This window comes from Aphis gossypii, chromosome 3 (assembly GCF_020184175.1).
Source record: "Aphis gossypii isolate Hap1 chromosome 3, ASM2018417v2, whole genome shotgun sequence".
Classification (NCBI taxonomy): domain Eukaryota; kingdom Metazoa; phylum Arthropoda; class Insecta; order Hemiptera; family Aphididae; genus Aphis; species Aphis gossypii.
The window spans coordinates 40,493,458-40,637,636 of NC_065532.1; the positions used below are offsets into that span (position 1 = coordinate 40,493,458).

Sequence of the window (144,179 nt, forward strand, 5' to 3'; positions counted from 1 at the left end):
AGAAGCGATAATTTTAATCACCCCTATTATTCTGTCCTGCTTGCAATATTACAAACTTTAACATAGATGCACATTGTATAAAACTCTTGGCTTCACAATGTGATGATGAGGCCACAGAAATTAACTTTTATAAGCGTTTGATGTTTCTCTCGGACCCCAGTATCAGAGGCAATAAATTTATCCCACCAAACTCAACCTAAAATTAGTATCTGCGAAGAAAAAAATCAAGGATGAATCCCAGTTATCATCCCAATTTTTAAATGCTGATTCATCCATATCGCTTGTCCCGAGACTCAGAGATAAAACTACAGTATCGTTATCCTTTTCAAAATCTTCTTTTAAAAAACATGGTTACTGATTAAGAGAAGGTTAAACCCTAATCGTTTGTACCAAAACTTGGAGTCTTGCAAACTATTTTCGCAACTTCTAAGTCAAGCCAGTCAACTCCAAAAGATAATTCTTCTATATTTCAATTTAATTTACATTGTAAAATAACATTTGTTTTCGTATTATATAGTGTATATACAGTAATGCAAAGTGTAGTATTAAGTATTAGATTTCAGATATATAAAAATATAACTAAGTTAAGAAAACAATTATTTATTACAGGGGCGGATCCAAAGAGGGCAAAGATGCCTTCCAATGAAATAAAAAAATAAGATATTATAACATAAATACAAATTATCTGTATAAATATATATATACTTAGGTATATTAAAAATAAATTTAGCAATCGATGGCTTTAGGTTTATCGAAATGGATTAACTCCAAAACGGCCACTCTAAAATATCTTAGGCCCGGGGTGGCCAATAAGTCGATCGCGACATGAGTTTGAGTCGATCACGACACCCTTATGATATTCTAATCAAAAGAAATGTATATAAATATTTTTGATTATTAACGCCCTTATTTTATTCTTGGTCGATCGTAACAACTTAAAAAAACTAAGAGATTAATCTAAAGCCCATAAAATTTGGCCACCCCTTTCCTAGACCATGTAATATAACAACGGGTCTCAAACCATTTTTTTCGCAGAGCCCTTGGGATGTTAAAAAAAAATCCACGTAGCCCCAAAAACTTGAAATATCAATTTTACAACTCAAATATTATGGATCAATAAATTGCTATTATACAACCCTTATACAATATAAAATATGCAACTTGTAACAATTTAATGAATAATAATATTTGTATTTAATTCGGATGTGCCCGCGGAGTCTCTAAATTAGTCTTGCGGAGCACAGTTAGAGTACTGCTGTAATATAATATGATTTTCTAATCATTATTACTACCTAATATGTAAGCCATATAAATTTATAATTTATAGTCCTTTATTATTAAAGTATTAGTTAAACTATACTCAATTCAATGTAAGACTGAACCTTAGGTCGACCGAAACTTGTCAAGTTGACGCATCTCTACCACTTAAAGACCCCCACTGCAATTTATGATTACACGGCGACAGCACTGATGTCTGATTATGCTAGTGTCACAGAATGACAGAAAAGATTAAATGTTAAATGATGGCAACTGCCACCGATAATTGTCAATCAATAATAAAACGCATATTATCGTAAGCTTGTTTGTGGCCGGAGGGGGGGGGGGGGTCAGACGTGCAATTTGCACGAAAGCAATTCAACTAAAAATAGAGTTCCTATAGCAGGTTAAATCATTGTTCTTCAATTTCTGTATTATACCAATATGGTGATACACAATTAAAATATTTCATACTTACCAACACAGTAACGAAATAAAATAAGTGATTATTATTTAATAACTAATTTTATTTAGAAATTTAGAAATGTAATATTAAAAATAACAATAAATGTCAATAACAGATTATTTTTAATTATCATAGACATTTTATCAAACACCTATTAATTATTACAAATTGTGTCAAAAATATTACCTAGTATAGTTGGTGTCATTTTATACTTCGTGACTCATTTGGACATTGGACTTATCTGATGACTCACGACTGGCTAATAGTGGCTATGATATAAAAGGAAATATGGAGTTAAATAATATTTAGTGTTTCTTTAAGCGTTCGATTCGCTCGATACAATAAATGTTAAGAACATAACGGTGTCAATAATAAAGTGTATAATGCCTTATATTTTATATCGTTATTGTTTTATTCTAATCCGTTAAAGTAATTATAGGCGTATACAACTTCGATATAATTAATATTAGTCATAACACATAAGCTTTTGCCTTTTGGTGGTAGCAAATTTAGTCAAGTATTCGTGTGAAATGTCAATAAAATAAAAAAAAAACAATAAATTATATAAAACTTATATTTAAATTAATAACCTAAGTGGTTGATGCTGTACTAAGAAAGAAAAAGAATTTAATACATATAACTTATTTTACAACCAATGTGTATATTATGTAGTTAAATTTATTCGATTAATTTCGTACATTTAAACATTTATTATTTAGTACCTGGATATTTTATTATTAAGGAACAGCCAAAATTTTTTTTCCTGGCATACATTATTTAGGTACATTTGATATAATTTTCGCAAACTTGCATATTTTTTCATAACATCAATTTAACAAGAAGGCTAGTTTCAGTAGTTTGTATTATTTAATACAACTCTGTTGGATCACCTGTTTTACACGAAAATATAATCAATCTTAAAAAAATAAAAACGTTTAAATAATCATATATATAATAATACTATTTGTATTATTCTTGTTACCAAATTACTTGTATAATGTATGATTATTATGATGAGTAAAGTGAATATGCATACTTCTTACAATGTAAAATATGAAATTTAAATTATTTTTTCTTAGTTAATGACTTTCTTTAGGGATTGCTGAAGCCGTGATAAAATTTTAAAAAAAAATCAATCATTAAATAGGTATTTGATAAAATAAAAACATATTAGATGTAATTTTTTTAACTACTTACATTTTGGTTATAATGTCTAAAATTTTAAACTTAAACTGATCGAATAAGAATAAATAATAGTACTTATTCGATACGAAATAAATCGCAAGATAAGTATACTATACCTATTCTTTACACTGCAAACTTGAATAACATGCAAAAATAGTAAGTATTATTGAAAATATTATATATTAATTGTTGTAACAATAAGACATCACTTTTGTTGTCAGATGGACACGTATTAAGATTTTTGCTAATCAATTATCAGTTTTTTCTATTGACTTGTCGATTTTTTTTCTGGTTAAGAGATGAACTTTTGAGACCAAATGTTTACGAGTCGCCTTACGAACTTTGCAGCATATAATAAACGTCAGCTTTCACACTCCACAAAGTTAACATTGCAAACGTCGACAGTTTATTAGTTTATGTAATTAATTACACAACTAGTGACTTTGTTTTTGAAATATTACTCATGTAAACATGTAATCATGGAAGTACAGTAATAAACATTGTAATTTTAAAATTACTTCTTAACTCGACGATATGACCAAAGGTTCGACCGTTTAGATATATAGTATTTTCTCGGTACTATATACAACATCGTAGCATATACAGTTCAATGGTATAGTTATAGTGACATATAGTGTCAAATGCATAATTTTTTGTAATGAAATTAATTACATGTTTACGAGATATCAGAATTCAGAAGAACGAATAACCACAACCGTGGTGTACTTCAATTGCCTATCCGATACGCCTGTTGACCATACATTTATATATTATTTTAGTAGGTAATTGAATCGCGCGTACAAATAAAAAATAAAATTGTCACTTCGTCTTCTAAGTTCTAGATAAATCTTGTCAAAAGGATCCTATCAGTGGATAGCTTACTTACTCACTATTTCCAAATCAATACACTGTTGAATTAAAAAAAATATATGTAATAATAAGGACGTGTTTATAAAATATATATATCATACCGACTACGATGTTAATATAGTATTTTCATCTTATGTACGAATTAAAGTTAAGCATCATCTAATATCGCTATTTATACACAAAAAATTATTTTAACTACAACTATATTAATAAATAAATAAAAGAAATAGTCAATTTTGTCGAAGTGCTTACAACTTCGAGATTATTGACCCTCCGAACAACTTTGTTTTCAAATAACTCCAATGCCTTTAAAACAATAAAATTCTAAATAATACCTTTGATAATTATAAAGCATTAATACACTATCTAAAAAACATCAATGCCCAATAGTCAATACCGTACATATTATATTATATATGGTTCACTTATTTAATCTGATTAATCTTAAAGAATAGTAATAAAAAATATTCATCCAACACTACTCTAGTGGAAGATGTTGCTTCGGCAATAGACGTTATAAGACATCATCAAAAAATTACTTGGTAACATAGAACATTATATAATAATAATAACGGCTTTGTCTTTGATCTTTATTCTTAATTAAACTCGAATACGATGGAAACATCAACAATAGCTGATATTTTATAATGTATAAAACTAAAAATTATAAACATATTTGTAAGGTTAGTTAGATATAGGTATAAAATATTAATGCATTACACTGATGAGATTATGTTAAAAATATTTGAAGTGGTTTAGTCCCACTTCCAAGTGTATATCTTATTTACTCGTTTTAGATAGCGTTTCTGACCAAATTGAAAAAAATATCCTTTACATTACCTATATCCAGTCGACCAAAGTCTATAGACAATATACCTAGTCATTACTCGCACCTCACAGTCGCGGAAAACTTGATTTAATGACTCTTACGTTACAAACTTTTCAGGTGTAATCTACAATACAACCTATCATAGGGTATTCGAGTTCACAAATCGATGACTCATTGCAGTATAAGACCGCAAAACCACTTACGTAGGTACCAGGGGAATATTATGCGAATAACTGGCGAATAGTAACTGACGTCTTGTCATTTGTCAGACAATTACAACATAGATCAGATTATAAGTAAGAAGGTGGTATCTACCTACTCATTGTACACAGTGTCACGAACTTTTGTTACCTACTTTTTGTTTTTTTACAGTAAGTTCATCTTTCAGTCATTATTATTAATCATTATCATCAATATTATCGTTATCATTGCACAGTAATCAGCAAATGCGTATGTGACGTCATCGCGATTAGACAATAATAGACGGTTACAAGTTCGGAGCTATAATAACAACGTTCACGCGCAGTCACAACGTTATCAAAAGCAACTGTGCATTGCCTGCACTTTATACTTTCGGCTTTGACTTACCACCCGGCGTCGAACTTTGTCTGTCTAGCATGTGCTGTTATTACCGTCGTGAGTATAAGAAATCTATTCGCATAGTATACGATATAGCATGTTTTTGCCCGTCACTGTGGCAAAACTAGTGCGTGGTGTGTTCTGCAATCGACACAGTCACCTGACTCTTACGCTGAGTCGCGTCTATTTGACAAGGTGCGTGGTCCCGTCCGTCCGGAAGAGATTTGTGTCCACCACCCTGAGTTTATGGCACGGCGATTACGAATGGCAGGAACCGAAAAGCGAAGCTGACGTTGTCCGAGTGGTGTATGTGGATAGAGACGGCAAACGCACAGAAGTCAGGGGAAAAGTCGGTGACAACGTCCTGTATCTGGCTCACAGGTAAGGGACATTAAATCAAAAAATGCGCGTTGGCGTCGACAATCACGGCTGTGAAAATAATTTAGATAACTTTTGAATTTCACCAGGCATGGAGTCGAAATGGAGGGTGCTTGTGAAGCGTCATTAGCATGCACCACCTGTCATTGTTATGTCGCTGATGATTATTTATCTAAGCTTCCTGAATCGGAAGAGAAAGAGGACGATTTACTAGATTTAGCGCCATTTCTCAAGGAAAACTCACGACTGGGTTGTCAGATTATTCTGACCAAGTGTTTGGACGGCATCGAACTTGTGTTGCCTGCAGCCACTAGAAACTTTTATGTTGACGGCCACAAACCTAAACCTCATTAGTATAGTTTAAATTAGTACGACTGTTAGACGTATTATTTTATAGTAGTTCAAATAAAATGGAGTACGCTGAAGAAGCCATTGTAGTATCCAATAAAGCTGTAGACTGTGACTGCAAAGGTCAAATGCAAGCTGCCGTCTATTATTATAAAGAGGCTGCAACTCTTTTAGAACTTGCGTGGAAGATTCGAAAAGATGATCCTTTGGCCAATGAATGGTGTCAAAAATCACATGATTATATTAATAGAGCTGAAGCCTTGGAATATCAAAGTAATTTTTTTTTAATAATCAAAGTTAGTTATTTATCAAGAACAGAATCAAGTATTCACACACAGTGGAACCTCGATAACTCGCATTAGTTGAAAGTGAAAAAAATTCGACTTACAGATAATATATAAAATGTAAATTGTAAGGTAAGGGTCAAGGCATTCCTTCGAGTTATAGATAATTCGACTTATCGAGGTTCCACTATTTATGGTTCTGAAATCTCAATTATTTTATAAATTTATTTTTATGATATTTTATATTAAAGTGTATTCCATAAAAAAATATAAAAGAAATATATTTTGCTATTTTTTCTTGTATAGCCTATATTTGAACAATAATAATATCATAAAATTAGTTCAATTTCAGGAGTGCTAATTAATTACTTTGGAAAACTTACTATTAATTTCTATTTATGCTAATAACCCACCATACATTTTTCTCAAGATTGACATTCACATAATTATAAGTAAATTTAGGGATATAAAATTGTACACACTAGATAATATTGCATCTTATAAAATAATGTAAAAATCGTAAAAAAGTAGTCCACATGATATTCAATCAATTAGTTGATAAACTATTTTATTTTTGAAATATTTCAAGTTTAATCTAATTATTTTTATTTATTAAATTTCAGTACTTTTGGTTTGAAATGAAATATATCCAGTGATCATACTACATGAAGTCTTTAGGACATGGCTCTTCTTGATAAAATAAATAATTGTTTTAATTTAAATTGTGATTAAATATTAGTAATATAGTAATTTAAAGGAAAATAGAAAATTGTTCACTTGTTTTGTTTTTTTTCCTGTATATATATCTAATTTTTCCTTTTTTTTTTTTTTTTGTGGAATTTGGGGGACAGGCAAATTCTTTGTCCTCTTAAATTTAAACAATTAGCAAATCTTAGTTTAAAATTTGATAATTAAAAGATTAAAATATGGTTTTATTCAAAAATACTGTTAATATGCACTGTGAATATTTTAAATGAGTACCCAATCAAGATTTTTCATGTTATCATAATATTAATTTCTTTTGCCTTAAATTATAATTTAATAAATTAGGTAAGAAATCGTCCTGTAGATAATTGGAAATAGTTTATTACTTTATTTTGTATCAACTAATTGATTTATTGGAAAAAATCAAAACTAAACAAATAATTGGCACTTGAATTTATGTTTATTTTCTTCTGTGACAATCAATTTAATTTTCATATTACACCATTCGTCTTAATATTATTTAATATTTATAGCTTATGATATTTATTTTGAATTTTATAGTTCAAAATGAAGCTGCCAATAATATGGAAAGTATTAACCAAGATAAAGTGAGGTTAAAACAGTGCAAATATTTACTCAAGCAAGCTTTGGATATTGATGAGTCAGGAAAAGAGGATTTGGCTATTGATACGTATACGCAAGCAATTGAGTTATCATTAAAAGTGGTAAATAAAAATTATTTCTAATTAATAAAGTGTTCACACATTTTTATTACCTATGATATTTAATATTTGTATAAAACTAAGCATCTAATATGAAAAAATGCTTACGTCTATTTTAGAAAAAAGAAATATCGGATGATGAGATGATAAGAAATTTAACTACTTTAATTGAAAGAGCTCTAGATCGAGCAGAAAAACTAAAACAATCAAAGGAGTCAAATTCATGTAATAGCTCTAATAATACAGGTATCTTATGAGAGTGAAATAATTCTATTAGTTTCTTTTCCATAAATTGCATGTAATTTATTCCAACAAGATATTTATTTCTATTTGGAAAATATGTTTGAATGCAGTGGACGTCGTTTATTTGACTCATGGTTAATTGATTCATTCGACTATTAGACTCAAAATGGCTAGTCTCGATTTGCACATATACTAACATGTAGCAAAAATTTTGTATATTATTTAAACTCCCACACTAGTTAATAGGGTCATTTAAAAATTATATAAACAAAAAGACATATTATATAAATATAAATAAACACACTATAAATGCGATATAAGTCGGTACCATTATGGTTACTTTATGTTTGCAATTTTGACGCATTTGAGCAACATGAATTCTACGAAAATATGATAATGAAGTTAGCCGAAAAAGGGAAAATCCTATCAACCCTAGATGAATTTTTATCAAAAAATTTAGTTAAATATACCTATATATTATTTTATTTTATTTTTAATTGTATTTATACATATCAATAAATATTTTTAAGTAAATAAGTTTTAATTTAAAAAAAAAATTTTGGTCATTCGCCTTATAGATTTATTTGGTTAATGGACTCAAATAGTCATGTCCCAAAGTGAGTCCAATAACCGGCGTCAACTGTAATTATAATTTAAACAATATGGATAACCTATATATTTTATATCCAAATTGTAGTAACTAATAAGTACAATTTTAAATGGTTATTAATAGTTATATTTTTTTGACTGTCATTGTGATAAAAATCCATTTTTATAAATGTTCAAAATGTAAGCTTTATTTGAGCCAACTTTTTTAGTTACCAGTATTAATATGAGGAAATGTGTTACAAAATAACTTATTTATTTAATGCTCAATGATTTGATGTTATACTATGAGTTTTTATTTATTTTGAATATATTTTTGTTTTTATAAATACAAAAAATGAGGAATTATGATATATTGATATGTATAAAAACCTTAAATTAACATGTGGTTTCCTATTGTATATTTACATGTTAATGAATATTTTAAATATGATACTCGTGTTCTTGAGTTTATTTTAAACAATTATAATTTTTTATAGTTATTTAAATCATACTGTCATCAAATTTTTGTTTGAATATAATAATACAAAATATGTAAAGACTGTAAATGTTTAGTATTCAAACTAAATAGTAAATACTGTACTTATTAGATCTCATTTATTTTAAACTTACCTCATAGTTTTAAAACTTAAAATTAATGTTAAACCTAACCATACAATTTTTATCTTTATTTGTTGGTACATAATAATTTAATTGATATACATGGTTTCAAAGCATTAATTTAAAAATAAAATAATACTCAGGTATAGTATTTTCCATCCATTATATTTTAAGTTTTAAAACGTTAAATTTTCAATGTACTATAAAAATAACACTAAAAATTAAAACTATTAAATTTTGTTATTTTTATATTTAATATTTGTATAATTGAAATACATTACCTATTTAAGTTAAAGCTATTTTATATTAATGTATTAATTAAGGTGCTAATTTTAATTTAATGTTTAAATTTTTAAATTTAAGACTGCCGAGCTACTTGCTGTGTTCCGATTAAAAATATTGAGAAATTGCATTTTATTGCAAAAACATGTTCATAATTATAATTTATAACTATGCTGCTTTCAATAAAATACTGAAAGTTGTCATAAAGTTATAAAAAATAACATTTTTTGTGATATTAAATTAATAGCAAAAACTCATGTAATAATTAGTATAAGTTCTTATAGCTGTTAGATTGGTTTTTGTAAATTTATTTTATTTCTGTATAGTTTAAAAGTGTATTTTTTGATTATATAATTATGGAATCACTGAAACATTTCTTATAAAGTGTGTTGAAACATTTAAAAATTTCCAATTTATTTTCTTTAAACTGGATTATTGTCTTATGCTCTTCAAGAACATTTACTTCTATGCTGTCTTTAATAAAGTTTGATATTTTCTCAAATGTATTGTTTTAGCTTATAATTTATAATTGTTTAAAGTTTATCAATAATTTATTGAGTATAATTTTAAATACACATTGTATTTTGAAAATAAAATTAACTTATAAATATTTTGTTATTTTGCAATGATATAAATATAGTTTTAGTATTGTTAAATACGAAATATATTTTAAATGTTTTATAGCTTAAATATAAATTTATGTAAGAAGTATAAATAATTTTCAGAAATTAATTGTTAAAACTTTTGGGTTTATTTAAATAATCATACAACTAAATTGAGAATAAGAACAACTATTAGTATAAAATATAATTATATAAGTTGTCTTTAATTAACTAAAAATGCATTGTCTCTGAAAAAAAAGTTATAAGCCATTTAAGTACATTAACATTTATATGATGTATATATTGTCTTTGTTCATATAAAACATTCAATCCAAAAACCAGTATTTGAAAACATACTTGTAATGTTAAATATTCAATGTAAGCCAAACGTGCAAATAATAAAAAAGTTAAATTTTAAAGTTTATGTTTTTAGATAGTGTAATATTAAAAATACTTTTTTCAAACTTATAATTGTACATGAATAAAAGTGGTGTTTTCAGTGAGAAAATATTATGAGATTTCAGAATCCTAAACTAACCAGTAATAACAGTATTATCAATTTTGAGATTAATTTCTCTTTTATAATGGCAAACTGTTTTATTAGTACATGTGCTCTTTTACTGAATGTAGTACTATAAAAGTTAATAATTTAATAATGGTCATCATTTTGTGACTTGTATTCATTTTTAACCAACTCATAGTAGTAATATTCTTAGAGCAGACACAATTTATTATTTTTATTTAAATTATTATATTTATAATATATATTTTGTATTATTTGGTTAATGTTTAAATAAAAATTTTTTATTTAATATCTTGCATTCATGGAAATGAGATAATTAATGATTATCATATACATTGTGTACAAATTTAATGTATCTTATTTCAAAGATAAAGAATTATTGTGTTGTATAAAATCAATTGTTTGTCAATCTTTATAAATATAAGACATTTTTATTTTATTTTGCATATCATAATGTTAAATCTCTGCCACATTGTCATTTATACTGCTTAAAATTTTCTCTGTTCGTTTTATAACATTTTATCTTTAAATTATCTGTATATATTTTATTTGGTTGAATTGGTTATGTAATAATAAAATGGACTTTAAATTTGATCTCGGGATAGCAAATTTTTACTTGTAGTATCTAATTTTATGGTATTTTCGTTATTTCAAATAATAAGATTTTGGAAATAATTTGAACTTTTTTTTTACATAACTTATTATACTATACATTATAAAATTAAAATAGTTAAACATTATTTAAGGTACTTACTTAAACAGAATAATTCAACAATCATATAATTTTTAAATTTTAAGCATGTGCTTATGTATGTTATTATAATATGAATGAATTTAAAATATATATATATATTTAGAAATTTATTTTTCAATTTTTATAGTTAAATTATTTATACAATGTTTAAATCTATTATTAATACGTTATTTAAAACAATTTTAAATTGTAAAGCAATTTTTTTTTTTATTGGTTTATATTAAATACATAATTTTGTATAATAATTTTCAGCAATATTTCATAAGAAAATCATTCAAAATCGAACTTCTAAAGTACTAGAAAAATCTAAAAGTGATCTTTATACAGAAGCAGAAAAACAAGTATTATTATTCACATCAAAAATTAACAATAAAGAGTATGTTCCATTTATGGATGTTGATCTTTTAGAGAGGTAAATTTAAAAAATGTATAATACATATTACGTTATTAATAGTATTCATATGCAAGCACTTAAAAACTTATTTTAAATATGTTGTATTTGTAATTAGATGTCTTTGTCTGAAATTTAAAATTTTATTTTATTTAAATTAAATAATAACTGTTACCTATTACATCACTAAAATTATCACAACTTCAAGTTAAGTTGGCTAAAAGTAATTTATTTTACATTCAAATAAAAAATTCTAAGGACCAATATTTTTGTTTTAAAAGGTTTCAGTTATCAATTCCATTCACAGACAGTGATGGTTTGCTTACATTATCAATGGATCAAAAAAAAAAATTTGTTCAATGGATAAGACCTGATCAATTATGTTCTGATCCTAAAATGGTGGTTGGCGACTCCATAGACTTTTACAGCATTAAGCAAACGGTAATAACAAAAAAAACTTATTATGTGATGTTTAAAAAAAAGCAGCAATAAATAAATAATTCAAGAATAAATTACTATTTTCATTTTATTATATTTATCTAGTTTAGGTATTTTACATATAATATTTTATGTTTTTTATTCAATATCTATTATATAATGATATATATTACATTGTTATTTTATTTAGTTCAATAATTGTTGTTGTAGATTGTGACTGACTGTTCATTTGTAGCATCATTAGCTGTATGTGCTGTGTTTGAGAAAACATTCAAACAGAGATTGATCACGTCGATTATCTATCCTCAAAAACACAATGGACAACCCGTATACAATCCATTCGGTAATGCAATAGAATTATTTTTTTTTACAAAAATTAACTACATGATATTAATGTATTGTTTATTTTAATAGGAAAATATATGATCAAATTTCACCTGAATGGTATACAGCGTAAGGTAATAATAGATGATTTATTGCCAGTTGGCCAGTATAACTCATTATTGTGCTCACATTCATCAAATAAAAATGAATTTTGGGTTTCCCTTATAGAAAAAGCATACCTCAAAGTAATGGGAGGTTATGATTTTCCAGGATCAAGTAGTGTAAGTTAATTGAACTCCAAAATCATTGCTGAAAAATTTTTAATTGACTGAAAAATGAAAACCAATGGTTATTTATTTTTGTTGATTTTAGAATATAGATCTCCATGCTTTAACTGGCTGGATACCAGAACGTTGTGCTATTCGTTTAGATGATAAAACATTTAATGCTGATGTTCTGTTTGAAACTCTTTATACAAGATTGTGTAAAGGCGATGTATTAATAACTGTCGCTACACCACCAATGTCAGCAGAAGAAGAGAGAAGAACTGGTCTTGTTTCTTCACATGCATATGCAGTATTAGCAGTGCAAAAAGTTAATGTAAGCCATTTAAATGCAAATTAATTAGTTTAATATTGAAAGAATATAACAAACATTGTTTAAAATTATTTCAGGAATTAAAACTGTTGAAATTGAAAAATCCATGGGCTCATGTACGGTGGAAAGGACGTTACTCTGAGTTGGATGAAAAGAGTTGGACACCTCAATTAAAAAAAACGCTCGACTATGATCCGACTAGTGCGGCTTCATTCGATAACGGAATCTTTTGGATAGATTACAAATCGGTAATTCATCATTTTGATGTATTCTGTATGAATTGGAATCCAGCAATATTTCCATACACTTCGTGCATACATAAGTAAATCACAATTTTGGAATTAAAAATATATTAGAATTATATTGAATCTAAACCTAATTTTTTATTCATTACTTATATTTTTAGGACTTGGAATACTGGAACAGGTCCTATTAGTGATCTATATAATATAAGTGAAAATCCACAATTTTATCTAGATATTGGTAATATTAACAGTGGTGCTGTTTGGATACTGTTAACCAGACACATAACTGAGCTACAAGACTTCAAAGAAAACCGTGAATATATAACTGTTATAGTATATAAAAATAATGGAAAACGTGTTCATTACCCAAGTACATAATTTATCAAATATATACAATGAAATAGGAACGTTTTAGTAAGATTTTAATTTTACTTCTTTTAGATGATCCTGAACCGTATATATCTGGAACACGTATCAACAGTCCTCATTACCTTAGCAAGATTGTTATTAATGATAAAACACCATCAAAGTATACATTAGTTATATCTCAATATGAAAAAATGAATACAATTAATTATACACTGCGAGCATATGCTACATGTCCTTTTACAATGAAAGAGCTGAGTAACTCCTATAATCCCAAATTTAAAACAGTTAGTTTTTCTTTTTAACTGCTATTGGACAAAACTGAAAACACCAATTGGATATTAATATATTATTATTCATTACAATTTGTACAGACTGTCAATGGTGAATGGAAAGGAATAAGAGCTGGTGGATGTCAAAACCATAGTACTTATAATGATAATCCCAAATTCAAATTAACAGTAGATGGACTATCGGACACTGAAGCGTTACAAATAGAATTAAAAGCACCAAAACAGTATCAGATTGGAATTGAAATATCATGCGTTGGGTTAAATAATGTAAATGCTACAGCCAAGTTTAAAAGTAAATCTTCCGGAAGCTATAGGTTAGTATGTGTTAGCATAGATTAATTATATTATAGTATATGAATTAATCTATGGTTTTAGGTATATTATGTTAAAAATTAGTATTGATACACAGACATAAAAAATGAGTTTGAAATTATTTTTTAAATTATTTAAAATTTGCCGGGAGGAAGTAATGCGAAAGCGATTCCCTCCCGGTCGTCGGTTCAAACAGGAAAAAAGAAAAAAAAAATTATTTAAAATTTAATTATATCAAATATTATTTATTGAGTTAAATCACATTGCTTTAATAAAAAAAAATTTTGAGATGATTACATAAATTAAAAATATACTTTATTTTAGTTTATACAAATTATTACAATATCATTCACTGGCTTTATTAGTGTTACGTGTGAATATGTTTAAATATTTGCCACGTGTCATTTCTTTAGATTCCTCTAAGCCCAAGTTATAGGCAAAGTCATATAAAGACTTAAGTTCATCTAAAAGTGGAGGCAATGGCATTTGACTATAACGTTGTACAAGTAACATATCATGGGCATCTGGTGGTTGCTTCCATGATGGTTGTTTATCAGTTGCACTAGATGCGCGTATATGTTGTGCAAACCCGGACATACCAGGCATTGGTTCAGGCCAAAGTTCTGGCGACGACCGATCAAGGGTTTCCATCGCCACTAAACACTGTTGTTTTTGTTGATCAAGTTCTGGCATAGTCTTCTCAGCTGGGCAGATGATGTAATACATACATCGATCTGGACATTCGGCTTCATTTGACATATAATGAAACAAATAAATATAAGCAATTTATATAGTTTAAATTTTTGTTATTTCTAAACACAAAATAATAAATAACCAATATATTAAAAAAAAATTGAAAAACAAAATACTAATAACTAATTTCAATAAATTTAAATTATAAAATGTTAATTAGTATAGTAATTAATAATCATTAATCAATATGTAGATATAACTAATGTTGTAGTGTAAAGAACTCACTTTTAAAAGTAAAAAAAAAGAAATTGGGAATTATAATATCGAGATTTTAAAATTTTAATTATATATTCGTATATATATAATATAATTAATTAAATATATATTATATGTATGAATGAAAGCAATTTATAAAAATTATAATTAAGATAGCATTAAATTCCCGTATGTTTTTTTTTTTTTTATATCAACTAAACAACATTACTATTTAGAATAATCCTTAATTTTTAATATTTTTTCAATTTTTAGGTCTGGATATGTGATTTTAGAATTAGCTGATATTCAGCCAGGAACATACGAAATAATTCCTTCTACATACTTGCCTGCAAAAGAAGGACCATTTATATTAACTGTAAATGCATCTTGCTCAGTTAGTATTAATCAAATTCGATAGATTAATTTTTAACACTCATCAATTAGTTATTTATACATCTAAAAATGTGTTGTTAACTAAAATTTATATTTATTACTGATTTATTTAGTTCTCTTTGAGTACTAATACATCAAAAAAACATTTTGTGTATATTTCTAACATAATATGTAAATTGCATAATGTGATACATATCGCTCATGTATAAAAGAAAAAATGTTGTTTTTGTTAATTAACCATAATTTATTTAACCTAATACCTAATTTACTTTAAATTGTTATTTTTTAAATCAAAACATTTACTACATTTTATACCTTAAGAATATCAGTAAAATAATTTGTAATATAAATATATTTTTTTTACAAATAACTTTTAATTAATCCTTTACTAAACCTAAGAATCTATATAAATTGGACAGGGTAAATGTGTATAAAAAACAAACAAGATTAGTTTTGTTATAAATAAAATGATTAATAGTTTATTAATTAAAAATTAAATTAACATTTAAAAAACTTAATTTTCTTGATATATAATCAAAATAATTCAATATAAATGATAAACATGTATAATATAGAAATAGAAAAAAAAATTTTAAAAAAATACATGATTATAAAAAAGAAATACATTTAACTTTCAGCTTCTGTTGTATTTTGATTTTTAAGTTTGTCAATAAGAGGTATTTGTCCACCTGCAGTCTTGAAAGCATAACATCCTGAACCCACTGTTATTATAAAAACTATAGATAGTGCGAGTGTATTATAATAATATTGATTGAGCAGGGTTACTTCTGATACAACTAAGTGTGAAATAACGACATATAAAATTAAGTTTTTATTGTCTGTGTTCAATCCATGGAAAAATATTATTCCCCAAAATATATGTAGGAGTATGGTGAATGCAGTAAAAATTGAAGATACAATACAAAATGCACTGTATCCACCACGGAGTCCCATTGTTCCTGGTCCTCCAACTTCAGCAAGTATGTTGATCAAAGAGAATAGGCCACTCATGACACCAAATCCCAAACCGGAAACATATGACAACATGTGTTTGTTGTTAGACACCAATGAGTGTACCACAAACCGTTTGAGTCCGCGTTCTGCTTTGCGCAACAGCAGATATAAAAAATAACGGAAAAGTTCTTGTACCAATACAGATACGAGCACTCCAAACCAAACCTGCTGCTTGCTGGGGAAGACGAACCATACTATTGACGAAAGTAGTAGACTGAGCAGCCAGAAAAACGAGCTGGCTATTAATATGATGACACGTACAGGATCATTCATGATGGTCACAATGAACATTGACAATGCCGGACCAAATGCTGTCAGCGCACAACCAGTAAACTCCATTAGTGTCATTGTGGATTGGTGTCACAGCTTAAGGTACCGCAACAAATAAATTAATAGAAAAACGTTAACACTGAACAGCACGAACACACATTTGTTTTATAAAGCAATCAATGACTAGTATCTTTAATTGTAAGTGTTTTTGTTAATAGTAAATTTATCGTTAGTAGAAAATTATCGTATCGCACCAGAGTATAACAAATAGGAAGTATCATAAACTGAGCGTTTTAGATTATTATTTATTATACATAAAATAAACGAGTTGAACAAAGTCTGGCTTACCGGTTTAATTTTGATCGTGCGGCTTACATCAAATTTCACTGTTTCAACCAGCAGAAAAAAAAAACAATAATCTATGACGGAAAGTGAATCCCGGTTGCAATGATATCGTTTTGTTATGAGTGGGTGAAAAATTATAATATGTTATTGCAACTTGCAATCCGATAATCGACGTTCGACTATTTAATTTACGCTTGGCAACAGCCAAAAGCCTAACCGGAGCACCACGTAAGTATAATAAGAGAAGACATTAATTACTGTTTAGCTCATGTTTAAATGTTTTAATGTTTTTAATAAATAATAAATACCATACAATATGTATTATTTAAATTAAACATCTTTTATCATGAACCATAAGATCCGAAACGAAATCCCAACAAATTTAATAATTATTGTACACTATAATAATTGTCAACCGGCTTCTTGGTAACTGGTAAGTGATTTGTTTACTAAATGACCATGGTAGTGGTATTTTTCAACGGTACAACAACTACTATTACAATTACTACCGATGTTACCAACAAAAATACCTTTTAGGTTTTAAATATTTTTCGCGCGTGATTTGCCGAACGCCCGAACGCCGATGACAGCAATTATTAATTAAATTATTTTATTATGTTTAATTAAAAGTATGATGTTGAGTCGGTTACTGGTAAGTGACAATTGCACACATCACGTCCGTGCACATTATAACTAATAATATTATATGTACCTATAAAATTGTTATAACGTGACTAATAATTGTTTATATTTCTATTAAAACTGCAGAGCACTTAAGACTTTTAACGTTTAATATTACATTTTATGTGTACAAATACACAATAAAATTGTCAAATACAATGTTTTCGGTAAAAATTAATTCTAAATACCGTATTAGGTACTTAAAGTAAAACAATACTTTAGATTTTGTATTTATAAAATAATTAATATATATATTATGATAAAAATATATAATATACTTGGTAATGTAGGCTCAGAATCGTTTTTTTTGTGTACAATACTTTATCATCGAATTCAAATTTAACACATACATTGACACATCGCAGTAAATTACCCAATGACGATGTACATTTGACGCTTATACAACCGAACGGCTATCCACTTACTCATTTTTTTCCGCTGACCCTTTCAGCATTAAAGTTATTTATAATATCTTCTGGGTCATACTAGGTACATATTATGTGACCAATATCAAACACCTAATTTTAATATTAATATTCAACTATTTTTTGGCTGTCGATAGGCGCATTTGAAAATACAAGAGACAACACAATATCAGTTGACATTTTGACAATGACATTGGTGATGTTACCACATAACACAAATTGTTAATACGCCTATTTTAGATAGTTAGGTAAGCTTTATATTTTTGTATTATTATTTAATACTTATTATAAGTTATAATGTAGTACCATTTGAACATTTGATTATTTCTTTCAGTCTTTGTTTTCTTATAATACATTACATTTTTTTTGTGTCTAAACAATTAAAAGTGTTCCTTATTGCTCACTCTTGAATACCAAATAAAATATTTAATCAGGACAAATTGACTGTGTACTATGGTATATATATATTGCATAATACATTATTTATAATTAACCATTTCAAAAATGTAATGCAGGGTTAGCTTCATGGTTTAACTTTAAAATTAAAAAAAGTTCACAAATGGAATGAATTAAAATTAATAACAAATAAAAACAAATAATTTTATTCTTATATTATGATATAATGACATATAATTATTATATGGAAATGAAAATAATTAAAATTATAAGTTAATGTACAATTCAGTCAATTCAGTGTTTTAAGAATACTTCAGATTCAGTTTAAAATTTAAAAAATTTAAATGTTTTAAAAAAAAAAACTTTTTAATTTAATTCATCTTATAGTTAATTATATACCTATGAATAGTTTTTAATATTATTTAATACAACAACTAAATATATGATATAACGATAAGAAAGAATATCAGTACTACTACTACAGGAGCTATCATACTCACAGCCTTCATATTCAGAAGTAGGCTGTCTGTAATGTAGTACCTTTATATTTCAAATGATCCACAAACAAATCAACATAGAAAAACATGACTTAATTACAAAAATTACTACATTGAAAATAAGTTAAATAAGGCATTTAATAATTATTATATATATTATTAAGAATATTAATTATTTACAATTTTGGTTTCATTAAGATATAAAACAATATTTACCAGTTATACTATATCTTTTTGAAAACAAGTTATTCGAAAAAGCAAATAATTTACAATTTTAGATAAGAACTGAAATACATCAGTTCAATCTAATGTTATAACACATAAAACTGATCTTGATTTATCTTTTTCTTGATGTCTATTGCTTCTACTACTTCCAGAGCTACTTGCTACACAGTTATTGGACCTTGTAATACTTGGTAGGTAAAAATTATTTAACATAGAGGGTGATTCACTTAATGAATCATGTTCATCACATATAATAACTGGTTCATACTTTAAATTGGCTGAAGTTGATGGATCAGGATCGTCATTTAATGTAATAATTGGTTCATACATTGAACTTCTTGAAGCTGATGGCATTGAATTATTTTTAAGACTCAAGTCTAATACAAGATCACTTTCAGAAGAATTTTCAGTTACTGTAATATGCTCAGATTTTATTACAGATTCTACAATTTTTGGTGGATTATATTTTAAACGTTTTGATTTTGGTAAATCTTCATCATCAATATCATTAATACTACTATCATCATCATCATCATCATCAGAATCTGACAATGTAAACACTTCTATATTATTTGAAGATCGACAGTCATTTGTTCTAGAATTGTTTGAAAATTCTTTATTTTTTCTCTCAGTCCATGTACCATCTTTTAATAAAATTACATTTTCACATTCTTCACTTAAATTTGGACTTTCAAGCATATTTAAAAAAAATTCATCAACTTCAATATTTTCAAATTTAAGTTTTTTCTTACATAACGGGCATGTCCATGTTTGCTTTTGTTCATTCATCTGTAAGAATTGTATAGCGTCAAAACACTGCATGTGTATACAGTCTTTACCTCGAGCAGGAAGTTTCATTCTTAATTTAGTTAATGGATCCTTAACAGTAGCAAACATAGAATCTACACCCATATCAGCGTCATTCTCCATAGATTTTTTAATGAGTTCTTTAGTTTTATCAGAAGCACGCACTGGTCTTTTTTTAAGTTCTACAAGAAGATCATTCCAAGTTAATTTTTGGGCTACATAAACACCAGCTAAATATTCGTGTGGTTCTTCTGACCATGTAATTTTCAATGTGTTCTGTAAACAATTTCTTAAATCAGTTTGCTGAGTAATATCTATAGGAACATTGCATCGCCACGGTGTGATGCCAGCTTTTGTTGGGATGTTTAAAGTAGGTAACTTACATTGACGATCATTCACAGAAACTGTAATATTGTAAGGTAAGCGTTCAGTAACATTTTCATCAAGTCCAACTTGTACTAATCTTAGAATTATTTGAATTTTGTATTCTTGTCTGGCAATATTCCACGATTTAACAATAGAATGTCTTACATTATCTGTTAAATAAAATAGCCCAGTAAAATTAGCAGATTCGATATTACTTTGGCAGTACATAGGCGTTAATAATGTTTGTACTGTCTTAAAGAATGGTAAGTCTTCAAATTGTTGTTGTGGAGTAACTGGATTTGGGGTTTCAACATAAGGTTGAATGGGATTTAGTCTAGGTGATGTATAAGATTGGCTATGAGACGGACCTCGATGTTGTCGTAAATACCGTTGTAAAAAATTTGGTTGTTGCACAATTTGAGTGTCTGGTGGTGGTTCCGGTTGTTGATTTTGTTGTGGTCTAGAGTTATAGACTTGTACAATTTTTTGTTTCAAAGCTTTTGTTTTTGATGTAGGAGCTGTTAACAAGTTTAAAACACGCTTGCGTAAAGACTGTTTACTACCAGATTTGTTTTGTTTAACAGCTTCTAAAATTTGTTGTAATTCATTTAATCTTAAATCATACACCAACTGATGAATATATTCAATGTCTGCCTAAAATTGAAAAAAAAAACAAAACAAATTATAGTTTAATAAATAGGTAGTTAACAATAAAATGAATAGAGTAAAAAAAAAATAAACAGTTCAATTATTTGTTATTCAACAAGAGTTTAAAATATTAATTCATCATTTCATATACATAGGTGTACATTACTTATTATTTAGTAATTAGTTACTCCTAATACATTTCATGCTTATTTGTAATAATAAATACAAACAATAATATAGCTTTGACAGTATTCTACTTTATCGTATTCTGTGTTCTTCTAAATTTCGAATTTTCTTGTTATTCATCAAATTAAATAATATAAATTACAATTTACACAAAACATAATGTTAGTAGAATACTGTATATACATTAATATATACATCAATATACCTACTTTTGTTAATTTATAATTTTTTTAACAAGTTAGCTTTTACTACAGCAAGTAGTCTAACAGCAGTGTCTTTAATCAACACTAGATGGAACCAGACCCAACCTTGATCACTAGCTAAAATTTATTCTGTTCTAGAAATTCTTATGCTATGTATAAATAGTCTACTGAGGACAAATGAGAATAATTGTACATATGTATATATATTTACAATATGTACATATGTAATCTATATTATACATATAATCATGGCTTCAAACTAAATAATTATAATACAGATTAACCTGTGTTTAGATAATTAAGTCTGAATTATGAGATTATTGTATTTAAAATTGGGGGAAAGTTAACCAAAAAACAATGATGTAACAGTTATGTATTATTTGACTCCATTCTTCCTGAATATTACTTTTATACAATTTTGTTTAAATTACTATTAGGTGACTAGCAAAATAAATCAATAATAATAATAATAATTAATAACAAACTATATCAATATTCAACTTGGTAGTAAAAAATGATTCTTATAATTAACTTTGATAGACATGTGACGATTGCGGTTAATTGTAATGATTTGCTAACATATCATTGTACTAAACAGTTTAAAAGAATATAATAAATTAACAATGCTCAAGTTGTCGCACACAGAAAACAGTTCCTTTAATGAATATAAATAGAAAAATAATACAAATCTTTCATCACCGATGAAAGGGTCGAAGATCACATAGAGACTTACACATTTGTGACTATGAAGCTCAATGCGAATAACTTACACGTGAGTCGTCAGAGCCTGCAGGGGATAAATAAGAGTTTCTGCCACCAAGGATAAAGCTGATTTCTTAGGAACTCTTTTAATGAAGCTGTCAGCCACTCTGACTGGCTTCACCATATTTTTTATCAGTGCATGCACACCAGCCATATTGACAATACTGGATCCTGAGAGCAACAACTGGGCCTTTTCTTTTTAACAAAATATATCAATGTTATATTTATTTGGATTAAAGTGTTTGAAGTTTTATAATAGTTTGAAAATTTATACAGCTGCGAGCAAGGTAAAGTGTATGAGTAAAACAATATAATTTTATATTATGGTGTACTTGATCATATTCTCAAATACATAACCTCAAGATGATCAAAAAGAAGATAATAGTGTAATTTAAATATTTGTATCTGATGGGTGATAATATTCTTCAGCAATTATAAAAGTACCTACGGAAAAAGATTAGCTAATTTATACAGGCTTGTGACCAAGTATAAGCCTTTTCATATATCGCATATTCGTAGCCCATATTTGATTTCATTAATTTAATTTCCTTTATTTTTTTCTTATGTTATTTAAGTATAATTGAAAGTAATAAGTAGATATTGTATTTATAAGTTAAATAACTAAAACAATTTTAATGAGTCTATTGCCTAGAGGTATAATATGTAGTATGTACAAGACTAAGACAACACTTAAAATAATAGCTTTAATGTCCACTGTAGTGCAGTTAGTTTAATACGATAAAACAATAAATTATTTAATATGGATGAATATTACTTACAATCAAATGATTTATCGATTTCGCCATTTTAGATTCAACAATGACTAAGGATCCCTGACTATTTTAAGTTCAAATGATCAATAATCAATCATCCAGTAAATTTTCGTTTAAACTATCAATAGGTAAGAAATTAGTTATAATTAATGTTAATTCAAAATGAATTAAAAAACGGACGTTATACTTAAATAATAGTTAACATTTGTGAAAAACAAACGATCAGTACGTAAAAACCAAACGGCGCTGTAAAATGTAATATTTCATATTATAATACACTGATAGTACGAGATACGAGAAGTTTCAGATTTCTGTCGTTCTGCAATCGTACACGCTCGGAAAAATAATTATCATTTAAGATATAAACATTATAAACCACCGTTTCGGTTGTAGCCACTGTCGATTGTTGAATCGAAACAGTTCTTCCTTAGAGATAACAGCCCGAGGTTCAGAAATAATCTCTTGGCAGAAACGATGAAATCGGGACAGATCATGAAATTGAAAAATAAAATTTTTATTTAGAATATTATTTAAAACTCAGAATTTAGATCATAAACGGGTGCAGAAACACGAATTAAGATTCCAAATGTCTATTTCTGTGATAGTGGCAGAGTTAACAGCTGCACTATTGCTATCCACGGGTTGATACTCGATATCGAGAGCCCTAGTGGTACGAAAAGGAAGTAAAACTATTCGTAATGTCATCCCTGTAGTTCATAGAGTAATTTTATTATTCTATGCTGTAGATCATTGAGTAATATTTATTACTCAATGCTGTAGATACATGATTTAAGATAGTATCGATACTACTTTAAATCCTGTCCCTGTTACACAGAATTTTATAAATCTTAAATCTGTGCGCTGTAATATATAGTTAGAAATATTTAAATGGGAATTTTTATATTTCGAGGTTGGTAGGTTTATACTTTTTTCTCGGCACTGATATCATCGTTAATAGTGTTATTTTCGGAATTAGGCTTTTGAGCATGAACTATAATATCTTAATTCGTACTGTTGAGTGTTGACTGTAGTTGTTATTAGGGTGCCTAACTGGCCTACTCCGTTACACTCATTACCTTAATAGATACTCAAATACCGGTCGGGAAAATAAAATGTTAGTCATTAAACCTTAGATCTATGGCATATTATCGGATTATTCGATATTTAAAGTACACGCGCAGAATAAATCTATAATCTATAATCCACAACTTGCATATTTTTAAAAATGTCAAACTGTTAGAGAAACTATAAAAATTTGGTCCTTTATCGGTGGTGAAAACTCTAATATTAATGCCAGTACTCTGGAGTTTAGAGATAACAGCAAAAATTATATTTTGTAATGTAATTCCCATAGATAATATAGAAGAATAGATAGGCTATGTTAAACTTTAACAGTTAAAGCATACAACGCAAGTGGTCGTGGTTAATGTGGAAGAGAAAGGCGCACGTTTATAAATGTGAAAGGGCGGTTTCTCACTCCCGCAGTTGGCGATAGATTGATAACATTAAAATGTAAACATTGGCTCTTATAACCTCAAATAACTCCAATTAATTCCCGTTTGATAAAGTTACATGGCCTATCCATTCTTCTATTATCTATGGTAATTCCTGTACAACTATTATTTATGAAATAGTATGCAACCGGTTGTTTCCATCTATAGTTCAGACTTCTAATCATAAAACACAAGACATTTTTTGCCGGTTCATAAGGTTTTTGATCATATGAATTATTAAATCCAATAATACAATATTTTGACAAATTATAAAAAAGATTAATTTTTATGGACATTAATCTAGTTTCTCAGTGATTATTCGTAGAGCTCGTGGGCTAGGTAATTGCAAAATATTTTTTAAGAACCTATATGCCATTGGCCCAAAGAAATAAATTGTTAAGGCTAATTGTTTTAGTTGATTAGTATAACGAAAGCCTTGAGGATGTCTAGAAGCTATTCTACAATAACTTTTGACGATCATTGAAGGATTAGGTGGTAAATGTATATCACATACTTCATAAAAATGATCTTTAGAAGTCATTACTTGTAAAAATTTGTTGGACATTAAGTTGACATTTCCCTCCAACATTCTACACTTTTTTACAAGTTCATTTACCTTAGTTTTTAATAGACGTTTTCTAGGTGTGTTGACAGATAGCAGCTGGGCACTTTGAGTAGATGTTGAACTTTCTAAAACATCTGATTTTGAAGGTGTATTTGAATATATTGGTTCAACAAGAGAAGTATCATCTTCAATAGACACTTCAACAGAATCAACCAAAGGCTGCTCAATGTCTGATTCAGTAAAATCTAAAGAAATAAAACAATTTAATAAATTGATGAAGTATGATAAATGACAATCAAACATCATAAATTAACTCACCAAACTCTGTAGGTATTGCTGTTGGTAATAATTTTTTCTTTTTAGGATTACTATATGAATTGGCATTAAAATGTCTACCGCATATTCGATAATATTTCGATTTGCCGCGAAGATCAAATAATTTGCTGTTTGTTAACCATTGATTACAACTGAAATCATAAAATATAATTAACTTTGACTTATATCTTAATTACATCAAAAATATTGTATACACTTACCGTGATATATCATTTGGGAACTTATGCAAAGGACAGCTCCTTTGTTTTAGCTTCCTATTGGAGTTCACACAGTTCTTAACGATACACAAAAGCACCATTGTTTAAACTGATTAAATATAATAGGATAATAAAATAAAATTGGGTACACAAATTCGTTATTAGCACTCGGAATAAAATGATCGTAGAAATCAGAATTTTCAAAATGCTGAAAACGTGTTGTGAATTGTTATCACAAAACAAAACAGATGCGTCTTGAAATGTTGTTTACAGTGTTGTAAACATATGTTGATAACAATTTGTTCTCTAACAAAATGGCGGCCGAGTGTCCAGGCCCTGGTACACGCGACGAGTCTCGACTTGTTGAAACGTGCTATTTGCGCATGCGTGTATAAATATACTCGTCACATACTTATTTCAATAACTGCATTCTCCCTTAAAATTTTACATTTGAATAACCACGTTTTTATTAATAAAATAAATATTAGAAGAATATATTCACACATGCGCAGATAATGTATTTCAATAAGAAACTTGTCGCTAATATGTACTTCAAATTGTTCAAATAAGCGAGGTAACTAATGGCGTATTTACGGGGGAGATGAGAGATTTTTTTATATATGAGATAGTCGATAGAGATCTAATTTTTATACATAAATTGTTTCATTTCATTCTGATTCCAAATAAACCAATTTTAGATTCTGAACGAATTGATGAATGTATTAATTTTACAATGATGTGTGTTAAATAAAAGTGTCGATAAAAAATTGTTGGATGACCAAAAAGTTTTGAAAATTTAATACAAGGTTCCTTATGAGTTGTTTTTATTGTAGCTAAAAAAAATTAAAAATCGTTAGTCACAATTTTTTTTTATAAGCGTTTATAGTTCAAATTTTTACGAAATCTGTCGAAAACGCGAAAATTTGCAAGTAATTTTGAAGTTGAAAAATCATAAAATTTTTTTCTTTTATAACTAAGTTTTGAAAATTTGGTACAAGGTTCTCCATACATTTTTCTTCAAATATCTGTAAAAAAAACTCTACCGGATTCAGACAAAAAAATTTTATGAGTGTTTGAAATTTAAATTTTTACAAAAACCGCGTTAAATAACAGTTTAGCCTCAAACGATTTTTGATATTTGTTATTATTCAAAAAGTATAAGTCGTAGATACTTGAAAATTTTACCAGTTATTAAGATTCGCGTTTTCTTTACGTGATTTAATTTTCAAAATATTTTGACTTTTTTTGAGCTATTTATAGATAACTGAAATTTTCAATTTTTCTGAAAATTGTTTTTTTATGTGTCGATAAAATCTTTTTGGCCCTATCAAAATACTTGAAAATTTAATGCAAAGTTCCTCATAAGTTATTATTATAGTGATTAAAAAATTATAAGAATGCATAGGCACAATTTTTTTTTATTAGCATTTGAAGTTCAAATATTGACAAAAATTCGTTAAAACCATGAATATTTGCAAATTATTTTGTAGGTATATTTCATAAAAATTTTTGTACAAGTAGCTAAAAGTTGAAAATTTAATACAAGATTTTTCATAAGTTTAACTTACAATTATTATAAAAGAACTTAAATTTTGTTGTATTCAGGCCATTAAAACATGAACCACCTTTTTCACCAACCACTAGAAATTATATCCTAGGCTGATAAATCATCTTCGTTCAGAATCGTTTTTTGTATACAATGATAACTATCATTGGATTCAAATTTAACACTCCTATAATATATAATAATGATCCATATGGCACCTAATATACAGCAGAGCGGTACTCACTTGCCCGCTTTTTTTTTTTTGTTTGCTTTTTTTAAAATTATCCCAGCTGTGGGTTTTTTATATTTATTATCCTATTGTAATCAAAACAAATGAGTTAATAAGAAACGTAAAAACCCAGAAGGCGGACTAAATGTTTATATTAGATTATTATTGTTTCCGTTATCAGCTTGTTTATTAAATCTATTAAACGTATAGATTGTCGATTTACATATTTTAATATGCAGTACCTATACGGACAGTATGCCTATAACATTGATATCGATCGTTTCAAAATTTAATTTGTGTTGTAATTTGAAATCTCTGGTATAAAGTGTGTACCGATCACTTCAGTGGATGTAGATAGTTTGTTTTCTATGTATAAAAATATTCTGCCGGACAAAAAAGTCAGTTTCATTACTGTAAATCTAGGGAAATACATGGTAAATAATTCTTTTTTTTTTAATTTAAATTAATTTTTCAAAATTTTTATTAATTTTTATAACTATAGTTCATGTTAATTTTTAGTCATACTTTTTTTTTTAATAAATACAATAATACTTAAGAATTTATTAAATTTTTTAAAAATATTGATAATTAGAGATTTATATCAATTTGAATGAAATATTCATATTAATCACAATAAAAATAAAGTGCGAACACTTTTTTTTTTATTATTAGTATATTATATTATTATATATATTTTCTCTTCAAATATATTCAATTTCCATCTTATGTTTTATATTTAATAACACTTCCTTTTGTCTTATATTATTTTCATTATGAACTCCTACTCACATCGCAGTCATATACGATTTAGTGAATAGACCATTAGCATCTTATTAACTTATATTTTAGTCTAAAATAATTGTTATTATTGGGGTAAAATAAAGTTATTTATCATTTTTTTAAGTTAAGATAAATTGTTTTCAATAGTATACATGAAAGACTTGTAATATAATTGTAATTTTTTATAAATAACTTTAAACATATTGTTTAAGTTTTCCCCAGAACAATAAATTTATACAAATAAATTATGGAATAGTATTATAGTAACTAGCGGGCGGTTAACGATGTATAATAATACGTAAGTCATAAATATTATTTATGTATACCTACGTATTATATATCATAGCATTACGTATGAATCCGGTTGCGTTTTCCGGTTTCGATATCCACTCGTATAGCTCTTATAGTCTGGTATTGGAAGTGATTGCAATTTGTGAGTGGTCAAATATTCATATAATAATTTACTATACGTGTGGCTAAATATATTATTATATTGTTTCAGTGTTTATATATTTTTACTTTACTGACCAGAGATGTTTTGAAGCGATTTTTAGTGGTTTTTGTTGGACATTCTTGAGAAAATTAAATATATTTTTTTATTAACGTGAAAACATTTTATGTCATAGGGATATATTATAGCGTTATTATATTGCCTAAATACATATCGCATACTTGTAAATAATTGTTTTTATGTTTTCGTTTATCTCGCGGAAAGGTATTGCTGTGAATTGTGATTGTTCAATCAGTCACTAATGCGTACATAATTGTATAAATAAAATTATATTATTATAAAACAAATAATAATATATAATAGATAATAACCGTAACGAATAAATTAATACATTAGAACATAAAATAAATTTTAGGTCAACCGTCACCAAACCCCAAACTTATCCTGGAAAAATTACAGAAAATATTATAAGAAATTTTAATACATTTGAACGTAGTAACGTATTTATTGGCTATATTGGTTAAAGTTGAAAAATAGAAGCAAGACAAACAATTGATTATGATACCGTATTATATTTACGATAGCACGATAGCTATAGGTACCTAGTAAATATTATTTGATAGAATAGAAATAACATTATTAACAACAGTTTGAAAATATTTAATTACGCTTTTATTAATAATCATACAATTTATAACTCGACTTTTTTTAAGATAAAATTAAAATATTCAAAGAAAATTTATATAATTCTATTAACGAATTGAGTGAGTAGACGAATCTTTATAAGATTATAAATTGAATTATCAAAATGTAATAGGGTGATAAAAATATGTAAATACGGTAACAAGGAGAGGGGGTGACAGGCTAGAGTTAAAAATAAAAAGTTAATAAACGACAAGATATCTTTTATTTTTGAAACCAAATCTTACTCTAAATACCTAGAAGCAATATCAGACATTTCAACAATACGAGTAAATAATAATAACACGAAATGTAAGTAGAAAAAATTATGTAATATAAGCATTATAAATGTTTTTGACACATGTTTAGAATTAATTTTTACTTATATAGTAGTAACATGACAAAAACATATAACACTCCAATTTTAAAAAATATACAAAAATTTAAAACTTTAAATATAAGAAATAAGTAGGGAGGTTTAATTGTAACGTTGTGTAATACCATTTATTACAGTATAATATACATATTACAGTCATGTGTCACATCTTACATTGGTTCTTTATTATCATATAGAGTTCATATACACATAGGTTTATAACTCTCTTTAATTTTTTAATAACATTTATAATAACAAATACTTATTGGCTTGCTACATAATATATTAATAAATATTAAGTGTATTTATCTAGTTTCATCGCTTATTATTGCTCCGTGTATTGCTACCAGACCATCGGTAAAGTATAAACACTATATAATATACCTATATTAACATTTTATTTCAATATGCGTTAAATATTGTTCTCTGTATATTACTGAATATCTTGTCTGATATTAATATATTATTAACATAAAAATCTCCTCTCATATTCCCTGGTTTGGTATTTATCTGTCCCTGATATACCTACACCGTGTCATCGTACTAGAAATAGACTACATTTTAATAGTTATCATTAAAAATATTAAATCATCGTCGATATTGCGAGGTTCTCAATAGGTATATGCGTGGATAGCTCTAGGACCAAAGTATACGGCCTTTGATGTGTTATACGTGAGTTGAAATATATTCACAATTAATTTGGCACTTACTCAGTATCGGTATAAAATATTTTGCACATTATAATAATCGTTTACCGATCGTTAATTGCTAAACATATATTTGTATAGGTAATGAAGTATCAACATACTACAATACTCCAACTGTATGTTTATCAATTTATTATCACATTATATTATATTATTATTTTAGTCGGCAATTTGAATAAAATAAGATGAAAATAAAATGTTTTTTAGCTACTTCATACACGGCACAAATCGTATCAGCTGTGTTTCCGATTATTGTCAGTTATAATTACGTATGGTACATCTGCTAACAGCAAACCACTTTCACCGGCCAAAAGAGAGTGTGTGGACTGGCGGCCCGCCTTTCGTCTTCACTTCCCGGTCGGTCGTAGCTAGTCGTCGTCGCCACCGCCGTCTCTACAGTGTCCCGATGACTCAAAGACCGGCAAAACGCCAAAAACCGTTCAGTGTTAGTTTTGTTTTTAGTATTTTATTTCCTATCCGTGTATGAGTTTTTGTCTGAAAAAATATTATGCTATTTTTCATTTTAAATATTTTACGATAGATAAACAAAAATGTATCGGGAACTGCAGTGTGTGCGAAATGTTTGGCGATCTCATTAGCCGAAAAATCATCACCGGACTAAATAACATGTAATAACTACAGGGTATATTCAGATATCAAGTATGTGTTTAAATAATTCATTTTTTTTTTTTATATATAGACCGTTAAAGATGTTAAACGTAATATTCCTACTTGCGCACAAAATGCATTTTGTGTTGATATGTACCAGGTACCTCTATTATGCATAGTTTAAAATAGTTGTATTACGTAAAACTCAAATTACAAATATTTAAAGAAAAATATTCGTTGATCATAATTATATTAATATATTAAATGGAAAATTTTTTTATTATAGGTATATTTTATTGTATTATTATTTGTAGATCAGAGTTTGACTCATGTAATCAATTTCAATTCTACTCTTGTTATACATAGTAAAAACACTATTATTGTGTATATAAAACAAAGATACCTATTACCTATATATAGACATTGATAAAATTATTTAGATGAAAAATTAAAATGTTTATTAATTTAATTATATATAAGGTAGGTTTATGTGTAGCCGTGTAGGCACCTACCTACTATACTTACACCTTATATATATTGACTACTTAGTCATGTAGCCAGCATTTTCCGGGGGAGAGGGGTTGTAATAATTTTTTATATATAGGGGGCTTAACTATAATATCTTATAAGTACATTTTTTTTTTAATATCTAAATATCTTTATAAATATGAATTGGTAATATAATTCTTCTATACGTTTATATTTCACTAAACTCTTTGCAAATGGCTGGACCGATATTGATGACATTGTGTGTGGGATGTGGGTGTTTAAGTGTGCCCTTGGTTCCCAGGATAGTTAAAATTCATAATTTTATTGAACTTGGTAGGTAACGCTGCAATAAAATTCTAAGAAAATCTTAGATGTCAATGATTTCGGGAACCACTCATCCACTCGCTATGTGATTTTTTCAAAGAAAAAACATACTTTAATTTTTATACAATTAGAAGAATTTTAAGTATTGTACTGTCTTAGATTTTTTCTAGTAAGAATAGTAACTATTACACTTAGATAGTTTATTTTTCATTTCAAACTATATTATACATTTATTATAATAATATAGTCTTATAATTTTTAGTGGTATATACAATATACGATAGTATAAAATAGGATATTTTTGTGGGGATGAGATAATGCTTTTTTAACGTTGTACTATATAAAGCCATTAAGCGGTAAACATTTAGATTATATATTATTTTAAAAATATGGATAATGAAGTCCGCTTATGAAAGGATTTAAAATTCATTACTTATCTTGTTATATTAGGTACATAATATAACAATAATTATTTAATTAAATTTAGAATAATAATAGATACTAAAGTAATAATAATTAATTAATATAGAATATATATTATTTATGATAGGCATAAAATAATAATTATTGTTAGATATATTATCATATTTTAATTTTGATCTAATTTTATTTAGATAGGTACTGCAAAATAAGATTTATCGGTTATCCATAAAAATATATTGTTATGTACTTTCATAAAATATTTTTTACTGTCATTGAATCTTTAATATTAGTTATTATTATTATTATAAATGTAAATAACGCAATCGTAATGATTGCGTGTAGATTTATATTTCTTCGTACTTGTTTCATGTTTTTTAATAAAATAAATGACGGAAGTTAACAAAAATGATCAACTAATACACTTTAATAACAGAATTATAACGTTATAAAAAAAATTAATTATATTTTCAAAGTATTTACATGGCATGTGTTTACTGTTTAGCCGTCCTTCCCCCAGGCAATCTTACGTAAAAATCCCCGTTACATTTTTATAAGTCACTGAATACGATTATTAGAATTACAATAATCTATCATATAATGTAAAATTTATTATATTGCATTATTGATAAACTTAAAAATCCTAGTTTACACCAAACGCAAATTTATAATACGAGGGCATAATGAATATATTATTATGTTGAGTGTTTATGGCTTTTTTTCCTTTTAATAATGAATTTATCCAAATTTTAAATTTTAAAATTTTTTAAATAATATACTTAAGGGCTCCATATTTTCATATTATTTAATTGAAAAAGAGAAAATGCTATTTGACAAGTAACTTTTAAAGAAAACAAGTTCATATAATATTTAAAATATATCACCTAATGGTTACGCTTTTCACGTCACGGATATTTATAACAATTTTTTACATAGACTAAATTTATGCAAAATCATTATCATAATGTACTAGGTATATTATATTTTGAAATTCTTAGAATTGTTTATACCTTTGCTTGTGTCTTGATGAAATATCAAATTATTTTTTTCTTATAAATCGTTAAGCAGATGCTTTGTTTTAACTTTCACGTATTTACGAATTGAAACTCGAACGAGTTTTTTTAAGTTATTTAATTTGTGTATTACGAGAACAATAGGTCTATAATAATAGGTTTGGATAATATTGGCCCTACGATGGTGATTTGAAAATTATAGTAATCAATATTGATTTATATTAGCGTTTTACAATAATTCAAATTGTTCAAGTATATATCAGGTACTAGATTAAAAAATATTATAATAAAACCATAGTTCGAATGAATTCAATATTTAAAAGGAATAATGCTGTTGATAGTAATATGCTATTAGATGAATCATTCTGTCTGTTATTTATTATACGTGTTTGATATTTACTTGTTCCCACGAGCATATCGTTTAAAGGTACCTACACTATCTGTCACCTGTCAGTATTTTTTAATCTTCTTAAATTAAGCGATAAATGCATCAATACATCATTACTATTACCAATATTATTGATCACCATTAAAACATATTATCATTCATTTGTACCGAATTGTCTGTAGAAATGCCAGACACAGCCACACAGGTCAGAAATATTTTAACAATAATTGGTCAGTTTATTTTTACTATAAAAGGTTTTGATATATGCATAAAAATATAACACATATAATATACACACATACACACAATACATAAAAGTAAACTATATATTATAGTATACTGCATGTATAAAAACTGTACTTATTTTTCATTATTATTTATTCGATACACCGCTTGGCTGTGCACGACGTCTAAGAGGGAATTCATGATTATTATACCTACCTGTTATTATTATTATTATTATTATTTATGTGTCATTAAAACACATTCGACCGCTAATGGACACTGGGCTGCGCGGTGACGTATTTGCATAACAATCGCGAGAGTATATATTTTTGGAAGACACTCGGCTGCAGTTGCAGCAGGTTCGTCGTGACGGACGCCGGAGGAACTTGTCGAAATAATACAGCCGTTTAAAATAGCGTGCTTCACGATTTTTCTATTGTCAAGTCACGTAATCGTTCGCAATCACTGCAGTGTGTAACGACGGAGACGACGGCGATGACGACGTGTATTATATACGCACCACGCTGTACGTATATACATAACGGTTATTATTAATTTATATTATATATAATAGTATTACTATTATAATAAAAGTGGATGGGTATATTTCGATCTGGCGATTTATCTCTTTAGAAATTTCGGCAAACGATTCCGACGACGGACGACAGTGTATATATAGATATACGACGATATTATATAATTATATATACTTCACGACTTGCTGCAGTTATTAAAAGACTTCGTGGCCGCTATGTGATATCAACACGTCTCCATAGTACCGTATCAATAATCACGGCGATTCGCTCAAAGTGTATCGTCCGTTGTAAATCAATAGATATATAATATAGAAGTGGATTTTTCAATAGACATCTATGTATAATAAAATAATGTTAATTGAATTTCATAATTAAATAAAAATATATGTATATTTTTGAAGAATAGGCTCTCTAATGGTATTACGAGCGACTTTTGGGGTGTAGGTTATATAGGTACTGTTTGGATTGCATAATCCAAATTTGGAAAGGTATGACATATAATAATATTATTTTATACCTAAACAGACAGATAGCTTTGGAAGGTATTTCTAAGTGACTTATAAATACGGAAAATATTTCTTTTTTAATTATGGGTTTAATATTATTATGTATTATGTTTGAAGAGTACTAACAATAATATGTAATAAACTAATAATATATGTTACATTTATAGAACTTTGTGGCTTTCACGTGCTATTAAAATAATGATACGTTACTATAATACGCCAGACAATAATTTATTATTTGTATTACTCCGTGGCGTACCTACAACAATATATTATATATGTATGTATATACGAAACAGCAGCAGCAGAGCACTGCATCAGTATCCTTTTATATTATACAGACGTATTTCAATATAGTCTTTTCAGTTTGCCTGCCAAACATTGATCTGTGAGAAAGGTCATTATAATACCTATAATTTAATCTAATTCAATTCTCACCGCTCGTGACAATCTATATAGTATATGCGAATATATACATACAATATGTCATACGTGGCGTATAATATATGTGTATATTTAATAGTTTATATTCCACACTCGGTACATGTATATAATATATATATGATATAGTATCTCAAATCGTATATAATATATATACTTATATCTGTATAATGCGTTTATAAATACTATTGATAAAACTATTATTGTCGATACTCGACATTCGTCTTCACGGTTTGGTTTTGGCGATAACAAAAACTTACCGACGATCAAAAAACTACTTAGGCACTATATAGGCTACTAAAGGTATATAAACCAAAAATCATTTTATAGAAATTTAAAAGCGACACGAACGGCTTGTTAAAATTATTTTATAGATCTCGAAGACAGTATTTTTTATTTCCAAGGCGTTTAACAACATACTCAAAACGGGTTATTTGTATTTCTCACTCCATACCTACCTACTATATAATGTGTATTATGTAATTTGCGGTCAGCACTATCATCAGGTATATAAATGGTATAATAATTCGCGTAATATTTGAGAGTGGCAGACGAGACGCTGAAAAGAAGGTGGAGAGCAGTTACAATTTTTTTTTAAATTCAACTTTTGAAACTATATAGATAGGTACTTAACTTCTTATTTTTTTTTTTAACAGTAATATTTTTTTTTTTTATCGAATAATGTCGATTTAATGGTTTTTAATATTTTATAGATACAACAAACATCATAAATTCATAAAAAAAAATAATCAAGGTCCACTCCTTACATCGTTTTGCCCTTAAACACGTCTATGCAGTTCTTCGGTGCAGTTTTATTTATTTAGTTTCGTGTGATAGGTAGGTAATATGTGTCCTTTAGGCTGCGGCAATCTCTGGCACAGTTATTCAAGAATTCATATAATTCCCGGTCGCATTAGCAGCTTCGCGTTGTTATAATATTCGACACGTTTAAGACGGATATCATCGAGTACCCATATAATATGACGTATTATTATGTTTGGCGTAGGTATGAAAGAAAATACATCGAGACGAATCTCCGATTTGTTCCGGGGAATATAATATGCAGGCATCCACACACAGGATTCGTTTCGACTTGAACTTCGTCGTCGCATTACGCGAAGTTTGAATAAAACATCGCATTCGCAGCAGGTATATTTAAATACATATTATACTATAATTATTATACTCACCCAATCTAATTATACAGTATACAGCAATACCAATACGTATAATATTGCATTATTTGTATATTATACAAATATGCACGATGCGACGGCGTTTTCCTCCACGCCGGAGATCGATATCTATCATTATTATTTACAATAATATATTAGTTAACTGCATGCGTATTGTAGTCATTTCATAAGTCACACACATAATATAACGTATATATTATTATTGTATATGTACATTGCAGCTGGCTTGCATTGTCCATGTTGCATCACAGTTTCCAATAATATATAATAATTTTATTATAATAATAATATGTACATTATAATTTTTTTCAACGTAAGACATTAACACTCTTCCCTGTATAATTTGAAATAATAGGTACGTATTACACTGGTCTGATTTATATAACAACATAATTTGCACTTATAAAATATATTTATTTTATTTTTTATCACGAAAAAAAAAATAATAATTAGAAAAATGAAAAAAATATTTTTTCTGAAAATGTCGATGTATACAATGACGAATTTTGAACATCGAACCAATGCTTGTATTATAGTGTGTTATAGTTGTTATAATATTATAAAATATGAAATAGGTATTTTATAAATATTTAAGTGTTTTAGTCAGTTAACCAGTGAATATACACCAAGAAATCCCCCTCCTCGTTAATTAAAAAGACACTAGTGTTTAAAATCATGCTTAAAAAAAATTCTTCTTCAAAGTTCAATGGCTTCTACATAATCATCTGTAGAATCATTTTCCTTCTTCGTGTTTATTAATGTTTTTTTATTGTACAATATTATATAATTTAAAATATTATTCTGATAACATTTTTTATCTAATTTACTAATTGTACAAAAAAGATCACAGATTATAAATATTTCTTATTTTTTTTTTTTAATAATAATAAAACAAAATCTTAATTTAATAATAATTTTCAATATATTAGATTATGATCATCCAATTCTCCAAACTTCTTAATCAAAAAATTCTCCATGGTAAAAAGAACATCAACAACGGGATTGATGCAAAAATATAATTTTTTAACTACCTATGATTTCGTACGATTTTAAAAAATATTTATATCAAAAACACAAAAATTGACCCAAAAACCGAGTGTATTGCGTAAAAAAAATTACCTTGTACAATACATGGCTTTATACATAAATATGTAATGATGGTTCGATTGTTTTGTTACTTTCGATAAGGTGTAATAGCCAATAATATAGGTACACGCAGCATAATACCTTTGCAAACTAGCCGCTATATATAACGTCTCATCATTCTCATCGTATAATAACATTGGACATCGTGACTGAAATAGTCATTTCAAAATATTAGCGCGCAATGTATATTAAAATTCGCATAATTTGTAATGTTTGCGTTCAATAGTAATTTCAAACATGCAGTGTTGTTATGTCACCAGTTCGGAAGGACTTCTGCTGCGCCGCAGCTGCTTGAAAACCTGCAATTACGTGACAACGCGCGGTAAGCACGTATAGAGAAAACACATTTTCAAAACATTTAAAACTATAACTGGCATTTGGTATGTAGGATGTATTTAAAGTAGATTTATTACCGAAAGATTATTTTTGTTTTGGTAAAATTTTTAATAATCGACAAAATATGTATAATGCTGCGAGCGCCGTGAATAAATATTTAATTATTTATATTATATACCGATTCCGATGTGATTTAGGATATAATTCAATCATCGCTATAAAGATACAAATAATATTATGATAAGTGATAACTATATAAGCTTAGCATATGATTATTTTAATAATTCCGAATGTAAATGATGCAAAAAATCAAAAAGGCTCCGGGGAGATTCGAACTCCCGATCTCCTGTTTACTAGACAGGCGCTTTAACCAACTAAGCCACGGCGCCGGTTGATCTCATTGACGAAATATTAACAATAAAAAGTGGGCAAGTAAGTAATCGCTCTGTTGTAGGTACATTAATAGTTAGGTGGCTGTAATAGATGTACCTATTATATTTGAATTCAATGATAAATCATATTTTAGTATAACTTATAATAATAATTTTTTTTCTAAAAATATTTTGTAGTGAGTTCAAACTGTGTAAAAAAAGTACCTATTTAATATTTTCAAATCGTTATTATTTTCCTATGTAGGTAGGAGTATATAAGTATTATTTACTATTTACTGCTTATTGATAAAAGAATCGCCCAGACCAGACTCTAGGAAAAAAAAAAAGTAAAAAATAAGTTTATGCTCTATTATTAATAGAATGTAATTAATGGATACATCAGTATTTACAGTGACATACAGTGTAAAACGTATAACTTATAACTTATAAGACGCATTCATCATTTGCGAAAAGATACATCGGTAGAACCAGCTACGGTCAATGCAAAACGGCAACCATCTGAACTAACAAGTAATGATTGGTAACCATATTACGGTCTATGGATGAGTTATAAATATGTGATTGATATAAGTAAACACTATATTATGACTGTATGCGAGGCACCTATACGACAGCTATATATTATAATCTCTATATTATATATAGGTATATAACTTGATTACCTCACATCCACGGTCAGCGGCCATCAAATTCGCTGTGTTGTGAAATTATTATTTTACGACGATGATACACATCACTACATCAGTTAAATAATATCATTTACGATTATAATATTATGTATTGAAATATTTCATATACTTACATGATACATGGTTTTGCTGAGGTTTTATCAAACGGACGACCCTCGTCAGTCGTCGTCATTGGAATATTATAATTTTAAGAAAATAACTCGACTCCGTGACCCGGTTAACAGCAGGATAAAACAAACAGAATAACTGCAGTTGTGTTTGTGGCAGGCAATTTTAAGTTTTAGCATCACTCTATATATAGTATATACAAATATGACATTACGCACATTCAACGATTGAATGATTCGTTTAGAAATACAAATACACAACGTCATATTACTATAGGTAAGCATGGAGAATAAACGATGGAATTTTGCTGATATTTGCGAAATAAATAATATAAATTATAATATTATTACAATCATTCACATACATACGTCAACGTAATACATACATAGGTATATATATATATATATATATATCTTTTATTTGCGTTTTGCGTACTATACTATTATAGATGTCACGAAAACAAAGACAAATTTGACAGAGTTTATAAAAGAAGAAAGTTATTCGTTAAAAAGTCTCCATTACATTGAAGTTTTGAGAACCTATGTTGTTTATAGTTTTTGAATTAACCGGTAAGTTGTATAGTATAGTATGAACCATCCTTTTCGCTTTTCATTTTAAACCTATTGCCAAAAAAAAAAAAATAATAATAATAGTTAAACAGTTAATAATTATAGGAATGTTAAAAAATTTTTATTTACATAATCGTTGTAATTAAAAAAAAATTAAAAAATATTACTGCAACAACTCCGTTTTGTTAACTCTTTCGCCTGCACTTACAAGTTATAACACGGTACTGGTTTTTAACACGCGTATAACCTAACCTAGGTACCTCCTAAACCTATTGAAACTTTTTACGCGCGTTCGATAAACATTTATTTTATTATATAATATTTCATCAAAGCGAAAGTGCATCATTATATTGTATTGTCGTCGTGGAGTTTGAAAATTAAAAATAAAACAACATTTTTTATCGAATACCTACTACTTTGTCGTCTACTCGTCTCAAACTGTTTATATTGTCTATTGTGAAAGGGGTGGGGGACAAATTAAACATTAGCTATCCACAGAAGGACTCCTTTATCCTTTAAGGATACGTTTTCCGTTATTGAGGTTTTGAGCATTATTTTAAGAGGGTTTATCAATAACAAATAAAAATAGACACGTTTACACAAGTAACTCTATAATATTAAATATACATTATTTCTATGGTGCAATGTATTTTATTGGAGTGTAGGTACCTATGTATGACTTGAAGATGGTTGTTACAGTGAATGTTTCTTTGATACGAAAATAGAATTAACTACCGTGTGTCAATTTGATAACTTATATAACAATTTTTTTGGACGGAGCCGAAAAGTGTGTATAGCAGGTGTTGCATTGGTCAATCATAAAGTGTCTGTATAATTTTTTTATAAGGTTTCTAATTTCTATGTGGATGTAATGGATTTTATGATTACAGAAGACATTATCAAAATCGCAAGTACACGCACATGCACTATAGTACACACACGCTCGCGCTCGTAAATATTTATTGTATGTATGTGTGTATTATACGATCACGCGATCTAATTTCTTCCCGATCGTTTTTTACGCGTTTTGACACGAATTAAATACACGTATTGTATATATATATATTTATATATATTATATTATAAAGCGAATCGTTTCCTTTGTACGCGCGCAAACCTCCCGTCACGTTTTTCCATTTCGTAAATCTCGTTTTAAGAGTTAATTGCGTTTGGGTGTATTATGCAAAAAAAAAAAAACACATTACTCCCTTTCCAGCCTATAATTTATAAATAATATACATACACATATAGGTATACGTATTCTATTTATGATGTTATTACTAGTTTATTCGTTGTGATGGGGGTCAGTCCTTCACCCGGAGACGGTGGTGCCGGCGACTTTATACGACGGCTCGGGCCGATGTGCGCGATGCTGCGATACTGCTGCAAGTACGCTACATAATATAATATAATATATATACTACCGCAGGAAATCTAGCCGACCTTGACGTTCTTGTATAACAGTCGTTTACTGTTATTATTACTATTATACTATAGGACTATTATAAACTTTGATATGTAGGTATAGAAGTTATACCTACATGTGTATACATGGATTTTTTTTTTAATCTTCTTCACTAGATTATTTATTAATTTTTTTTCACACACGATAGACGGGACGTCGTTCGTGCCCAAGGATGATGTTGTGATATCGCTTAATGTGTGCAATATGGTATTTTTTAAATTTACCTATCGCACACGTGTTTCCTATACGATGTCGTTTATTATTATTATTATTATAAATATATTATATAGGATTTACACGTTGGCTATATACAAAGATCTAACTTACAGTATGAGCTTTTAAACGCACCTATAAACCGTTCGATGTATCGGTTTATTTTCGTGTTAACGAAAAATATCCGTTTTTAAACTTTAAACTTCGAAATACTTATAATAATAACCACAGTATAATATTAGACTACCAAATACTATATAACCTATAACCTAAATATATTTTTAATGATGACCTATCATATATAGTCATGTTTTTAGTTTTGAAATCTAATTTATAAATACCGAGTTTAGAATAGTTTTTTGTTTAAGCAATAATATTCACAAACAGTATTTCATAACAGTCTTCATATTATAATCACCCAAATACCCTAATTCACGAATTATTCTCCATCACACTCCTCGGAAATCCTCCTCACCGCCTCAAAGATCATGGTGTAACTTAACCCAATACAGCAAGCTGTATTATTAAATGCCAGTAGAAGAGCCTCCAATGCGGGGGGGGGGGCTATACTTCTAGGGAAAATTCTAAATACAAAAGTACAAAACACGTCATATTATTAACATAAATTCTTATTTTATACAAACTTTACACATCGTATGTTTTCTAAATAAATAAAATAATAATAATATTCACTTGTTTTAGAAATCGTAGAGAAAAATTATCCGAGGCATTGAGTGGTTATAGCGTCAAATAAATCATCCTGTATATTAATATATGTTTATATGCTATGTAATATGCGGCACACGCTGCAAGACAATATAACACTATAATATATTATATATTATACTGTACAGTATCATGTAATGTGGGCAACGACATCATCATAATCCCACTTCCACCTCCGCCAAAAGGAATTTCGTCGGCGGATATACGCGACTACACTACGTCGCAGGACTTTCGAGGGCAAAACTATACGTTGTATAGACGTGCGATTAGGATCTCGGCCGTCCGTCTGTCTCTGTTTTGGACGAGCCGTCGTCGCCGTGGCGCAACGGTCAATGACAATATATAATAATAATAATAATAGTAATAAATACCTAATAATAAAAATAATACCGACCTAACCGATATTACGCTTGATATAAGTACAATAATAATAGTATATTATAATATATTACATATATTATATATATATATATGTATAATCATTAGGTATATCGAGATAATTACGCAGAGATAACGACGCGCGTACAATAATAATATATGCAAGAAACGGTACTATTGTGCAAACGCGTGCGGCTGTTACGTCAAAAATAATACGCAGCTAGGTACCTATAGACAGCTATAGGTATATAATGTGAGAGTGTGAGTGTGCGCGTGTGTGTATATATACGCACTTATACCGGCAATATGACGAAAAAAATTATAAAATTAGCAATAATATTATTATTTCAAAAAAAAAAAAAAAAACGAAAAACTCTTTGAACCGTCTTCGTCTGCTGCGTGCACTTTACTGTCTGCTGCAGCACGTGTAAATTATATACGATCGAAACGCAGATACACAGACGTATATAATTACCTGAATTACAAAACTATATTATAATATAGACGTATAGATATTATATATTATGTTGTATGTACTGGCACGCGATTGGCACATACCGCGAAGACGCGTAAAATCGTACAATACGTAAAAAATGTACACTCGGATAGGTATTACACGTATACTTATACCGTAGCCGATATATTATATACATATATATTATTATTATGACTTAACCCGACCTAACCTAACCTAACCGTTTGCCGAATTTTAATAATAGTAATAAGTAATAACATATATTATTATATACCTACGATGTCGTTCTTAAATATACTGTTTACCGAATTTCAATAATAGTAATAACATACATTTATAAAATTGGTGAAATACATAATAACCGAATGATTATGATATTGTATATTATTATGCATGTATTGTTTACCTCATCACGCGACTGGGTATAGTCATACGCGGTTGACCGACGCACGCAAAAACTAATATCTCACGAATTCGCGATTAAATTAAATTTAATGTTATACTTTAGCTGGAGCACAAAAGACATTGGAATAATATTGAAACGTTGGAAGTAGGTGCACTGTAGTATATACGTATACAATAGGTACTATATAGTACTACAGCAATAAGACGGAGACGAAAATGATTGCGAGTTCTCAATGACTTATACAGACCATTTCGATCTAAATCCGGCTCTCGTCTTTTAAACTCGTTTGAATGCTTTTCATGCGTATATTTAAGTAAGAGTTGTGATGTCGGTAGGAGCGAAGATTTAACACTTTTGTGAGGTAATTAATTTTAACAACTATATTGCACATTATTAATACGTATGAATTAGTTATTTAATGTTTAAAGTTGTATTGTACTGGATGTGTCACTGCGGTTAAATGGCATTAAAATATATAAATGTTGGTTAATTAAAAGGCTTTTATATAAATTCTAAAAGTTATTATTCTTTTATAGGAAATAAGAAATGAAAATATAGCTATAGGTAATCCCTAATCGTTTGTAAGGGTATTTAAATCGGAAACTTCACACACACATATATATTCATATGTATATATTATATATAAATGTATGAAGACATAAAGTTAAGTAATTTATAAGCAATACATAATATATAGTGTGTATAGTAAAACTACTAAAACTGCACTGTAGTGTGTCATGTGCAACATTTCGTGCAACTCGAAGTTTAAATTTGTATTGTTTTCAAAACAATAAAATTGAATTAATCATGTCAAATAGACGGAAAAACGTATGTTGTAAAGCAAGGTCAATAGACATTAGACATGTACCTAACGAATGAATTGTTTATTATTATGTTGTTGAATATAGACAGGACTCCAGATTTAATAAAAAATGAAGATTGTAAAATAATGAAAATGTGTATATAACTATTGAAAATAAATACTGAACACAAAATGTAACATTTTCCACATAAAAATAATAAGAAAAGTAAGTCAAATTTTATTCTTTTATTTGACAACATTTATGTGACAACTTTTTACATTTGTTGTACTGATTATTTTTCAGTACTATTTTATTTTATCTTTATCTTTATTCATATCGATTGTTATTGACATTATTATAGATTATAGGTTAAATGTTACAGTTTTTATGGACCTATATAAATTTAAACTTCACTTAACAATACATTTAATATATATTAAATATTTATTTATCGTTTAGTAGTATATTAATATAAGCAAATTAACTTCTATATAAATCGAATTACATTTTTACAATCATTCATTTCTCAGAATTTCATATCACCGTAATCGATTTTTAAAAATATTCCCCCCACACACTATTTTTTAATCTAGGTATTTTCGTCGGATAATTTTATAAGAATAGTTAAAATTCCGATAGATGGATAATTATATAGAAATATTTGTGAAAAATAAATTGTATAAAATAGTATAAGTTTAGGCTGAGTACCTTTAAAATTTGACTGTGGGATAAGTCAGCGTAACGTTACCACAGAGAAGCGTTTCTTAAACTTTTTTATCTGTGGAACCCTTTTTTTGTGTCCACTTTTATCAGGGAACCCCTACATTTTTTTTAAGTTTTAGCTATTTTTGTTAAGTTTTCAACAACAAGTTATTACAGTTCAATAATTAGAACCACTTCTCTGTTTCAATAGTCTTGATGCGTAAATAATTTTTTCCTCGCTAGCTGCAACTAATTTTTATAATTAGATATTTTTTAAAGTAATTTTCTTGAACATTTTGAAAGAAAGTGCTCAAGTTTTGTGGAACCCTGAAGTGATCTTCGTGAAACCCCAGGGTTCCAAGGCAAACAGTAAACAGTTTAAGAAACGTTACCATAGGTACCGTCATTGGGAAACATAAAAATTCTTTCCGATTGTAAAAAAATTATATGTGTAGACTATATTATAATTATATATCTACGTAGCATAAAGTGGATAATACTGTGCTATTTTTATGAGGACATGTTGTACTTGTACTTTATGGCGACGATTTATTAAAGCTGATATTACATTTTTTATCAACGAAATTTTTTTTAAGTATTGATAACAATCTCAATGGATATACATATATACATGTATTTGTATATAATGATATGTTACATTTCAATATCTATAAATATAGGTATGTACTATAGCCTATAGGTATTAAGTCATCGTTTAGTTATGTAAAATTTGTTTTATCCACAAACCAATCTTTGTTCGTGGTTTCATTTTTATATCTCTTTTCTCTGTGACCCTGTATCTTTATAATATACTCGTATATTAATTTCTTTATTTTCGGTTACCCAGAATATAATATTATACGATTATTTATTTATAAACTGTCTCGTGCCGTACAGTATAAAAGGTCAGATCACGACGGATACCTCGGAGGGAAAACAATGACGATGGTAATACCATTATAATTGTATTGCGTGTTTTGTTGTACCTACATTTTTTATATTATATACTAATCAACGATAATACGCGTGAGATCTCGGCGACACGTTATGACCAACTACACGAGAGTACGAGACCGCCTACATAATATTAGTAATATATTGGCGTTAATCATAAACATTGTTGTCAATTCATAGTTGTCAACAATATTGTTTTCTGCAGAAATCGAACGTTGTTTGTTTTGTTATTGGCTCAAAGGAGTAACATTATAATGATCGTATTAATATTGTCGATAATTAGTTCTTCGTCGTATGCATTTGTAACGCGCGCGTAGGTGTAGCTGCAGGTACGCTGTGCGCAGCTATCGTGTCGACCAATAATATTATAATATAATATGTTTGAGTGTATGTAAACATTTATAATCGGACGGTGCATGTTACACAACGTTTGACCAGTGTCCACTGCAATAATACTACTCAAATACCTGTACGGTATAAAAGACAAGACGTATTATAAATAGTTATTAGCAATACAAATAGGTATATCGGAATATGGCACGCGCGCGTAGGCGGTGTATAGGTATAAATATAGCTCATACGAGTAAAAAGTATAAACGCTTTTGTAAAGTTGCTCAATACCCAGTCGGTACTCGTTATAATAATAATAATAATATACATATTGTACCCGTTAGAAATAGTCCAACCAACGAACTCGATCTGATATTATTTGCGTTCAGTATATAACGCATAATAATATAATATATACGTTATAGTGTTATACGTTGAGTTTATATATATATAATATTTTTCATCGTCGTATAAACAATATAAAACGGAATTTTCAAACGATAACTCGAGTATAATATAGGTATAGGTACTGCGTTTAATGGCCAATTCGCGTGTGTTTGCGTACAGAGAGTAGTATATAACCTATTAATTATTAAAACGAGTTCGATGCATATGACGATATCGTTAAAAATCAAAATAATAGTGTTAGATATATACTCAGCTGGTTTGAGGATAAAATAGATAAAATTTGTTACCCTCGGGGCGTAATTTATGTATAAAAGGTATAGGTGAATTATTGTTTGATTTTACGTTTGGAGATCATAATTTACAATCGAACAGAGTATAGGTAATATATTAATATTATACGTGACAGGGGTGGCCAAATTTTTATATTGATAAAGAATAAAAATCTATTGAAATTTTATGTATAATATAGGCATAATATACATTTACGACATACATAACGCGTACCTATAATGTCGCACCGTAGTGGTTGTAAAGTTTGTTATTATGTTTCATCACGAATGCGTTAGTAAGGCAAATCCAATAGTACATTTACTTTAGAAAATTACATTCTAATGAAATACGAACAATAGGGACAATAACCTACAAGCGGGTACAGAATATAGTATTAGAAGTCATTTTAATTTTAGACGAATTCCAATTATGGTTCAAATAAAAATCCTTGAAAATAGGGATTTTCAACTTATCGGTGTATCATAATATTGCATACATACAGAAGACTGAGGATAGGTATATAATTACGTTTGCCGAGGCACGTGAAAAGAAAATGTAAAAATTGTAGTTGTCAATCAGCGCAGTGAAGTTGATTATTTTATTTTCGGTCGAGTTGATTGCCCGCTGTGTTCATCCATCACGACTTTTGTTGTCGTGGTTCAGTGATTTTTATAAACTTACGATGTATACCAATCTATACTAATTTACCATTGTAGATTTGACTTAAATATTGTTCAAAAATTCCATTGTGTATCATAAAAATGCTTATTACTCATGCATCCTAAAATACAACTTTGATTTAATATTTACAATAATATATTATATTTGGAGCACAAGCCACAAGTGACAATTCTGAAAAAAAATAACTACCTTCTATCAATAAAAGGTACATAGTGTTCTATTATGTTATTTGTATAGATTATATAAACTATAATTATATTAATTTTACTTAGATTTACAATTACAGTATTAGAATTGTGTACGTCAAAAAAAAGTACACCTTTTACGCGACATATTTTATAATTTGAAAAATTTTAATTTTGTGCACAAAATTTGAACAATTTATTGTCTATATATAGTTTCAAAATAGCAATTTATTTTCAATTAACGTCAATACATACATTCTCATAAGATAATATTATAGTTATGGCCTATGGGTAAAACTATCTGTCTTTATTTTCCTATAGTGCATTTTATTATTTTTTTAAGCGTTCGTTTTCATTACACGAGTACTAAAATGGGTTTAAAATGTATATAAGCTATTATTATGGCATGCCAGATGGACTCGCGTATATAGCGTTCCAGCGTTTGACATTGAAATAAATCCTTGTATATCTATCTCTATATATATTTATTTATTTATGCATTATATACACAATTGAACCAACTTTTATGTCGATAAAAACCTTTATGATATTACCTATTATAGTGACTTTTCTCAATATTTATCGGACTAATTACGACGGTTAATTTAACCTGGGGATGCTGTATTACAGCAGCCGTCTACAGTATTATAATATAATTTCTATATATAAGTCGCATATTATTCTGCATTCATTGTTTATACGGTCCACTGATCAGTACAATATATTATTAATACTCGAGTATAAAAAATACGTAATTTTTTCGTTTATAAAATAGATCCATGAACTCGGGCAGATAAAATAATATGTACGAAGGTCGACAATAAAAATAAATAATTTTAAATTCAACTGCACTGTGAAAATCTATAAAATCCAATCGTATAATAATACCTATTTGTGTTGGGCTATAATATAATTATGACACGCGTTGGGCTAGCACAAGAATATAATAACTTGGTAAATAATTACATGTACCTTCCTATATATTATATTACGGTCGGTGAAAAAAAAACTGTAAACGAAACACGTAAGGTTTAAAAAGAATACCTTATTTTACGCGCCAATCGTGTTTATCGTCTGTATAATTTTTTTTTAAAAAAATGTCGTAAACCGCGCAATGTATACTTCCACGCGAATTCGTATATGTATATTGTTATTACTTATAAGCTTGTGCGTATTAAAATTTGTTGAGATTTGTGGAAACTTGGAATAGGTAGTGCATACTGTTTTGGGTCAGGGTTGAAAACGTCCAAGCGCGTGTTATCAATAATATAACATAAAGGTATATAAACCGTATAGTTTATCCGATAATTATGTAATGTATTTTTCTTTAAAACATTGTAAATATAATTTACCGTTATACCTAGAATATCGCAAACAATTCAATAAGTATAGAAAGAAAAAATAATGAACCTCTGCGAAATATCATATACCAATTTATGTACATAAATAGATGTTGTGTCATTTTTTTTTTTGATAAATCGTTTTTTTTTCGTCCCCTCGGGCTTCAATAGTCGTCGAGATTTTGCTGTTTGTTATTTTCACTGACGAAAGATATTACCCAATAAATAATATTATAGCAATATAATTGTATGCATAAAACATTTATATGCATATATGTGTACCAACGCGAGTTATGATTGAAATCACTTAACTGCACTTTTTACCCGTTTTTATCGCTATCATTTTTCACTTATATCGCTCGTAGGTACTTACCAGTTACCGCTATGTGAATATACTGCATGTATACTATTTTACAGGAAAATCACTTTGTAGTAGAATCAGTAAATTATAGGAGAAATAATCAAAAGTTATGTGTTTTCTATTATAATACGATTTAATCATATAGGTACGAGTAGACTAAGTCGTATTATTTGTCATTGTATCTTAATTCGTATTTAGTAATCATAAAAATAGGTAATAATATAGTCGTTATTAAGATGTCAGCGCACTTTTTGTGTTCTCTCTCTCTGATCCACGCGCAACATGGTGCAACATTAATCTATTTCATATTTTATGAAAAATAATTTTTTTAAATTATCATCCTTGGTTAAAAAAAAGTTTGTATCACTCCTTATTAATGATATCAAAAATCTAAACAACTGAAATATTATTTAAGGTATACTTAAAATTCCAAAAATTTGAATTTGAATAAGTTCTTTATTGGTGGAAACATGGAAGGGACTAAGAGGGAGTATATTCGGGAAATCAAAAATCATCATGTATTTCTGAATCTAAAAGTTTTTAATCATTTTTTAAATATTGTTTCAACAACAAAATGTTTGTATTTTGTGATTTTGAATCATTATTATAACACCTAAAAATTATTTGATATGATATATAGTCTTATGTTTTATATGTGACTAAGGATATTTTAGGTTACATCATCTTTTATGCTCATCATTCAGACCTTGTTACCATTTTATTAAAATGATTTTTTTTAATCTAAATATGGGAGCTATATTTTAAATCTAAAAACTTATCATTGTTAAATATAACTTTTCTGCCTATGTAGTTATGCCATATAATGAATCAAGTTATGGCAATTTACACAAATAAATGTCTACTTTTTTTATTAATGTTCTAAAATGTAATTATTACATGAACACAAATAAATAATACTTTAAAAAATAAGAAATAATTATAAATAAAGTAAGAAGTAATTTACACTTTAGTAAAAATACAATAATAATACACAAATTTTACTATTATAATTAATTATAATATGTCAACCATAATATTGATAGTTGCCTAATTTGATTATCTATAATCTTTACTTTTTCAATGATTACTCTACAATTTATTGAAATTTCGATGTAATATATGTGACGTATATATGCCCATTTATAGTTTAAAAGATTTGTAAGAAGATACTTCGACAGTTTGAGCGATATTTAAAAATAATAGGTATTCCTGTGTAATCGTAAAAAAAAAAAGATCAGTAAACATAAATAAATACTCGTCAGTTCTAAAATGTAATCCTGTACCTATATGCCTGGTTCCAAACTAAATGATACCATCATCTTAAGTCCATAATAACATTATTATAGTATTGAAATTGTGTAATCATACTGTGAATATTATATTATGTTTTATACTTTTAAGTACCTCTATGTACGTTTTTAATGCATGAAAAATAATATGTTTTATAATGAAAGATATTTGAGACTTTAGTAAAGGACTATTCATGTTTCAGTATTTTCCGCGTGTACTTGGAGAGTGGTGTAGATATACGCGGCCTTGTTTCTGCCTAATGTTCAGTGGAATTTTACCTACACATCTTGTTTCGTCATTTTACGACCTTAATCAAATAATTATATCATTTTCAAATAATAAACAAAAAGTTAATTTAAAACAAAAAAAGAATATTTAAACATACGCAAGTTGAGTAACGATTCCGTAACAAATCTGTTATGATGTTAGAATTTGTTCATAGGCGTATTCTTTATAAATTATCCACTTTAAAAATTTACCATGAATTTAACTATAGAAAAAAAAACATACATGTATTATGTTTTATATACTCACATACTGCCGCTTAAACCAATTAATCTGTCAATCATTTAAGCGATAGAGTTGCCATTTATTAAAAACGACATAAACCGGGACACGTCCAGTATAAATATTGAAAAAAAAATGAATAAAAAATTAAAGTTTTTTTTTATTTACATTATAGCTAATAATAATATAATACATTATATTATTGTAATATGTTGTACTCGTGATGTCTTTATAAAACATTATAATGCGATAAGATAATCTCTACACTAATAGTGTAGTATGTTATTTTTTTTTTATGAACGTTTTAATTTTATATGCTATGAAATTTCGCGAGGTAAATTTTTTTTAGATTAAATTTTATCACACTTTTTTTTTACGATTTTAGTAATTTGAGTGTTTCTCTTAAAATAATTTGCATAATTTTGTGTATTATTAAAATACTTTAAATTTCACCATACTACCTAATTTTTAATCCACGGTTTCATAAATATTTACTAAATTTTTATACAATATTACGAAATTTTCAATTATTCATTTTTAAGTCACAAAATGTTATATAATATATAATATAGTTTATAGGTACCTACTCTACGAATTACGACTTTTTAATTCACATCGTTTTCCGAATATATTGATATTATGTTATATACGCATTACTTATATTAGGTTATATGAAATTATTGGAACATAATTACTGCGTTAAAAATAAAAATAATAATATTGCACCGCGAGTGGATGACCGACCATTTGGGACTAGATGACTGAAAAACCGAAACAAGTTCTCTTTATACACACCCTGCAGTTTTAAATAATTTTCATGAATTTTTTACATCCTGAGTCGAGCTTGGACCTATCTAAATATATTTATACATATGAATACGTACACTTTACGTACAATTTGGTTTTATACAATAATGATGCAATTTTTTTTTGAAAATAACTTAAAGTTACAGTGTGTACTGTGCTGTACAGTATCTCTGTTTTTTATATTATATATATTTATATAACTATTGAAAATATAAAACATATTTAGGAATAAAAAAAAATTAAAAAACAGGCAGTATTGTTTTTGAAGAAATTTCGTAAAAAAATGTCATTAAAACTCGTCAAAAAACATCATACACGTTAAACATGTCTAACATTTTTGTGACAATCTATAATATTACTTTGTTTTTTACTTTATAACTTAAAGTAGTTTTAATCGGCATTAATCGAAAAAAAAAAACAAATCATGTATACATAAGATTATATTATATTGTATTTCGTGAACTTATAATCTTTTGTCCTCGTTGAAACTGCAGTTAAGATGTTTGTCAGTATTACTCGTACAATGAAACAAAACACGCCATTCATTTTTCATACGATATTCATATACATAATACGTCGTTCGTAAATAATAATTTTTGGGTTTTCACACTTTTACTCTGGGGTTTATACGCGTTCGATGTGTTTGTGCATTTTTATTATTAATTACCTATGTACTTGGAAATATATCATGGCTGTTGCAGGTTAACACGTATTTTACGTACGTAAACACTGCACATTTTCATAAATAAAAGCATTGAAGATAATGTATATTATACAATATAATATACTTATTGATATAAATAATAAAGAAATATTAACTTGATTATAATTTATTTTTATATAAAAAAAAAAACCTTTCTCTGTGCTTATCGGCGATTATCAATTATCTAATATTTTATAATATACAATCGAATCGTATAAATTCCATAAATGTATAACAATGATATTTTTAAAAACTTTCAGTTACATTCTATAATACGTGTAATTTATAATTGATTTGAAAAAATGTTAATGGTGCATTTCAGGAAAACATGAAAATTACATTTAATATTATAACTTTGATATTAATGAAAATACGCGAATTAAATATTTTGTTCGTATTATTGACAATAATGTATTATTCGATCAATATCAATCTTTTTTAAATTTAATTTAAGGCAAAACTCCTTGAAAAAATGCATTTATACCATTGCAGGCATACATTTCGTTGTTCATATTTAGTGTATAATATTAATGGATAATAATCGTGACCAATTGGCAAAACCGTGTCTCCATTTGAGTCTCTTCTGAGTTGTAATCTTTTCATTTCAATGTTTAAGTGATAAATGTATCTCATTTAAAAATATACATTCTCGAATTCTTCGGTTTATATCACAAGTTGTTCAAGGACCAATTCAAATCGAAAATTGATTTAAAAAATAGATATAAGTCATAGTATAAATATACAACATATAGTTTTTTACTGTATTTAGAAATAATTTGATCACAACCGCTTTTTTTTTTTTTAATTTATTGATGTTATTAATTTTAAACGTAATCTGATGCCTGATTTAAATGATTATGTATTGATTATAACTACATTAGCGTATAAAGACTATTAACTCTCAAAAGTGAAATACGAAGACGTAATTGAAATATTAACTTGAAATACATCAATATTTAATGACAACTGATAAGATGTAAAATACATATAATAATAATTATTTATAAAAGTACCTATATATACTATATTATAATAAATTAATAAAGTATATACACAACGTATTGTACATAAATTGTATATTTATATGTACCTATATATACTAATTATTAATTTCAGTTAAAATCTGATACATTCATACGATAAGCATAACAATTACGTAGATATGAATTTCAAATTAAAAAAGAGAAAATACTTTTCGACAAGTACTAAAGAAAATAAGTTCGTATAATAAATGTGTGGTTACGCGTTACAAATATTTATAATAAAAACATAATATATTATATCTATCTACAATTTTGCAAAATCATCTTATTATTATAATTTTTATGATAATAATATGTAAATATTATATAATACTTTAAGGACAAAAAAAAGGATGAAAACAATATCGCCGATTCAATACGATTTTAGAAGAATAATTTATACAGCTATCCACATTCCACAGGTTTGAATTTTTCTAAGTGAATTTTTTTTACCTATATTTTGTTACCTATACGTAATAAACTTTCAGCTTTGTAAAGCTCTGTAAATTCTATAACATTTAGGTTGATGCACTTGGGTAATTATAAACTAAAATTTTACTGAAAACGTGTAAAACAGAAAACTACCTATATTACGTTTCGTTTACGGCATCAATACTTATCAGCTGGCAAGTATATATAGTACCTAATCGTGAGCTGCGTTTAAAAAGTAAGTTCAAAACGTTCAATACGAAAACGTTCTGATTTTCAAACTTAAATATAATAGTGTTCTTAAACACCATATTTACAAGTATTTATAGACGGATATTTATTATTTGATACAATTTAAAAAGTAAAACATTTTGATACACCTATAAAATAAGTTTATAATACGAAAAAATTCATAACTTTTGATAAACGTATTGTTAAAAAGGAAAACGTGAGGGTAAATGCTCGGTGAATCACTCCATGGAATACACAAATTGCAATCACAATATATAGTATAATTTTATGTTTGAAATAATACACACACCAAGTCACACAGATATTTTATACACTTATTATATTATTTACTAGTATAAATAGCAAATTCAATCGTGTCGTGTGCACGTGTCTCCATAATATACATATATGTATACGATATAATATACGTTATACGCGTGTTTTATATCGCAGCCCTACCTAAAAGTATAGGAATGCCGGAACACGCGCCTATCTAGGAAAACGCTATAGCTTTGCACTTTGCACGCACATAATAAAGTGTAAGTACCTATATAGGTGTACTCAAAACACGTTTACTTTATTTCATGTAGATTTATATATTATTATATAAAATATAATATGCAATAACTGTATTGAACCTGCCGAGTGTTGCAGCTGTTGTGCATGCAAATTTACACAATCAATAATCACATATTATATATATAATATATATAAAAAATATATCGTCAGTGTATTTAATGTTTATAATTTACATTAACAATATTATGACTGCGCTGCAACGCAAGACATAATGACAATTAATAGTAAATATAATACACATGTAGTGATTATATTATATATTTAAACTCGTGCATACAAATCGAATATCGGACCAGTAGCACGCAGCAGTTAATATAATATATTAGTTATAAAATTATGACTTTATATTATATTATACGATCGTTTAAATTGTAAATCGTTTAAATAGAGTAGTACGAGGTTATACCTACCCGTATTGTGAATCATCTAAGCTTTAAACACTAATAATACGTTTTTATAATCGTGAACCATAATGTGCCTACTTGTTTGAAATTCAATATTTTTATGTACCGAAATTCTCAGAAAACTTTTCTCCTTTGAAACCAAAATGCATGTTATCGTTAAATAAAAGTGCATAATACGACGACGTAAAAAGCGATAACTATAAAAAACATAATATATTTTTTTAAATTGCGTAGTGTTGTAAAGGTGTATGTGTACAACGATTTACCGGGAGAATGACTGCAGTTTATTGTGATAAAAGACTCACCTTGTACCTACTTAAGAGGCGAATAATCGGCCATAACAATATACAAAATGATTGTATTTGACGGAATGCGATCGCTTGCAACATTATAGGTACCTACCTACCTTCCTGTTTATAGCTTTCTTGAATATAATATATATATGTAGCGAATAGACGTGCAGTGCGGGAGACACCGCGCCGTTCGTTTTACTTCCTGATACCGGCCGACGCGTTTCCTCGTCCGCGAGAAAATAATTGTAGGTAAAAAATAATAATAACGACGGCGACGACGATTGAAATTAATAGATCGTTAAGCGTATAGTACCTGTATATAAATTATAATGACACGTTGTTCGAGTCCGGTCGACCTTGCTCGTATATATATAATATGCGAACGCAGTCGTTTATTATAATAATATATATAAATATGATTTACGTGTCGCGAAAAATAATATTAATAACGATGATAATAATAATTTAATTCGTATTAGTCGACCGACGACGGCGACGGGCTTCAGCGCACGCGGTTCCGGTGAAAGCTCGGAAGTGTACGCACTGCTGTAGGTACCTCCCACCCCCCATAAGCGTAGGTACAGCAGGCGAAAAAAAAAAGAATTTCAACAAAATATAATATAATCGTATCGTATATTTTTTTATACTATTATCATTATTAGAGGCCAACGTCGGAGACCTTGTGCTGCCTCATCCCACTCTAAAAAAAAAAAAAAAAAACTAAAATCGTAAAAAAATATATATCGTTCCTGAATATAATATATCCGCCGTCGCGCGCGCACATTGTTTCGCCGCGGTCTCGTCCGTCACCGCCGCCGCCGACACACGACGTTTCTCGTTTATATAGTTATATTACAATAATAACAGTCTCTATACGACTGCTCGCCGACTGCAGTTATTGTTATCATCATCGCCGTTACCGCGCATAATATTATTTGTCGTCGTTGATAATAAAATATGAACAATATATAACAATAAATAGTGGCGCACGCGACCGACAAACCGCGTCCGGCAGTCGACGACGCCGCATCATCGCCATCAGTATCCGTTCGGTTACCGGTCCGCTTGCACGCGTTCCCGCGACACGGTGGCTCGCCAGTTATAATATTATTAATATCACACGTCCTCCGAGACGGTTGATTTTTTTGGAAAAAAAAATTCGTTCGATTTTTTTTCCACCGACGGGGACCATGTCCGGCAGGACGCGTTCGCCGCAGTAAACCCCCCGCCGTATGCGGTCGACTCAATCGCATAATATTATTTATTAATTTATTATAATAACGTGCGCGCGTGTGTGTGTAATATCGCGCGTGCCTTCGAATTCAATTTCGACCCCCCGTCGTCTTAGCGTTTTTTTTTTCTTCTAATGTGCCGCACCATTTTCAATAATAATAATAATATTAACATTAAACCGTACTGATCTCCGGAACGTGTGCCGAACGCATCGCTCACTATAATTTTAATTTATACTACATATAGCGATAATATAAAATCGTCTCGTACATTTTTGGACGAAATATTTCCACCCACCGACAGTCACAGGTTCGTCATTTATAATTTATAAATTATTTTATTTAATTCTATGTACAGACGAGTTTTCTTATGTTTACACATATTATATACGTAGGCATAATAATATTACGATTGAGTCATGGTATACAGGGTGGTTGAACCACTTCAACCTAAGTAATGAATTTATTCTGGTTCTGGTTTTTGGAATTTTTAAGTATATTTAAAGACCATATTTTCAAATCATCATTGAATTCTCCATGTATTTTGTTATTGCTTGATGAATAAAATCTAACTTCAGTTTTACAAATGAAAACCCTTCCATAAAAGTACTATTAGGTACCTAATTTAAAATGTCAACAAATAATTTGACAGTTATAAAATGTTTTTACTGAGAATAATTATCCTTAAAAATGGCTTTACAAAAATATAAAATGTTTGTAACATTGAATAATATAATATAATAATATTTGTATATTTATTATTAACATTTCTAAATGACCATAGATATTCCCTACATAATCTTCCAAATTGCATAATCATAATAGGTATGGACCTATTATCCGTAGCAGACATAGTTTAATAAATCAAAAACTACTAGTTCGAATTTTTATTTTGATACATCAACATACTCAAGAAAATAATCAGTTGAATAATTTACAGTAAAAAGGGGCTCTCATTTGAAAAACAGACAATTCTCAAGTAATATAAAAAATATGAAATTTAAGTTTATATGAAAATCCCAAAAATCAGATATTGAATAACTAAATGATTGAAGAGAGATAAGGGGTGAGTACTGAGTGTAACGGTTGGTAAATAACTCGTATATCATAGTATATGTCATTGAATGAATAAAAATGTCTTAGATGAACACTTACGTTGCAATAAAAAAATAAAACTCTATTTTGGAAAAAAATTTTTTTTTAATTGTTATTAGTGAACCATTTAATGAATATGATATATGTTGGCTGTTACATGTCTATGGCTGATATTATTATTGTTATCAATTATGTGACGGGATATAATTAAACTTTAAATATCATCTTAGAACGAAATAGGTAAACTTATTTTTTGCCGCCCTTTTCAAAAGTTTCGTATTTAAGTATTTTTGTATAATACGTTACTATTAATCAATTAACAAGTTGTATTGGTAAAATTAAAATAATATTTTATTTACTCGTTTAAATGTATAAATGCATATTTAAAAAAACGAAGAAAATACAATTATTACTAACTATAATAAAATTTTTAGAATATTATATAACCCCCCAAACATAATATATATAATATATATATTATATATTTATGTTTTTATTAGATTTTCATTTACGAACAAAACATTTAAGAAATTTGAGAATGATTTATATACAAATATTTAAGGTTTTTAATAAACCTATTAATTAAATTGTTTAAAAAAAAATGGAAAATATAATCAAAGCAATACTCGTATGTAATTCATCTTCAATAAAATATTTTAGATTTTGTAATGTTGTACAAAAAAGTCTTTGATACTTAGTTTTAAATCTAGGATTCGTGTGATGTTATTAAAACCAACCTAGTTTGACATCATAAAAAAAATATTTAAAACTCTATAATCATATTTTAAGTTTAATTAATTACCTATAGATTGCACAAAAAACAATATAAATAGGTAACCAATAACCATAATGTATAATACCATAAAGCACGTAACATTTTTTTTTTTTAACAACCATCTAAATTCTATTATACAATATAGTACATATTTTTCCATGTCATTAAAAATTAAAATATATCGTAATTTGTATTTCATACTATACAATAACTAGTTAAATGATTATATAAGAAGGTGCGATAATATCAAAATTTGCAACGTTGTTGTGATGACTTGACGTAGTTTTAATACTATATTACAATAATTACACCAGCTATCTTAAAAAAAACTAATGATGCCAAAATTAAAATGGAAAGTGTTGAGATATTATGATACTATAGTTATTATGGTGTTTTTCAATTTTGATAACATTATATTTTCAATTTTAAAGAAACAAATTGTAACGTTTTGATTTATTAGTATAACAAAATATGTAGTAGGTAATTAACTCGACAAATATATAGCTTGCAGGTTAGTTACATACAATTATAGACGTTATAATTTCAAATTTTATATTTATCATCATTAGTTTTGTTTCGCATGACTGTGAGAATATAGCATTAATTCGTTTTTATTTAATTATTTTTACGATTGTCAACAATTAAAAAAAAAAAAAAACGTGTTAATTATTAAGCCATTGAGTGATTGTTATTTGCAACGCATCGTCGAGTCGTTTAGCATTTAAAGTCGATAATATCGCTTGACTTGTTACTAAAAACTACGTAAGGCATCCAAATATATAACGCGAACGTATCGTGCAGAATCCGGATCCGGGTCTTATACCAACAATATTGATGAGGAAAATATTGGAATAAAAAAAATTAAATCATGGTCCAATATTTTACGTAGGTATTTTAAAACCTATACAAAAAAAAAATCACCCGCGGGCTCAGATTTATTTATATAGCTACGATAAACTGATTTCAGGATGCTACGAATTTATTCCGGTTATTATAATGACGTATTATGATATACATCTGTATTGGTTCGATAATCGCGTTATGTTTCAACAATTAAATTATTGTTCAAACACTATTATTATATAATAAAAATAATATTACCTTTCATTTGAAGAGTATTACCGAAAGTGCTTTTATTTCATTAATTTTTGTATGGTTGTTAATTAAACTTATATTAAGATAAAAGATGAAAGATTAAAGACTATTACCTACAGCTATACGATATAGCGTTGCTTATATTTTTAAATTGTTACAGGAGTGAATCTATTCAGTTTTTACACCGTCTTATAATATATTATGTAAACAAAATGATGTACCTTTCATCATTTTAAAATGTATTATTATTATTAAATATTATCTAATATATTGGGTTTTATCTGCTATCATATTATTTTAAAGACTTATTTGTTACTTTGACATGTCTACAACTTTTGGTTACGATTGTAATGATACTTATCATTTGTATAGAAATATTTTTATCCGTGTGAACTATATTTTAATATTTTGGATAAAAAAATATAATATTTGATAAATTATAATACGTGTATAATACTATAATGTATATATTATTATTTCGTCAGTTGCACTCGGAAATCTTTTAACTGTTTGCGGAAGTTTTATAATTTTTTCGAGTCGGGAATTTAAACGATTAAACACCTTTTCGTGTTGTTATTTTTTTTTTTATGGTTGAGCAACGCGTGTACTGACGACAGGTCATTGAGTCATTCATATGACATTCGCCTTGATGTTTGGAACATTTTGTCCGGAAGTCTGAGTGAAGTGAATGTTCGAAATGCACAAATATAATATATGGGTATAGACTAGATAAAAGTGGTAAATTGTTATATTATTATTTTTATTTAAAATATTTTCTACAAATCGATCAAAGTGGTTTAAGCCTGAAATTTCTTCCAACTGACAAAAAGAACAATATTAACCTAGGATAGGTTACATATGAATAGTAATGTATGCAGTACTACGTATTTGATATTTATAATATCTATAATAATAGTCATATCATCCAATTATGCTATAGGCATATTATGTTTACACATGTATGTATTTTATGGTATTTTAGTGGGCGGAAAACAATTAATAATATTAGTATCAATGCTAACTTGAAGGTGAATATAAAAAATATAATGACTAACTTTACCTTTTACTCATGTCCAAACAAAGGTTAGTAACGTATTTGTAGTTATTATAATTGAATATGTTGAGTTCATACAAAATGATTTAATAACAATGTCAATATACATTTATTGATATAGTTAATGTTATTAGTTTATTACTAGTGATTAAATTTCAACTTACAAATACGAGTCAACATGAGTGACATTTGTACGTCAGCAAGTTTAAAAAGCAAATATTGTTGGATACGTTATTTGACTTAACAATAAGTGCGGGAAAAATAAACATTTCCAATTTTGGAACACTAAAACAAATACAAATAGTGAAAGGATTGAACACATAATATGTGCATAAATCTTTATTAATAACTTTGCAAATAATTGTTTGAAGTACACGTTCAAGTATTTAAAAGTTTTATTTATTAAACTTCATTATAGTTTTATAGCTTTTAGGTTGATAAATTTCAATAAATATTGAACGTTATTTGATCATCTTTCTTTTGAAGTAATGAATTACTAATTTTCTTTACTTTTTTTTATTTATTATATTCATCACCACTGAATATAATTTATTCTCAATTATCATATTCAATTTATACTTCTATATGGTATTATTTTGCTATTAAACTTTGCATATATATTATATTATATTTGCGAGTGTGATGGCGTTATTACTTATTACCTAACTTAGGATATTATAGGTAGGTCATTATATAGGATTTAGATAAACAGTAAATTATTATTATAAATTTTATTTGTTTGATTTATAAACTCAAATTTGTGTCTAAAAATTTAAAGAAAATTAATCTACATTTTGCGTAAACATAACATTCAAACATTTTAGCTTGAGCGGAGCAATGAATGAATTGATTTTAAAATTATGTGTTTTTTATGTATTAGTACGCGGTAAGTTGTTGATAAAATGCTTAGATTTTCAACTTTGAAGAAGGGTTTTTTAGAAAATTTGATCTAGTTTGTACTTAGGAGAAGTTAAAAAAAGTACACAGTATTTCTTTTTACAATAGGAAAAAACAAACATAAAATTAAAGAGAAAAGGTAATTTTTACATTTAGCCAGATTTTTACTAAATTGATTTCTTTATTTTATTATAATTCAAAAACGAATAATCACAGAAATTTTAAATTTTCACCAAGTAATGTATATTACCATATTTCATAAACGGTATATTTATAAAACAACTTTTGATGCTTTATAAGTAAGGCTCGAATTTTAAAGCTTATGCTTCCTATTTATATTATATGGGATGGAAATCTAATTTTTATGTATACATTTGTTTCACTTCATTCTGATTCCAAATAAACTAATTTATTTTTACTTTTTTATTGTTTTTTTTAATTATTCCAACTGTGGATTTTTTATCTTAATTATGGTATTGTAATAGAAAAAAAAATAATAAGAAATGTAAAAACCCAGATTCCAGATATTGGATTATTATCGTTTTCGTTATCGGCTTGTTTATTATATGTGTTAAACGTATGGATTTTCAATCTACTTATAGCCTATGGTACCCCCCAATCCCCTACGGTCAGTAAGCCTATAATATCGATATCGACCATTTTAAAATTTAAGATTTAGTGATGTAATTTGAAACGTCTTGTATGGAGTATGCACCTATCACTTTAGAGGATGTATAGAGTTCGTTTTTTATGTATAAAAATATTCTGTTCGACAATAGTCAGTTTCACTAGTGCAAATCTAGGGAAATACATGGTATGTAATTAATTATTTTTTTAATTTTTCAAATTTTTTTATTCATTTTTATAACTATAGTTTATGTTAACTTTTGGTCATTTATTTGGGGTTTTTTTAAAAAATAAATGTGTTTCTCTTTTGATTTTTTAAAACAATCTTGTGCTTTTTTAGTTGCTTATTATGCTTTAAAATTCAAGCCTTATTTACAAGCATAAAAATTTAGAATTTTGATTAAGTTCGTGAAAATCTCGAAAAACACAAATTAGGTATATAATATTTATATTATAGTTAAAAATACATGAAAAATGTTCTTATCTAAATTTTAAAAACTGAATACAATAAGATTCTTTATAAGTTTTTTAATGTATACATATTATTTATAAAAAAATTCTACTGGAAGTCTAATTGATTTTTTATCAGTATTTAAATTTTAAATTTTACAACATTGGATACCTATTCATTTTTAAAATAACTATTTCTTTCTATACCTACTGTTTTTGTTTATTGTTTTAATTTAATTACCAATAACCGTAGATACCTAAAATTTTCCCAAAAAACTTATGTAATTGTTTTCATTATATAATAAAATTTCTAAACAAATTTGACTCATTTTGAACTTTTTGAACTATTTATAGGCACAAAATATTTTTAAGGACCAAACCTAATAAGAATCAATTTTTTTTAAAACAAATTTTGCTGTAATACGAATTTGTTGTTGTTACTCGTGACACGTTGTAATATGAGAGTTTCTCTATACTAAATAGAGCATAATTTTCAAAGTGAAGTACAGGTTTAGATGAAATTAAATGTGTCTACTTATTAATTAGGCACATGCAACATTATGCAACACCAAAAAACGAGTAATCGTGCAATCGTACCTTATAATATTACATACATTTGTACTTAAATAAATAAAGTTAATTTTTATTTTTACCACTTTTTAAACTGTTGATAATTGATAAATGTGAAATTATTTTTGGTGAAAAACACAAATCTTAAGGGCCTTGCAAATAACGTCTTGAAAAATACTTAACTGATAGGTTATAGCTAGGTGTTTATAATCATCGCAAGATAATTGGCCTAGTGGGACACTATCACTTATATAACCTATATGCGTAATATGTATAGTATAAGTCTTTAAATAGACACGTTCAATATAATAAATCACGATTTTGTTTTCCTAACGTTTAAGTAACTCTTGAACGTTTAGTCTAGGTAGGTACCGTATATAATACTACTATAGTACTATAGTACACGGCATAGTTTGGGCGAAATGTGCATGTAATTCTGACGGTTGCGTGCGGCCTATACAAACATAGTTAGCCTTCTATAATACAGTATATTATAATATTTCCCGCGGAAAAAAATATAGACACATATTAACATAATAATAAATATCAATAATATGAAAATGATTTGTCGCCACATTGTCGCTAACAAAAGAATTGGAGCAAAAAAAAAGTTGCACGGCAAAGATCAACTTTAATACGGTAGCCGCAGTAACAAACGCGAGCATACAAAAGCCACTTTGCCCAGACCTTGGTCACACCCAAGACTGGTTTATGCGGATCTGCTGGTCAAAATTAACACGCCGCAACTATAATAAATAAATAATGGTGAATTTTCAACTGCATTTTAATAATACCTACCGAATTCCTCATCGATGAACGTTACGCGCTACGTTAATTTTAGCCGTGACCATAATGCCCACTTATCTGAAACACAAGACACAACAGTATTATAGGTACAATGTCGCTGCGGTTGAAAATAATCGACATTGATTATTGAGATATTTTCGACGAGATGTACGTTTTACCATCTATACCCAGCTAACTTATTTGTTACTAGAAACCGCCATTTCAATGACGATGAAAAATATCATAGTGTTTTTTATGCGTATACTTTTCGTACGGATCTATGAAAAGTGTATAGCAATTTATAATAAAGTCTTTAAAGGTCGACGTTCCTGTATAGGTTAGGTCAGATTAGGACCAGAAGAAATATAATATTATGGTTATAGATAGATTCTATAAATCGTTATATTTACAACCATATTTTAATTTAAGTCAAAGTATATAGTCAATATACTCATTATAATACTACTGATGTAAAATTTAAATACCCTCAAAATTGTAATTTATTATTTTCCTATAACGTGTGTAGCCATATAGGTTATATTAAGGGTAAGATATAATTAAATTCGATAAAACATTTATAATATACTGATACATTTATTATTTTTATAAAAAAAAATTGTATAATAATAAATAACTTAAAGTACCTATGTTAAAATACCGCCGTAGCCAATTATTGATTATGACATACGCTGCCATACAAAAAACAAAATTAACTTCTTCGTTCATTGGGTTTTTATTTTACACAGCTATGATAATATGTAATAGTAATATCAACATGTTGTCATTTGTGATGTGCTCATAATCTATGAACAGATGAATTTGACGACAAAACCAATTAACAAGAGTTATATTATAATTATAAATTTATGGATGAATTGATTTTAACTTTAAAATTGGTTTTGTTTTATAGAATGAAGTGGCTCAGGAGTGACGGAGGACCAATGTTTTACGGTTACAGCAACCGTACACCGGTCACAGGCGATGTACAAATGATTACAACCTGTCTGGTTTTCGGTACGATTTTCACAGCGTTTCTTATCATCTTCCCCGGAGTTCGTAAAGAAGTAAGTAATTCATACTCATATGGCTGTATGCACACTTTAATCATTTATAAAGAGGTTATAAAACATTAATGTTGTTATTATAATGAAATAATGTTCTTAAGTTTCATAATCAAGTCACACGCTTTATTATACTCGAATAATAATTGTCGTACCTAGTTTTACTTATGCTTCGACTTATTTTTTACAATTTGAAAAATTCACTAATCTCTATGAAAGCTAAACGGAAATTATTTAATTATAATGATTTTTTTTTTAATATCATATCATTTATATCAATACAAATTACTATTTTGATTTTTAAATAATAATAATATACAAAAACTAGATTTACAAAAGACGAATTATATATTTTATTTGCGGGAAAATACTGCAATTATATACGTCACGGGGACACCCTGTATTTAATGTAATATAATTTAGTCACGTCTTATTTCTTCCGGAATGAAAGTTTAAACCTTGTCAAATACATACCGACTCTTACACACCTACCAGGTAGATGGTAATGAATTTTTTTTTTTCAGAGGTTCACCACCTTCACAACTGTCACCTTGAGCCTGTTCGTCGGAAACGTCATATTGTGTAAGTTTTAAGTTTTGACAATGTTGTGATTAATTAATTTAGTGTGTAAAAGCATCGATATTAGCTTCTAAAGTATTAGTTGTTATTTGTCGTTTTTAAAAACCAAAAATTATTCTATCGGCCATAATATTATGTTGTGATTTATTATATGACAGTATTAAAAATTATAACGGCCGGAGTTGCGATTCATATCGATACCTCGTGGTAGGTCATAGTTGTTCATGTAGTTGCTAGTAACGATTCTATAGATAAATAGATTTATGTACTTTGCGTAGAGACGTTAAAAGCGTAGGGCGTAATTAACTTAAACACGAGGAAATTTAAATTAGTAACTATATAAAACAGTATACCGCATGTAGGTGCTAGAATCCAATTATTAGATTTCGAGGGTTCACGAACTTCGGTAATCGTACTGGTTTATATATTCGATCGATTGTGTATACCTATATAATAATAACAGTCACTCATGACTAGACAAATACGTTAGCAGCTATATGTATATACTTAAGTGTATATAGTCTTTACACATCAGTTGCAATTTACGGATCTTGACCATGAAATACGATCATTCAGCCTTGTTGCGTTTACTGTAGATTTCCTTAGGCGTTTACTAAAAAAAAAATATCGCATTAATTATATAGTTATACAGCGACTGAGCGACCGATAATATAATGTTGGTTTTGCATACCTAGTTATAGTTTTTTTTTTTTTTTTTTTATTTCAAATCTGTATAAGTAATATCATATTTCAGTAAATTAGTTTTAAAATACGTTTTCGTAATATTAAATCGTAAAAAAAATGAATAAATAATTTACATAATGTATAAATAGAAATGTATACCCAATAATTATTGCTATTCTACCCTTCGTATGTTTTAAATGTAGGTAGCAATGTAGCATACATTAACTAAATAAACAAAAATATACCGATAGAAGTATGAACCGATAGAATGAAACATGATGGTGTAATAAAGACAAATCGAACGAGGTGTTATAATAATATATGTGAAACGATTTAATTTTGCACGATATATAAGTACCTATAGGTATATATTATTTAATAAGATTTTTTTTCTTATATTACTCTTAAATATACTATTAACCATTCAACCAAAAGCAAATCTAAGACTTTAAATTTTATAATTTCTCAAAAAAATGTATCTACATAAAAATTCCAAATAACACAAAAAATCTGTTAATATTATCAATAACAATTTTCAAATTTAAACTAGACGCATTGCAGCATTATTATACATTGCTTAAATAACTAAAGATTATATTATTATATATGTTCTTCACTACTCTCCCTTTTAATTTTTAAATTCAAATAATGCATCAACTACCTAAAGGAATATATCGGGTTTTGAGTTTTGCAATTTTTGCTGTTATAAAACTATCATTGAAATTAATGTATAGATATATCAAATTGGTCCCCTTTAAATTACTTTATTTCTTGTATGATATAATATTAGATATTATTATACATTGAGTTTTTTAAATAGAAATACCATCAATTGAGTTTAATAATTGTATCAATTTTCTTACTTCTGAAAAATGTTAGCAATCGAAGGACGCTGAATTCAAGTTCTTCATTTAGTTATTATTTGTTTGATAGTCAGGAGATTAACTTAACTGGCGCTTCTTATTTTTTAAACAGAAAATTACGGGAACGAGCTTTTATTAGTACATTTATTTTACGTTGCCCATCGGTGAAAAAAACTATCGTCAAATCCAGATCAGTATTTTTTTGCGAAGTCTGATTAAAAAGTGACGATTAAAAATAGACGTTACAAAATACCTATACATAACGAACCGTTAAATGACAGAGATTAAAAGTGGCTAAATGCTACGATATTTGTGCGTAACTATTTTTATTTCTAATTGATTTACTATCGACGTTACTCGTCGATTGCTGTTAATTGAAGGACAAGTTTTTGTTTTAAAAACTTAAATGTAATCGTCACATCTTAGGAATATTTTGACAAATATATACATTTGTACTCGGCTATATTTACTTAATTTTTGTTATATATATTTAACAGTTATTAAATTTTATTGAAATTAAAAAAAAAAAAATTAAATTAACTGGTTAACGAAACACATGTAATAAATTAATAATGAGTAAAAGCATCTAAAAAATATGTAAATGCAATAACTTCACTGCCTTAATAAGATATTAAAATTTATATTGCTATAGGATTTATGACGGATTTTTATTCTATCAAATATCAATTATGTTGTAATATTATTAAGTGCTATCATTTAATTGTTATAGATTTTTAATAGATAGTGATAAGTCGGAATTGAAAATTAAAAAGTTGTATAGATTACTATAAGTAACAACGCCATCGATGGGGTGCATATACCCAAACTTTGGGAAAGCTACGCTATGAGTACTTATATTTTTATGGATAGGTATGGATTATTTATGCTTTCTATATATATTATCATTTATCAGTGTATATAATGTATATAATTATAATACACCTCGAATGTAGGGTTTTCATAAAGTATATACGACATACGTAGCTGTAACGCTATGCAATTTAGACATTTTATCGTTGCCACCATTTTTTATACTCTTATGGCAAAAGGAGCTCGTTTATTATGTCTAAAGTCATTAGCCAAATAATATATCTTTGGGCATCATATTGCGTCTACATTAAACATGTAAAGTGTGTGTGTAGGTATGTACGTTTATTATTGTATTTATAATAATATGATCATTCAACCGGAATTAACCACAAATTATCGTTACTAAAAGTCAAGGAAACCTCAGTTCGACCACCTTGACAGTCCGGATATTAGACCGATCTTTGTACTTCCTATTCAGCGTTTTAAACAACATGTGTATACTAATGTAACATACCTATAATATTACTAATAACGCATTCCTTTAGTGCGCCAAAACCATTAGCTGACCTTGCCCAAAATGCGCAATCGTTGAATCACATAAACATATTATACAATATGTATATCTGCCACCGACCTTCTAGGTCGTCGATTGCACAAAATATCTCGCTTACATCTTACTTACTCGTATAAGTATTCCGATAAAGCATAATATTATATTAATAATATACTACACGGACCCTTAGATGTACGACAATAAATTAATATTTTTTTGGAGTTTTTATCGAACAATAATCACGATTTTATCGACTTGATAGTGTTTAAAGTTTTTGAAAATATACGATTGTCATAGAACACTTGATCGACCTTTGGTCATTATTTCCGCTTCAAAGTGACGTTTTCACTAATTCTTACAAAAAATAAATGAAATAAAAATGATTATTCTGGTTATGCATTTACTATTCATAACAAGTGGATTTTGGTTTGGTTCATTAGTCATTTGGCCTAGCGCTATTAATTTTGTCCCATTCATTTGTCAAATTATATTTTCTTCTGTCATTTTGTCCGATATTTGTCCTTCACAAACATACTAAACTAACTAAAGTAAAAGAAACGGGTCATATCTTATTAAAAAAAAATATTCAATAATCTGTATTTGAAAATCGCAATAAAAGATTTATTAATATAATTTATGTTACCTTCATGATTGACGAAAAATCGCGAACATTATAATTGTATTCGAAGGACTTAAATGAAATCAATATTATAAAACTGAACAAGTGTTTTTGTCAACTGTATACTAAAGTTTAAAAGTACATAATACTTAATATAATATTACGGTCAACTTATTTAAATGGCTATAACAAACTGAATAGATTTTTTAAATTAAATTTTTTTCTTTATCATATTATTATTATAGGAGTTTTGCTATTGTTGTTAATAATAGTTTTTGTTGTTGTTAAATACACTATTATTTCTTTAAATTGTCATGATGTAATAATGTCAGCATTGCAATAGCATTAACAATAGATAGATAAAAAACTTGGTATTCAAATGTTAGAAATTCGACTTTTCCATTGTAAACTGTAAAGGTCCAGTAATTTTAACCTCATGTACCTATCATATAACATTCATATTAAAAAACACGGGTATTTTAAAATTATTTGTCAAATATATTTAATACAATTTTTTCTGTCATTAGTATCATTATAGAAAATTCATAAGACATTCAATATTGCATATTATTATAATTAGTATTTATAACGAATAATAATTATCATTTATCATGTAATATCATGGTTTTATAGGGCATTTTCTGGGATTACACTAATTAGAATGATTTCTTTATAGTCGATTTTCTACAAATATAGTTTGAATAATGTATTGATTTAAAAGATATATTGTTTTTCAAATGTTATCATTATATTATAAAATCTATTAATTCTTTATTTCGTATCATCATTCCGATTGTATTTGTTTAATACATTATAGGTTATCACTTATAAAAGAAAAGCTGAATAATGTAAGACCCTGTATTGCAGCTATATAAGTACCTATTCGTTTAGTGGTGTGCGATTTTTTTTAAATTTTGACGCGCCACAATAAACGCGTTCATATAAAGTCAATCGTGGCATCGATAAAGCTAAACTTTATCTGCAAAAAAAAAAAAGTTATATGGACTTTCCTAAAAATTGACGTGGGTTACCTACATTTTGACATCGCCGTTTCTTAAATTTATTTAAAACTTAAGTTTAATTTAATTTGCGTCTCAATGAATTTTACGAGTTAGAGTAATCTGCGTATTTCAAATCTATTAAGGTATTGAGCAATAAGTTTGAGTTTTTTACTGGTTTTCAAAAAAATGAACACACAACTCGTTTTATAACTAATACATAATTATTCCCCGTCTATAGCTCGGCTTTGGAACTATATACAATTATAAACGTACATATAAGCAGGTACTTAAGACGTTTCATGATTGACGTTTATATTTATTATAATTATACACACTCATTTATACCCACTATATAGCCATTTATATATAACCACGTATTATATTAGAGCATATACTCGTATTAACATGTTTTGAAATTATTATTCTGTAAAACTCGAGTTGAGTTCGAATCAGTTCGACTTTGTCACTATTTTGCATTAGTAAAAAATGAATGTATTTTTGTTGATCGCTTTCAAACTCGGCTGTACTTTATATAACGTAAATATAAAATATTTTCACCGGCAATTGCATGTAATTACGCTTATGAAACTACTTATATATATGTATGTGTGTGTATCTGTGCTGATTATCGCGAACAATAGTACAAGAAACAATATTGTTTTTTCCCGTCAATCTTCAAGGATACATTTGTGCATTAGTCTCAAGGATCGAAAATAATTGTATCGTTAGTTATTCAGAAAAATAATGAAATTAATTAAACGCGTGTATATTATAATAAATATATAACATATATAATATATTATGTGTATAATGCGTGTACACTACTCTGCACGGTACAAGTGTGTTTGTTATTTTTATACCCACATGCAGTCGAAGAAATCCAAGTGAAAAGTCATTGCGAAAATTGTATTTAATACGTTCGAGTGACCTTAGAACTGCTGACCGGATCGAAAATATCGTGTTTACACTTTGTATGTTTCTCTATTTCAATTTCGGTTTCCACTATAACTACGGATATATACGTATATATATAGGTACACTTTGAATCATAACATAATATATATATGTATGGTAATATCGCATATAAGTACAAGTGTTGTGCGCGCAAAGCATTTATATCGTACAATATTATACTTGAATCAATCGAAGCGAAAATGTGCGATACACATTATTATAATATACTGTATAATAGACATAATATAATAAACGCAAACGGTAGACACATGACCGGAACACGGTATGATAGTACCTATTAAACTTCGCGCAAAAAATTATATCCCACCTGCTTCTACCTGTAATATGTTCAAATAAAAACGGTCATAAATAATAATAAAATTATTCTGCGATTAAACGCGTTTCGCAAGTGTCGGTATTAAAATTCAAAATTAAGACTACCGCAAATTATGAGTTATAAACTATAGATACCCTAAGTATATCAAACTATCACCTTACGTAACTGACACTTAACTATCGAAGTAATTTATGTACCAGAACGGATCAAGATACTAGTATTATAATACATCATCATAATAGCACACGTATATACTGCATAATATATTATATTTTTCAGCGCGAATGTATTCTATATAATATGTATATATATACTTGTACGCGCGATATATACTTAAACGTGTTTGAATTCACGACTCACCTGTACACAAGATAATTTACCAAGTGTGGATCTACCCTCTCTTTTTTATCCTGTACTCGTGCATTCGTTTTTTTTTTTAAATTTTTAAGTAAGTACATGTTTGAAAACCATTTTTGAAAATACGTTGAATTTTTTACATCTTTTACATCGAAACTAGGTAATTTATTTTTTTCAAATGAGAATCACTCTTTTTTACTGTACGTTTTTAATAGCAAGATTTTTTGAAAATGTCGATGTATCGAAATCTAAATTTGAACTATAGTAACGTTTAATAGTTATTAGCCTTTAAGGTTAATAATCATTCTTAAGCCATAAAGCTTATAATAATGATTTTACTTAAAATATATAAAATGTGTTATGTAATTCAGTACTTATTATACTCAGATAATTTTGCAAATTACAAAATATATTAATTAATATAATTTTCAAATTATCATAGCCCTCGCACTTTTTCTTAACTTATTATTATATTCAATTTTTAAATTTCTCAAGACTTGGAAAGTATTAATTTGAATTTCAGTTTGTCGTTATCTACATTTTTAAAATAAATTGTCCTTAATTTATAAAAAGGTGTTTTATATTTGAAAAAAGTGATTTCATCACAGACTTTTTAAATCTGCATATTAAAAATTCAATATTTTAAATTATGGTCACTTTGTATACTTAACAATTTTGAAAATGAGAATTAAAATGAATTCATTATTAAAGAGAAAACTGAAGGTGAGTGAGTCTGGTATTGTTTGTGCGCTTCGATGATTTTCCATACTATAAACGTATATAAATCGTGATATTATTTAGAGTCATCAATCAGCCACTATATTGATGTTCTACCACTCTACCAGTTAATATATTATTATTTTAGATCATTGGAAAGCTTAATTTAAAACCTACACGTTTTATAAACGGTTTTTTGTATTTAATATACTTATAAATTATATCAAGCTTTTAGAATATCTTTTACGATTTTAATGGCATGTTTAAGTTATTTTCACATTTTTTATGATTTTTTTTTTAAATATGGTCACATTTTTCTAAGTAGACAGAAACTTTACAAGACAAAAAATAATTTTCTTCAAACAGGGACGACGCTGGTTTTTTTTTTTGGAACCCTGAGAAAAATAAGCTACAACTCATGAGGGACTTTTGAACTCGAACGACATTCCAATATACAAAGACTTCGGCAATAGGTGAAAATTCTGATTTCGTTTTCTATTTATTTTGTACTATCGGATGTTCCCTCCTCTTTTGGACCTGGCTCCGATTCTCGTACTGATAACTTATAAGCGTATAGGTTTTATGTATTATGTATACTCAACGCGACACAATAATATTATAATGTCATAACAATATTATTCTCGTCTTATAGCTAGCAAATCGATCGCAATTGTCATTTTCACATTACCTACCTATATTATACGTCGCGAGATCTCCGTCGTTTCACTTTCGACCGTATGTATAGTAGACATATATACACAATATACATATGTATATATATAGGCAATAACACGCGAACAGTGCAGTATATATACGCGCACGTAAGACTTCGCGCGCGTCATGACGATTATTATAAACGCGTCCCGGAGGGTCATCGCAATTGTCCGGGCCGAGAGAGCCGCTCGAGAGTTTCGTCACACGCGCGCTCTTATACGTCGTGTATTATACGCGTCTCGAAATCGTTATATTATGTTGGCGGCTTATTTTTCGCAACAATACATCATAATATGCATATACATAATAATTCGCGTATAAAATAATAATGATATTGTCGTCAACGCCGATCGATTGACTGCAGCGCGACGACATCACGCGATGCTGCGGCAGCGGAACGTCGTCGGCCGGGTTTTCCGTCCTTTTGTTTTATACTACGGACGTCTTCGCTTTCACGCACCCGCCAACAGCCGGGGCGACTCTATATTGTATCATTATAATTATGCATTACAATACAACGATAATCGAAACATTCGCCTTTAAGCGAAATATAATAATAATAATAATAGTGCGTATTACGCGATATCACGCGGACTTTTATAGGTCGATTCGAGATTTACGCGCATAATAATACATAAAAGCGAATGAGAAATATTACTCACACGTGATAAGTGCAGTACCCGCCTATACTACGAGTCTGTCGTGTTTTTGCGCTTTTTATTTTTTTTTTATTTTACCGCCGTACCGCCGTACTCATCCAACCGTGACCGCTGCGACGACGGAAAAACATTATTATTATTATTATTACATGCGCATTATATATACCGTTGGCCTCATTTGCGCCGCAGTTGTATACACTACATATACACATAACACTGCACATAATATATTACATCGTTTATATACGTATAGGTGTATAGCATATGTATATATATACATGTTATGATATTATCGTTTAAGTCCTTAGAGTTTTTTTTTTTTCGTTCTCACGTGGACGTCGCGACATATTATTGTAATTATATATATTATATTAGAAAAATAATTCAACCATAACTGGCTGCAGTAGCAGGACGTACCTTTAGAGTTACAATATATATATGTAGTAGATAAGTTATTACAATGTGTAAGTACTCGGTACCTACCGCCGTGTCGATGACATCTGCCATACCGCGGACGTTTCGTAAATCGCATACATTTGGTATATCGCTGTATACGACTGTGATCACCGCGAGCCCATAGACGGATTTGTTTGGGCCGTCGCATAAGAATATTTACGACATTTCGTTTCATTAAAAAAAAAAAAAAAAACGTTTTAACAGTCTTACCTTTTTTGGTACAATGCGCAACGTCGCGATAGCTGCTGAGTGTTAAATAATACAGCAATATTTTATAATATATATAATATAATTATGTATGTATTATATTTGCGTGTGTACAAGATAATTTACAATAAAGCTAGCTAACTTGTGCCATTACTTCATATTTTCATGGTGAATTTATTCAAATTATTCTGGTTTTTACAATTTTTGAGTATACTAGAGGATATTTTAAATTATTTATGTTTTTTATACGATTTAAATGAAAAACAAACTATTTTACCAACTATAAAATATTATTATATGATGATTTTCTAAATCATAAAGTTCTAACTAGTAGTTTTAAATTAAAAAAAAATGTCTGTTTTTAAAAATATAAAATACATATTATAATATTGAATCTATGTGTACTCATACTCGTAGACATTTATTATTTATAAACTTTTATATCCCAATAATTTTTAAAAAAATTCATCATCTATTCTGCTCAACTATATTTAACGTAAAATTAGGTGATTCTTATTTTAAAAAAAAATGGTATTACCATTACCACAGGATACATTTTTTAAATGGTATTTATAATAAATATAAGTACTTAAAAATGTGGTCCTTATAGTCAAGTTCACTTAAAATTCCATAAATTAATTTTCATTAGGAAAAAGGGTGATTATGCTAGGTGCATCACTGTATTATTTATAGACATGTGGCATATGACAGTTGAACGCAAAACTATACGGTTCAAGCAAATTTTATGTCTTCAATGTGTTTATATTTTATGCAGGCGTATAGTTATCATTACGACTTGCTTACCTACGCTTATAGAATTTAATTGGTTATACCTACTGCAAACGCAGTAACGATACTGTATAATGCATTGTATAAATGTAAAAACATATCACTATGATTACTCTGGGGGAGTTATTATTGACTGCTGATCAAGATGCTCAGAAGTGCACGTCGTGATTTTGATTTTTATTTTTATTTCCAAACATTCGATGACTCAGTGTAACTGATTAATGAATAAGCTGTTACAATTAAAGTTTAACTTTTATATATATATATATTTAATAAATCAATTCGCTAATATTCTGTTACAATTACTATAGTAAAATTACATATTAAAACTAATAACTCAAAGTTTGACAAAACTCTCAATTTCTTTTTGATAAAATTGTTTTGTAAATGTTGGACTGAAAAAATTACTGTTTCGAAACCACGATTAGTGAATTTAGTAATTTACCGTGTTAATGTTGATCGTTATTATAGCAGCGATCTATTATAAACATGCCGGCCGTGTGAATAAACTATAAAGGTATAGGTATATAATATTTAATGCTATTCGATTTTTTCGAATCGTGCTCTGTTAACTTACGTCATGCGATTTATTTATGATTACGAAAAAGAGATGTACTACTGTCGAAATTATAACAATATAACATCATACGATTTTCGCGCTTATATTTTTACTATTAATATTAGATTATTAAGACAATCTGTAAAAATAAATCTGAATATATCGATAGTAGGTACCTATTCGCATATTATTGGTTTCGCCTTGAATAAGATAGAGTCTGTAATGAAATCGGCTTGAAAATATTACACATTATACGACTCGGACGGTCGACAGTCGACACTAAAATAGGAAGTACGATAAGCAAGCGTGCGTGTATATAAGTTATGACGCATATTGCATCTGCCCTCCTTGAAACGTTTACAATTTCCATGGATTGGCCACTATAAGGTACGACAGTCGTACTACGACTGCTGTAGCTTAACTATGTAATATACAGGGCGATTCTCGAGCTTTGCTTACCAATTATATCAATGTGTTTATTCAAAAAATTTAAAATTTTTGGAATTTGTAAATATATTTTAAGTGTGTACCTATTTAAATGTCTACCATTCAAAGAGGGTACCTACTTAACTGCAGTACAATTTTTTTTTGTGTAATAAGAACCAGTGAATCGCCCTTTCTTACTGTAAATTGTTTAGTAGATTATTTATCTTTGAAAATATTGATGTGGATAATATGTGTAACAGTTCCATATTAAATATCACGAATAAAAACACTGAATCTCTATAGTATCTATATTCTATATGCTTTAAATGTAAAATAGTTTGAAATATGGAAACATATACTTCATAAAAATATTGACTATACAGTATACACAACACAAAGGTTGTAAATGCATTTTTATCCTACTCTTCAACTTTGACTGTACTAGAAAATTAACATGCTAATGTATAAAAAATCACCTTTTAATAAAATTATGGTATTAAGTTGTTGTGGTTTTACATGCAATCCAACTGCAGAACTAGATAAACGTATTTATAATGATTTTGTGTGCGTTTCTCTTTTTTTACCTGAATAACATAAATCTCAATACAATTGTGATGTGCATTAATCATACATTTTTCTTTTCGAACTAGGATAATTTTATATTGGTTAAGAGTGCTTATTTTTCTTTTAATTTTTTTTTATACTATAATATTATTACACAATATACAATTTTATTTAAAAGAAATGTTTTGTTTGTACGAAATTATGTTGCATCGTTGTCTCTGATGACAATAGTTAATGATATCTATATAAATAATATTATTAGATGTACTATAATCATAAAATCAAAACGCAATTATTTATAACATACATATAATCTATAAATAAATACCATTTGGCATTTTTTATTTACGTTTTTCATAATAAATTTAGAAACTACTATATATATAATATATATATAGGTAGTAGGTACTACCTATTTTTTTACCTGTTCGACCTCCACGAGCAAAATTTATTTATTTATAGTTTTTATTTCAATGTATGCTGATGGTAAAAATTCTTATTTCGTTTTTGTACACGATTACATAGAATATAGATACTTTAAATAAACACTTTCTTTTTTTAATATGATTAATACTCATATTTCGTTAGTACCTACGCGTTTTTTTGTGTTCTATATTTATTATTCTTTATATTTTTTTAATAATATCACAAACATGCATCACCATTGTCATCAGCTAATCAGCACAGTCGGTAACCTTAATGAAAATTATTTTGTTATAATATAATAACGTGTCTATTTAAGTTAAATTTTAAATATGTGGAATGAAAAATTAAATAAATGTAGTAGGTAGATTATTGATCTATATTTGATACTATATTGGATTCATTTTTTTAGTTTTACATTTTGTTCCAAGCTGTGTATCAAAACCATAAGAAAATCCGCATTATATATAAAAAATAAACCATAAATTCAATTACAGTTTTTTGTGAATTGCTTATGAATTTTTAAAGGTACTTTTTATGAGTTCTATAACAGATGTTAACTTACTGATAAATAACTAATAACGCTGCATTTTTTGAAAATTTTAAGCATAGAATATTCTACAAATTTTATATTTATTTGTATTTATAATATTATATAATTTAGCATTATTATAAATAGATATAATATTAAGTATATGTTATATTAATAGTATATCCATTACTTACATAAATTACTTAAAACTTATAATTATTTATTATGTATATTTACATTTTTTTATGAAATCTATAGGTATAATGTATTTATTTTATATTTTTAAATAAAAAGTAAAATAAACATAAAATTTAATTGCAGTTTAAAATATACCTACAATGCCCACTAATAAATGTATTTCATACTAACCAGTAACCACAAATCACAGTAACATCGATGTAAACTGTGTCTAACTACCAAATGCATACTACTGCAACCTTCGACCCAAGAAACTATATAAAAAATATTAATTGATTTATGGCGTTTTTATGTAAATTTAAATATTTTGAAATATGTAATTTGATGATCATTATTCAATAGGAATGCAATTTATTTTATTGAGAAGATTTTACAATTAGAATAAAGAATATGTTTACTAAGAAACAAAGTACTTAGGTATATAAATGTTTGTTTATAAAATTATTTTAAAAATACACATTATTCAAGGATAGTAAGAACCGTTAAAACTCTATAATTATTATAGTAAATAATTTACAAGTTCTCGAGGTTAGATTTGTGATTTACCTGCCACTATCTGTAAAAGTATTAAAATGTATTATGCTCTTTTTGTAAAATTCGGCTAATTAACTTTTATAAATTTTCCTTAACGCTTATTCGATCTAACTTATACAAGCATATTAATAATTTGAACTTAAACAATGACTTTAATTATTTTCTAGTTTATTGAAAGGAAATCCAAGGACTAAATGTTAAACATCTTTAAAATATGTGACCTAAACACAGCTGTTTTTTATATGTTATTGTGTACCCATATAAATTGATTATTTATTCTTCGTATTATGTCGAAAGAAAGAAAAATTGCTTATTGGTAGTAAATTTACTGATTAGTAATTACTATTTGTATGTTCGTATGATAAACCGCATAGTTTTCATCGAATACCAAAAACAAAAATTAATACCTTAGAAAAGTATATCCATTACATCTTCAACCAAGACTAGTGAAAATACATTAGGTAGGTATATTATTATATAACGCAAGTGTCAGTCATTACGATATATCTACCTACGTGACAATTGACAAGTCGACAAGATAAATGTGAAAAACATTGTACCTATAATGTTTTTATTGTTATGTATTGACTACAACTGTCATTACTAGGATTAAGATTTTAACGGAAAAAAAACTCAATAGAAATCGCTATGAAATGTTTTAAAAAATAGTAGAGTGAAAAAAAATATCGATTATTGCAATGTTATGATACTTTGACAGTTTGACGGTATCAGATGTTTTAAACGTGAAAATAACGCCCAACAAATATAAAACTCATGGCATTAAAATTACCAAAGTTCCAGAGCGTAGTATATTAGTACCTACGTTTTTTTTTTACTGATTTACTTATGTGTTATAGGTACGTATATTATTGTATTTAATTATCGTTGAAATAACTGTATTAGTATTTTACTCATGATAATATGTTAATAATATATTATGTGCAAACTAAGAATCGTATAATATACATATTACATATTTTATATATGTTATCATACTTCACGATCACATATTATATTGTTTATTATGTAGAATAAAAATAAATTAATATCTTTTCCACAATTGTCCACCCACTTCTAAATGCATCTATCATATGCGGTCATAAATCATAATATATTCGTAATAATAGGTTTTGCTGATTTCGTTTACATAGTTTTGCCCGCATCAAATAGTTACTTGAATACAATTACCAAGTATCCACCTACTAGACCATAATATTATCAATTATCATTTTAATTTTTTAATTTTTATGTTTAACTTATTCACAGGAATGTATGTATATTATAATATATGACCACATGTTTTTATACAAATTAACGAATTAAAATAATTTTTCACGTATTTATTACAAGCTATAAGCATTTTAAATTGTAATAATCTTTAAATTTATTTTATTTCCTATTCAAATTTTCAAGTTTAAGACTGTTCATAAATTTACTGTCTTTTATAAACATTAATTTTTTACTTTAAAAATAAAAAAAATATTTATAAAGATGGCCACTAGATATCTGATTGAGTAATTACTTCGACAAATAACAATTATTCAACAATGCTTCTTTATTTTTGATGGTTTTAATATTAACCTTGCAATTTTTTTATTCATTGCGGTTTTATGCAAAATAGTTATATAGTCTTAATTTGATTCGAATTTCATTTTGTTTAAAATAAATAAATTTTTTTCACTTTTATAATTGTATTTCTCGTGTTTATCTCGTATTCAAGTAAATATAGGTAATAAATAATAATATAGGAATATGGATGTTATATTGATTTTTATGTTCTTTTAGTTAGATATAATGTTATCATTATAGGGCGATTAACATAAATAATACTCTTATATGTTCATGCCCAAATTTAATCAATAAACCTCGGGACTGTGTCACCTCATCACCCCTTAATCCACCTTGTACATATTTTGATTCTTTTCATTTTTACAATAAAAAAAATAATCATTCATATCATAATAATGACTATATGGCATGGTATTAGTATATACTATTATGCATAGATACATAAATGTACGAATTATTTTATAAAATTACAAAAGTATTTTAACAACTATAGTTGTAAAGTATGCTTTAAGCTATGCGTTATTTATTATTCATATATAGAATTTAAAATTATAATCATGAACAATAGAATAACGGGTTCCAAATGTCTTTTAGAAATATTAAAATCTGCAGTAAATAAGTAGATACCTATAGCTATTGTAAGTTCGTAAAATATATTATTTTTTTTTCATGAAAAATAATATTATAATATAACTAATTAGGTTAAATGATGGCCTCAGGGCCGTGACAAGGTTTGTTGAGGAACCATCAGATTCAGCACATTTACCGCGGTTCGGCGATTTTGCGACCTACTGAATTTTGGGACGCGCTTTCGCTTTTTCGAGGTCTTCGCGGGAAAACTAGATTATATAATTTATTTATATCGATCGTACATCGTTTTAATTTGTATGTAACTAATTATTTATCGAAAAATTATCGTTACAGTGTCGATACTGGGTTCCAGCTGGCACGTGGCTGAAACAGTGATCACGAGCGCTTACCGAGCTCTTTCCAAAGAACTGATCACTGCGGAACTTGGTGCATACGTCGGACTCGGTCATATCAACATAACTCTATGTGGTAAGGATGGATATTGTCAATTTTTTTTTTTATATATTTCATGTTGTTGACGAGACAAGCAGCTTATGATATCGCATAATTGATATTATTTGATACAATAGCATAACTTATGACGTATATCAGTAATTTTCTTTTATATACCGAATTATGTTTTTTTGTATCTTACAGCTATACCATCCGACAACTCTTCGATGCCTTTGGAAGACATCAGTTTCAACGAACGTTTCTCTTGGCTGGGAGCTCACGAGATGGGCGAAAGCTATCAAGCTGCCTTGTACCGAGGCATGCCCTTCCCCATACTAACTGTAGCTGAATACTTTAGTCTGGGTCAAGAAGGATTTGCTTGGGGAGGACAATACAGAGCCGCAGGTTACTACGGTAGCATATTTTTATGGTAAATATATTATATTGTGTATTATGTAATACGTTTGGTATAGTTAGTAAAATCTTTCGAACAAGATGGGTCTTAACAATACTAAATTTTATCGTATATATAAAATATATAGACTTAAATTTAAATATAGGGCCCAAAATGTATGTAACTCGAGTGCTCTAGATTTTTAGAGTAAAATTTTTATGATTTATGACTCATAAGATTAATCGTCATAATTTTATTAACTTCAAATAGATATCACAATTTTAATGCAATGCAAATATATTTAATGTAGTTGATCGATTCACTGCGCAGTATATTCATATCTTATAGTTTATACAGTTACTTTTTACCATTTAGTCAAACAATATACAAACATTCGATTCACTATGAAGTATAGACATCACATTAAAAAAATACAAAATAATTATTTCCGAAAATATATGTTGTTTACGGCGTTACCTTAATGCAGCGCTCAGCATTAATAGTTTCCTTTACATGTGCAAAAATACGAATACCAACAGGATTCAAAATGGCTAAGCCCTCTAAGATTTACTTCCTTCAGCCCCATAATTAAGCTTGTGTCACATAAAATTAAATTAAAACAATAATTCACTTTAATAATATTATATAATCATGTTAATGTTTACAGGACAGCGTTCGTGTTGTGGTTCCTGATGAACGTGCTGCTAGTCGTCGTTCCACGGTACGGAGCGTACACAATGATAGGCATGGGAAGTTTTATGGTCGGAGCAACAGTCGCCTATCACTGCATGCTTCCGTCGTCGCCTCTAGTCATACGTTTTCAGGACGACAAGTTTTTACTGTTCAGGCTGGGCTGGTGTTTCTGGCTAACACTTTTCACTGGTTTGTTTACCCTGCGCGTTTTATACATATATATTCCTATGCGGCTATGCTTATATTGATAAACGTTAATAATTACGCCCAACGAAGGGAGTAAATTATAAATTGAGACCAATACAATTAAAGTATAAATTTATTATCGTGTAGGTATAGTAAATTGCGTTTGGAGATTTTCTTTAAGTATAAGATTATTTTTATATTAGCCATTTTATATATTATATGACACACAATTTTTGACATTGTAATTTTTTTCACACATCAATGATCAATTTCATGGCAATGATTTATTGATTTATATCTTATTTTAGTTATATTATAGTTTATTCTCCAAACGTTTTGAAAAATGCTTTACATGATTTAGATTAAATCGCCTCGTTGTTTCACTTAAAGCCAATTTTTTTTTTTTTTTTTTGAAGAGTTGACATATTTTCGTAATAATTTATTCCTCGATGTTACATTGCCAACTGTCTATTAAAAATTAAAATCATTGATTAATGGTTATAAACGATTATAAATATAAACGTTCAAATTTGATAATAACAAAATATGTACAACAGTGTTTAAAATACCAAGGCACATTGATGAAATTAAAGTGTAATTATATATTAAGGGATATGAACACAAATTACTATACTTACACATTTTAGAAATTAAAAAATTAAAAAATTAAGAAATAACATGCGCAATTCATTTAACTCTTTTTACTACTTATTACTACACCTATTCAATGTAAACGCAATTTACGCTCATCTATCGTTTCACGTTATACGTGTATAGATATATTATATCATCACGTATAGATGTATAATGTTTCAATAACTAAATGCAATATAAGCCCAATAAAATTATTATTTATAAATTATAACTACATTATTTGGCAATTATTAATGTTCACATGGTTATCGTTTTGTCACTCACAGGTCTACTGTGCATTTCCGTTGGATTGATAATTGTGGCCATCGACTGCGTGTACCCGCACAAATTCTCCACAATTCTCGAAGTGGACTTTGATACGCCGTACGACCGGCACATCATCATCGAGGATAGTATTCACCGGAAGAAACGTGTCGGCAACAAGAGTTTAGAAGAACCTGAGGGCCTTGGCCGCAGGATATTAAGGTTGTCAAACGTTAAATTATATTCTTACAGTCTATATTATATAATATAGTAAACTAGTCGGGTGATTTCGTCACGTATGTACCTTTAATATATTATGATTAATGCGCCATTTTTTCTCGCAGGCGACTTTCGTCCAAGAAAGATGACGACGGCAACAATCACATGAAACTCGCTGGCACGGACAACCGTGGCTTTGAATTGGACCCGGCCCCTCCGAATTCTCCGTGGAGGTTCCGTACAACAGGCCTGCAGTTCAGGGAGTGAAATTCAATAGAACTATATCGCAAGATTCGATGACCAGCCAAACGTCCAACTTGGCAGTCTCTTTTAACAATCGTGACAAGAGCAGGCTGTCTATATTAAAAACGTCTTTGCCACCCATGAGGTGATTATATGTTAGTATAAAATAATACCCAAAGGTTTAAGCTAAATTCAATATGAGTAAGTCAGTCAACGTTAATAACGCTAAGTTATACATTGTTGTAATTAATATAAACATTAAACAACATATTCAATTCTAAAAGTTTAAAAATAATAATAAGAAAAAACATATATTAACAGAGCTCTGTTAAAAAAAAAGTTAATTTATTAAATAACAACCTCAATCACATGATATAATGACGCAAATTATTATGACTGTGTTATAATAACTATCCATTTCAAAAAAAATTTGTCCCAATATTTTCCGTCTTATTGTTATTTTACTGTAATGTTAGACAATTATATTAAATCAAGAAATATTTTTATTTAAAACTATTGAAAACAATGAAAACAGTTTAATTAAATAAAATTAACTTTTGAATTTAACTGCAGTTAAATAAATATAACTTATGGTATTTAACCCCTTTAAAATTTAATGTTCCGTAAGGTAATATATACGATCAATTTCTGTTCCGGGAACTGTGAAAAATTTTTTTTAATTGTATTTCAATTTCTATGTTTTCTGAATTATATTGTGTTATTTATTTCATTGCAAATATTTCCATTTAATCAAAAATTATTTTTTTAGACCGGCACCGGGACAAGCAGTAGTGGTTGATAGAGCCAAAGAAGTGTCCATGTGGTAAAACTTCACAGAATAATATAATTTTAAATGTGCCAAGCAAAACGATTTGTGAAAATTTTTTTGAAGTCTGATCGTATAGACATATAGATGTATACATATTATGTACCATATTATATAGTACACAATGACAGTCATATAAAATTATAATTAGTTTCCATCATATTAATTATGTTGGATTTTTTTTAAGTGGAACTAATGAAATGAAAAGCTTAAAAATCTAGATGTCAAACTTTGATTAACTTAATTTATAATTAAGCCCATTAGTATTTATACCACAATGATCAAAAACATCTAAAAAATAGGGTTAAGAGTATATCAAGGAGTTGTGAATATAATTATTGTAATGTTACCTATATTTATTTATTAATATTATTATATATTTAATGTTTATAATCATTTAATTAAGCTAATTTTTAAATCAAAACTTTTTTATTGTATAAATTATTATTTTTGACAAATATATGTATTTTTATTTATTTTATATTTCGTTATAAAAAATGTTGTAATAGTACCTTTTGCATATTCTTTAACAAATTTAAAAAAAAATAAAAATCAAACAGTGCGAAGGGCAGCAGTAGCTTCTTCAAGGGGATAGATTCTATGCTCTCCCTCTAGACCTAAAGTTTTCTAAAAAATAAACTATTTAGAAAAAAAAATTATATACAAACATTATAAAAATGAACAAGTTATATTTATGCAATACTAAAGCATTTTTTAATGTTGGATTATAGTTTGTATTTATTAATATATAGATATATTTTCAATATATTATGTATGGAAAGAAACAAGGCGATATGTTTAAAAGTACTATAAATAAACGCATTAAATGAAGTGTAGGATAAATAGTTGATATGTGTGACTTTTCTCTCAAAATCTCAAATAAATGTTCTCTTTTAGCGGATGGGACACCAATTCTGAAATACCTACTATAACAACTTAATTGAAAAATGCATATTTATAGAAAAATTAGTAGAAAAAATATAAATGTCTGCATAAATAAAAATATATCTTAGGATATATTTTCATTTGTATGAACTGTATTGAAAAATACATTTCTATGTCTTCAAAAATAAAAATTAATAATAAATAATAATTACTATTCTGATCTATATAAACCTTATGTGAAAAAAAAATTAATATGTTCACCGAAAAACCATTTGATCAAACGATTTAAATCTAATATATTTTGCATTATAAGTAAATCATAACATATTATATATTATACTTATAATGTATTGTTAAAAATAATTTAAATTTTTTGATTAAACTTGTGATGTAATTGTAACACAGTAGCGAAAAGTGAAAACCCAACGAGTAATTTTTTTTTTACTGCATAAAATCGTTATTTTTCGTTTAAACATACTATTTCACATGCATTTAAACTAAAAATGCTTAAAAAAAAAATAATAAAAAATTATGACTATAAGTATGTCTTTCAAATATTTTATGCATAATTTATAAAGAATTTGTATTCTATTGTCAAGATTTTTAACGAATAAAATATTATTATACGTAAATGAAAAAAAAAATCTGAAATATAAGTAAAAACGAACCAAAATATTTTTTAAACATAATTTTATCTAAACACACATGTATTTTACCAGTGCGTAATTATAAACCAATACATTCATGCTCCGCTCAGATCTTAATATTATATTGCTTTTTAATATCGTGTCATATTACCAGTCGATTGCTCATAACTTCATAAGTTTTCTGCAAAATTAATCATGATATACACATAATCAGATATCAAATATCTATAACTATATTTTATTTTTTTCAGATTTTATTATGGCGTTTAAATGTAAAATTCTATAATTAATATTTTTATTTTTAATAATTAATATATTATAATGCTCACACGAGTTATAATAAATATTGAATATAATTTATATCCTCGCTATTCGCTCATGTTTTCACATAAACTACGTCAATGACCGGCATTGTTTGTCAATATTATTATCCTAATTGGTCATATATTATATTATAATAATATTATTGTACATCGATTTGTTGGATTATATACCATAATAACATATTGTTATATGCATTTAATAGTCATGATAACAATTTCGATGTATTGTATTATGTGTATCTATATGATAAAATATTTTTTAAACGTACGTCATACCTAATATGGTTTTAAAATGTAAACAATATAATCATATTGGTATCAATATGTTTGATTAACACGTAGTTTGCATTTCAATTTCGTGACACTTTTAGTCCGTTATTTTTTTTTATGACTGCAGTTATCGTTATTATTAATTACACAAGCGATTTCTTAAAAAAAATTGACTGTACAAACAAATTGGGTTCTATTTCTGTGTTATGGTCCTATTCAAAACGCGTCGAATGAAAAACAATATCGTAATAAAATAAGCATATATTATACATTTTCAACCGTTTTATTTGCACAGGCACTTATAACAACTATCCCAAACATCAAGTTTTCTACTATTTTTATTTTCGAAAATCAACGTTGATTGCTAATTGAGTGTTCTGATAAGGTCGACATTTTAGGTATGTAGAATACTTATAACGACTACAAAAAACATTTTTCAATATTCGATTTAAATATTAACTTATCGAATCGTTATAAAAAAAATCATATTAAAAAAGTTCAAAACATATTATAACCATAAAAGATGACAATAAGTTCGATAAAACAATGGAGTTATCACCAATATAGAAAGGGCGATCAAAGCAAACAATCCGTTTTTAAGGAGTTTTATATAGGCAATATTAAGAGTAGACGAGTCTGATTGTGTGCACAGTTATAATATTCAGTATTATGACGTGTGCACCATCTATTCTATCATAATATTATAATTATACTCATAATGCATAACTTCCATGTGCGATATGCCTGATCTTTATTGTAATTTTTATAAATTTATTACCTGACTGCAAACTTAGTCATTTTATTATAGATTCTTTTATTAGATTTTTAAATTTTTTCATGCTTGATATTTTATTCCCAGTGAGAAATTCCCTACATTACAAAAATATCGCAAATGTACAAATATGATTTTTTCTCTAAAAGTGTGTACTTTTAAGTACTAACTTGAAGTAGATTAGATGGTTAAGAATTTTAACTCTCTTACCTACTGATTTATCTATACATAATTAAGGAAAACATCCGGTAAGATTCTGAAACTGATTGGAATTATTCATGAGATTTGCTTAGAATGATTTCACACAGTTTTCCTTTATTGTGATTACATATAAATATAATATATGTTATTATTTTCTTTATAATTTATTTAGAGAACGTACCCTAATACATACAATAATTACAAAAGTGAAATTATATACAATTTAACACCGTTCTAAAATCTATCTCAAGTTATTATAGTAAAGTTAAATTTTTAATAAGTTCAAATTGCTTTCAGAAATGCTATTGATATATTCAGCGAAATGACCTGCAGAGCCCAGAGGAAGGAAGCTATTATGGTTGTAACTATATAGAAAATATACCACACCATAAATTAATATTCTCTCTCAATTATAAAATATATATACATTTTTTAGATGACTTATGTACTTTTATATTAGCATTTTTATTACGTTCTATTGTCTTCATTATCTCCGACGAATAAAAATAACACGAAACAATCATATTCGAGTAAAAATAAAGATTTTCAAAAAACTTCTTTCAAGAATAATGTAAGTACGCCACGTTTGTGAATAACTGAATATGCAAGCTTATTTTTGAAATTTGCAGATAGTATAACCCTTCTCTTACAAAACAATCATGTAAAATGAAAAATGAAAAATATCTTGAAACAATCAGAAACAGGTTTCTTCAAACGCCCAAATCGATGATAAAAATTAACATTTTCACAATCCTTGGCACGCCACTGCAGTTTATATATTAAATACTTATAGGTACGACGGTGACTTGGTTTAATTTATACAATGGACAACAGATGGATAAATATGTGTTGTGTATAATAAAATATCTATTTGAAATCCTCTTAATAATATTCATGGTTAATAGTCTATTCTTAGGCTAGGTTCACATGAACGCGCGTATTTAGATATGCGAGTTTCCTATACATCGTTCACATGGCGCGCGTAGACAACGAAAACGACGTAAGATTCTATTTCCGCGAGTAGAAGCGCGTGTACACTGTAGGTACGTGTGTCCATGTGAACCTAGCCAGTTATACTTGTTAGTATAATATTGTGTCATTAAATATTTCTAATTGTGTATCTATTCCTTTTGTGATGATAGTAAATACGTTATGATCATTATAAATCTTTATTCCTTATATATAACCTATATTATAGACTACAGTAATTAATTGAAATAAAATAGGTGAGTAGAATGCAGTAGGAAATGCTTCCGAAATTTGTTTTTTTTCGGGAGGGTTAAAAAAATACATAGCAATTAATAAAATTGTCTTGAATTATTTTATTTGTTTTTTATTGTAACTATATATATTTTATTAATTTTTGTTTCGCTTATAGCAAAAGTATAAATATATATTATAAGTATTTATATTTTTTAAATTATTAATGTATAATGTATATTCATTTTTTGTTTTAATGTTTTGGAAAGTTTATTTATTAACAATGTTGTTCTTTAGTCTTTACTCATTTTATTCAAGTTATCAAATAAATACGCTAATATAAAAATCACAGCACTACAACAATCGTTCCGTGATCGATGTAATCGCTACGAACCACAAACTGGCTGCATTAACATTTCAATATGGATAATATTATTAATCAAAAATGCACTTAAATTGGGAATTGTAAGATGTCAATATAACAATCGGTGTTGTTATTAGTTTATTATACATTATCAGCTGTATCATATAAATATTCTGGTTTGCTTAGTCGGACGCCAGTGTAGTAAAATATTGCTAATTGCTAGTCAGTTATACCTATACATTGTACATTAAACAATATTTTATGGTCTTGCAGGAATTTAATAGTTTATCTATTAGTAATCTAAAAATGTAATATTATTTTTTATTATTTTACAATTTTCAGGCGGGGAGAAGGTTACAATATCCTAACACACCACTGAAATTTACTGAATACTGGTAGAATGGGCCAATAGTGCAACGTAAACATAATATTAAATATCTGTTTTGTACAACAAAAAAAAAACAAAACAAATTATTGTTGGGAAAAATAAAATAATTATCATAATATATCATTATAATATTATAACATTTATAACACACGTACGCATATTTATAATAAGTAATTAAAATAACATTATTAATACAAGTCTCGGATCAAATAAGTAATAACACATTATATGTATATAGTGTATGCGCGTCATAGTCATTAAACATTATAATATTGAAAAAATACTCAATTTAATTTGTCCATTACGCTGATAGAATAACCAAATTAACTAATAACAATTTATAGTAGAAAGAATATTTTAAATACAAATAATATTATTTATAGATAATAATGTAATATATAAATATAAGGCTTCAAAACAAGACTTATACAACTTTAAGACTTATTATAACAGAAATAATAAAAAAAATTAAACAAATTATTGAAATAAATAAATGAAAAAAATAAAAATACCATTAATTGTAAATAAAAATTAGCTTATTTCTATCAAAAAATAAATACAAAATATCATGTCTGTGATTTTATCTACGTCATGGGTATGAGACATCCAATAATATACATTACATTTAAAATTTAAGTTTTTTCATTTGTTTATTCTATTTAAAATAGCATTTTTATGAAAATTTGTTGTACCTTATAGATATAATAGCAATTTAAAGTTGATTAACCTGTGTTAACAAAAATATTTGTTTTCCAAAATATTTCATTGCTATCTATTATTTATAAATATTTATTACCTATTTTTTTTTATTAATTATTTATTAATTTCTGAAATTCATAATATATTATACTCACCTAAACTCCTAACGTAAATATTAAATATTGTGGACGTGTGATTTTGTATAATTATTATGATTATTTCAATAGTTTGATCACCGTAGGTATTTATGAATATTTTATTAATTACTTATCAGACTATCATATAGTTATCATCATAACGATATATTTTTATCCATAAGTAAATATTACTTCATTTTTATTTTATAGTCTTTCAGAAGTTAAAATAAAAATAAAATAAATAAAATAATAATTTAATAATTTAACATCTAAAATAATACTTGTTAAAAACTCAAGGATAATATATTGCAAATAGCCAATAGATCAACAAATTTTAAGCAAATTTCATAGCTAGTTCTTACATCGCAAAGCGCGGTTAATTATGTCAAGATCATAAATGACAATTGAATTTATGAACAAAAGAAAAAGATTCCATATTGTTGTTGATTTTAATATGGTAAGCATTAAATAAAATATTTTAATAACGTTTAACTAAAACCTATTATTATGTACAATCATGTCGAACATTAAAATAGTAATACGTTTAAACATCTAAAAACTTAAAAACGATTTATATACATTATTCAAACTCGAGTATATGACAATTGACATTGGTCAATGACTATATATATTATAATAAAATACTATATAGTTATGTAAATTAAAATAATTAAATCATACATTCTACAAATCGTAATTTGTAATCATCCAACAACGTATTATACCATATTATCTGTTAAACACTTTCGTTATACATGTAACTAGGTCCCGGAAGTTAATGAATTTTACATTTTTTTGTTTTGAAACTTTGTAGACAATACTTTCTTAGCTGAAAATGTGTTTTAGTAGCAAATAAATCCAAATAACTTATTTTTATTTTGTATTTTTTACTCTATAGGTTATTTTTTTTTTACATTTTTACTTATTTCTACTAGTTTTAATGGCGGAGGATCTACAAACAAGTATTTTCCTAATGACTTTAGTGATGAAAATTTGGATAATTAAATAATTTCGAATTTGCTCCAACCACTTAGGTGGATCTGGAAAGAAGTTTTTAAAAATATAAATATTTACTGTCAGATAATCGTTGTTCTTTTAATGTAATAATGTTGACAACATCAAACAAGCTTAAATTGTAAATAATAATAATAGTAGTTTGTAATTTGTAAGTTTTTATACATGCGTATATTAATAATTGTAAACAATTATTTGTAATTTTTTATAATCATTTTTTAACATTTTAGGTCACATTTGCATTTTTAGGTCATTTTTTAAACATTTGAAGGTCTTAAACTTCCGAATCCTAGTAATGACCAATGAGTGTATTTTTGGAGTGTTTTCACTTTTCACAGAAAAGTAATAAAAATAAAATAAAGTATTTTGAAATTTTAATACCTACAGTATACCAATTTTGTAATAACTAATAAGTTATAATTGCTTAAAACGCTTATAAGTACCTAAAAACCGTGGTTTTTTACTACAATATTTTTTCCAATTATTTTATTTTATTTGTGACTACCTATGCCACTGTAAAAAATTATGGGTCGATTGGGGAAGATGAATCTTATATTATCTGTATTTATGAAAAAAACGATTATGATCTTAATAGATAACTAACTTCGACTATTTTTTTTTATTTTCGACTATTTTTTACAATTTAGGTACACAAAATGTCAAAATAATATGGCTTTTTGATTTTTATAAATTGCTGTAAATCAGTAAAACCGTATACTCCATTGGTTATTTTTTTTTTGAAAATTTATGAAATTAGCTATTAAAAATGGCGAATGCTGGAAAATTCTGATACGGTATAGGTAACGACAACGACGAAGCACAGTCGTGATAACATAGCGCAAGCGTGCAACCTGCACACAGTTCAGTTCGTCTGCTACCCTATATCCTCCGACCAGAGTCGTGATATTTTTACGATTATTGAACTATGACAAGCCTTGTCGTTACAATAATATGGTACAATAAGTGCAGCATCGGTGCAGCTGCAGGACTGCTTAGATAAATACACAAAACAAGGTGCGCAGGCCACGGGTTGGGCCGATGGCCACTTTTACGGGCGCATCACACTAACTGCTTAGCGCATAGTCAGTGTGAAAGGCCCACGAAGGGTGCAGTGTTCACATCGTTGGTTGGCGTACGTGACCGTGGTCACGGGACGCATCGTACGCGCGTTCACGCACGCGCACCAACTGCTCACGCGACTCAAATCGTAAACACATTGTACGGAAACTGGTTAAGTTAAAACAATAAATTATGATACTGCACGTGCGGGATCGGCTTGCAAAACGCTACAGTGACAGAACTCCGTTTGAACGGATTTTTGCTGAATTTTTATTATCTATATAGGTCATAATATATAATATTATGTACATGTTATAATTACGATCTATGTATATCATGTTCATCTAATATGTGAAATAGGGAGGTTGTCAGAGATAAACAATAATACAAACATATTTGACTTGAGATTCTGCAGAGAGGAGCGATGTGTGTATTTGATTTACAATGATGATTGTGTTTTTTCTTGTTATAAACTTTCTTTGTATAAACTCATAAAAAACAGTAAAGATCCTAAAAAAATAGTTAAATTTTTGACTTTGGTACGGTGGTTTTTAATATAGAAAATTGGATCTAGCTGGTACGTCAATTGCAAAAAATTCCATTTTGTTTTTTCTCGTTTTTTTAAAACTTATAACCATAGTCGATTGAAAACTTTATTAAATACTAAGTTTAATAGTTTTTATAAAAGTTATGTATAATGTACCTATATTTCAAATTATTATTTTTTTTAATTATCTTTAGCCATTTAAAATTGTCTACTGTTTTTGATATTTTTTTTTTTGTATGCTGAAATTGATACAAAACTCGACAATCACTAAAATTTGGAAACTATTTTGTGGCTAAAATAAAATTAATATAGGTAGTCTGTTATTCATATATATGCTATTTACTTTTGAATTCGAATTTAACACATCCATTGCCTACTATGATACCATTATAATATAAATATTAAGAATAGGGTGACCATATTACAAAAAAGAAAAAAACAGGACACTTTTTTGCAATGAGTAGAATATAGGTATATTGATTGTCAAAACATGAACCAATATACAATATTTATATAATATATGTATTATAAATACTACGAAAAACGGGACAATCCTGTTTAAAACAGGACGTAAGTATACATGGTCATCCTAATTTAGAGCGAGTTCTCCAGTTTTTTGTACCTACTTATTAGTTATTGATTTCAAAATGTATAATTTAGGTGAAAAAAATGTTATAACACCAAAATTATTATTATCTTATGAAATTTAATAACAATTTAAATTTTTTAGCATTGGTTAAAAACTAAATGTTACTCCAAAGCAAATGAAGTCAGTATACTCTATGATTATACTAAATTAGTTATTTTTTATTTAATATAAGCTATAGCCATATAGGTATATTATTTAATAATTATAACTTATCATTTTGGTTTTTTTTCCATGTACCGAAAAAATATAGCCATACATATTACATAGTATATCAATAGTAAGTACATTATAAAATTAGCTATATTTAAAAAATTGGTCAAAATGAAAGAAGAATAGGCAGAGCTTTAATAATAATTGTTATTGTATATTAAATTCAGTTCTTTTAATCGATACGATATGAAATTGTAACATGTTTATGCGCGTTATGAAAATATCGTACTTTTTTTTATTTATACAGTTGGATATTCAATAAAAATTCGTCTTGTAATCGTTTTATTGTCAGTCGTCTTTATTAACGAGCTCTAAATCGGTATACGCATACAAGTAAATGATATACTTTCTAATATTTTCTACGTCTTAATTGTTTTATAATGTATAGGTACCTTGAATATTATTATCTAAAAATATAATATAAAATGCAAAATGCTTCCTCGATCTCGAAGTAACCAAGACGTGTACGGGCCGAAAAACATCGGTCTACGTTCTACGGGCCCGTAAATTACGTGTTGCCGAACGTGACGCGCGCGCCCATCAGGTACAATAATATTATTCCGTCGTCGGCGAGTTTGTTGACCGTAGGCCGGCGGGCGAGTGGGAGGGAATCATAACAATAACACAACGGGCGCGCGCACACCGGCAGGCACGCGACGACGATGGTTCTTTGTGACGACGGCTGCGCGTGCGTGCATGCGCCGTGTTGCTGTGTTGGCGGCGTCGTCCCGAGTCGTTATCCGACTCACCGACTGCCGACCGTTCATTCCGCGTCCGTCCGCCGTTCCTGTCGCTCGTACATTTTTTTTTTTTTTTGTCGCTCTTGTCGATATCGCGCGTCCGTTTCAAGTGTTCGGTGTTTGTCTTCGTGTGTTGGCCACGTAAAACCGACACGAACGATCGATCGTCATTCGTCGCTTTCTCTTTCGTTCTGCCCAACGTTTTTTCCGACCTTTCGTGTCTCCGTTGCAGCCGCACGAAGTGATCGGCTGAAAAATCGTCGACCGTCGCGTACTTGCGCCGTTTCCCGTTCGGCGTACGCTCAAACCGACAACAAGTTTTTTCTCACCATCCGTCATCATGTCCACAACGCCGAAGTCTCTGCCCGAGGAATCGCTTGGCGGTAAGTACGCCTAATTATTATTCCTATTTATTTGTCTATTCGCTCATGACAATATTATTGCCTACCGCCGGGGGGACAGATTGTACAGCAATAATTTATTATAAAGTTAATATAAAACTAAAAAAAAAAAAAACATCGGAACTCGAAATCTGATAAATAATACATTAGCCATGTAATCTGAAATTCCATTAATCCATCCATTAATGGGTCTTCGTTAAACGAAATTACAATCATGCTGGGCCAGGTATGCAATGGGTAGGAAATAATGTTTACTAGTAGATACTGATCGATGTCTGGACAGTTGATATAATATCCATTTAATAGCTTCATAATACCTATGTAAAATCAAAAAGCTTATAATATAGTCATGTCTTTTACTTTGAGGAGGAATATTCTACTTTGTTTCTCAATATCGGCAGTGGGTAGTTCACATATGTTTGATAGCTACCATTCTAATAGACCTTTGAATTTTCTCAATCTTGTTGAAAAGCCAGTTTTCAAGAGTTCTGAACTTTCAAACTCATTTTATTGTGAAATAAATAATATAATTTGAAGGTACTCCATTTTCACCGTGCAACTATGCAAGTGATTGACATTTGTCAGAGTTTTGGCTTAATGTTGATGGTAGGGTCTGTGCTAGAAAAGTATTGGTAGGTATGTGATATTTTATCACCTTTTATACTTTTAGTTTTAATGGTCAAACATATTAGTCCACATTGTTGGATTTGACTGACAGAAAACGCATCGCTTAGATCACAGCTGTTTCAAGCTAATGTCTAATAATTTGATTTAAATAATGGAATAAATTTAAATAAAATATGCAGAAGGAACTCATTATATTTATTACAGTCTTATGTAGGTACTTATTAATTGATGTGAAAATGTACTTACTTATATATTTCAAAAATTAAATATTTAATACTTCAGTAATATTAGGTACCTACTGTACGTAGACATACGTTAATACTATATCTATTCTTAGGTTAGGTATATGACTAATTCCATTTTCTTTTTCTTTAACATATGTATATAATTATTTAGTAACTGTTGAAGTACTTGAAGTAGTTCTGAGTAATAAAATAAATAGTAAATTAAATTGCTCAAATTGAGTTAAATAGTTATTGGGTAACAATTTATAATTATTCTATTTTAGATATTTTTTTTTTGTTTTCAACCCAAGAATTTAATTACATTTCAAGTTTAATTTTTAATTATTTATCTCTTTTGTCTCTATTTTTTATACTGATATTATAATATCAGTTAATCAGTTTATTCTTCCCAGAATTCTTATTTTATCATACAACCATCGTGAACAACATTCTCTTAATTTATATTTATTTAATAATGTATTAGAAAATATAGAAAATATAGTAAGCCTGTATCACACCACCGCTTAATAAATATTACTATGTAATATTATATCTTAAGGAATTTGCCATTTTGCACTTGTGTTGATAAGAAATTGGTTGGTACAATTATGAAGTGCTATTTAGTCAAAATGTATTTATCATTAACCTTTTTCTGTGAGTGTGATTAATGATTAAATTTATATTTAATTCTTATTGTACTTACCTAAGAAAGATTTATTATTGATAATTTTTTTTTATTTGCCATTATAAATTTAAAATTTAAATGTTTTAGATTTAACTATGGTTAGAAAATTAAAAAAATATTTCATAGGAAAAATAGGTATTCAATTTATTAGATTTTATTAAAAAAAAATTTTAATGTATTAAAAGAAGCAAGATTGTAGATAAATTAAAATACATCAACTACAGTTATGTAACATTAATATTTATTATCTTATCTTAGAAACAAGCTGAATATAATAATAATAAGGAAAAAATTATGCTTATCAAAAAGGTATAATAAATAAATAATAATAAAAATTGGGAATTACTCAACAATAATATTATAATGTACATTATTGTTTAGTAGGTGCATTTTTAAAAATATAATGGGTAAAATATTCATTCATTGAATATCTATATAGATTTTATCTTGTTTTTATATATTTGTGGGTTTATTCAATTGACAATAATATGAAAGATATCACATATGTTTTAGTAGAAGTAGGTAGGTAGGTAACACAGATAATTGGTATAATTGTTTATTGTACTTTTTCTTTTATAAAGTTAAAGAATAAATAAGATATGATTAAAAAACATCTTTGAATTTGTTTTTGTTCTCATTAATTGTAGAAGAACTTGATGGGAATTTTAATTTAATTTTCCCTTTGCATACACAATAAACAATTGCTACAAATAAAAAATTTAAATTAAAAAAAGTCTGGCTTTTTTCAATTTAAAAAAGCTATTAAGTTTATTATACTAATACTAAGAACGTAGATCATATTTTATAACTAAACATAATTGTTTTAGATAGAAATTTGTGAATGAATATTTCAGAAATTAGCTTTAAAAGTACCTATTACATTTTAATGTAACTTAAATTCTAGCTTTATTAATCAATAATTTTAAATATATATGTTTGGTGTTTTGAAACCAATTTATATATTTCCAATTATTGATTTTTGTTATTTTTCCGTATAATACTTTTATAGTTTCTTAGTTAGGAAAATTAAAATGTTTTAAAAAAAAATTCATAATAATATACAAGTTCTCGTATCCTAATATAATGACGTATAAATAAAAATACTAATATTTGTTATCGAACCCCTCTTTCCCACCGTTTATCAGAAATTCTATAGTTGTGTCAAATTTCAATGGTAAAAAATAGCATTATTTATTAATAATTAAATAGAATGTTAGGTATAATATAAATATAAAACTTCTATTGTACTTAATATGTATAATACATATTTATATAATATAGTGTATAGTACATAGTATAATAATTATAAAATATTATGCCGTTTGATATATCATCAATATGCTTATTACTTGGTGTTTTTAAAATGCAGATAAAACGGCGTGTATAGTGCATACTGTGTACCTACTACAACTACTTAGGTACATAGTAGTATATAGTATTCTGCCATTCGTGTTCGCTACCACTAACATAATCTTACGAGTGTCGAAAGACAACTTAACGACCGCGACGTACCTACCCACTAGGCACTACTCAAACTTGAACGATCGCCGATGATGTCTAAACATTCTTAAATGATTACCCCCGTCCCTATTTCAACCTACACATTGACGAGGGACGGTATTGCACGCGAATAATTCAAGTGTCACGCGATTATGTTAAAAACTTGTACTGCATTGAAAACTGTCATACAATTCCCCGGAACTGTTTCAAATCAAAATATTATACTTGATCGTTTTAAAAGTTCGTCCCTACATCGAAATTTTTATAATTTACACGCTCAAACACGTTATTTCGTAACAACAGTTTTTTTCTCGGTCACCAGAGCGTACAAAAAGTATACTTTTTCAATTTTATTATTATTATTATTACATCTCTACACACGTGCGCATGTTGACGTTGCCATATATATATATATATATATAAATTATATACTTGCGGCGTATGCTTTGCACGCGTTCGACGCCAAGGTCAATTTTTAGATGCGTCAAGACCGGTCAAGACATAACCCAACGTTGCCGCATCGCCTGCGAGCTGCGCACGTTCCAAAAAGAACAAAAGTTCGATCGGTCAGGTGGTTAACAACCCAGCTTTTAATAATAAACACGAAAGTAAATAATTGTACACGCGTTCGTGTATATACGCGCGTGTACAGGATCGTCTAAAATTGTTCATTACAAAATCGGTCAAGACTCGAGATAACATAATATTATTATCGATTTTTAGTCAAATTCTAAGGATTATTATCTCATCACGTTGATGAACATAATTATTATGATGTGTGTTTAATATAATATATATTATTCAACATTTAAACTTCATATTTCGTTAACGATATTGTTAACGTTGCGGCCAGCTGTCAACTTAGGTCTAAAAGCTCCTATACAATATCGTAATAGTAGGAAGTACTGTGTCCTAAATGTCAAGTTCGTCAAAACGTAAATAGGTTGTTGTGGTTTTATAATTATATTGTTATAAACTGATAAATTATAAAAAACATGTTTTTGTACTACTCGTATTATGTGACGCACATTGAATACTTACTAACTATATAATATGTAACGAGTTGATGAAACCAAATAAACAATGATTTAAAGTCTTAATACGTGCTGTAAACGAAAAATAAAAATTAAGAAATTATGAATGCATTATTATTGAACAAATACGGATAAGTTATAATATAGAGTAGCAGGTGCGCGTACACATCTCGATTACTACGTTTCATTTATCGCTGCCAACCTCGCCTAGACACCTTTTAAATTAAAACTGACTAACCGCGTCTGATATAATAATATGCTTGATAATATTATGTTAATACGTCAACCCGTACGACCTTTTGTTCAATTCACGAGTAAAATCATTATTTATATTTATCAGGATTTTTTTCGACTCTGTTTCATTATATTGTAGTGCGTTTAATGTTTTAATATTATTACTTAGTAGTTATTAGGCACTCTTTTTGATTGCTCGTAGGTATTTTTTTCTTACGAATAGCACAAACTACGTCTGATATTATGGTGTATCGTTTAATGTTATTTATATTAAATGTTGCATTGTTTTAAACCCTTCTTTGTTTCAATCGTAATTAGTATATTATTATACACAACGACTCACGTATTACCTAGTTGCGACTTGGCTTCAAATTTACAACTAGACACAAGAATAATATTTGTGTAGTGTGCGTAATCAGTGAATTTAATATAATAGCATCACTATTATTCTTGTACCTATAGTCGCTTTGGTAACCGATAAGCGGGGTTGTTGATTCAATGAATCTTCATATCGATGAAGAGATAGATTGAGTTTAAAATTAGCGAAATTCAAGACATATCTGTTTCTAAATGTACAATATTATTTTGATTATTTCTGTTTATCTTTGTAAGTGCATATTATCAATCTTTGCCACTGTAGTTGTTTCGTGCTTTTATAATTTATTGTGTATTTTAAAGTGAATATAAGGATTTACCAAATTTTATACCTATATTATATTTTAACAATGTTAAGTATATAACATTTATTTTATATAAATTTTTCTTCATAAATTCTATTTATACCTAGTACTTATTTATTTTTAATTTCCATAATGTAAGTACTCGTTTGGATACAATTTTAATTTTTTATGCAATTTTTTTTTTTTTGATAGGTAGTAATTAATTAATAAATTTTATTAAGTTAATTTTGCATAATTTTGTTTAAATAACCCAGTCGACGAGTATATTTTATACAATTACGCACCCACGAACTAAGATAATATTATTATCTTAATATTTCACGATATCACCTTATCGTAGAAATGGCGTACAAACGCAACAGTGCCATATAATAATTTCGAAATTTATTACATTATTATTTTAAACTAAATAACGGTATGTTTATGGCGATGGGCATAATGCCTGGCGATAATATTATTGATATATAATTATATAAATAATATAATATTACCTACCTACACATTTATAATAAATAGACATGTAACTTTCTGACGTTAGCGTCGGTGAGAAAGTAAATACAAAGTTACGTTTGTTTACTACAGTAATAACATTATTAAACAAATCGGTGTCAAAAACAAATACGTATATCGGCTATTACTTGTTTTCATACCAAGCTCCCGTAGATGTAGGTACTTTATTTATTTAAAATGCGTACATTGATAGTGTAATATTTTATATTACACAATATAGGTACTTTTATTCACAATCAATAATATGTACGCGCTATATTATGCATAAATCTATTTTTATTATTTTTTATTTTTATTTTTTTTAATTTTGGAAGAATTCACTAATACATTATTATTTATTTTATAATGACGTACGGGTATTGTTTAAAATAACTGCAAGTAAACAAATACATCATATTATTGTATTATGTGTGTACGTTAAAATAATATTAAATTTATGATCTAATAAAAATAATATTTTAAAATCATCAAAATAATATGTGTAGTGTGTGTCATGACGTATAATTAAAATTATAATAGTAAATAATAATGATTATTTAATTATATCACAGTTGGCAAGTTGTTATGGTTTTGTATAAATTGTAGGTATCATATAAAAAACTTTAATACATGACGTTATGTGTAATTAGATGTTTAATTAAATAATAACGAAAGGCGTGCATTGTTTTTTATAGTTTTTTATTTTTAATTTTTTTATAATACCAATTCATTTACACTGTAATATACTAAACATATTATGTAAGCTAAATGGTTTTAAATTAAAATTTTTATTTGTATAATAGTTTTAACTTCGATGTTAATATATATCTAGAATGTTAATGAAAACATGCGAAAGTTAATAATGCTAATTATAAATGAAAAAAAAATTTCTTTAACAATGAACTATTATGCGGATTTAGTATTTATTTTAATAATATTATAAATTAAGTTAAGACCATTTTCTTTGTTTAGTGGGATTTTAAGAAAATAAATTATCATGGTGAACTTGTATTTATCAGGTTATCAACACTTAGATTAATTCCCCTACACAGATATACATTTTAATTTCATATAAATATAATAGAAAGCTACAAAATGATGACACTTATAAAACTAATACTTACTGTAATATTATTATTTATTGCTTAACTACTCTATAATTTAATATTATATTATTATATATCTTAAAAAAGAACTCATTACACTCATATTTTAATAATTAAATAAGTTAAAAAAAATTGAATGTGAGGAAAATAATTACAAAGGTAAAAGTAGATGTTTAAAATTAAATTAAATTTGTAAGCATGAAAGTCCTAAAATGATCATATTGTAGGTATTTTTTAATATTTTTATTTGTTTCCAGAACTTAACTATTTTTAAACTGCCTAGACTCAATAATAAATATTAATTTGACAAAAACTCATATAATTAATAATTAGTTGCTGTTAGTCATATAATGACAATCTTAAAACAATGTTGAATGTACATTATGGTGTCTTATATGCTCTATAGACTATAACTATTGGTATCATTTTAAGTTATAATAGTTATATACAGGTTAAAACTATTTTATTAATATTGATGATAATTATTACTAATATTCTTGGTGTTTTTAAAAATTTATCTTATTTCAAAATAAGTAAAAAAGGCAATAATAATAAGTAGGTACATAATATATTGTGTACTTTGGTAAACATAAAATTACTTTATTACTTATTCGCTTCTATAATTATTTATGCATCAGAAAAATTATAAAAAATATTAACCTATTGACTTTTATATTACTTCAACCTAGTTTTCTGTTTATGTACCTAGTTTGGTATTTTGTTTGAAACACTGGAAATACTTAATTAATATATAATGTATCATGATATTGCTACTTTATGCAAAGATGATAATCATTTATCATGTAGGTTTGTTCAGTGTTTTTATTAGTTTCATATCTTATGCATACTACCATATATTCGTCTAATTGGCCCAGATTTTTGAAGAATATATCAATTTGCTATTAGGTATACCTAGATTTAATTTAAATTGCTATTTTCTGTATAGGTATCCGACTTATTTGAGTCTTTCAAAAATATTTTACGTTTATTGATCATTTTTTGCGCAGACATTTATTTATCTTTTTTTATAGACGATAATTTATAACATTTCCAAGTATCTTACATTCACAAATTTATATCTATACATTTTTAAATAAACAATTCATCGTTGCTACAGGATGTCATAATTTTTCTCTCTGAAAATAAATCGTATCAACCTATTGTACATCGCGCCCATACTAAACTAGTTTCACCTACGATGGTATTATAATTTTATAAATGTATACTATTAGTATATTAAATAGATGCATTTTAAATTAGTTGAACAGTATACTGTTATAAACTTATAACAGCATGCTCAATAAAAAACAGCTATATAGTATGATACATTAATTTTACATAATATATAATGTATCTACGCCTCCACGGTGTTGCCCAAACGTCGTTTATATAAATCGATAGAAGGTGCAGCTGTCGTGTAAGATTTAGTTAGTATTTTTAAACTGTTCTGGTAAACGTTTGGTCTATTCTTTGTATGTTTTGAATAAATAATGTTTATATAATATTATACATTATATAGTCCAGGATTTTTATCTAAAACGATTTCAGTAGTTTATTACCATCTGCCATCTGATCGCTGTATTCATTTTCATTTGCAAAAATGAAATATTAAATACCGTCTGTTTGTCGGATGTTAGAAAATTCCACTGTGATAAAAGACTTCACTCTCGAAGCAATTTCCTGGAACTAATGATGTTTATGCATTGTAAGCTTATCGAGAGAATTTCCCATGAACTGTATCCTTAGACACACTGCGATTTACATACTAAATACTGTGATGGCATTTTTTTTTTTGACTTATAATCATTATCCCGCAGAGCGAGAAGGTTCTACCGTGTACTAAGTTCTAACTTTCTATTTTTTCCTATACGTATATTTGCAAGATTTCGTCCCGAGTTTCGTCCGAATCCACGCAGTTTTTCTGGTTTATTATAAATTATAATATTTTAACTAATGCGTTTCCATTAAACGATATTTTTATTGTTATAGAATTGGTACACACACATACACAAAAATATACTATAATAAATAAATACATACATAATACCATATAGTGTTCGTCTCGTGAGATCGGTCACGTAGACATCGGCGAGGCCACAATCATTGCTCTTCAGGTGAAAGCACCCTCCACGCGCATAACATAATACAACGCGTAACATAAAAAAAATATATGTATATACCATCATTGCTATTCTATAGAAGTGTTTTATTTTTGAAAATGCGATGTAAACGTGGCGAAACAGATTCTACTCGACATACTTATACCCCGCGGTCCTTTTCCAAATATAATTTATTGTTTTGTGTCGCAGGTTGGTAAATTCGTTAGGTATACATTTTAATTTATAAAAATATGTACCGAGCTCGTCATGTTTTCGTTATTATTTCCTCATATTTGTGTAGGTAATTGTATTATAATATACCTACTTAACAAAATATTCATAGCAATTTCGCCGTGATTATTTATTTGCGTTTCTAGTATAGACGAACAAATAAATATTTATGCATACATATAATTCATATGTGTTATAAATAATTATACTTATTATATTTTGTGTTTTATACATTTCGGTGTTGACACCTTATATTTTGTAATTATGAGCATATATTGTTGTAATTATATTAGGTACATAGGTACCGAATTGTTGAAAACAATACCGCTTCAGTGATTAGTATTGCTTTTTTTTATTTATTAACTTTAAAAAATATAATTTTACACGTACAAAATATTAAGACGTGATGACGAGTAAAATAAGACGAGTATATTGCAATAAGCTTTTGAAGTGCTTATAATTTATAAATGTTTTGGTTGAAAATTATAGTTGAAAACTATAGTTTTAAAAAAAAAATAATATAATATATGTAATATATGTTTAGTTACTCTATATTTATATTAATTTACTTAATTTCGCATAACTAAATCCATTGATATCACCGTTCACCTCTTGGAATGGGATATCAGGGGTAGTTTTTAGTGAGTGAATATTTATCATTATGTGTTAATTGAATACTTAATGAATATATCTCAAGGACACATTTTGTAATAATTTACCATTTACATAATAAATATTATTTATTTTAGTTCCCGAGTTGAGTATAGTGAATAATATGCTGTTGAGATTTACAATAAATGCGTTTATTGTCTTGAAAATACTAATGAAGTGTAGGTATGATTAATAGTATTATTTTTATGTAAGCAACAAAAGCTTGTTATTAACTGAATATAATATTTAAATAGGTAGGTATTATACATTATAAGTTAGATATCAAATTAATAATTGTTATTATAGTGCTTGTTAAAATTTATTGTTCGACTTATTTCAAGTACTCGATGTTTAATATGTACGATACAAAAGTAATAACTCTAATAACTTATTATTAATAAGTATTCGATACGATAATTATATAAATGCGTTTCAATCTAATTGGATATTTACATTGCGAGTAATTCTTCAACTATATTATCAAGTATATAATCTTATATATTATATATTTTTTTAAATAATATTTTATGCTTGCTTCTTAAAAAATCATCTGTATTTCTATAACTGCTTTACTTGTCATTATGTCGAAGACCTTGTTGTGTTGTTGTTGTTGTTATTGTTGTTGCTGTCGTTGTTGTTGTCATCGAACTATATTGTGGTTTTTTCTCTCTAAAACCTTGAATTTTCAACGATTATTATTGGCCAATGCACAGTGTATTGTGTTTTAATTTGTTTGCACTTTACAAGTATGAGTGGTTATTAAATATTTATACATATCGCGTTATCAGACTTTCGATTAGGAAAATATATAATTTACCTGCTTAAGCATGAGTGCCAAATTTCGGATAACGTGGATGATGTTATAACAATATGAATAATTATGGTGATGGAAATTTCTGTTTGAGAGAGCGTATCTTGCAGGATAACACCTATAAGATGGCTATTTCGTCCGCGTCATAAAATTGCGTTTATTTTGGTTCATATGAACTCGTGCGATTGTTTTTTAATAACGATGCGTTTGGCACGTGTGTGTCTAAAAACGTTTAAAACTACCGATGCCAATTATACAGGGCGATTTGACTAAATTCGCGCAACACTCTTTTTCTTCTACTCTACTTTTGTGTACTTAATCCGCCGATGTTTATAATATAGTATTATGACAATTATTGTATGGAACAGAAAGGTTCCTTATTCTTTCAAATATTTGCAAAAACAAAAGAAAAAATCTCTGTTTTACTTTGTCTAATTGTCTTTTAATACTTACTGTCTTAGTTGTTTTTAATATAATTGTTAAGACATTCTCGGATGTCAATAGATGAGTTTTTGTATATAATTCTAAACTAATATTATGAAATAGTGTTATCAAAAACGACGTAAAATATAATATAATATCAACGCGATAAGACAATATTTTAAAGCCTACATTATTTATTATTATACTACTATAATATAATAATATTATATCATAACATTCATAGCCAAGGTTGATATTATAATATAGGAAGTACCTATAATAATATTTTAATATTCATTATATATTTATATTATTTTTAGAACATTTTTTTAAATTACCTCCGATAAAGAGCAACCCTGGAAATTTTTAGCTTAAGTAAAGAACTGTTGAAAAATAGAATAAGTTATTCAGTGCAGTAAAATTACAACTAAAATGCACGACATTCATCGTGATTGCAACGATAATAATATGAGAGTTTTCAACAATAAACACATTGGTCGTCGCGCCCTGTATGTAGCTCTCGCGGCATTTTTTTTTTATCTATGACATAAGCAATAGGCATAATATATATCAGTATAGCTATATTTTAAATATCAAACGGCTTTAATACCTATGTATTATATGATATAGCAATACTGAAGTGTTCACGCAATAAAATCGAATTGGCAACGTGGCGCGTAATCTGCAGTGTAGCGTCAGTTTCAAATAGATGAACAAAAAAACAAAATTTGTGTGTGTATGTAATTATATTCTGCACGTTTACAGTAACTGTTATAGTAGATAAAATATACTTTCGCTTTGCTTAGGAACCAAATATACATGTAATATTCTGCAGATTTTAATAATATTATAGGTATAGTTACTAAAGAAGAAATGAATAATAAGCTTTCGAGATAATCAATTATTTGACGTACACTCAAAGAGAATTCGAATTTTTCTATCCTTCTCTGTATATAAATTTATAGTGTTTATCATTACACTAGATAAATTTGAATAGCTCTAATACCTATAGGCAGGGTTCGATATTAAAATATTTGAAACGTATAGAAGGTGATAAATATATTAATTTATATTTTTTTTTCAAGACTTCTTAGTTCTTATATTTATAATATACTATACTAAACTGTATAATATATAAATATGTAACATGTAACATGAATTATTTATTTAATAAGATAATAATATAATTTATACATTATTTAATAATAAATTAAATGGCGGGTACACGTATAAAAACATTTTATGTAAATTCTCTTACTTATTAATAAAAAAAGGAAAATATCTTATAATTTATTGAATATACTTGGCAATGGCTATGCATACTCTATAGTTCCGCGGCCCCTCCAGTATTTTTGGAAAGTTAAATTAATACCTAGAAAATAGAAGATTTAACTATGCATAACTTAGTAGTATGAGAAATAATTAAAACTTAATAAATATATAATTACAACATTTTTTAATTATTTAAAAAATTAAACATTTTAATTATTATTATTATTTTTATTGAATATTTAGTTTTTACATAATTTAGCTCAATGAGTAAATGAAATGAAACAATTTTTTTTCACTTGAGTGGCATGAAAAGGATGACTATCTAATGATAGAACCTTGTAATGTGATTTTTTATTTAGCTTTAATAACATATCAGTATAAAAAGTCTTTACACTAATTGCGTTTAAGACGACGCATTGGGTTTCTAGGAAGAGTATTTAAATTATTTGAATTTTAAAATTTAAACTAAATTTATAGTTGTCACAAATGTAATTCTAAATTGTAATAAATAATATTTCAATAATTTCTATTGTACATTAAAAATAATTAACTATACTTTTTTTCGTTACATGAAAAAGCTAGTATATTTAAAGTTAATATACAAAAATATGTAGCCCATAAAAAGTCGTGATATCCAAATATAATATTTTATAGTCAATAATTATTGATGAATTTTGACAACCGATATTTACAGTAAATGTATATGATTGTGTATATCTTATAAAAGACAATTTTGAAAAACATGGGATAGACTGATAAAAAGTATTAGGCATGTCGGATAAAAAAAGTTGGGCGAACCCGAACACAGATGTCATGTATATTCGTCGGTCCGGTTCGCAGTGGTTTGTGGGTTTTCATATTATATATAATATATTATATTGTATCATTGTATCTACAAACCAAAACGTCTGTTTTGTAGATTAAAAAAAATATATCATGACATGTGCGCATATTTTATTGTTTAGCGTCATACTGCTGATTTACATAATAACTGCAATATACAGGGTGTTCACTGTGTTCAGTAATGTTTTTAGTAAAGTTAACCAAATCGTATTTTAGTGTTGTACACTCATTGTATACGAATCACGAAAATTCAAATCGATATCACAATAAAAATATTTACTACGCACGTTTAAATTTCGATAGCGAAAGTTGTTATACATACTATATTATACAGTTATAAATCAAAGTTGGATTGAAATTGAAAACCGCGCGTTTCGCTTTATACTTTTCCAAATCTAAAACAATATAATTTGGTATTTTTTTGAACAACGATAAGCGCATTTAAAATTGTCGTATATTATTTATTAATTGGTTAACATTTTTAGTGCTTATCGATAAAATTATGTACCTATAATTACGAAACAAAAATACTTGTTTTTAAAGAAAAATGCAAACTAGTCTTCGACTTACCTACACACATAATATAGGTTATCAAATAGTTAACGTTTATGCAAACTCTTGAACCGAACACATGTTGTACAATGGCAGATTGTAGGTATTCATTTTATTTTCGGTGTTATCGCTCGATAACAAAATCAATATTTATAAATTCGATTTTGATATCAACCGAACGGTACAAAAAAAACCTTATAATGTCCGAATACGGTTTGTGTGTCTATAATAATTTAATAATATGGATAGCCAATATAAGATAAGTATAGTATTTTGCAGTAAGTTGTTTTCGATTCTTATATACTATTACGTATATACTATAATCAGAATTTGCTGTTCACATAATATTATTATTACGTCTTTCGTTTTTGTTTGTTGTATCGAACGTTGGATGCGCAGCTGTTAGCCCCGTCTTGTTTTCACGATACATTACGGTAGCATAGAACGTTATGTTCAAGGATCGCGCGACAAATAGATAAATGATACTTGTATCATCGTCGACCGTCGTATATTATAATCATCTCTTCGTATATTCGTAAACACGACGAAGTGGTGGTTTTTTGATGTGTGAGCATGTTTTATTCTTTGTGCCTGCTGTCATTTTTCAAAGATTTTCTATGTAGTAAAAAATATTGAAATGTCACATTTATGAGCACCTAAAATTTGAATTTTGACAAAAATGTATATTTAATCAAAAAATAATGATTGTTTTTGAATCGGTATCAGTTAAATTTAAATTTTTTATTCCTAATAAAAATATTTTAGGCGAAAATCCGTCCTCTCAAATTAAGAAAATAATACACCTAACCTAACTTAACCGAGCAGAAGCAAGTTGACCGATTATTTTTTTTTTTTAACTATCGTACTGCGACGTAATACTCTGTCTAGTCTCACCCCTTTACCTTCTAGTGTTTTATAAAGTCGTAAACAGTCTGTTTTTTGGTGTTGTTGTCGTCACACTTGATATAACAGTTATATACATGTATAGTATATATATAACCGGTATATATACCGTGGTAGTTGACCTCTGGCCGCGTATACGCGCACAACGCAATATTTGTTGTCGACGACGATGCCAAATGGTGGTCCGTTTAAGAACCGTATAATATTATATTACGTGTTCGGTGTATACAGTGTGCAACTATTGAAAATAAATATCGTGTAGCAAGCTACTCGCTCCTTCGAACGATTCGTATCTTTCACAACGACGCGACGGTTTGTCTCGCGATAGGAGACGTTAATGCCTCGTAGATTTTGTTAAATTTGATACACTTGTCGTTCCGCATTGTTCGTCATGTTATTCGCTTACAATAATGACGATGACACTTGTGGTTATGTGGTATGACGGTCATCACAATATGATACAGTCGTAAATAGATATATATATATATATATATTATATTATATGTTGTATGTCTGTGGTACACGTGACTGGTTGTTATATGATTGTATATGTGGTGGTTAGGTACTGCGTGTTGGTTTTGCTGTTTATTTTTTAACGCTCCAATTGAATTTTATTTTATTTTTTCATCGTAAACATTTTGTTGTTGTTGTGAGTGAGGCAAGGACGAGTTCGTATAAAATTGTTTTGTTTTTCACCTAAATCCGTTTATAGGTTTTCGTATATTATAGGTACTTTTATATATATTATACTATATGAATTGCTATCGTATTTAGTTATAGGATATTGTTTAAATACAAAGTCTAAACAATTTTTACCGTCCTTAAGTATTCATCAAAATGTTCTATAATATATCTTCATTATATTAACTGTTTATAAATTGTTGTCCGTGCCTACATGTTTATTTTAGATGATTTAGATTACTACAAGCAATCATTTTACGTAAAAATAAATTTATTCCTAGTAATAATCACCGTTTTTAATTTCACACGACCCAACTTGCAGGAGTAGTCTAATTTGCAAAATTACAATATTGTTATAGTATTGAAATTGTATATTTTTACTAGTCAATATAAAAATTTACAAAGATTTTTTAGATTTATTTGCGCTATAATGTTTTGAAAAACAAATGTATTTTTAATACTGTTTGGTCAAATCATTACCTAAAATATAGTGTTTTGTTATAAAATTTATGTATTTTGAAGTCATGTATATAAGATAAACTTTTTAAAAATAACTATTACTGTGTAATAACTTAGAATAATCATAATAATAATAACCGAACGATAAGTATAATAAATACAATTAAAAAATAAAAACTATAATGGTGGGTATGTAGGTGTGCAATGTCATATTTTTATTCGCTGATCGTCGCCTATAGCTTGTTACGTAGGCATGGAAGTTGTAGGTGCGTATTGTTTGCAATAACAATATATTATTATTATTATGTCGCATTTCTTCCAATCTACTGGAGTTATCGCGTTACCGTAAGACGGCCATATACGGCACTCGGTCACCAAACGCAAGATATTTTGTAATAATTATTTTATGTACATATATCCCATTACACGATTTAACTACACCAGTGTATAGTCTTACGCTCTTACAGATGACAATATAATATCAAACTATAGTGATACCTACGGTGTCGTGTCTGTATAAGATTTTATTGTCACACAGGGTGATTCTGTCGCCCCTGTTTTTGTAAAAAAATGTATTTGCATTATATTAAGTAATTATTACTACATTTTACTTAAAAATAATTGAATTATTCAAAAATTCAAACATAAATTTAAAGTCTTACAAAAAAATGTCGGTAAACAGTACAAAGGAGGGAGATTTTACGTTTTGAATGTTACATTATGTTTCTAAATGCTACCTAGCTCTTCTTATCCACGCTAGTAAATATTTATTTCTTATTTAAATAGGTACCAGTCGAATACTCGTAATATAATTGGGTTAAACATTTGGATAGTGGTACCTACTTATTTCACATACGTTTATCACAGTCCATGGGAAACTATATAAATATTTCATTTCTCAATAATCGTAAAATAATGACAATCGGCAGCATGAATAGTTGTATTGTATTAAACTTAATTTTTATCCGAATTTAATTGAGATACCAAAACTCCTTATTGTCAATTTAGCATGTTTGAAATTTTAAGGGATTTTTACTTTTCACTCTTGTATTATATTGTGTACACTGTACATGATGAATTTTATCTAGTTAGTGATTAAGAGTTTCCGAAATAATATTATATAACTAACGCTTTTGTTTACATTTTTAGAATCTTGGGTTGATATCACTAGCTGTGCATCTCCGATATCTTTCCAGAGCGCCGACCGTGTCACTCCTGTGCCTTTCATCTCATCATCCGGCGACGAATACCTGAGATTGTTGAGAGAGGCTCAAAGGGAAAGTAACTCTTCGTCCAGGGTCTTGTCCAAAGAATCGTCCATAAAGGGCAGGTAATAATAGTAGCTCATAATACTGTACACATTATATTAATTTGTTTCAGTAGATTATTAATTATCCTTTATTTCTAACCTATCATTTTATTCTTATTTTTTAGTCCGAAATCTCCACCTAACAGTCCAAATAATGAATTGGAAGATGATCTCAGGGGTGTGTACATAAATTACTCAAACAGAGTAAGTATTGTTAAATAAATCCTATAAATAATACATTTACTTATTTATCCTATAAGTAGTCGTATACCTAATTCGTTTTTAATTTCCAAATTATTAAGTAGATATTTTTTTGTAGAAAAATTTTTTTTTAGAGTTATTCATGAAATATGTAGTTAATGTAGTTAATTACATGGAAATAGATCGTGATTAAAATTAAAATATAATAAAAACGGTTGAAATACTGTTCAATTCATTTTTATTATTTTAGTATTATAGGAACACAATTAAAGTTTTAATGTAGAAGAGAAAAACATGTTTTTAAAATAATTATTTTAAATTGTTTTGTTTATTTGTAATTCTAAATGATTCACTAGTATTTAAATCTTGTATGTTAATTAAATAATTCACAATTACTGTTGATTTAAATAGTATAAAGACACCACCTTTTTTTTTTTAATAAGTTGGAATGTATGACAAACACAATAAGTTTTAAAGAATTTGTAGAATATAAATTAATTTTAGTTTATGATCATTCGAAATCTATTTTACAAGTGAATAGGTTATCTACATTCTTTTAGATGAAAAGTAATTATTTAAGTTTATAGATATTAACCCTAAATGGTACCTCTATCAATGATTAACTTGAACATATTGTATAAACTGCATTATAAGACAATAACTAAATAAAAAAATCCAAATTGTTTTAGTTTTAATTAAATATTGTAATTGATCAAAAAATATATAATAATCTTAATCTTTGTTATATTGCTTTTACAGGGCGGGGAGTTATACAACTTGGATAAGAGTACTGATTGGATTTGGGATTGGAGTAGCCGACCAGACCAGGCACCTCCCAAGTAATTATTTACTATCAATTATAATATTAAATATAAGTTAAATAAATACAAAATTTTAATAAGTTTTTATAATTCTTTAATGTGTATTTGTGGTAATATATATTTTTATTTATGTATAAGTGGAAGTGGTAGGACATTTTATTTTGTCTGCTTAATTTTAAATTTTATCCAAGTTCGCTATAATCCATATTTCCTACAACATATATTTATATAATTAGTCTTTTCAAAATGTGATCCTACAAATTAAATTACAATGTGTGTAATTCATACATTTATTAATGTTTTTAATAAATTTTTACTTAAACTATGAGTTGTACTCAATACAATCAAATAAATTATTAATTATTAATATTATATTTTATTTATGGTTTTAAATAACAGTAGCCAACTTAATAGGTTTGTGAATTTTTAATTTTTACCAGTTATCACTCAGGTAGACATTGTAAAAATAAATGTGTACCTATTATAAATTTAAATAAATCGTTATATGTTTTGTAAATGCACCAAATATATTTGATAGATTATACCGCTACTGTTTTTATAATAACTCTTTGCACCCGATTACCAATTAAAAATTTAAGTTTTATTTATGGTTAAAATTATGTTATTTTAATAATTACTTATTTTCTTTTTATAGAAACTGGAAATTTATTCATCCCAAGAAGAAGACATACAGTATGCGCAATGCCAAGGTTGGTAAAGACGGTCTCTTTTCTAAAGAAGTATTGTACACTTTGTTCCTGACCAATATTTTATCCATACTATTGGGAGCTGGCGTTGGGTATGAAACTATAATATTATGATGTTATAATTTTACAATATCTTTAAATTTATACAATTTTATTTTGTTTAGTGCTTGGCTATGTAAACGAGGCGGTATTATGATGTCTAGAGTGACTTTGGAATAAACTGTCTGTGGAATGTAATATATGCACATAGACATGCACAAAAAAAAACAAGAATAAATGTTGTCAATTCGTTGTCTTTTTAAGTCTGAAATTCAAAAATGCATGTCACATTATTTTCAAAAACAACCCACAAAATATTCCTTTTTGTAATATTATATTTATGAATTTATGATATAGTTTAAGTTTTTATTAATTTTAAGATGATTATTATTAATTTGACACATTATATTAGGAAATATATCTAATATTTATTATTATGATATACAATTTAACCTACAAAAACTTCTCAAATAAATTTTGTTAGGTACTCTTGATTATATTAATCCTTTTTCATTTAACTTTTCTTATTCTCAATAAAAACTTGATAATTTCCAGTACCTTTAAACATATTAAACAGCATGCATGTATGTACTCAAGAAAATTATACATTACTATTGTTATTAAGTATAATTATAATATTAACAATAATAAAATCAACTTAATTTTTATATAAAAGCCATTTAACTAGAGTTTACATTTCCCATATTAAAGCAATTTTTTTTTAATTATCAGTCAAACCAGCAAGCTTTAAACCCTCCAAGTAGAAAAAAACTTGGGTTAAGACTAAATTTTTTGAAAAATTAAACAAAAGGTATAAATACAAACTTTTACTGACTATGTGAGAATATAAATTTAGTACCGTTGTGATAAGTCTGTTCAATTTATTTTTATTGTTTATTATTTTTTATATATATATATAATATAATATATTCTCTTATTTATGATATTTTGTGTGTATTCAATGTAAAATTACACAATTTTGTTTGTATGTTTTGTAATAAGTTGGATTTTTTTTTTTTTACATTAGCCAGTATACTTCATTGTCGGCCAATGTGTCACTTTGTAAGGTAACTTCATGTTAAATGAGGACCTGGCTTATCCTTTTGTTACCCAAATGATAAGCTCATTTTGTGGTTATTAAATACTTTTTTTTTATTATTATAAATTAGTAGTTTAATGGAACATTAAGTTGATATAGATTAACAACTTAAATTAAAACAAAAAAAAAAAAAAAATAAATATTGTGTAATGTATTTATCTGTACCAATCACATATTTTTACAATATATATTTACATATTATTATTATATGAAAATGATATTACATGTATGGTTTTTTTCCAATAAACGTGAACATATTAATTTTTGTTAATTTTTAAAATTTTACCTTAGAGAAAATTTTTTTTTCCTTTATTTGCTATTTATCCAGAGTTGAATAATACTCTGAAAAATAGAAAAAACATCATTTTGATAATTGATTAGAAATTCTAAAAAATTTATAGATTCAATTGGGTATAATATAATTTCTCTAAAGAAATACTCACTTCTTTCAAATTTTATTTGAAGATTATTCTGTGTTGTATGAATATGCAATTTTATTACAATTTATTAGTCAGATATTTTTTTTAAATATTGACAATTATTAAAATTTATTTGCATCATCAAATATTCTTTATATACCATTTTAAATACACTTTGTTATTAAATGTTTTACATTTACAAACAATGTTTAAGTATTTTAATTCTATTATATGTTTAAATGTTTTTATATCAAAAGTCATAAAAAAAAAAGTACAAGTTCTTATTGTATAGTTTTATGCTCAATTATTTGTCAAAACCATTAGTATGATTACATAAGGAGCCAGCAGTTATGCCAGCTATGGCATCAGCTTGACTTAACAATTGTTTTCTCCAATTGTTTATTAAATAGTTTGAATTAATAAGACATAATGTACCAATATTATGAAAACAGTGCAGTACAGGTAATTTTTATGATTATAATAGAGACACTTAGCTGGATAAATTTCAACATTGATACTAATAATTATAATGAGGTAACATGAAATAAAATATTAATCAGTTATGCATAACAATAGTTTAATACTATTGAACTAATAATCAATAAATTTGGTATAATAATTGAAGACTCAATGTTTTCTAGCTTTTGTAATGTCTAGATAAAATATTTAAGTTTCATTAAAAATATCGAAAATGTAATAAAATATTCCACTTGTTATGATTTTATTTTGAAAATTTTTAAATATATTGGCACGATTTCGTTTAAAAGCACTTAAATTGTTTGAATTTAAAATTGTTCAATTATTATGGCTAAAGCTTAAAAACGTAATTCAAAGTTTTTCATAAAATATAGTTCTTCCTAAAAATTAAAGCTGCAGTTTTTGAGTACTACCTATAATCAAAAATACATCAACAAAATTAATAATATAATGATCTAAGATTTATAGAAGAAATAGTTCTTTACTTAGGGAAATATATTTTTTATTTTTATTCTTTTTAAATTTAAAATAATTTTCTTCTCTGTACACGTAGAATATTAGTTGAACAAATCCATACGGCGTGTTCTATAGGCAATTCAGCTACACCGCTGTCACACGAAATAATAATAAGTAATAACCTACGTTGTCTTTTCCGATATCTCGCAATAAATACATTGTCAGTCAGTTATATTTTTTATAAAATATTAATGAATTAATACGTTTTAAACTGATACTCACAGCCTTCACTTCGTCAGTATGGATCACTTTCAATTCTTGTTTAGCATATTATTATATTGTCAAATTGTCAATTATCATTTATCTGTTGATTGATGTAATAGCAAATAGTGTATTGTGTATAGTAAACTATTTGAATTTGTACTTCAAAAAATAATATATATGGTATAATTATTAAAATAATTTAACACTTGGACATTTATAAATATTTGTAATTTCCGTAAGGTCGTTTTGTTTTTGTTTTTTAGCTTTATTTAAGTTATTTTAGGTTAGTTTAAGGTAATTTTTTTTGTGTTATTTAGGTCATTAAAATCCTAGCTCTAGTAATAATGTTAACGAACGGTCTTTGCACAAAATTATTTTTCGTAATCAATGATTTATCATTCGCTTAAAATTTTACACATCGATTACGACGAATTATTTAATAACCATTATCTTACATCTACGATACATTAGAAATGTAGAACACCGTTTGCCCGATTAAAGATACACGATTTGTAAGATTTCGCCATAATGAACAGCAAATGTTTTAGTGTTTTTTAATGAATATTATTAATTACACGTTTAAAAAAGTTAGACGAACAATTAACAATAAAATTACAATTCAATATTTAAAATAGACATGAATTTAACAATAATAAATACATAATTACCTATACATGTGTAGTTGAAAATTGTTTATTGTATAAATTACTTTTGCAGTAGTTAAATTTTTATATTGAAATTGACACCAACAAGTATTTGTAGTATTACCTAGATCTAATTTTCCAACAACAATACTTCCCTTAAAATTTACAATCAAATCATTTTTTCTATTATAAAAATTTAAAATGTCTGTTCGGATTCACAGCTTATAAAATCATCATGGTAAAATTGGTGTAACTAACGCTTTATTCGTGAACTAAAAATTGAATTTTATGTTTATGATAATTTAATACCATAATAAGTACCTACATATATTTACTAAAAATATTAAGCAATGCAGTAAATTAAATTGATAATATTGAAATATTATCAAAAATGCCTTAAACAGTAATAAGATTGGACAAAATAGAATAATTATATAAAAATTTATATAATATTATACATTAATTTTTAAATTTCTCAATAAAAGTTTGATAAAAAAAAAAAGCAAAAAAGAATTGTCAGGTGTGGGGTTCGAACCCACGCTCCCGTTTGGGAACCAGAGCTTAAATCTGGCGCCTTAGACCGCTCGGCCAACCTGACTATATGTTTCACGTTGAAAATTATTCATATTGTATTTGTTCAACCTTTAAAGGTACCTTTTTTCATACATTCTGTTCAAAGGCTTATTTAGAATTTATATGAAGAGGAGATATGACTAAAATAGTTTTTCTCCCTCTCGAAATAGGGTACATGAGGATACTATCAATTTATTATAACTTCATACCAAATAAAGGTATTCTAAAATATTATAAAATATAGGGTTCACCAGGCTTGGATTTTAAAGTATAACGAGAAACAAAAAAAGCAAACGATTGTTTTAAAAATGCAAAAAATGGCATATTTATTTTTCAAAAAGCACGAACAAAAATTAATATGAACTAGTTAAAAAAATGAATAAAAAAATTTGAAAAATTAATTTAAATTTAAAAAAGAATTATTTACTTTATAGGTATTTCCCTAGATTTGAAGTGGGTAGGTAGCGAAACTGACTCTATTGTCCGACAGAATATTTTTATACATAGAAAACGAACTATCTACATCATGGACCTATAAACTAGTTAATAGGTACATGATTTACATCCACTGAAATGATCGGTGCACACCTACTTCTACCAAAGATTTCAAATTACAACACTAAATCTTAAATTTTGAAATGATCGATATCGATGTTGTAGTCATAGGTACTAACCGTGTAGGTCAGGTACTAGGTACTGCACTACTGCAGATTAAATGTAAATTGATAATCTATACGTTTATTACATTTAATAAACAAGCCGAAAACGAAAACAATAACAATCCAATATACCTAATCATTTAATCCGCATTTTGGGTTTTTACGTTACTTATTAATTATTTAATTTTTTCATTACAATAGCATAATAAACATATAAAAGAGTGGTCAAGTGCGTAACGCTCTGCTGTATTACCTATAATAATTCACTATAAAATATACCTAATTGATGTATTCAATTTGAATCCAATGAGAAGTATCATTGTGTACGAAAAACGATTCTGAACGAAAATGATTTGTCAGCCTAGGATATAATTTCCAGTGGTTGGTGAAAAGGGCAGTTAATATTTTAATGGCCTGAGCGCCCTGAGCCCAGAATACACTAAAATTTAAGTTCTTTTATACATAATCATTGTAAGCCAAACTTATGGAAAATCTTGTATTATAAATTTTTAACTCTTAGCTACATATACAAAAAATTTTATGAATTATACCTACAAAATAATTTGGAAACATTCATGATTTCGACGACATTTTGTTAATATCTAAACTTCAAATGCTAATAAAAAAAAAAAAAAAAAATTGTGCCTATATATTCTTATAATTTTTGAATCACTATAAGGATATGAGAAACCTTGTATTAAATTTTTTTCAAACATTTTGACTCAGCTAAAAGTTTTTTATTGATATTTAAATAAAAAATAAAAAACTAAACAAAAACTAATATTTAAAATGCCTATATAGTCTTAAAATAAGTAAAATATTTTGAAAACTAAATCATGTAAAGAAAATGCCAATTTAAATAACAGTGAAATTTTCAAGTATCTACGACTTTTTGAATAATTTATAGGTACCTACTATAGAAGCAAAACACATAAACAATAAACATATTATCTACTATTTGGTGTGAAAACGAAATATTATATCTACGTGATCCTATAGTAACAGACAACAGTATGTGTTGGTACCCATCTAAACTTCATTTATTTCGAAAACAATAAGTTACACAAAATTAGTTTTGTGTCTCTACTGTAGAATTTGAATTTCGATGTATAATATGTACCTATATTAGGTATATTATACTATAATTTAAAATATATTAAAATAATTGTTTAAAGCGTATAGTTAAGCAATCGCCTAAGACTCACCTCAGAATGAGTAGGTATATGTAGAATCAACGATGAACTAATTTTTATTGTCGACGTATATGAGATGTGACAACGGCTCGATGCTTTGAACGGTCCGTGGGGTTTGAAGTATACATCACTGCGTTCTAACTACGACTGACATACTATGAGACTCGAGTAGTTAAGATAGGTTAAACAAATCCAAAAATAATAATAACCAATAGAAAAGTAGTATATAGTAAGTCTTCAGCGCGCTGATTGGCTGTAGGATGCGAAGACCCACAGGATGCCATGCCCACTGTTGTTGTTTAGTTTATTAATCATTAATATTGTTATTCATTTAACGACGTTATAATATTATTATATAATATATTTCCCGGTTATAAAAATAATGATATTAATGTGATAAAAAAAATTGTTTTTGTTATCTATAAGTATATTTATGACAAGGCTGGGCAAGTTAATGATTTTTTTTCAACTCAGTTAAGTTAATATGCATAAATAAGAAAAAGTTAAAAGTTAATAACATTTTTGGTTAACTCAGCTGTTAAGTTAAAAGTTTAAACATATATTTTTTTAAGTTTATAAATTATATGAGAATTTATAAACACCTTAAATTATTATTATTTTGCGTATAGTTATATGGTGTGTAGTGTGCACACTTTATAGCATTTCATGGCATTTTATGATTTCGTAAAAATTTAAAATTCGATGTTCAAACGCTCATAACATTTTTCATACTATGACGCAACGAGTTGTCTCTAAATAGCTATTTGAAAAAAAACTTATGGAAAACTAAGTATTCTATTTTTTAACCTTAGATATAATTATATAAATACAAAAATATTTATGAATTTTCAACAGCAAAATTACTTGTAATTTTTCGCAATTTTGACATATTATTTCGTAAATATTTTAACTTTAACACTTATAAAAAAAAAAAATTATGACTAACGATTTTTAATTTTTTTTAACTACAATAAGAACAACTTATAGGAAACTTTGTATTAAAATTTCAAGTTTTTTGGGCACCTGAATTTTTTTTTATTGACACTTCAAAAACAAATACTTAGAAAAATTCAAAAAATTCAGCTGTCTATGTAGTTGAAAACTACTGGGAAATTTTGACCTCTATAATGCACCAAGGATATTCACTTTGCCATCGGAAACTTTCCCCAAAGTTTGAAATTGAAGCATTATTTCATCAAATTTTGTTGTACACAAACATGAAAAAAAAACACATCATAGTAAAATTAATACATTCATCACTTCGTTCAGAATCTAAAAGAGAAGCATATGCTTTAAAATCCAAGCCCTAATTATATATATTCATATAGTAGGTGCATAAAACCTTATAATAATTATAATATAATAAACATATTAAATAGGTACCTCAATACCTAATATAAATTAAATAATGAATCATCTATTTATTTATTATTTAAAAAACAAACTGTAGATTTCCTTTTTTAGCTATTTCATCAATAGTTATTTTCAACATCCAATCTTATAAATGGTTATGAATGTAAAGCTTTGTAAGTCCATTCAATTTGAACTTAAATCAAAATAATATTCAAAATTTAAACGATTAATAAATACAACGAATATTTCATTAGTGAATAGAGAATATTTACCTCCTTCATAGAATTTCTTAGATATGTTTTTAATCTTTTCATACAAGCTAATGCAGTGATAAAAGCTAAAAAAATTATTTTATTAAATCTCCTGTATAATTAGTTTGTTTTTGCAAATAAAACATTTAGTTTATAATGAAAGACGTAATTTTTTGTTCTTGGAATATCATCTCTCGCTGGTTTGTTAAAAAATCTATAATTATTGTTAGGTCCTTGCATATTATACATTTATTATGTAATTTCATTCAGTTTAAATCGATGACGCCGCGCACAGGAATGCTTTCACAACAAGTCCGTGGAACTATCTACTTATATAATCGAGTATAATAGTATGTATAAATACACAATTACAGAAATAATAAAAATATTTCATAGTAATAAAATAGTCTTTGGTAATTTGATTTAATAATCAATACAGTATCAATACAATTATTAACTATTTTACCATAAATACTTTATCAATAATCAAACTATTTGACCTCATTATTGATTCATTTGATTTTGGTTTTAAGTCTCTATTCAGAACAAATTTTTTGATAATAAGAAATTTATAATATAGTCGTATAACATTTTAATACATTTTTAACGTCGATAATAATGTTGATTTTATTTGGTATTGAGGTACCTTTTTTGTCCTTATTATGTTTAATTTATTTTAAATTAATCAACAAAAAACAAAAAATAACATATACGAAATAATGTTAATCGAAATTAATTTTACGGTGACTTTTTTAATATGTAGGTACTAGGTAAGTTGGTATAATAAAAAAAAAATTGTTTTGTTTGTTAACAGTGTTTAAATTGATAATTTGATTTTGTACATTATCCACAGTCCATTTAAACAAAGTATTAATTGGTGTTCATCTACAATTATAATTTTTTTTAAATTCTTAATCATTAAAATGACACGTTTGAATAAGTTACAATTACATAACATTAATAACAAAAGAAAACATAATATTAATATAAATAAATATTTTTCACTACCCGCTAACAACTAATCATTAATGTTTTGTTATATAGAGGAAAAATTATGTCTAAAGAAAAAACACAAATTCAAATTCTAGTAATGAAAGTACATATTTATAAACAGTTTATATATATACATTTCTTTTTCCAAGAAAGTAATAATAGCGAAAATATGTTTTTAGAAAATACATTATATATTATTACATATTATTTAAATCGTTATTTTACAATTTACAAAATATCAATAATTATTACCAATACAATCTTAAAAGACATTCATATCTAAGTGCGCGGAATGCCACTAGGTTATGATACTGAAATGGTGTTGCAAAATATTACTATATGTAGTAGAGGTTGTGGTTTTAAAAATTGGAATGGGGTAAAATAAAATGCCAATAGCACGTGAACAGGTTAATTGCAAAAAAAAACATACAAAACATACAACAATATATAAGGTATTTATAACAGTACAATACTATAATATGGAAAATAATAATTTTTTATAGGATTAAAAATTATTTAAATAATAAAATAATAATAATAATATAAGTATAAATTGTGTTAGTATATAAAGAAAAACAAATATGTTATATATAAGGCGTAAGTAATGGGGGTATTTTATGAGGGATGACAAGAGTTCGAAACATAATAATATGATAAATTATAAGGAGGTGGTTACGTCATGATAAATTATAGTAAACGAAAGTTTTAACGATGAGGTCGGGTAAATTTATCTGTTGTACAAAATATACGTATTATTATTTATTGCTCTATAAAACCGACGGCGACGTGATCGTATCGTATATATTATGTAAAATAATGTAAAAAAAAACTATTATCATTATAATATACGATAAACAATAATCATATCGATCTGTCGTCGTCGTCGTTAATTGTCATATTGTCGTCGGTAGGCGGTGTCGCGCATCGCCCGCGACGGTCTATCCGAACAGCTTCTCGAAACACGAATGGCAGTACGGTTTCTCGTTTTGCTCTTTGAACGTTCCCTTGTTGAGCTGTTTCAGGCAAAAGGCGCACACGAAATGCTCCGGGTGGAACTTCTTGAACATGGCCGTTATGCAACGGCCGGCGATCGGCTTGTGACATCCGGCGCAAAGCGACCCGCGTTTCGCGTGGTAGTGCGTCTCGCAGTAAGGCTGACTCTCGTGGTCGAAGAACTGACCACTGACGAACGGCATGCGACAGTCCTGAAAACACACGAGGACGAAGCAGAGGTCAGATATGATATGATAATATAAAACGGGTAAATACATCGGGCGGGTGGGTTGATGATATAGGTAAATCGCGCAAATCGTCATCGCGATATAGCGTCGTATAATAGGTACCTAAACGGTTTATTGAAATTGTCAATATAAAATATTATATTCAGTTGCAGTGACTCTGCGATAGGTATATAGTTGCACCACGACGAGAATAATGTCGGTCGGTCGTCGATTCGGCTCCGGGGATTTATGTACTTATATACAATCAGTGTGTAGGATACGGACACGACGGTGGCCCCAGATAGGTAAGTACCAAGTATAATAAATATAGACGGTGCGAAGGCACGTAGCCCGCGGGGGAAGGAGCCGCAACTTGCAGGACCCCATCCGATATTTCAAGAAAATAAAAAAATTCTATCAGTTTTCTGTGTATGTGCCTATTGCAATTATGTCTTATTTTACGAAGATTTTGATACAAAAGTCTAATAATATGTGTTGTGTTACCCGCGACATAAATTTTTCAGGGATTTTTATGCCTGATTAAACCTCGTCTAATATTATGAATTATTGGCCCCCTCCCCCAAACATAATCATTGCTGTATCACCGAGTATAATATATACACATTGGTATCTAACCTGACAGTTGATGACGTATTTGTTATATCAATTGAGCTGTGTGGAGAATTCGAGTCGAAAGGAATAGAGAAGCTTTGACTAATTTTTGATGAAAACACATCGATGTACAGTTTTTAAAACTTTTTTCAATCCTTATACTTTAATAATCAAGTTTTAGTTTACAAATATCGTTCATAATTATTCATTACTGTCTGTCAACTCAGTACAGCTGCCTCACTTCAGATATATTACTTAAGTATAAGAAGATAATATATATTATACAGAAGAGGATCGCCCGCAATGTGTTTAGCATTGTATTTTTGAACAACTACTGCAGAGGGAGTATCTTCCAAGAATAACAGACTGAATGTGTTTAATTTGCAAGAACGAAAGTTTTTTCGGCCTTGACATTAAATATTATTTTTGAAAATCTCGATTTGCGTTCACACGCATCCATTATTTTGACAAAACGTAAATTACGTAAATTTGGCAGCGGTAGCTAAATTTTCTTTCTTTTTTTTGATTGGCGAGGTGGCGGTGGTGGTAGGGAGAAATAATATACCGTTGTAGTCTTAATATTATTATGTTCGAGGACACCGTCGACGACATTAACAAATTATTCTGATCGTGTGGCAAGCTAAAATATTTTACCACAACAAATGAACATTTTCCATATGGTACTAATAATAGTAATAATAATAATAATATATGTTTTGTTTATTTTGACAAGCAACAAAGTAAATTATTAATTGTATATAGGTATATATATATTTTTTCTTTTTCGATTTTACAATAGAATATAAATGTGACTTATTATTATATGTTAAGCGGACGTATGATGGTAACGAAACGTTCTACGTTGATAAATTATAACATAATATTATATGTAACATCGTCGTGGAAACAAATATCACATAGTGTAAATATTATATATTATATATGTATATATAAAGTGTACATAATATGGATATATTCAATCCTCCTCATCGACACCGACGCATTTCGCACACGCTGGTTTTCCTTCGATGGCGTAAAAAGATTTGCCGGTGACCGGCAGCTTGCAATCCTATAATGCACAAAATGTGGCGGCCGATTGTTAAACGGCTGCGTTTAAAACTTTAAACCACCGTTGCCGCTGCAGTAGCCGGAGACGGGGTGTTATATAGAATAGAACGACAGGCGACAGCGTATTATGTTTGTTATACATGTCTTGAGTTGTTATTATTATTATTATATTTTTTTTCTTTTTTTTTTTGAAAGCGAGTTATTAGTGGCAACACTCAAAAAGACGGCATTTGATATATAATTTCGTATATTATTATACATTATTAGGGTTAGGATGTTTATGACTTTTATAGGTTTCTTTTATAGTCGTACCAAACTATAAAATCTATTGGTATGACGTCGAAGCAGTTTTATTTTATTTCGCATAGCACAATTTTTCACTTTTGGCTATGATTAATGCATTTTTTTTTTTTTTTTTAATGATATTTTTCTAGATTTTGGATTTCAAAGTTCATTTAAGAAAACTAAAAAAAATATAATATTATCATTATGTATGTATATGGTACCTAGCATCTGCATTTAGTTTTTTGAATAAATAATGCAAATCATCCAATTTTATAATACCATATTTGATTGTTTCAAGGACACGATATTTTTTGGGCACATTTATATGTTGTATGCATCTTTTTAGAGCTTAGAAGTCATAAACAATCTAACCCTATACATAATATTTGTGTTAAGGTTGTTAGACTATAATATCCATACAATTAGGGTCTACCAAAAATAACAAACACACAGTGGTATTCCATTGAATTTTTGTTTGCGGTTCACTCTATTCTCGCACTTGATTTCATTAATTCAAACGAGCTATTCCCTTAACTCCTCCCACGGATGATCAAAAACGTGCGATGCTCTTGAGAAAATGTCTTCTACTGGTGCTTCTAAATTTTTACTCTAATTCCGGTTGACAAATGTAGGTGGGCATGTCAGTAGCAACTTTGTGATAATCGCCAACAATTCAAAATCCTGTTTAAAAATTTGACTCACCCTTTCCCATAGGTAGAATATATTTTATATTATATTATACACCGTAAGCGCTATAATATTGTATGTTTGTGGATTATTTAACGATTAATGAAATTTAAAGAATCATCGCGATACGAGTGGTTGGTCGAAAGGTTGTTACGAGTCGGCCGCATTGTTGCCGACGTTATGACATAACTATTTATTTTATCGTAGTTACTATATATCGCGATGACGATCGATAAGTTATACGATATAGTTTTAATTCGATCATCATTGTACATAGATCGCGTATAAGTTATATTATAATAATAGACACGATCAATTTTGGAGCTCACACTGGTCCAATGCCAGGCGCGACTGTATAGTATACACATATAGAGTGAAAATAATATACGCGCGTCCGTATATATTATAGACCGCAGAACTGTGCAGCGACCTACAAAAAAAAAATTAAAAAAAAAAATACCGTCGACTAAAAATATATACGCCCGCACATCCGTAAAAACATATTATTTAGTATATTATATTATCTACCAATACGATGAGAAAAAGCAAAACGTCAAATATTATTTTGATTAATTTTATGGACATAATACATTATCATAAAGATCGCAGTTGATGCTTACCCGGCAGACGAAACAGCTGGAATGCCATTGGGTGGACAGGGCAGACACGTAGTTCTCCATTATGGGCTTGCTGCACCCTCCGCACTTGGGCGCGAACATGTCGAAGTAATCGTCTCGACAGTACGGACGGCCTTCGCGTTCGTGGAATCCTTCCTCGCCGAACTGTTTGCCGCACTGAGCGCAGAAAAAGTGTTCGGTGTGCCAGGTCTTCTCCAGGGCTGTCACGCATTTCTGAAAATGATCAGGGAAAAAAATCCAAATGAAAATCCACAGTAGGCTAAGTCATCTCTGATGACGGTTTTCGATGCCAAATTACATTTTATTTGGAAATCCCCCCCTCTTACGCGAAACTGTATTTTCAAATAATATAATGTATACCAGACGATCGAATAAACACTTTAGCAAAACTTTTAACACTTTCGATATCGTGCCGCGAAAAAGCTATTATATTAATTGCGATAGAAAAATTTGATTTCATTTAAAACGTGCCAATCTAAATAAAACGCTTAAAAAAAAAAAAAAAAATACCCGAAATCGATTTTTGTACGTATGACTACACGCGTGCATGGGTGGATCGTGGGTTCAGTGTTTATTAATAATATTATATCCTACGCCCATAATGCGGCGATAACCTGATCGGGCGTGGCTACATAAACATTGAACCATTTTCACTGTCAAAAGGACTTTCTCGTTTATCGAACTTTCTACAGGGCGTTCAAGGCCGTTACTATGGACAAAATCCTTATTTCAAGTCACGACCATCGCAGTATCCACACCCCCGCACGCATCAAATAAATGAGCGGGACGGTGCTGGGTGCCGTTTTCAAAGACGCTGTGCTTACGTCGAGTATGGGTCCGTTGCAGTAAGCGCATCTGGGCGAGAACAGGTTGTGGTAGTCCGGTTCGCAGTACGGCCGTCCTTCGCGCTCGAAAAAATTGCGCGTGCCCAGCTCCTGGGAACAGTGGTTGCACGTGAAGTGTTCCGGGTGCCAAGTCTTGCCCAGCGCCGTGATCACCTGCCCGACGATAGCCTTGTCGCACGCCGTGCAACATCCCTTCTGTGTCGTGTTCACCCCTTGTCTGTTCATCTCGGCCGTTAGGCTGCCGAGCATGCAATCCAAACGCGGTGCAGCCGAGTCTGTCGATTCAGTCGCGTAGCTAGCTCGCACCGGACTGGACACCTGTTAAAAAACACAACCACGGTACAGAGCGATTAGTATATAAGTTATAATATATTATTTTTATAACAATAATAATAATAATAATATGATCATGTCTGCTGCGGCTTAAAATAATGAAAATCTATTTAAACGATCGCGGTGACTATAATTTATATTTTCGATAGAACGCGCGATCACATACTGCTGCGTTTAAAAGAACCCCCTTATATACACAAAGTTATTCATGAAATAATTCATCTGTTGCGTGGAACTTGGCCTCCTATAAGTCACTTCTTCTTATTCCGCGTGACTATACTTAAAGTTTGGGGATGCGATGAAGACACTGTGTACGCGACCGTCGCCACGGATGAGCTAAAATATCGGCAAAGTCAATAACAACGGATATGGCTGGAACAAGTATCTATATGTGATGAATTTGAACAGAGATTATAAAATGTCGCTAGTGTAACCAAAAGAAGTCACGCAGAACATTAAATTACAAGTGCAATTAGTTAAATTTTATAATAATATTATTCTCTTATTAAACACATCAATAATAACCGATGATGTAAACCAAAAACTTAAAATACATTTGAAACCGAATGAATCAATTTAAAATAAACCAGTTAATTAAGCCCTGTATGTACCTGTTGTGCGGTGTAACGACACTAGAACGGAGTTGTATGTTAAAATATCGCGTTGGATCGTATTTTTTTTTCGAAATTTTAATCAAAACTATTATACAATGCGTTTAAAAACTGAATTACAATTGTCGACGTTACTGCCTGTAGCTGATGTTGTTGTTGTTGTTGTTGTTACTATTATTACTATTATACTATTTTACAAACGATAAAGTCACTGACAGAATTGTTTGGATTTGTGAAGCGTCGGCGGTCCGTGGCTTCGGTATATAAAACGTGAGTTGTTTTGCCCACGGCTGCCAAACCCCGCCCGCGGGTACAACCGCGCGAGAAGGGACGAAAATTTCCCGTCTCGTTAAAAAGTTATTTCTGGAAACTGCCAATAATGGGTAAAACAACAGCAAAAAGTTGGTCTGCACAAGGCACTAAAGTTCCCTTTCTACCGGTGCGGCAGTGAAAATAAAATCGCTTGGAAGACCGCGCGCGACAGTGACCAACCGTCGACGATCATATACGTGTTGGCGACCGTCCCGCTGCGGCGGTGATGATCTGTATTATAATTTATGTCGGCGACGCGGAGTTATATCGTTCGTACACTCGTCTACCTAAGTTCAGGGCGAATGTAAAGTCCCTACACGAGAACATGTACCTATATATATCGGGTAAAAATCACACGTACGTAAGTTCTTATACGGAAAAATAACTTATATTGTGTTGTTTCTTGAGTCCAAAGATACATTTCATACATACACAAAAATATCAAAATGTCGATACTAGAACAAATTTAGAAGCAGAACTGGGCACTGGCAAATTAAATTTATTAACTGATGAGGTTAAAATAGTCTTCATGTTGTATAAAAAACGTCTTAAGTCCAATTTTTAACAATTTGCAACGAGTTCTGAATTCGTGAAAAATTGACTGAAAATTCGCGTTAAATATCATACAAGTGGACTGAAAAGTCTAGACTTGTAACAGATTATGTTATATTGTTATGCATTAATTTTTTTCTACGTGTAAGAACTTACACAGATTTTTCTGTAAAAACGTACATACAATGTAACTGTTTACCCGCTATATTTTATGTGGTAACTTATAAAATCGCTGCAATATCTTCCACGTTTTTATCCACGCAAATCGTATCACCAGCACTGCGGTGTAGATCGTGTCTAATTCCGACGAACAACGAAAATAAATTGGATTGAATTTACTTATTATTATTATTTTTTTTTTTTTTTTGTCAAAAAAAAAACGTGTGTCGCAGCCAAATGATTATATTACAAAAAATGCTTACCTCACGAAAAAACGACCATGCCTTGTGGAATAGTAAGGTTTCAATAATTTATCTTTTATTTTAAAAACGATGACTCTATGCAGTTTACGTTTGACTTTCATTTTAATAATTCAATTTAAGTTGTAATAAAAATCTACGAATTCCAAATGTTTGTGTATAATTTTAAATTTATTTTCTCGGCGCTATGTAAAGTTAACTCGACAATTGGAAGACCTGCTAAATAAAATGTTAAAAATGAACTAAATCTGACTATTCTACTGAATGTAATGATTTTTGGTCGTTGAATAGAATAATTTTTTCATATGGGCGCCACGATACATATCTAGAAATTGTCTACATTTTTACTTCTTATAATAAATAGATAACCGCGATAATTTTAACATAAATTATTGGAACCAGTCAATAACATATAACAGTATATTATACTGCTTATATTCATACATAACAATGGTAACGGTTGTTAGTTTTGCTGTTTAAGTCTGTCTTGTTATGCAGTCAGGGAATATGACACATCGTGAAAGTACAATGATTTATCATAATGTATTATTTTATATTATGCGGAGTGATTGACCACGTGTTCATAAATAATGGTAATTGTTTTGCAAAATCATTAAAATAATTTAGATAAATCATTAGATCAATTTATAAAAACGGTAAATTCACAATATATTTTTTAAATTTATTATTTTAATTCACGGAAATTAATACTATAATTATACACAATACAGTGGAACCTCGAAAACTCGAATTTTTTTTCGCCACCAACCGATTTGAGATTATAATTATACACGATACAGTAGAACCTCAATAACTCAAATCGGTTGGGGGCGAAAAAAAATTCGAGTTATAGAAAATTCGACTTATCGAGATTCCACTGTATTTAGAATTTAAAAACAAGAACTTATGATGCTCTAAGTAAATTTTCACAAGCATATAATATATAACAAAACACTATCGATCATTAAATAAATAATTGATTAAAAAGTAATAATCGAGAAATTCAGGCAGAATTTATACATCTTTCTGCATCGTTTCTTTAAAGTAACAATTTATCATTGATTTTTAATTTAAAAACACAAAACAAATGTAACATACTGTAATAGCCCATTCAATGTTTTATTATAAAGATATAAACATTATACAAAGTTTAAATCACAAAAAAATAATAAATCACTTAAACCATTATATTTTGGCATTCTGTGATTTATTTTTGATTTTAGTTAGTCTGATCGTTACTACCTATATAAATATTTTATTGCCTTCATCAATAACTGTCTTTGTGTGACCTTAGCTACACCTTTATATGGAATTGTATTTTTTTTACGTTTAAAACTATTATTTAAAGTATCATCGTTAAAATAAAACTGCATACCAATTCTAGTATACTATAACTGAAATAATAATATTACGTTTGTTTTTACTTATATTACCTTGTAATATATTTATATTATATTATTATACATAATTTTAAATAACCTGCATTAGTGAATAATAATATTTTATTTGAACAAATTATAAACAACTATTATGAATATGAAAGATATAAAAATGTTTAGTACAAATAATAATAACATAAAATTAATTTGTATTCATTTCAATAATTGTTAACAGAAAAAGTTAAATTACACGTTTTTTATATTAAGTCAATCAACAAGTATTTATTGTTATCATACTTCATTTTACAATGCGTTTTTATCTATAAAAGATAATATAAATACTTAAGACAGACATTATTTGTTCAAAATATATAATACGGTTAATTTTAATATTATAGTAATTGCTTAAGTACCTATAAGTAAAAAATAAAAAAATAAATTTCAACCACGTTTTCAGTGAAAATGTTCTTTAAATTGTAACAAATTATTACCAGTTTTTAGAATTTAATCATTTTATACTTCGACAATAAATAATAGCAATTTAAGACAAATGGATTTAGATGTATAATTGAATGATTATTAAATTATTAATAAGAAAAAGGCTAATGAATAAATTACCTTGCTAGCGGATAAATTATAGAAGAATATATAGATATAGTTATGGTCTATAAAATCCATTTATTTAATTTACAAAAGTGTTCATTACTGTTGGGTATAAAATAGATTATTTTTAAAATAAAAATATCCTTTATAATTTTATAATACTATAGTTTGTGAATTTTTTCTATTTTTAGTGTCCATAATTTCATTCAAAATGTTATGGTCAAGAATCGCTTTACCTACAGAGTAAATTTTAAAAATCATCATAATACTAAAAATATATACTTAAGAATATAAAATAGACTATTTTTTATAATAATTATATATTTGAAATAACATACGTATGTACATGTAAATACATATGTATTTTTCCAAATCAGAAAATGTTTCCTGAGCATTACAACTACCATGTTAAAGTATTTACATTAAACATATTTATAATACCGACAATATATCTTATAAATCTAACAATAGGTAATAAAAACGAAAATTAAAATAAGTTTATGTATAGGTACGGGACGTAGCCGTAATTGTTTTTTCGTTTTAAGTATCTACTTTTAATAAAAATTTCCAAACAATGATGGTTTTAAAAACTAATATAACTCCCAGCTGTAAGAGTTAAAGTTAATTGTAAAGATTTTAATTGATCTTACAACAAAAAATATAAAAAAATGAAGCGGTTTTGTAGAAATGATTAATTCATGAGGAAAATATGATACATTATTTTAACAAGTAAGAATTGTTATTTATTGTATTTATTATGTTCATAAAATATTGATTATAGTAAATCATCACAATTATATGATTTAACACAATAAATTTGGGAAAATTTTATTATATAGTTTTAAAATATGAGGGAAGTCGGATATTGACTTAGGGTGTGACATTGTGCAGTATATAAAAGATAACAATATATGTAAGTTTCAAGTCCTACGAATAATATTATTGAATTACAACATAATAAGTTAACTCGTTATTTTGGTTTGAATAACTAATTCCATTCAAACTTGAAATACAACAGTGGTTCTTATTTGAATTACACACAAAAACTAAACCGATTTTGTTGAAAACTAGTTTTGCATACATTTTTTAGTTCCCCCCCACCAGAATTTTTTACTTTCAACTCCATAAAGTATCAATCTAATTCAATTTTTATACCTGAAACTACCCTCAATGTTAAAAATCGAAACATTTTTATTGCTTTAAAAGGTAATGAAAGACAGATAAAAATATACATCATTCTAAAATCAATTTAAGTTTTGAAAATAGATAAACCGGAAACAGAAAGGATCATTTTGTAAAAATCATCGAAATCGGTTGGTAATTTTTCAACATTAAGGACAAACCATCATGTAGGTACAAATTCAGGTAAACCTGTACCATGCAATTATGAGCTTGGAAACATTTAAATTAGCCATTGCTCATTCTTATGCAAAAGAAAAGTAATTATAAATGTAACTAAAATAAACATTCACAATGTAGAAGTTTAACTTAAAATACTGTGAATTAGGGTACGTCCATTTATTTTTTATTTTTGTTAAACTGCGCAAATCTGATTTTAAGTCTGTAATGGTTTACAAGAATATATGACCTAATTTTACAGATTTACATTTTATAAATAGATACGTATTTTTTTAGTTTTATTTAAGTTTAAATTTAAAAAAATATATTCAAGGTTAAGTAATTACGCTTACAAGGACTTTGGCAAGGGACCTATACGGAAAATTATAAAAGATAATTTTGATCATTCAAAGTCATTTTAGTAACTCATAGATGCCAAATAATAAAATCCAACATTAAATTTATTGTCTATTACTTCAGTTACAAAACATTTCAACAGATGACATGACATTTATTACTAAATGAACAAAAAGCATTTTCGGTGGAAAGTTTAATCTAAATTTTAAAAGAATAACATCACTGCTATAATAAGTATCCAATCAAACCAATAATACTAAAATATCGTTAAAAAAAAAATCTAAACTAAATACTTAGGTTCATAGTGAACACAACATTTTTGGATTATTTTGAAATATTCTGAATATTTTATTTTGTTTTGACCTCATGTCCACGCAAAGTACCAACTAGATCTAATTTTCTATTTCAAACCACCCTTAAGATACGGTTTGCAAGACGCAAACAATTACGAACATCAGTCGCCGCGACCACTTTATAGTGGTCTACGTGACGCGACCACGACATGTCGGTACAATACAATTTATTGTTTTTGGCTAGTTATTACAGTCATATTGTCAGTTCAGTTTCAAATCTGTTCGAGTGCGCAAGTATAATTTAAATTCACAAATAGAAAACTATGAATAAATTAATTTTTAATAATAACAATAATATTTTAATCCTAATGATGGATGATGATGACGATAAAGTTAGTTCATTTTCTTATTTAACGTCGAAGAAAAGAAAAACAACAAATGTTATCTTTAAAAACCATAAATCTGAATGATATTTTGAAATTTTAATCAATCGACATTTGATAAACAATCAAGTGAGTTTTGTCAATATTGCCGAATTAATTATGAACAATTCAATTTTTTACTATCATTGGTGGAAGAAAAATTATCTGTAGAACCTATCAATCGAGTTAAAAATCCAATATTACCGACAAAAAAACATGACAGCGTGACATTGAGGTATTTATAATTTCAAAGTTAAAATTTATATATAAGTAGTTAGTAGATATATTATAGATGTATTGATGTATAATTTTTCATAATTTAAAAGATAATGAAGGATCTAAAAAAACACACACAATCATTGTAAAACCAATTCATTAAATACTAAAAATCAAAAACAGTTTGTTTTACTAAATAATAAATAATAAAAATTCTAAATGAAACGTTAATGAGAAAATAAATGAGGAACAAATTAATTTTAACAAGGCTGAAGAAAATATCATAAACCATATTTTGATACCTAAATCAATTCATGCACTTACTATAAAAACATTTTGAACATAATTTCAAGATACTAACAACAATACAGTTGGTATTAAATGCAATAAATATTCAAATTAAATAATAATTAAAATTATACAATAATCCCAAAAAACTGTATTTTATTTACTTCAAAGTCTGAACCTTCTCATCATTCTGAAGTTATGTTTTGAGGAAAAGCTAGTGAGCCAATATACATTACAATTCAGAATTTAATATTGTTATTATTACTTATTCGTTGTATTCAAAATTTTAAGTTATTTAAGTACCATTTTATTAACCTAACTATGTTGTTAACAAACTATACATCAAATAATTCTAAAAGTAACTTTATAGAATCCACATTTGTAATAGTATTATATATTATGTACCTACCTATTGTATCTAATATGTATATATCAGGGAATGTTAGATTAGGTTAGGCCACCCCTGGTATACCTACTACCTATATAAATTACATTTTAAAATTAATTTTGATAATTTGATACAAAAATTAAATAATACTCAATAAAAATTAACATTTCAAAAAAACTTTTTATAATTTAAGAAGTTTCATCATATACTTTGAATACCAAATTACATAATTCATTACCAGTATTTGAAAGTTTTAATTATCTTAAATATTTGAACATGTTTACAATATGATTTTATAGCCAAAAATCACACCAGTGTAAAAATAATATTAAACCAATAATAAATGTTATAGTTTGTTGAGCTAAGCGTTTGACATAAATCAAACACTTTGTGCATAAATAATACACAACGTCTAAACCATAAAAATATAAAATAAATATATAGTTTTTACACAAATTCTTACCTTGAAATCAGATAGTGAAGCCATTAAATCATCTAGTTCTCGAGTAGCGGAAGAAGCAGTTGGACAGACAGTGCGAGTAGTTGTGGTAGTGGTTTCTTCCATCATCATTTTTGAAATCAATTGTCCATTGTTACTAAAGAAATAATATTCATTTAACTAGAATATTTAACATAATTCATACTAAAAATAATATTTGTAATAGACAAACTCAATCATTAAAGAATATCTAAATACATAATACATATAGATAAAAAAAATTTCAAAATAAAAGCAATTATTATTGTCATTTATTGTAGTTATTTACTGTTTTATATATCAGATAATTTTAATTAGAATATTAAACATGAATTTTAAAATTGTAATGCTTAAAATTAAAAGTAAACTTTAGTTTTAAAATAAACAGTGTTTTTATTATGTTTAAATTAATTCAAAATTCATCTACTACAATAAACTAATTCAAAATAAACATAAATGAGTAAATTTGTTTACCTTTTTGAAGAAAGTGATGAATCCAATTCATCTAGAAGAGAATCTACTGATGGACGTGTTGGAATATTTACTGTCTTTTTCGGAATAGAATAAGAATCTCCATTAGTCACTACATTAATTTAGAATTTAAATATTAATTAAACATAGTTAAAATAACTTATTTTACACAAAAATTAGTTAAAATCATTAAATAATGTATATTGATATATAAATTTATAACAATAATAGAATATGATTATATTAATATATGTAATGACTTAGTTAAAAATTAGTTCAACCAACCTAACCTAATCTAACATAACCATATTAAATCAATAGTTTACATCCTCTTTTTTTATCTTTTAAGCAACATGCTACTTTTCTGAGACTGACCCCAAAAAGTTGCAAGTCAAAATTTTGAAGATGATTAACTAGACAAATTAAGTTAACCAAGGGGTAAGAGGGGGGAGGGTATTGTAGGCCAACTTGCTCCAGAGTCCTGATACCACCACGCGCAAAAACATCCTGTGGCTCCCTGGAAATCGAACCCGGGACCGCGTAAGCCAGAACATTAGTTCAAATCCACTTGGCCACAGAAGACAAAACCTAACATAACCATATTAATAATTTAAAAATAAATTACTTATGGTAGTATCCATAATCTTAGAAATAGAAACTGACATATTAACTCCACTTAGATGTATTTTTCATATACAATGATTTATCATTGAATTTAAATTTAATATATCTATTGAATATTTCAATACAACACAATACCAAGGTATACTCAAAATACAGAATCTTTAAGAAGTAAGTTCTTTAGTTTTATTTAATTACAAAAATACAATTAACTTATTTTAGCTAATATTAAATTAATTTTTTTTTTCAGAAGATAAGCCTACACTCTCTGACAATGGTTTGTTTTATATGATATTTTATCCTTAATATATTTAAACTTTAAACAGATTTAAGCTTTAAAAATTAGAATTCATTAATATCTAAAATGATGCATAATAATAATAATATAATAGGGAGGGTTGGATGTGCTTAGCCACCCACAGTTTTGTAATCAGCACCCTCATAACAGTCATAACTACTATTTATGGTTTTATGGTTATAATTATTTATCAATAAATATAATAATTTAATAACACTATACAAAGCCATTATTAAATATGTTAATTGAACGGTTGGGGGGTGAGGGTAGGCTGGAGTTTTTCATAAATAATGATTCATTATGTAATCTATGATTATAAGACAAAACAGGAAGCTTTAGCACTCTTAGTTTATTGTTGAAATATTGTGTGCCCCTGCATAAAAAAATTACAATATTTTATTACTCATTAGCAACAAATAAATAAATAATTAAGTTTCCAAACCTATCGTGGTGATAAACTTTTTTTAAACAATTCCTCTAAGTAATTTATTATCAATTAAAGTATAGGAATTTAAAACTAGGATTAACACTTCTAAACTTTTATCTAAATAAATACTAATGAAATTAATATAGATAAATTTACTTAACCAATAGCTATGAGTTATTTTAATTTTGAAATTAACTTAATAATATGATTAATACTCATTAACTGTTATTGATTAATTTGTGATAGTAATTGGAATTTATGATAATAAGAAACATGAGATGCAAAATTTAACTTTATTATTATTACATTTTCAAACTTCTATGTCTACCAAGTAATTAACTTATCCACATTAAATTTTGATAGATTAACTGCTTATTAGTATAGTATTATTTACTATTATTATTTAATAATACTATACTATTACCTTCTCATCATACTGCAATTATAAACTGAGCAAAAACAGGTAACATACCTGTACAAGCACAAGGGAATATAGACTCTAAAAGTTATGTAGGTTATAGGTTTTAAGTTTATATTATAGAATATAGAGGAATGTAATGTTTTTATCTAGTGCATATGAATTCTAGTATGTACATTTATATTGACATATGAATATTTTTTAAATTACAAAAATGACACTGACAACATTAAGAGTATATCTGAGTATTATTTACTTATTTTTACTCAGAGATAAACAATATAAATAATTATATGTATTTGTTTAATGCCAAATTTTAAATTATACATAATAACAACAGATACAACAGTATGCACTGTATGCTTAATACATTATAGCTTAATACATAATAATTTTGTTTAATATTGTTTTAAAATGTAATTATAATACTATACTTACATTTTTTATCTGCATAACGAGAATTGCTAAGATCTTGAAGTAATGTGTCAAGTTCCGAAAGATTATTATTCAATGAAGATGTCATTTTCGATGATTTAAATTCATTTCTAGGTTGCGTTGGCTATTAAAAGAAAACCAACAATTAGTAAATTTCCTATTCAAACATAATATTTATGTTCAAATATTTCTTATCGATGACTAAAAACTCAGGAATGTTACTATATTATTACTTCTAAATATATGATAATCTTAATATTAAAAGTATTTTATATGTTTAGTGGAAAAATATACAAGGTGATACACTAAGCAAACTCATCCCCATTTTAATTATTTTTTTTTTCAATAATCAACTTGTTCAAACTAATTATTGTAATTTTTAAGTATACTTAAGTATTATTATACTGGCTACTGAAAAACAATCTTATGAAATAATTTTTTTATTTATATCGCACATGGAGTGTCTAATGATGATACTAACTTTTTTTTGTTAAATGAAAAAAATCGACTTTTTAATAATTATTAAATACATGACTTTTTTGAAAATATTGATTTATATTTAAATTGAGTTATAAGTTATTTTATAATTTATTATTTATCTTTGTGTAGTAAGGATAATATACGTATCAATGATGAATGGTTTAGAAATTATAGAAGCTATAGTTATTTAAAAATTATAGAAATTAATATTGATCTATTAACATTTCGTGATTTGTAAAAAACTGTCCAAAGATAATAAGTATTATATAGATTAAATACAACATATATTTATATTTTTATAAATAATTCTTAAGTACTTTTATCCTTTGTAAAAACATATTAATACTCAGAAACTACTCATTCGTACTTTGATTTAAATAAGGTATTACAATTTTATAAAAATCATCTATTTAGCAATTTACAAAAAAAAAAAAATGTTGTTTTTCATAAGAAAAAAGGAGACTGTATCGCCTTGTGCCCCTTTTTAGATGATATAAAAATACGGTTGAAGTATTAAAAAATATAGTCATCAAAGTTATTTAAAAATTCCTTAAATCAGAATTTGAATAATTTCATTAATAAAGTAAAAATTGGGGTTAAATACTTGGTGAATTATCCTGTATAGTATATAATCATTTCAAAATAAAATTGAAAATATTTATAGGTACTAAAAATGTTATTGGACTACGGTGGACACCACAAAATGTACACAAAACTCAATTTTAACTCAAGACAAAATAATAGAATTTTCATTTAAATAATTTAAAAATATGTTGGTAGAAATTTTATGGAAAATATCGGTACCGATAGTTCTTGTCGGACCGCAGGGTTTGAAGTTGACCTTTCAATCTTGTGAGATCGGACCGTAGCATACTCGGGTGGTTGAACTGGACTATGTGCTATCGGTGAACCAGCAGAAGGCAATCGAGACCGAACGCCGCCATTAATACTTCCATATCCTCCGTTGACAGCACCGTTTAATTTGTTGGTCTGCTGTATTGTGCTTTGCAGATCCGCGAGCAGTGCGTCTAAACGAAATTAAAAATATTTCATTTAATATTATGTATAATAAATCACAAACGATCATGTTTGAACTTATAACGAATAGTATGTATCATAATATAAAAACTAAACTTGTGAAAATTAGTGTCTATATAGCGCACCCAATGTAATATATAATGTATGACATGTATATGTATAATATTATAAGAGCTACTACCTATATATAGAAACGTGTTTTATCCTCCGCACATTTTACATTCGGTTTTTATATGTGTACATGCTGTGGCAATCTGCGAGTACTCTACATCCGCTAAAATAAATTACCGGATGAAAATGACCAAGTTTAGCATAGTTATGCGATATTATAGGCGGATCTATAATGTGCGGTAATGCACATTTTTATACGAGGAAATCGCAAATAAAAAAATTGTATTTTGTCACGATCATTCATCATTTGCATGTCAAACGCACATAATATATTAATGAATAGTACAAAATATATGGGTGCGTACAAGGTGCGTTAAATTAGACTGTAATTAAGCGACACGACTACGTTGTAGAACGTATAAATAAAGTTGATTTGGTTCATATAATAAAACCAATTTTAAACGTAATTTCAACAACAATTTCGTACGCGAGTCAAGTGAACAAATGTTAAAAGTAAAATTTAAAATACTATTTAATATAAAAATAAAAATTGTAAAACCTCGGAAATCATAATTTTGAGGTATACGTAACAAAACCACAACATTTTCGTAATTATTGAATTATAGAATTATAGAGATATTCAGTCTAAATATAATTTAAGACATTTTAATCATTAAAAAATAATCATTCAAATTTTCATTTACAAAATGTTGCATCAAAAAAAAAAAAATTAACTTGAATTACATAGTGATCCTTTTACCCAAAAATATAAGATATCATTAAATACAAAAAAATATTATAAAACACTCCATTTAAAATATACCTAAGATAATTATTGTCAAAATATTATTTATAAGTATGAACTTTGACTATGCTTTTTATAAATAAGTATACATAGCAATGCAAAAGTGATATTAGAATTCCAGTCCGAGCATTTCAATAATACGTTTTCAATGATAGGCATGTACGTATAAGGATATAAAGTTCATAATTAATTAAATAATTTGGTCACGAGTTATCACACAGCGCATTCCCAGTAATCGTATTTAGCTGTGATTAATTTGTTTGTTTATGTAACTAGGTAACTAAACAATTAACTATACTAAATTTAATCAGAATTTTAAAAAAATAAATAAATAATGAATATATTAAGATAATAGTTTAAAAACTTAAATTGCGTATTAATAGTAACAAAAAAAAAAATAACTTATTTAATTATTAGTATAAAATCTAAATATAAACGTATAAAATGATTATAATAAATATAAATCTTCTTTTAATTAATCCTATTTGTGAGTTTAGGTCACTAGTTTTATGATTATTAGTTAATAGTTGTATTCGTTATGATCGAGCCAAAAAAAAAAAATGAAAAAAAAATAGCTCATAAAGTGTATGTTCTTACGCAAAGTACAAATAAAGAACATAAATAAATATAGGATTACGAAATATCATAAATAATTAAATATTGTTACTATTTACTACTTGTTGAATGTAATTTTTTTCCTATTATATTGTGTAATATTATATAAAAATATGCTTTGAAAATTTTCATATTTTCTTTATATAATATTGAACAATTTTTTTTTACGCAGTAATTAAAATAACTCTGAATATTATTGTAAAATTATTTACCTATATAAGATGATTTGTCGTTTTTATGTATAACAACAGTTCGACTGGCCATTTCCTTCGTCTATTATGATTTTATACTATAATTTGAATAAATATAGGTATACCTGTGTAATGTATGTATAAATCTAATATGATATTTGCGTGTTATAAATCGTTAATGCCATTTTAAATCACAATCATGGTGCAGCTGAAGCTGGGTTGAAGCGAGTTCGTGGTAAAAACAAAAACCGTATGTTTACGACATGAATAAAACGCACGCTTAAGGTGTGGGTTTTTACGCACTACATCAACCGCAATATTATAACCATCAGATTATGAATAATACCCACGTTCATGACAAATTCGAAGAGCTGCACGCAGAAAACTGGCTAATTTATATCGAGGCCAATAGAACCTAGAGGATTTGTTTTTAAAATAGAAATAGAACTAAACACCTTTTTGGATCAATAAGCTATGCTCAGCGTGTAGGCGGCGTGTGTTAAGCCACGATAACAATATATAAGTATATAAAATATATAGGCTAACGTTATTTGCGGATTTTTTTTTAAGTATTAGGTATTTTTACGTTTGGAACAATCCCAAAGTTTTTGTAAAACTTTTAGAAAATTATTTTTTTAAATAAATTTGAGTTAAACGTATAATTCTAAACATGCAAATTATTTTATGAAATAATATTATTATAAAGTACGCGCGTAGCCACGTTTGTATGAGTATGCATAACTTCATTTTCAATCAAGGTTGCCTAGTATAGGATATATTATACCTGAATAAATAATTAATCTACACGCCAATTAAAATAATATACCTAATAGATATTGTTCAAGTAAAGACAATCACCGTTAGTGACCCGTTTTAATATAAAAGTATCTACCTGCAATGTCTAATAGGTACCTACACTAAAATTGAAAAGAACTAAGAATTAAGAACAGATATTAATTTTCCGGATGAGATATGTTGAATATCAAACAAAATTGTAAAATTCTCTAACGGTATTTTGATTTGTTTTTATCTCATGCACAAAGTGATGGTTCATATAAAAATAATGATGAATTATAATTCATACAATACACATATCATTAGTATGCATTGTACATAATTTATATATTTATTGAATAATTTTTACGTCATATTTTTTTCATCGAACCACACATATTTTAATTCATTAAATTTTGAATCCAACCTAGGCGGTTATGGAGTATAAGTATACATACGTCTTCCTATAATGAGTGATTTTTTTACTATAAATAATAATTTTAAAGCAATAAATAAGTACCTTAAGATATATTTTATGTTTCAGTCATAACTTATAAAAAGATAAAAAATTTAATGTTATTATAGTTATAAATACACTACTTATGAACTATATATGACATATAATTTATTTATTTTTTACAAAATTGTATTAATTTTAGTTATTTTTGAAATTATTTTATATTATAATTTATTATGTAATTCAAAAAATAATTAAAATAGAAACTTAAAAACAAAAATGTATTAACCAATGTGTAAATTAATAGTATATTATGGAGAGCGTGATATAATGTAGTCAAAATATCAACAGTTGCAATACCTATATTTATTTTAAAAAAATCTTGAAATCAATGTTCTTTTTAAAAATATAATACGGTAACGTATCAAAGTAAGTAAATTAAGATAAATAACCTATATAAAAGTAACCAATTGCTATTGCTATCAGAATAATGTGCAATAATATATATATATTTTTTTATAATAGCATAAAGAAAGTTCAAAAATGTTGTGTGCGAATATGTCTTCTAACGGGAAATTTAACCAAGACAGTACTTATAAGTCTATAGTTATCACTTATCATACTATATCATAAGGAGTAAGGACGAATTTAGGCAGAACCTAATAGCACTATTGAATTTTTTGATTGTCTAGTATATCCAAACAACAATTAGTGGTATTTTGAATGTTCAAATCATCGAATTTTTCGATAATTTTAAACTATCGAAGAGAAAAGATTTATAGTTTAATTGAATATTTGAATGAATAATATTGGATAGAACTAACTTTTCAATAGTATCCATCAGTCAAAAAATAAAGAAATGTAAAGTACCTATACTTGCTTATAATAAATTTAAATATAGATAGTTCATAAAAATTTAATGTAGAACTAATTCAACAACATAAATATCAGGAATAAATATAATATATAATAATTTACTAACCGTTCATTTTCATTTTTAATTATTATTGAGATAAATGCACTTAGAATTATTACAAACTTTCACGATAAAAACGAAACTCGATGAACCAAACAACTCGGTTTCAGAACACCAACTGGTTGTTAAAAGAGACATCCGGACCAAATCGAGATCATCCTACACAGAATTGAAT

General features: G+C 27.5%; 9 protein-coding genes, 1 long non-coding RNA gene and 2 other non-coding genes across 16 annotated transcripts in view; 5 read left to right on the top strand and 7 right to left on the bottom strand.

Moving 5' to 3' along the window:
- Nucleotides 1-5,068: 5,068 nt before the first annotated feature.
- LOC114123467 (adrenodoxin-like protein 1, mitochondrial) lies at nt 5,069-6,030 on the top strand. The gene is made up of 2 exons (XM_050204539.1): nt 5,069-5,567; nt 5,654-6,030. The coding sequence occupies exons 1-2, from the start codon at nt 5,284-5,286 to the stop codon at nt 5,916-5,918; spliced, it is 549 nt and encodes a 182-aa protein (XP_050060496.1). The 5' UTR covers nt 5,069-5,283; the 3' UTR covers nt 5,919-6,030.
- Nucleotides 5,975-15,878, top strand: LOC114123463 (calpain-7-like). Its single transcript, XM_027986456.2, has 13 exons — nt 5,975-6,185; nt 7,463-7,626; nt 7,743-7,869; nt 11,486-11,645; nt 11,906-12,065; nt 12,273-12,405; nt 12,477-12,667; nt 12,759-12,986; nt 13,061-13,305; nt 13,390-13,598; nt 13,670-13,881; nt 13,969-14,201; nt 15,421-15,878. Exons 1-13 carry the CDS (start codon nt 5,975-5,977, stop codon nt 15,563-15,565), a joined length of 2,418 nt encoding a protein of 805 aa, XP_027842257.2. The 3' UTR covers nt 15,566-15,878.
- Nucleotides 14,424-17,322, bottom strand: LOC114123466 (protein lin-52 homolog). The gene is made up of 2 exons (XM_027986459.2): nt 17,173-17,322; nt 14,424-14,945 (listed from the first exon to the last, which is right to left on the bottom strand). Exon 2 carries the CDS (start codon nt 14,923-14,925, stop codon nt 14,545-14,547), a length of 381 nt encoding a protein of 126 aa, XP_027842260.1. The 5' UTR covers nt 14,926-14,945; nt 17,173-17,322; the 3' UTR covers nt 14,424-14,544.
- On the bottom strand, nt 15,992-17,322 carry LOC114123464 (gamma-secretase subunit Aph-1). Its single transcript, XM_027986457.2, has 2 exons — nt 17,173-17,322; nt 15,992-16,920 (listed from the first exon to the last, which is right to left on the bottom strand). Exon 2 carries the CDS (start codon nt 16,900-16,902, stop codon nt 16,168-16,170), a length of 735 nt encoding a protein of 244 aa, XP_027842258.1. The 5' UTR covers nt 16,903-16,920; nt 17,173-17,322; the 3' UTR covers nt 15,992-16,167.
- Nucleotides 17,323-18,854: 1,532 nt separating this feature from the next.
- LOC114123471 (E3 SUMO-protein ligase PIAS3-like) lies at nt 18,855-23,674 on the bottom strand. Its single transcript, XM_027986463.2, has 2 exons — nt 23,145-23,674; nt 18,855-21,220 (listed from the first exon to the last, which is right to left on the bottom strand). Exons 1-2 carry the CDS (start codon nt 23,169-23,171, stop codon nt 19,469-19,471), a joined length of 1,779 nt encoding a protein of 592 aa, XP_027842264.2. The 5' UTR covers nt 23,172-23,674; the 3' UTR covers nt 18,855-19,468.
- Nucleotides 23,675-24,926: 1,252 nt separating this feature from the next.
- Nucleotides 24,927-25,975, bottom strand: LOC126551091 (52 kDa repressor of the inhibitor of the protein kinase-like). Its single transcript, XM_050203854.1, has 3 exons — nt 25,733-25,975; nt 25,515-25,663; nt 24,927-25,441 (listed from the first exon to the last, which is right to left on the bottom strand). The coding sequence occupies exons 1-3, from the start codon at nt 25,828-25,830 to the stop codon at nt 24,927-24,929; spliced, it is 762 nt and encodes a 253-aa protein (XP_050059811.1). The 5' UTR covers nt 25,831-25,975.
- Nucleotides 25,976-30,857: 4,882 nt separating this feature from the next.
- On the top strand, nt 30,858-85,556 carry LOC114123444 (dual oxidase maturation factor 1). Its single transcript, XM_027986424.2, is given in 10 exon segments — nt 30,858-31,159; nt 65,340-65,493; nt 66,015-66,072; nt 81,519-81,653; nt 81,822-82,047; nt 82,679-82,893; nt 83,811-84,009; nt 84,132-84,238; nt 84,241-84,394; nt 85,019-85,556. Coding segments are annotated over 9 exon segments (1,305 nt in total). The 5' UTR covers nt 30,858-31,159; nt 65,340; the 3' UTR covers nt 85,077-85,556.
- Trnat-agu (transfer RNA threonine (anticodon AGU)) lies at nt 38,444-38,517 on the bottom strand. Its single transcript has one exon. It is a non-coding gene; the product is annotated as a tRNA-Thr (tRNA).
- A 9,626-nt stretch (nt 85,557-95,182) lies between the features above and the next one.
- LOC114123422 (BCL2/adenovirus E1B 19 kDa protein-interacting protein 3) lies at nt 95,183-115,522 on the top strand. Its single transcript, XM_050204538.1, has 6 exons — nt 95,183-95,563; nt 112,235-112,415; nt 112,520-112,598; nt 113,355-113,434; nt 114,072-114,215; nt 114,288-115,522. Exons 1-6 carry the CDS (start codon nt 95,521-95,523, stop codon nt 114,340-114,342), a joined length of 582 nt encoding a protein of 193 aa, XP_050060495.1. The 5' UTR covers nt 95,183-95,520; the 3' UTR covers nt 114,343-115,522.
- A 2,513-nt stretch (nt 115,523-118,035) lies between these two features.
- Nucleotides 118,036-118,119, bottom strand: Trnal-uaa (transfer RNA leucine (anticodon UAA)). Its single transcript has one exon. It is a non-coding gene; the product is annotated as a tRNA-Leu (tRNA).
- A 4,513-nt stretch (nt 118,120-122,632) lies between these two features.
- LOC114123447 (paxillin-like) overlaps nt 122,633-144,179 on the bottom strand; it is a 32,441-nt gene continuing 10,894 nt past the window's right edge. For 2 of the 5 annotated variants that reach the window (XM_050204533.1, XM_050204531.1), the window contains exons 2-8: nt 139,842-140,065; nt 138,561-138,681; nt 136,362-136,470; nt 135,873-136,005; nt 127,878-128,216; nt 127,036-127,266; nt 122,633-123,748 (exon numbers count right to left, since the gene is read on the bottom strand). In XM_050204533.1, coding sequence (XP_050060490.1) covers nt 123,482-123,748; nt 127,036-127,266; nt 127,878-128,216; nt 135,873-136,005; nt 136,362-136,470; nt 138,561-138,681; nt 139,842-140,065 — 1,424 coding nt within the window. In that variant the 3' untranslated portion in view covers nt 122,633-123,481. Of the gene's footprint in view, nt 123,749-125,077; nt 125,445-127,035; nt 127,267-127,877; nt 128,217-135,872; nt 136,006-136,361; nt 136,471-138,560; nt 138,682-139,841; nt 140,066-141,818; nt 142,110-144,010; nt 144,147-144,179 lie in introns of those variants that run through there. The other 3 variants (XM_050204534.1, XM_050204532.1, XM_050204536.1) reach the window with 3 other exon arrangements.
- LOC114123449 (uncharacterized) lies at nt 134,447-139,953 on the top strand. The gene is made up of 3 exons (XR_003592356.2): nt 134,447-134,752; nt 137,230-137,256; nt 139,818-139,953. It is a non-coding gene; the product is annotated as an uncharacterized LOC114123449 (long non-coding RNA).

Coding starts and splice junctions, on each gene's coding strand:
- LOC114123467 (XM_050204539.1), top strand. CDS start 5,284: ATGTTTTTGCCCGTCACTGTGGCAAAACTAGTGCGTGGTGTGTTCTGC. Junction 5,568..5,653: donor GTCCTGTATCTGGCTCACAG/GTAAGGGACATT, acceptor GAATTTCACCAG/GCATGGAGTCGAAATGGAGG.
- LOC114123463 (XM_027986456.2), top strand. CDS start 5,975: ATGGAGTACGCTGAAGAAGCCATTGTAGTATCCAATAAAGCTGTAGAC. Junction 13,882..13,968: donor ATAATCCCAAATTTAAAACA/GTTAGTTTTTCT, acceptor CAATTTGTACAG/ACTGTCAATGGTGAATGGAA. Junction 14,202..15,420: donor AAATCTTCCGGAAGCTATAG/GTTAGTATGTGT, acceptor TTCAATTTTTAG/GTCTGGATATGTGATTTTAG.
- LOC114123466 (XM_027986459.2), bottom strand. CDS start 14,925: ATGTATTACATCATCTGCCCAGCTGAGAAGACTATGCCAGAACTTGAT.
- LOC114123464 (XM_027986457.2), bottom strand. CDS start 16,902: ATGACACTAATGGAGTTTACTGGTTGTGCGCTGACAGCATTTGGTCCG.
- LOC114123471 (XM_027986463.2), bottom strand. CDS start 23,171: ATGGCGAAATCGATAAATCATTTGATT. Junction 21,221..23,144: donor AATCGATAAATCATTTGATT/GTAAGTAATATT, acceptor TTTCAATTTTAG/GCAGACATTGAATATATTCA.
- LOC126551091 (XM_050203854.1), bottom strand. CDS start 25,830: ATGGTGCTTTTGTGTATCGTTAAGAACTGTGTGAACTCCAATAGGAAG. Junction 25,664..25,732: donor TTCCCAAATGATATATCACG/GTAAGTGTATAC, acceptor TTATGATTTCAG/TTGTAATCAATGGTTAACAA. Junction 25,442..25,514: donor AGCAATACCTACAGAGTTTG/GTGAGTTAATTT, acceptor TTATTTCTTTAG/ATTTTACTGAATCAGACATT.
- LOC114123422 (XM_050204538.1), top strand. CDS start 95,521: ATGTCCACAACGCCGAAGTCTCTGCCCGAGGAATCGCTTGGCG. Junction 95,564..112,234: donor GCCCGAGGAATCGCTTGGCG/GTAAGTACGCCT, acceptor TTACATTTTTAG/AATCTTGGGTTGATATCACT. Junction 112,599..113,354: donor ACATAAATTACTCAAACAGA/GTAAGTATTGTT, acceptor TTGCTTTTACAG/GGCGGGGAGTTATACAACTT.